This window comes from Lissotriton helveticus, chromosome 7, assembly GCF_964261635.1.
Source record: "Lissotriton helveticus chromosome 7, aLisHel1.1, whole genome shotgun sequence".
Taxonomy (NCBI): domain Eukaryota; kingdom Metazoa; phylum Chordata; class Amphibia; order Caudata; family Salamandridae; genus Lissotriton; species Lissotriton helveticus.
In genome coordinates, this window is record NC_136068.1 from 1,616,810,415 (window position 1) to 1,616,954,593 (window position 144,179).

At 47.4% G+C, this 144,179-nt stretch overlaps 1 protein-coding gene across 1 annotated transcript; it reads left to right on the forward strand.

Moving 5' to 3' along the window:
• Positions 1–2,988: 2,988 nt before the first annotated feature.
• Positions 2,989–100,391, forward strand: LOC144767575 (paired box protein Pax-6-like). The gene is made up of 7 exons (XM_078650993.1): positions 2,989–3,132; positions 77,134–77,292; positions 81,403–81,485; positions 82,003–82,150; positions 84,234–84,331; positions 95,429–95,576; positions 99,516–100,391. Exons 1-7 carry the CDS (start codon positions 3,018–3,020, stop codon positions 99,599–99,601), a joined length of 837 nt encoding a protein of 278 aa, XP_078507119.1. The 5' UTR covers positions 2,989–3,017; the 3' UTR covers positions 99,602–100,391.
• The last annotated feature ends 43,788 nt before the right edge of the window (positions 100,392–144,179 follow it).

Genomic DNA, 144,179 nt, shown 5'->3' on the forward strand with positions numbered 1-144,179 from the left:
GAGCCAATGTGGCATGTGTATGAATGTCTTCTGACTCCTATCTATGTATTGGAGCCAATGTGGCATGTGTATGCATGTCTTCTGACTCCTATCTATGTATTGGAGCCAATGTGGCATGTGTATGCATGTCTTCTGACTCCTATCTATGTATTGGAGCCAATGCGGCATGTGTATGCATGTCTTCTGAATCCTATCGGTAGGTCCCGGTTAGTACATCCTACTTTAAAGACTGGAGCTTTCTTTTACAATATGTGAATATTTTTCGTTCCCAGGTTCCCAAACATAGTTTCACGGTATCTTTCCCGCGGAAGGAAGAGTTGCACCAGCGCTGTGTGAGGGAGTGTTTATGTGTCTGAATTTGTTTACGTGTTCCAACCAGCCCTCTCCACCACATGAAATACTGGCACACAGAGAGAGAGCCCTAAGGCCCAACCAGCAAGTTATGGGAGCTTCTTCAGGAGGTCCAGGGCAGACAGGGGTTACTGAGCTCAGCTTGTGACATTCCAAGCCTTTTACTACTGGTGTGCTGGAGCTTTAACCTACTGTTGAGCTCCAAACTGAGCATCCGGTCCACTCCTTTAGTACTTGGACCTCGGGGTAGCGACGTCTAGCCGTTCACCACTTACTGAGCAAGATGGCGTGGGGTTAGAGACCCAGCACTCAATGGAACACCCAATATCATTCAATAAATCAATGCCCAGCCTGTGCTTTTACTTTTATCTTAAAAAGTACCTCTGACATACAACACAATACAGTACATAATAACCACCAGAGGGCATTTCAATTGGTGCACCGCTGCAGATGGGTTGCGTCCTAGCACAGTCCATCGAGCGGGGATGACGTTGACTTCGCCCTGGCCATGTCAACGCTACTGTGGTCCACATCGAGTGTGAGTGCGCATGCCTGGTCAGGTGAGTGTCAGCAGCACCAGCACCTGTTATGGAGAGACCGTGTATGTCTTCAGGTGCCAGCAGGAAGGGAGGGTGGGGCGGAGGTAGGAATCTCCTGTCAGTGGAAAGTCAGAACTAGGGCACCACAGAAGGAGAGGCTGCCCTACTTTGCTAAATGTAAACTTGTGGGTATAGCCCTTCTGATGGAGTAGGAAAGGGCACCTGAATTTCCCTGTCCTTATAAGGACCCCCTTTCTCTTTCCCTCACACCCTCCACATCCTCCCCACGTAGTGTCTGTTCCACTACAAAGGACTTTAGACATGCCCTGGAGGAGCCTTGCATTTCTACCTGGGGCTCTATCCAAACTCCATCTTAAGTAGTACTTTGGTTCAGGAACTCAAAATGGATTCATGCTTAGGAACAGCCACTGGTAACAGAAACGCTCCACACACAACGTCTGTTATCAGTGTTTTTATAGCGCGCTAATTACCCATGAGGGTGTCCAGGTACTGTTCTGTAGCAGGTGTGGTAGGCCCGCCTTCTATACACAGAGGTTACACGTACACATGCAGCATTCATGTCTCCCATGCATGGTACAAAGGACCCATTTGCAGGGGTCTGGCAGACCAAATTAAAAGTGTAGACGAGGCCATCAGGCGACTCGCCCTGGCATGTGGTGGGTACAAAGGCCTGTCCTGCCAGTAGGAACTGTTGTGGCCACCTCTGTCAACCCTCAGGAGCCGGCGAGCGGACGGTAGCCATGCATAGTTTAAAAAGAATCCCCATGGTGCGCCACTCCACACAACACAGCCCTGTTCTGGGTACCTCTCTGTTTTACAGGACACCCTCGGTGCATGATTGTGGTGCGTGCTGAGGTGAAAAAACATACAAAGCCGACAGAACCTGCCATGGGAACTAGAGGCACTGAGGCAGGCGTGCATACTCCCCCGAGCCATGCAGGGGACCATATTCCACCCCACCGTGTGTCCCGTCTAAGCACAGGCATATACATGGAGAAAACGACAGTGCTACTCATCATGACCCCCTGTCATCTACTGTACTGATTCAGAGAAATCTGGTGCAACCGGTATGTGCACTATAATCCCATTATGCTACTTTTTAGAAAGGGAGAATTTAGGACCAAAACAGGCTTGCTTCCCAGGCACGCTAGCGTCAGTGCTGCAATACATGGTCTGCCCCCTTGGGCTGTTATCAGAGGCTGGGGTGCCCTGGCAAATCTTCCTGACTGTGTCCCAGAGCTGACAGCCAGACACACGCAGCAGCATGTGCAGAAGGCATGCTGGAACCTTTTTCATCTCTGAGCACCCAGACTTAGAATAAACTGATTAACCACTGAGCTAGTTTTTATACATTACAAATCTGTGACCTACAAGCTAAACCATATACACTACAGCACGTGCATTCGTCCTCTAATCTATTATGTAATGTAAGCACTTGGCTAGAGATTACACACAGATTTCTCCAGTCAGCACATCAACCACCTGAACTATCACCCCAGTACTATACTCTGAGACCTAAAGGATGGACAAAGATCTTCACAGGTGGTACTTTAAGCCACTAAGCTATCTTACAGATCATACCGTTTATGAATAATTAAGTAAACCAGGCCAGCTTTACCTTTTTCCTTCTTGTCATTTTCTCAATGGCAATATTACAAGTTATAATATATAGTCAGTCCGGAAAATAGAAAAACATTAACCCCATGAACACACAGACTGGGATTTAATATGCAAGGATGATACCTACCTAACACTTTTATCCCTGGCACAGATACAATTTCTATTTCTGGCAAGTTGCTGTGCTATCTTCATTCTTCTTCTGCGCCTCTGCTTGCTGTCTGTTTTAGCGCCGGGAGACCCTTTCGGGTAGCTGCGCGCTCTACAAGTTTCCTTTATTAATAATAATAATAATAATAATAATAATAATCATAATAATAATAATAATAATAATAATAATAATAATAATAATGGTTCAGTTCTGTCCTTCCCTTTCTAGCCTCTTTGTGATGCCTGCCTCTGACCTCCATTCTTTTTCTCTTCTTCAAGCCTGCGGTTGCACTTACGCCTCGGTACCCCAACTCTCCATGAGTGCTGTGGTTCCGTTCCATGGGGGTTGATGGAAACCAACCAACGGTGAAGATGCTGAACATACAGAATGCTCTGTGGGGTGGCAGACAGGGTTGGTACCAGGACAACCTCCTGCCAGCCCATGGGAATCCAGGTACGTGGCTCATTTGGGCCAGGGAAGAGCTTGGGTGGAGATACTTTATGAAATGAATTAATTGCACGATGAAGAGTGATTATTTAAATGTTCTTCACTGACACCTTGTCTGAGATGCTAATGTCCTCTCTCATTATAATAAAGTATATGTTATATAAAACATTGCAGCGGATTTGTTATATTCAACAGATGATCATAATGCAAACTAATAGTATTCAATTTAACAACTTTAGAAGGATGTAATGCTGAGTTGTCTGCTTGAATTTGAAATTTTGACCTGCAGATTGCACACCAGTATGAGCAGAGAACACTTACTTTGCACTTCACTGAGCTACCGTACCAGCTCTGACCTACTTTATATCCTGTTAGCCGTCTCACTGATTGTGAACTAAGATAGAGCAACCACAGATAACCCTTCAGTTCAAGCACTGAGAATAGAAGTAGACACAACATGTGTGGGTGCGCTCTATCCCTAAAATCTTATACCTCGAATATCACCTCAATAGTACACTCACATGTGGGTGGATTGAGATAGTGTTAAAATAGCATGTCCCAAGATAAGGTACAAATCAGCATATCAAAAATATAGTCAATTAAGAAAAGACTGACTCAATAAGTGAGTTCTAGGGCTGGATTAGAAACATTATAAAGGCTTATTATAAACATTCAAGGGATACAATACAAGATAATTAAAAGTGGAAGCTGCTGGGTTACATAGAAATCATTTGTCATAAAGGCCATCATTACAGAAAGGAGAAAATATATTAAACACATTTGAAGTTCCAAATGTGCATCAAAATCGTTGAGAACTTGGACAGCATTCCTAGTAGCATAAGAAAGTCATCTGGCACCCCCCCAAATTTGAGAGTTTATATAGGAAATTTCCCCCGAGACAAGGATAGAAGGTGCAGATTCATCACGGTGTGAGCAAAATAAATATATTTTCAACATATCAGAAGCAAGACTTTTGAATTCTCATACAGGTTTACCACTTAAGTACTAGCCCACTACATAAATATTGATTCAGCCTCCTCTGATCTAATTTCATCTGTAGATGTCAGAACAAACGAGTTAAATAAACAACAGTGAACTATTGCGAATGAATGCAATACCACATGCAGGCAGAAGAACCTCGAAGAAATGTTTCATGATTTGTAAAAACAGGGGACTTTTCTAAGTCTGACATCATATTATTAACAGTCTCGAAGTCCCAATCATCAGAAAAGGTACGAGATGAAACAGTCATTCAAGGAAATCTTGAACTGGTGTGGAATCTTCAACAGCTCCGCTGGGCCAAAAATGTCAGTTCTGTCCCAAGCTATACCACCAGGTATAGGAACAGCTGTGATGTTCACTGATGACAAGTTTCTTAGTTCATGATGAGATGATTTGTATGGCTTGAGGAGTAAGTTGGTGTTCTTACTTGCTGTGTCCTTTTTGACATATCTTCCATTTATCAGCATTTCCAAAGTTATTACCAGAGTCAACCAAAGAAGAAGAAAAAACACACCCAACACAATCCAAAGTTAAATCAATGGTGAAACCAGATACGTCTTTTCCAGGTGATGAAAAAGATCTGTTGCTTGTTCTTTGAAAGTTCTTCTTACTGACGCCATTTCAGGTTCGCTGGGATCCTCGGAAAACGTATCAAAGTAATTGAAATAGCCAGAGGCAGTTCTGTCAATTGTTGGGATTGCATCAGGATTCGTTGTAATCGCTGGAACCACTTGATCACTTGTTACATTTGTGTATTCAGATGATACTTCGTTGTAGACAGGTGTTTCTTGACGAACTGTTATTTGGGTTTCAAGAGGAACAAGTTCCATAGTTTTGTTGCTTAGTCCTTTTTTTCGCACTGCAGATTCTTCAAAGGGATGAGTCTCTCAGATTGACCTCTTGGATAGTAGCTACATTGAGTAGCTACACTGAGTCCAATTGGCCTACTGCTTATGATCGGCCACATGATGTGGTTTGACCAGGTCGATGGACACAAACCTGTTCTCCTTCTTACCAGCAAGGGGCGGCAGTAATACTGTTCTTGATCCGTGGATTGCTAGGACAGGTACTGGTTGTCTGTAAGAAGGCCCAAATTCCTTCTTGTCCGCGATCTTTTCTCTGACTAGATCTCCAAGCTTAGGAATCCAGACAGGCCTTGCTGGGACGCTCGGTTTTTCTTCAGTGGTGGTTGGTTTTAGGAACATCTTACTTTGTTTAGTTCTTATTTCATTTAAGTCCTTAAATGACTTGGAACTCCCTTCCGACCCACCTCCGCCTGACCCAAGACCACCTGGCCTTCAGGAAGCAGCTCAAGACCTGGCTGTTCGAGCAGTAGCGGACCCCCCCCCCAGCGCCTTGAGACCCCCCGGGTGAGTAGTGCGCTATACAAATGATTTGATTGATTGATTGATTGATTGAGTCCTGTAAAACAGCCAAACGGTCTTTGATATCAAAGGGATTTTGGTCTACCACTGAAGTCTCACAATCGAGGTCCGATACTAACATTCTGATCCCAAAAAGGACTTCATATGGAGTGATACCCCTTAGAGAACTTCTTGGCAGATTGTTAAGACTAAGTTGGACACTTAGCCTAATACCCTAGCTGTTATAGATTGCTTTATGTCCCGTTTTTTCTCTCCACTACCACATTTCCCTCAAGATGGAATGGACTAGAGTACCACAATGCAACACCCAATTAGGCCATGGCCTCCTTGTAAGCTCGAGAGCTAAACGCAGGACCCTGGTCAGAATGTAGCGTACCGCCTGCGTATGTGCCGATAAAGACTCGCAAATCTTTTATAACAGTTCGAGCGTCAGCCGAGCGCTGAGGCCACATCCAAATGAAGCTTGAGCACGAATCCACTGCGACCATGATATATTCATAGTTACCATTCCTCTGTAAGGGACCGCAGTGATCTGGGTAAACGCAAGCTAATGGTTTAACTGAAATTAACTGGGGTGTCTACGCAGGACGTTTCACAGTAGAGACTTTCATCTTTTGGCATATTTCACATTCCAAAACATAGTTTCTGGTTTGTTTCCTCATGCGCGGGCACCAGTATCTCTGTTTTAATAATGATACTGTGGCGGAAACACCTGCATGTGCAGCTAAGATTAGTCCTAATCTATGTTCCATGTTTGGAATTACCCTATCCCCCACTCCAGGGATTCGAGCAAACGGAACATTATTCATATCAGTTATGTACGAGTATTTGAGTGGAAACCCTTTCGGTAATGTTTTACCACTGTCTTTGCATGAAGTATTGACAGCTAGCATTATTTTGCTGTCTATTTTTGTTTTTGAACGAGTGATTGCTGGTACGGAAGCCGTTTGCACAGCTGCCTTCGCGGCTTCATCAGCCAATGAATTCCCTTCAACGTGAACTCCATCACATTGATGAGTCAGCGTATGTATCACATGAGTGTTTTGTAGTCCTTGTCGTAACTGAACTACTTGTTCCTAAAGTATTTTATGCTTGATTGTGCCACCTTTTGCATCTTTGTAACCGTTCTGAATCCAGTTTTGCAAGTATTCATTGTAAGATTGAATACAATAATACGAATCGCACACTATAAGTGTGGGGAATTCGCGATCTGTATTTTCAAGTGCCATCTTCATTGCTAGTAGTTCAGCTCGCTGAGCTGTACAATATCCTAAGGATTGAGTTTTAGTGACCACAGGTCGGATTTTTCCATTGCGCCAGCGACCTTCAACGATCGCACATGCCGCACTATAGGCTTGTTTACCCCCTCGTAGCGGGTTGAGCTGATCCGTCAGTATAACTTATACATTCATACTGCTCTAGAGGCAGAATTTCAGTTGGCAGAGGACATTCTTGTTCGTATTGTAAAAATGCTTGTGTCTTCAAATATGGGTCAAAAACACATTCAGCGTCTGTTGCAGAAAGAGAATTAACCCATTGTATCCATCCCGAATGTAAAGCTTTTGGATTTGGAATGCTTGCTTCTGTCACTGCCTCTAAGGCAGGTACAGGAGTTATGACCATAATGCGTTTCCCCTGTGCGAGGGCTCTCTCTTTTACTACTGCAGTTTGAACAGCTGTCAAAAAAATTTCTGTTGAAGTGAATTTCATTTCTGCTTGTGCGTACAAGTGTGATTTGTAAGCTATTGGTACTTTTTCACCTTCATCAAAAGTTAAGTACGTGAATCCGCATTGTCCTGGAATGATTCGGATCACTAAGTTGCGTACGTTTATGCGTGTTTGCAAGTTTTTAGTTGCTAACATGTCTGTTTGCAGTGAATGCAAAATTTCTGTGTGTTTTTGTGTCCAATTTACTGTTTTGAAATCAGGTTTGATTATTTCATAGAGAGGTTTAACCCTTTCTGCGTAATTTAGAATGTATGATCTTCCAAAATTTAGGAAACCTAGAATCAACTACGTTTTTCAGCGTTTTTGGAGGTTGGAGCAGCGTACATTTCTCTAGAAAGTTTGCTGCCAGGCTTTTGCCTTCAATTGAAAGTTCATATCCTAGAAAGTGGACGTTTAAATGGGCAATTCTAGATTTTAATTGAATTTGTACCCTTCAGAGGCGAATCCAAGTATAATTGTATTTACCCTGTTCAACTGCCTACTATCCAAGTCATTGTCTGTTAGATAGATGTCATCGACATATGACAATGCTTAGTCATCATAAGTTTGTAGTACCTTTGTTAGACTTGCTGAGAATAACCCAGGACTATTCTTGAATCTCTGTGGGAGAAGACAGAAGTGATGATGTGTCCCCATAATTCAGAAAGCGGTCAAATACCTACTTTGTGGTGCGATGTTTTGACAGAAGAAACCGTTAGAAATATCTAATGTGGTTTTATATTTTTTACGCACCATGTTATTCATTAATGTTGCACTATATGCATTTTGTACGGCAAAAGTTTTGCAATAAGAGTTTATATGTCTGTAGTCCAAAACTAGACGATATGTATTGTCTGGTTTGGAGACAGGAAACAAAGGATTGTTCATGGACGAGGTACCTGTTTCAATCACCTCCTGGTATTCAAGTTGATCTAATATCTCCCTGAGTTTAGCTTCTTGCTTAACTGGGGTACTGCCTTTGTGCAGTTGGTTGATTTTTTAGTTGGATTTTATGGTGAGGCAAGTCCTCATGCCATCCTACATGATTATTATCTAATGCAGGAGCCTGGGCTACTGCCTATTTCCTGGCATAGGTATGTTTTAAATGAATTGGAATATGATTGGAGAAGGCTGGCATAATGATTTCTTCGCCATGTGGGCCCTCCCTGACAAATTCTGGTGGCCAGTCTTGTTCAGCTAGAAGAATGTCATAGCCCTTAGAAAGTCGCTCCCAAAAGAGTGCTCTCACTTTCCTTGGTATGCCTCCCTCCATCCGGAGTGTTACTTCATATAACTTATGTGGAGAACTAACCCTGGTATCTGCAGTTTCAATTTGAATGAACTCATTCAAGTCCAATGTCTCCAGATGATTCTTCAAGTTCTTGCGAGCTATGGTGACTTCTGCTGCGCTGTCCAATATTGTCTGAGCCCATTCCCCGTTCTTGAGTTGTGTCCTCAAGATCCTCGGCATGTCTGATTTTTAGACCTGCTACCCTCTTTTTTTTTTTTTTTTTTTTTTTTTTTTGAAAACCTTTATTGTACAAAGAAAGCTCACAAATACGGGCCTACAACCCACGAGGGCTGGCCACCACATGGTAGATAACGTAATAAATGAAAAACAAATTTTCAACAGGATATATCACCAGGAGCACAGGAGAAACAATAAGAGCATCGAGCAATCAGCAAGAACAGGACAATAAAAGGTTAATTTTCTAATGCGGGGTGGGAAAACAGAAGAGTCATGGGCCGTGCAAAAAACAACCAGGGAGGGGCCGCGGCAAGCCGCCATCTTACGATCACAGAATGACAAAAGAGGCCATACCAACATAGCTATCAAAGAGTATAAACGTAATCGGAATATAAAGAAACGACAATGGCATCAATCAAACCGCACCTACCCGTCGCCGCCCCCACCCAAATTGAGGAGACATGATCAAAAAGGCCCACATAATAAAAGACAATACGATACGCATCCCAACAAAATAAAAGGACCTCCATAAAGGAGGAAAAAGGGGAGAGGGAAAAAGGGGGAACGAAAGAAGGGACTCCCACCAAACCACGCACCCCCAGGAGTGAAAGCAGGATAATAGAGTCCGGCAAGCGACATAGCAAAAATCGATACCAAATTACCCAGCGAGCTACAATCAGATACACACCGGAATAAGAAAGACACAGAAACTCCCCAGGGGGATACAGGAGGAGACGGAGTCCCGGAAAAAGTGAACACACAAGAGCCATAGAACAGAAAAAGAGGAAATAAGGGAGGAAAAAGACCCCCCAATACGGACAGACCCCCACCAACCCACCCCTAAAGCCCACCCTGCACCCCTGCAGAAGGCTACGGCCTACCCCCCCGCAGCGTGCCTGTCGCCCTAATTAGAACCCGAAATATAGCAGAGCAAAGTTAAGTCGGAAACAAAGACAAAAATGGGAAGGGAAGAGAAGGAAACGAGGGATGGGAAACACACACAGACATACACGAGGGAGGGCCGGGAGACAGGAGTAAACGCACCCAGCCACCCGCCTGAGTCGAGGAGGCGAGTCCCCGGGAAGCCAAAGAACATCGGGTTAAAGTCTAGGGGCACCAGTCAATCACACAGAACCATACCGGGACAGGTTGACCATCCAAACCAGTGCAAGACCACCGCACACAGATGCCAATATACATCAGCCCTGTCCTTGTTTGTCCAAAGTGGAAACTGTCCGATCCAGCGAGGACCAGGTTACGAAGAACAGGAGATAGACAGCAGGAAGAACCAACGGCAGTCCGGAAAAGGCACGTAAAGTGGAACACGGACGATCCAGGAAAGTAACGAAGTGTAGCAAACGATGCAGGCACAAGTCCAAGGATATGTCCAGAAGAACCGACCCATCTGGGCCAGCACAGGAGACATCGCCGGGCAGCAGCGACCGAAAGGAAGCGGGAGATTCATGAAGGCCAGGCCAAGTAAAATCCAGCTCCCGGGCCCGGGAAAAAGAAGGTAGAGCAGGAGGAGGAGGCGCCATCAAGTTCCGTACAGCAGCAGACGCGGTCGGAGCCGGGGCCAATTCCGCCAGGATAATTCCAGCCGCACCCCGCGGCGGCACAAGGACATCCGGCCTTGGGGGCCCAGGAGGCCCGCCGCGAGGAACCATCTCCGAAGCTAGGATAGGCGCGGTCACACAGCGCCGCCAGGAGAGCAGGGTGTCCAGTAACTCCTTAAGTGTAGGAAAACATTCACAGTATCCGGTACCCGGGCCACGCGGCGGGCCCCCAGCGCTCGCCCAGGCCCGATCAAGACCCCCGGGGTCGGTCGCCATTTTGAGAGTCCGACAAGGCAGCGCGGCTGTAAATCTCCGCCGGGGCGGCAGTAAGGCAAACAAAGTCCCGCTGACCGGCAGCAGAGCACCCCGGGCAGGAAGGGGGGCCACCAGAAGAAAGGGATTCGCCGGCCACCCAACGCCGCCGGTCCCGCTCTCCGAGTCCGGGCGGCAAAATCAAAATGGCCGGACCGGAGAACAAAGGGAGAGCAAGCCGGACACACGAGGAGCTCCGACCACGGAATGCAGCGCCTCCACCATAGGCCTCCTCCCCACAGGAATCGGCCAGGAAGGACCTCCGGCCCACACGAACAACGGCCCTCCGACCACCTCCTCCACGCCCCGGAGGGCAGATCCGCAGACTCCGTCTGGCCCGGGAGCCGGCAAGAAGATCCAGGCCAGTCCGCCTCCGATACCCCAACACAATCGGGGGCACTGCACCGGATCCACAGCAGCCAGGATAACCGGAACAAGAGGTAAGTGCCTGCAAGGCGTCGTAGCACCACCACTCAGCAAACGGGGCTATCCGGGGCAGGATTACAGCAGGATAAATGTGAAAACCCAGGCGGGCGAACGGAGCCGAGCTAAAGCGCGGCCATCTCGGTCGCGAGCTACCCTCTTTTTGATAAATTGAGGTTTCTTGCTTTTTTGAACGTGTTGATCGTCTTTGGACTTCACGCGTTCTTCCTTCTGTTCTGACCGTCCTCTTCTTTCGGATTTCTGTGACGAAGTCTGAAAGGTACAACAGGAACGTGTATCAGTATCTTGATATCTTTCAGGTTTTCTCAAATGATCCATATTCCTGAGGTTATACCTCCTTTCAGAGGGCTCCTTTTGAGGAGACCTACCTTTGGATTGAGCACGCTTCTCCTTAGAAGTTTGCTTAGTGTTTTCCCACATCTTTTCAGAAGGAGTAGGAGTGTTTTTAGTAAAGACCTTTTCAGGACTTTCAGAAAGTTTGGGTATAAGTGTGTAATTCTACTAAACTTTGTATATTATTAAGTAATTGTTTATCCAACATTGATTCAATGTCTGGGTCAGGTCTGTAGACGGCTAACGCTAGCCATGTTGCTCCTGGTCTACCTAGTGGACCGAGCTTGGTGATCTGATTTATATGTTTTAGGGCGCCTTTAAACCAGAGCTCATGCTCTTGGTAAGTTAGTGGAATTTCAATATCCTCGAAAGGAATATACTCATCCGGTGGTTCTTACTCTTTGTAGAAGTGAAACATGTGTTACTGGATTTGCTTCAGGGAAGACTATCCATGAATAGAATACCTCTGTCTGGTGATATTCATGTGCCTCTATCACAAAAACTACCCTACCACCTCTTGATGTGAGGCCATTTTTTATAAGTTTTATAGTGATGGCTTTCCTTAAACTCATAGGAATGCATATAACATCCTCGTCAGTTTCGTTAAAACCTGTTGTGTTAAAAGCTGCTGGATCAGCCGCAGCTCCACCCTTCTCGGTGTTATTGCCGTTATTCGACCTTGTTTAATGAAAATTGCAGAGCAAGTTTCAAGGAAACAAAGATAAGTTGCACAATATTTTGGAACACTGTATCCTTCAACGTTGAACAAACCAAAAAGCTAATACATAGAATTTTCCGTCCAACTCAGTTATGGCGGATATTATCCTTTTACCCAATCCAGAAGTCTATTAGAGTATTTACGGAAAAAAGGGTCTCTGAGAAAAGCACCAAACGTTGGGCGCCATGTAGTGGGCACCAAACATTGGGCGCAATGTAGTGTAGTTCCTATATTCCCAATAGGCTCTGTGCATTGGAATATTATATCCTATAGATATGACTTAGGACTTGGGTCAGTAGGTCTCTATCGAATATACTAAACTTAATTGTGAGTGCCAGCTAGCTCAGAGGTCACTAGAAACTTTCTCGAATACACAAGAAGGGATTAGTTTCTGACAACCACATAAACATGACAACTTTGTTTTCCTATGACTGGAAAATATCTTCGTCGTGGAAACAATAGATAAGTATTTCACTCAGACGATCGTGCATGCTTTGTTTCTACAGAGTTGCAGAGAAATAGTGAGACAGGCGTTTTCAATAAAAGGTTTATTGAACAGTCTTCTTTCTCATGCAAGAGAGGTGAACTGCTACAATTGTTAGACAGAATGCAAAGTATAATGCGTACAGCGAGAATAGTATTATAAAATAATACTGTAATAGCATTGTATGGTTTCTAAGCCATATAAAAATACATACATAAATAACACAGACTAAAATACTCAACTGGTGCTTCTAAAATACGCCTACCCCAATGTATCTAATATAGGTCTAGTACGAAAGAAGAAGTAAGTCTTGTTTAGCATAAGTTTGAGTTCTGCCAAGAATTGCCAAAGGTTCTCTAGGTTCTAATCAGCTCCATACCTTAGAATGAAGGAGGTCTGGTATCTCTGTCTCGGGACTCGATTTCCCAACACCCCGCAAGGGAAGTCAGAAACACTGGAGCTCTCGACAGAGGAGGGTAGCTTCCTGATCAGTGTGTCAGCTTGGAGAGTCGGCTTCCTTCGGCACTTGCTGTAGCGAGCTGCGTCGGGCAAATAGGTCGTCGAACTGCACTGAACCACCGCACTTTGCTATAGCAAGTGAAGGTATATTTATAACTTGAAGGTGTTTAGGAATGCCATGTTTGACTTAAAGTCGGGCATATGAACGTCATGAATGAACATAACAATAACTATTTAGAAAGAGGGTCCCAGGGGAAATAATTTAACGACCAAGCACAGACACGTCCCCCAAAGAAAGACAATCTGAACAGCAAAAAGTATCTGTGGGTCTAAACAAGGTGGTCCATGACACAGTGTCTGTGGTGTAACTCTATTCCAAATTATATTATACAGTATGTCAAAACTTCCATAAATTCAGTAGGATACTCCCATGTTCTGAAAAAGTACCCATCAGTTAATGTCCGATACCGCCCTTGTCATCATCTGGGACTCCTCACACCAAGGAAAGTATTCTTGCAGCCACTTATGATGTCACAAAGTGGGTGCCCCCGTGTGTGGATTATTTTCAGGATGGGGACCATGGACTGATAACTGCAAAGCAGTGCGTGAAAGATATATGTGAGTGAAAATAATAGTGTGTAACTAGGTGCAAATACTAAAATTGGAGAACGGGAGGGAAAATTATTTATTAGATACCTCACGTGTTTCCAAATACTTAAAACCAGTGCGGAAATATTGGTAGGTTTAACATATAGCTACCACATACATAAGGCCAACATGTTTCTGCAGTAAATGGACCCTTAATGGTGTCCGCTGCTTTCTTCAGGACCATATCTCGCTACTGCTTTAAAACAATTCAATAATAAATGTATTTTTTTCTTTACGTGTTCACAATTGTCACCTGGACGTTCTTGAACAGTATTGATCCTCCTAGACATTGACTTGTAGGTAGGAGGAGATTGCTACGCCTCACCTGGCTGCGGCTCAGGTAAGTAAAGCACCACTCTATCCGTCAGTACTCGCAGCATCCCTCTGTGCCGACTCGGGGAATGAATGAACCCCTAGGGATTAGTCGTTCATTGTAAAGTAACCGAGTTCTTGGAGAAATCAATATTCAAGCAAGGGGAAGTCCCTAATGGCTTAAGCTGGTTTTCCAGGAAATCATTGTGACGTTTGGTGAACAGATGGAAGTAGTCATGCCTGTATTTGGGTAGCATGAGCTATGCCTAAATAAGGGCTTGATTTCTATGCCTATATAAGGGCAACACGAATTGTACCTATATAAGGGCATAAATCGGGAAAATTCATTTGGAATCTAAAACGTCATACAACACGTTAATGACAGTCCTCCTCACATCTGTGCTGCTACCAGGCAAAGACAAACACCATATGTTATCTAGTCATTTAAGACACTTTGACAGCATTACAGTGTCATGTGTGTGCCCCTGAAAGTTCAATCTCAGCAAGCTGGATAAGTAAACCAAATGTTACAGCTGGTGGAGGGCAAGCACTTTTTTTGTGAAAGCACACAACTACTGCCCTATTAAAACATGTACTCCTGCCTCCCAACATGTGGGCGGAGCCAAAGCCCCTCTCTGGTGGTACTCACATAATTGTTTGGCGACAGCTGCGCTGTCAAGCCCGATTCAATGCACGAGACGAGTACAAGAGTGACGAATGTTGTGAGCCATCCGGCCACTACCATAATATGTTTCACAGTACACCATCGGGCCAGGCTCGGTCCTGAGGGCATAAATAAAGGTGAAGCTACCGCTCGTGGTTCACTGCACATATCCAGCATACTGTGTGAAATGTCACATCATTTGCTGTGGTGGTGCTAGGCCTCGTTGACACGCACACACCCTAGCGGACCCCCGCCACAACGGGGAACATTAAGACTACACGAAGAAGAAAGATCTCAAAGATCAGGACAGGATGACGCTAATGTCTCTTCCATAGCTTGGCTCTCTTAAGTCTCTGAGAGGCAACGTCATTTGTACCCTCAAAATTTCAGTACGGAGAGACTCTAACAGAGCGACGGCAGAACCACTCAGCAAGTAGAAAACAGGTGAGCTGTCTGCACAGGGAGGGAGCAGAGACCATCCCCATTTCCAGTCTGCTGGTTCCAGTGCTTCAAATAATCATGAGCCAGAGCCAGGTCAGTTACACACACTTTCACGCATACGCCCTGTATTACTAGCCCTGGCCTGTCTGCCATCAGGAGACACCTAGAAATGCCATCACCAGTCAAATGTGCGGTCACAATAATTCTAAAAATACAATAATTAACATATGAGCATATCTAAAGCCTGAATAATCATGTGTTCCCTATGAGCATCGAAACAGAGGGACTGTGATGAGCTGACCCTGACATCCCTTGGTCTGTGGTCTTACCAGACCTGAGATTTACCCATCCCTGATATGAGCCAAAATAGTAATATTGTAAGCAAATACCTAAAAAATAAAGAAGAAATAGAAAACATACAGCTGCATAGACATGGCGACTGCAACGCATGCAATGCATACACTAGGGGGCGTATTTACAAGGCCCTTGCGCCACTTTTACGTCATTTTTAACACGGGAAAAGTGACGCAAAAGTGGCACAAGGGGCTTGTAAATCAATGTGCTTCCTAGCAGTCTTTTCGCAGGAATTATGATTCTTATTTCCGTCAAGAAAGCCTAAGAAAGGTACAGTGGGCGTGGAGTTTCCGCAATCCGAGGACTAATTAAGCCCACAGGGATGATATAACAAAGAAAACAAGCATTGGCAAAATCAAAGACCAGGATTATATGTGCTAACGAAGGCAAACACAGTCATGAAGAAATGCTGATGCATGCATTGCATGCAGAAATGCTTTTTACATGTGTGATAGCCAGACCTATTGGCTTTGCAAATGCCGGGAAAACAGAGTAACAAAAGCGCTCTTTCTGTATGGACATACTTTTCATATGTAAAACAGTCTGTCATAAATAACAAAGTTAGCACTTCCCAGAGGGTGGGTCAGTGGACTGATGCATCAAACAGGGAAAAGCATAGGGTGGGGGGCAGAGAAATACTCTTATGAGTGAAAACATTGCCCTGTCTATATATTTGAAAAAATTGGTAACGATAACTCTCCAGATAGCTGTACTATTAAGTTAGACGTAAAAAGGATAAATAATATAAAAATGCACTGGCCATGTACAGTATTGGCCTTCCAACCATAGCACTCAATTGTACTTCTTTTTTAAGTGGATGTGCACATGTGATCCGGATTATGCCCAGGTCTGTGACTGGGGGTGAGTGCCTGAAAGTTTCTGCGCTCTGTCCATCATCTCCTTGTGTATGATCAGGAATATTTTGTCACTCACACTGTAAGAGAGCCAATGGCTGAAGTTGGCTGATCCTTTTTCTCATTCTATATCCTGTGGTGGGCTAAAGCAAAATATGAATGACAGTTCAAATGTGCTTTGCCTTGTTCGCCCTAAATTGGTAGGTTATGCCCAGACGTGGGTCCCTTGCTCAGTTTGCCCCTGGATTCAAGCTAGCTTGGCTGATGATGGCTGTTACCCAGAAACCGGTCGCAGGATGCTTGTTTCTGGTTCAGGGAAGACCTGGCTTGGCAGCTTGGGCTTGACTGTTACCATGAGGCACAGGGTCAAGACTGATTTGCATATAGCTTGGTCTGAACTGGGGTGGTGGAATGAGCTAAAGAATGATGATGGATTCAACCCAGATCTGTGACTGGGGGTGAGTGGCTGAAAAGTTTCAGCGCTCCGTCCATCATCTCCTTGTGTATGATCAGGAATATTTTGTCACTCTCACTGTAAGAGAGCCAATGGCTGAAGTTGGCTGATCCTTTTTAGGTCTCGCCTGTCGATGCGCATGCGCATCGAGCTTGCGAGACTATTGGGGCTTAAACAGTCTTTAACCAACTTGCAAGGAATCGTGGCGATTCCTTGCAGTGCCCGTGAAATTGAAGCTTAATGCGCATGCACTTAAAAGCGCGTGCACATGCCCCCAGCCGCCTGCCTGCCCCTGCTGCTTTCACACCCTCTCGCCGTCTGTTCCCCCTGCTGCGTCATCAAAGGCTTTCACGGCGGCCGGCCATGCTTTCAGTTTCACTGCCGGCCGGCCGTGTAAAGTGCACTTCAAAGGCCGCTCTCCCTGCTCCGTCCCCTGTAAGTGCTCTTGTTTTACTCGTTTACTTGTTTTTCGAACATTTCTCCCACCCGTCTTCCTTCTCTGTAATCCATCCCGCCCCCTCCAGCTACACGTTCTTTGTTTCCCAGCCTCTTGTTTAACTTATCCCATCCCCTTACTGTTTCTTCTACCCTGTCCCTGTTTTTCCTGCCACCTCCTATACGTGCCCCATCCCCCTTCCCCACTACAGAGCGCCCAAAGCAAAGAACCATTTGCCACCCCCTCCCTGCTGCTGCTCTTCCCAGCGTGTGCACTACACCCCCTTCTCCCAACGCTCTCAGCTCCTTGGCGCAGGTCACGGCTGAGCACACAAGCAACAGACCCTCTGTATTGTCCGTTTGATGCTGGCCTCTGGCTTTCCGTCTCACTTGTTATGTTTCATTGCCTGCTTACTCCTGTTTATTTAATCTTTTAAACTATCTACACTTCTAAACTCCTGCTACATTAACGTTTTAAATTACAAATTAAAGCGTGCGCTCTGCCTCAGGCATCTGAGCCGTCCCTACGCTCCCCACCCACCCCCATCCTTCACACCCCCTGCTTCACAGCCATCTGTTCCTCTCTCCCCGCACACAGCCTCTCCGACTTCCCCTCTCTGCTGCCAGCCTTAGGGCCACCTCTGGGTTCCCATCCTCGGCTCTGCTGGCATCTCGTCTCCTCTCGCTCCCACCGCTCCTTTCCCCCACTCCTTGTTACTTCTGAATTCCCCGATATTACTGCAGCATAAAGGAGGTGTCTGTCACACACAACCATGAAGGGGCTCACTCATTTTTCACTTGTTTAACTTATCCCATCCCCTTACTGTTTCTTCTACCCTGTCCCTGTTTTTCCTGCCACCTCCTATACGTGCCCCATCCCCCTTCCCCACTACAGAGCGCCCAAAGCAAAGAACCATTTGCCACCCCCTCCCTGCTGCTGCTCTTCCCAGCGCGTGCACTACACCCCCTTCTCCCAACGCTCTCAGCTCCTTGGCGCAGGTCACGGCTGAGCACACAAGCAACAGACCCTCTGTATTGTCCGTTTGATGCTGGCCTCTGGCTTTCCGTCTCACTTGTTATGTTTCATTGCCTGCTTACTCCTGTTTATTTAATCTTTTAAACTATCTACACTTCTAAACTCCTGCTACATTAACGTTTTAAATTACAAATTAAAGCGTGCGCTCTGCCTCAGGCATCTGAGCTGTCCCTACGCTCCCCACCCACCCCCATCCTTCACACCCCCTGCTTCACAGCCATCTGTTCCTCTCTCCCCGCACACAGCCTCTCCGACTTCCCCTCTCTGCTGCCAGCCTTAGGGCCGCCTCTGGGTTCCCATCCTCGGCTCTGCTGGCATCTCGTCTCCTCTCGCTCCCACCGCTCCTTTCCCCCACTCCTTGTTACTTCTGAATTCCCCGATATTACTGCAGCATAAAGGAGGTGTCTGTCACACACAACCATGAAGGGGCTCACTCATTTTTCACTTGTTTAACTTATCCCATCCCCTTACTGTTTCTTCTACCCTGTCCCTGTTTTTCCTGCCACCTCCTATACGTGCCCCATCCCCCTTCCCCACTACAGAGCGCCCAAAGCAAAGAACCATTTGCCACCCCCCTCCCTGCTGCTGCTCTTCCCAGCGCGTGCACTACACCCCCTTCTCCCAACGCTCTCAGCTCCTTGGCGCAGGTCACGGCTGAGCACACAAGCAACAGACCCTCTGTATTGTCCGTTTGATGCTGGCCTCTGGCTTTCCGTCTCACTTGTTATGTTTCATTGCCTGCTTACTCCTGTTTATTTAATCTTTTAAACTATCTACACTTCTAAACTCCTGCTACATTAACGTTTTAAATTACAAATTAAAGCGTGCACTCTGCCTCAGGCATCTGAGCCGTCCCTACGCTCCCCACCCACCCCCATCCTTCACACCCCCTGCTTCACAGCCATCTGTTCCTCTCTCCCCGCACACAGCCTCTCCGACTTCCCCTCTCTGCTGCCAGCCTTAGGGCCGCCTCTGGGTTCCCATCCTCGGCTCTGCTGGCATCTCGTCTCCTCTCGCTCCCACCGCTCCTTTCCCCCACTCCTTGTTACTTCTGAATTCCCCGATATTACTGCAGCATAAAGGAGGTGTCTGTCACACACAACCATGAAGGGGCTCACTCATTTTTCACTTGTTTAACTTATCCCATCCCCTTACTGTTTCTTCTACCCTGTCCCTGTTTTTCCTGCCACCTCCTATACGTGCCCCATCCCCCTTCCCCACTACAGAGCGCCCAAAGCAAAGAACCATTTGCCACCCCCCTCCCTGCTGCTACTCTTCCCAGCGCGTGCACTACACCCCCTTCTCCCAACGCTCTCAGCTCCTTGGCGCAGGTCACGGCTGAGCACACAAGCAACAGACCCTCTGTATTGTCCGTTTGATGCTGGCCTCTGGCTTTCCGTCTCACTTGTTATGTTTCATTGCCTGCTTACTCCTGTTTATTTAATCTTTTAAACTATCTACACTTCTAAACTCCTGCTACATTAACGTTTTAAATTACAAATTAAAGCTTCCCCGTGCGTTTTAACCTCTATAGAATCAGAAAGATTTGCCTGCCTGTTTCTTTTATGTTTTCACCTACCTCTCCGTTTATTAAATATCCTCCTTCCCCACATGGTTTCGCAGGTTTGCTGTTAATATAGTTTTACATCATAAATATTTGCTTTCCCGTCCTGGTTCATTTGTGTCCTCCGGCATAAAACCTTTGTCTGCATGTTACTCTTTAATTTCCACTGCAGCCAGGTAATTTCTCATGTTTCCTGTTGATTTAAACTTTTACATTATAAACATTGTATTTCCGGTTACATGTCCTCCTCCTCACAATACCAAAGCAGTGCCTGCATCTTTTCTTAACTTTGAAGCCTTTGCTGCATCTTTTGTTATTGTTTTTACTACTCTCTGGGCTCTTCAACCACCAATCTGCGCCTCTTCTGTTTATCACGTCATTTGTGCCCTACATATTCATTAAAGATGGACATACCTGCTATGTCGTACGCCCGTTTACTCCTAAACATAACACATTATAAATCACAGCCCTTGCCGCCCGCTTTCCACTCCATCCATCCATCCCCCCACTCCATCATCCCCCCCACTCCATCCATCCATCCCCCCACTCCATCCATCCCCCCACTCCATCCATCCATCCATCCCACTCCATCCATCCATCCATCCATCCATCCCACTCCATCCATCCATCCATCCCACTCCATCCCACTCCATCCATCCATCCATCCATCCATCCCACTCCATCCATCAATCCCCCACTCCATCCATCCCCCACTCCATCCATACATCCCCCCACTCCATCCATCCATCCATTCCCCACTCCATCCATCCATCCATCCCACTTCATCCATCCATCCATCCCACTCCATCCATCCATCCATCCCACTCCATCCATCCATCCATCCCACTCCATCCATCCATCCCCCACTCCATCCATCCATCCCCCACTCCATCCATCCATCCATCCATCATTCCATCCATCCCCCACTCCATCCATCCATCCCCCCACTCCATCCATCCATCCCACTCCATCCATCCATCCCACTCCATCCCCCCACTCCATCCATCCATCCCCCACTCCATCCATCCATCCCCCCACGCAACACCATTCACACACGCAACACCACTCACACACGCAACGCCACTCACACACGCAACGCCACTCACACACGCAACGCCACTCACACACGCAACGCCACTCACACACGCAACGCATCCACGCAACCCCACTCATCCACGCAACCCCACTCATCCACGCAACCCCACTCATCCACGCAACGCCACTCATCCACGCAACGCCACTCATCCACGCAACGCCACTCATCCACGCAACGCCACTCATCCACGCAACGCCACTCATCCATTTGCAAAACGAAAAAGGTCAAACTCTTCTATTGCGAGACCTATTGCATTTTCAATGCTTGTTCTCATTCTATATCCTGTGGTGGGCTAAAGCAAAATATGAATGACAGTTCAAATGGGCACTTGGTGAAGGTCCAAAGTCCCTCTATGTGTGTATTTTTTAATTTATTAATTATTTTTATCACACAAAGCTGATAATATCACGGAAGTTGTCTCTAGGCCAGAGCTAAAAAATCCTCTCTGTTAATCATTGGATATCAAAGGGAAAGCTATGTCCTACTTCTTCTACAACTTAGCTATTTTAGTTTGCAAGGAACCATTCATTAATATAGATATTTTGGTAAGTAGAAATAATGCACATTTAAACAACATTGACTTTGATGTTTATATTGTTGACGTTTGTGCTCTAGTCAATTTGTATGTTAGAATTATGTCTGGGGGACCAAGAAAGGTATCACATCATTTTCGGAAATGAATAATTCTTGCCTAACGATAGATCTGGCAGACAGGCCCATATTCTAAATAAATATTTAGGTCATAATTTTCCAAACAGAAAAAATAGTCTTAAAGGGAATTGCCCATTTCTGTATGTTTGAGTAGGGTACAGGCTTGTGCCCCACTTTGTTGAACTGTGGAGAATTCCTCTCCCATACCTTTCAAAAGTAAAGATTGGACCTCTGTCCGGCCGGACATGTCACAACCAATATAGAAACGATTGTGGCTATATTTATTGAATTGAATTTTTTCTCTTGTAAGGGACCACTGTTGTTTGAAAAAGTATTGTGGAATTTGTGTAATCCAAAAGCTTGCCACTGGTTGCTTTTCTTGCCAATCTCATTTGCTTCCATCCTTTCCAATGATTTTCCATTCTCTTCTTGTGTTTGTCTCTCTCCTGCAGCACAGTTTCTTTACCATCCTTTTGATTGGATGACTTGCATCCTTCTACTGCTCCACTCCAGGACACTTCTTTTTTTCTTTTGATTTCAGCAGTGTTATTTTGTTCTCTCTTCCAAGTAGAGCTTTCCCTTCACACAGGGCTGGTTTTATCACTGGTGGCGCCCAACGCGACAATCTTTGTTGGCGCCCCCCAGCGACCTCTTTCTCCATAGATTCCCTCACTGCCACTCTCCAACAGTTCCCCTCATTCCTTAAACGCTTCCCTCTCACCTTTCTTTAATTTGTTTTAAAGTGCTACGTATACCATTGTAGGGTGTCAGAGCACACACACATTATAAAAAGACAATGAATCATACACGTGTAAAACAGTCTATAGGAAATGGTACAGACGACACTGAGTACTACAAGTTGTAGGAGTCGCATGTCATCCATACTGGTAGGAAGAATATTTAAAGAATGCGTGGCCTGGAGTAGCATAAACTTGGGATTTTAAACTTAACACAGTGGTTGGGGTTGGCTTTAGTAATAAGAATATATTTCTACCCAAACAAATCCTTGTTAGCAACATTAGGATAATTAAAGACATGGGGAAAAACACAATGTTCTAACCTATACCTTGCAGTTTGCATGCAGCTCTTTGATGACAATTTATAGCTCGCTGTATTATTTTAGGATTGTAACTTGTGTACCACAAGTAACAAAAGGATCTCTGTCACAAAAGCAGTAACCCACTGAGCATCTACATAAAATACAAGTCAGTGATCTGCATGGTACACACACTTTGCAGCAGGCACATTAACCCTCTGCACTACTTTATTATGAGAAAAAACTGCCACTAAACAAAACTTTGATCACCCTCCAGTACATGGGTACTCACAAACTTTCTCTCAGGGGCCAAATTTCCAGTGTCGTTTGTGTCCGAGGGCCACACCGGTGGGGGCGGGGTCAGTGGAGGAGGGGGCGGGGCTAGAGCAACAAAAACAAAACTGTGACCATGAGGTTGAACACAGGTCCCTGCAGCGGACGCCTTCGTCCACTGAGCTACCAGACCCGGCTTATATATATATCTCTCTGCCTCCCTCCCTCCATCATTCTATCTCCCTCTTTCCCTCCCTGCCTCCCTCTGTCTCACTCACTCTGACTGTCTCACTCCCTCTCCCTCTCTCCTTCCCTCTCCTTCCCTCTCCTTCCCTCTCCCTCCCTCTCCTTCCTTCTCCCTCCCTCTCCTTCCTTCTCCCTCCCTCTCCTTCCCTCTCCTTTCCTCTCCTTCCCTCCCTCACCCTCACTCTCCTTCCCTCACCCCCCTTCCCCCTCTTCCCCCTCTCCCTCCCTCACTCCCTCCCTCACTCCCCTTCCCTCCCTCCCTCACTCCCTCCCTCACTCCCCTACCCTCACTCTCCTTCCCTCACCCCCCTTCCCCCTCTCCCTCCCTCACTCCCCTTCCCTCACTCCCTCCCTCACTCCCCTTCCCTCACTCCCTCCCTCCCTCCCTCACTCCCCTACCCTCACTCCCCTTCCCTCACTCCCCTTCCCTCACTCCCTCACTCCTCTTCCCTCACTCCCCTTCCCTCACTCCCTCCCCTTTCCTCACTCCCCTTCCCTCACTCCCTCCCTCCCGTCACGCCCTTCCCTTCCCTCACTCCCCTTCCCTCACTCCCTTCCCTCTCTCCCTCACTCCCCTTCCCTCACTCCCCTCCTCACTCCCCTTCCCTCACTCCCTCCCTCACTCCCCTCCCTCCCCTTCCTCACTCCCCTCCCTCACTCCCCTCCCTCACTCCCCTTCCCTCACTCCCTTCCCTCACTCTCTCCCTCCCTCCCCTCCCCTTCCCTCTCTCCCTCCCTCACTCCCTCCCTCACTCCCCTTCTCTCCCTCCCTCCCTCCCTCACTCCCTCCCTTTCCCTCACTCCCTTCCCTCACTCCCCTTCCCTCACTCACTCCCTCCCTCCCCTTTCCTCACTCCCCTTTCCTCACTCCCCTTCCCTCACTCCCTCCCTCACTCCATTCCCCTCACTCCATTCCCCTCACTCCCTTCCCCCACTCCCTCCCTCACTCCCCTTCCCTCACTCTCTTCCCTCACTCCCCCTTCGCCTCACTCCCTTCCCCCACTCCCTCACTCCCTCCCTCAATCCCCTTCCCTCACTTCCCTTCCCTCACTCCCCTCCCTCACTCCGTCTCCCTCCCTCCGTCTCCCTCCCTCTGTCTCCCTCCCTCTGTCGCCCTCCTCCCTCTGTCTGTCCCTTTCTCTGTCTCCATGTCTCGTCTCCCTTTCCCTCCCTCTCCCTCTGTCCCTCTACCTTCGTCTGTCTTCTCATCCTGCTTGTGTGTCACCGGGCTGAGACAGCTTCCCCAGCGTGCACAGACACACAGCCCCACCCGAGCACCTCACAGGTCTTTAAAAAGACCATTTGCATATGAATGGGGCTTTGTTCACCTTTTAGCGCCCCTGCATCCCCACACAGGCCTCCTGGAATGAATCGCCCGGCACCAGAGAGCATCAGAGTCTCTCAGAGTGTCTCTGCAACCGGCAGTGTTTGCAGACACTCTTTGAATTCTTTTTTTTTAAACACGGGTACGATGTCTCATGGTCCACGGGCCGCCACGGAAGGCTTGCCGGGCCGCTGCCAGCCCACGGGCCGTACTATGAGTACCCGTGCTCCAGTAGGTATATTAATCACCAGAGTTATCTTGACATTGGTATTATTGCCTGAAAATTGCTGGACACACAAAGACCACTTAAACTCATAAGATATGTCAGAACATATAACCCCCCCACCCCAAGCCAGGCGCCTGTGCAGCGGCAAGGGTCACACCGCTCTAAAGCCGACCCTGCCTTCACACCTGCACTCTTCCATGCTCTCTCTATTTCTCCCCTCCAATGCTCACCAGTCTATTGTTTCCCCTGCTGCTCCTGGCCCAGTCTGCTTTTTTTCTTCAATTTTAACAAACCTACTGCACCACCCAGCTCCCCTATTGCTTATTATCTCCCCTGAGTCACATTCTTTTTTTTCCTTCTCTTTTGGATGCCACAGTAACTCCAACTCATTGCTATGCTGACCCTTTTTAGGGCTCGGCCTACGTCACCACTTCTTCAGAAGTGGGGCGGAGCTCCGAGCCGTATTGTTAGGGGGCTCAGAATAGTGAAGTAAAAATTCCTCACTGCGCGAGAATTTTTCGTGGTGTTGTGTGCCATCTGCATGGCAATTGGTCCTCTCACTGCTGTGTTTTTGTAAGGCTTCACGCAATAGGCCCTAGGAATTTTTCTCTCTCCACTTCCTGCATATTCCGTGCTAACACGCGCATGAGAATGCCATAAATTCCCAATTACCAGATGTCAGGGTCCGTTCGCACATTCACGACTCTGTAGTTTTCTTGAGCTGTGTGTGCGCGCATGCTGTCTCCCCGTCCAGGAGAATGCCATAAATTCTCAATTACCAGCTGTCAGAGGTGCCGGTAATTGAAGGCAGATGCTTATAGCGTGTTCACTGCTGTGCTTTTATTTTTCTTCAGCTCTGTGTGCGCGCATGGTGGCTCCCAAGTTTTCATTCAGATTCACCGATTTCCACATCCTGATGGCATTTTTGTTTTGCTTTTTAAGAAGAATTCACCTAAACATTTGCCTTTCTAGAACTATGTTGGGGAATGTTCCAATGTTTTCTTTAGCTTTATTTCGAGCCCCGCGATACAATGGCCTGTTCAGTGAAGGCCAGTTTCTTTCTATTGAAACGGAATTACGCAGATTATCTTGAACTTCGTATAGACATGCTTTAACAAAATACAACAAGACTTGAGCATAAAAAGAATGCGAAGTGATTTGACCAAACATGCAGTATTACATGATGTATGTATACTGCGCTTCTGTCAGTAGTGTTGCTCCATTTCACAGTATGCAAACTTGTTTGTTTTGGCGCAGACCGAAGTATCCATACACGGACGTGTGTGGTTGCAGTGTGGCCGATAAAGAAATAATTTGGTATGAAGGAGGAAGTTATTTGGGGTTGTTTTTATCGTTCACAGTGATACTCTGCTTAGGTGTGAAAATGTCGGGAATAGTGTGAGGAAAATAGTGCATTCATGCTTACTTTCTTTTAGAGTAGTGTAGAGTGCTGTGTGCTGTAGAGTGCTGTGTGCTGTAGAGTGCTGTGTGCTGTAGAGTGCTGTGTGCTGTACAGTGCTGTGTGCTGTAGAGTGCTGTGTGCTGTAGAGTGCAGTGTCCTGTAGAGTGCTGTGTGCTGTAGAGTGCTGTGTGCTGAGAAGTGCTGTGTGCTGAGAAGTGCTGTGTACTGAGAAGTGCTGTAGAGTGCTGTGTGCTGTAGAGTGCTGTGTGCTGTTAATTGCAGAGTTCTGTGTGCAGTTGAGTGCAGAGTGCTGTGTGCTGTAGAGTGCTGTGTGCTGTAGAGTGCTGTGTGCTGTAGAGTGCTGTGTCCTGAGAAGTGCTGTGTGCTGTAGAGTGCTGTGTGCTGAGAAGTGCTGTGTGCTGAGAAGTGCTGTGTACTGAGAAGTGCTGTAGAGTGCTGTGTGCTATAGAGTGCTGTGTGCTGTAGAGTGCAGAGTGCTGTGTGCTGTTGATTCCAGAGTGCTGTGTGCAGTTGAGTGCAGAGTGTGGTGTGCTGTTGATTCCAGAGTGCTGTGTGCAGTTGAGTGTAGAGTGCTGGGTGCTGTAGAGTGCTGAAGAGTGCTGTGTGCTGAAGAGTGCTGTGTGCTGTAGAGTGCTGTGTGCTGTAGAGTGCTGTGTGTAGATAAGTACCAACAGTCAAAATGAGAGTGAATGCAGAGTGAGAGTAGATGCAGAGTGAGAGTGAGTGTATAGTGAGAGTAAGTGTAGAGTGAGAGTAAGTGAAGTTTGAGACTGAGTGCAGAGTGAGAGTGAGTGCAGAGTGTGAGTTAGTGCAGAATGACAGAAGTGAGTGCAGAATAAGTGCAAAGGTAAAGTAGAACGACTGCAAAATGAGAGTAAGTGAGTACAGAGTGTGAGTTAGTGCAGAGTGCATGCAGAATGAGTGCAGAGTGACAGTGAGTGAGTGCCGAGTGTGATTTACTGCAGAGCGCATGCACAACGAGTGCAGAGTGGCAGTGAGTGCAGAGTGCTGAGTGCAGAGTGAGTGCACAGTGAGTGCAGTGGCTAAGTGAATGCAGTTGCAGAGTGAGTGCAGGGTGAGTGCAGGTGCACAGTAAGTGAGTGCAAAGTGAGAGCAGATGCAGAGTGCAGAAAGAGTGAGTGCAGAAAGAGTGAGTACAGAATGAGTGCAGAGTGGCAGTGAGTGCAGAGTGCTGAGTGCAGAGTGAGTGCACAGTGAGTGCAGGGGCAAAGTGAATGCAGTTGCAGAGTGAGTGCAGGGTGAGTGCAGGTGCACAGTGAGTGAGTGCAAAGTGAGAGCAGGTGCAGAGTGCAGAGAAAATGAGTGCAGAAAGAGTGAGTGCAGAGTGAGTGCAAGTGCAGAATGACTGCAGAGTGGGTGTGACTGCATAGTGACTGCAGTGAGTGTGACTGCATAGTGACTGCAGAGTGAGTGTGATTGGAGAGTGAGTGTAGAGTGATTGCAGGTGCAAAGTGAGTGCAGAGTGAGATCAGGTACGGAGTGAGTGCAGAGTGAGTGCGAGTGCAGAATGACTGCAGAGTAAGTGTGACTCCAGAGTTACTGCAGCGTGAGTGTCACTGCAGAGTGACTGCCAAGTGACTGCAGAGTGAGTGTGACTGCAGAGTAACAGTGACTGCAGAGTGACAGTGACTGCAGCTGTGAGTGTGCAAGGTAAACAGTGTGTGAGTATGCAGGGTGAACAGTGTGTAAGTGTGCAGGGTGCAAAGTGTGTGAGTGTCCAGGATGAACAGTGTGTGACTATGCGAATGAACAGTGTGGATGTGCAGAGTGAGCAGTGTATGTGTGTAGGGACACTGTCTGAGTGTGCGGGAGACAAACACTAAAACTAAGGACCACACACCACATACACATATACCACACACACATACCACACCCACACACACTAAACACACACCAGCCTCTCACCAGCACACACTCATCACTACACACAAAAAACACACAAAACAACACACCTCCAGCCGTCAGTGCATACTTTCACCAGGCACAAATACCAACAGCCATCAATGTACGCTTTCACCAAACACAAACACGACAATGCATCAGTGCCGCAAATCCACCACACACACAACACACAATGTCAGTACATGCTTTCACCAAACACACACACACACCAGCAGCTGTCACTGCACACTTTCATCAGTCACACACACCACCAAAGTTCACTCTTTCAGTAAGCACACTCATCAACAGCTGTCAGTGCACTCTTTTACAAAGCACACGCATTACCATCCATCTCTGTACGCTTCACAGCCACACAAGCACACACACCACCAGCCATCACTGCACAGTTCCTACAGGCACACACATCCACCACCTATCAATGCACCTATCAATTGTTAATGCATCCACCATAAAATATTGTAGCAATCGCTCTATGCTACACTTTACCTTTTCAAGATAATGCGTTAAAGCACAGCACGCCACCATTGCTAATATTCAAATGCAAAACACATTTTTCCAACACACACCACATGCTCACACTCCAAGACACATGCCTAAAATACATTGCCATTTACAAGGCCATTTTCTCTAACTCAAAAAAACCCGAGACCTATTGCATTTCTAATGCTTGTTTTTAAATGCACTTTCATGCACTTTTTATGTTGTTTTAATAGACTGCTCCAAGATGGGCGCCTGCCATCAAGAAACGATAAATCCAAAAATAAAAAAATGGCTGCAGCATCAAGAGGCATGTGTACTAATACATATGCATGAATGCTCAATCAAACTGGGGCCGCAGAGCGTCATTACATTATCATCCACTCATATTTTTAAACAATACCTTGAGTTTACCTCTAGGTATTTTTAGCTTTTCTCTGGATCCGCCATTATCTAGTGTCTTTTATAAAGAACACCCTCGTACTGAGGTTGAGTCTGCCCTGGTAGTATCATCTTACTAGGCGAGGCAGTCAATTATGAAGCATGCCACAAAATGTGGGTGAGGCTTCCTCAGTCAGTATACCTGATGCACATATCTCTCGTTTAAGATTGGTTTAACTCCCATTTGGGGTATAACATTGATCACCATTGCATTTTGTGTGCTTACTTGATATATCAGCGATGCAGAGGGAAAGGGTACCAAGGGGTGATGTATGGGAAGCTTTGGTACTGATTGCTAGTGAGTGATGCCCTGCCCTGCCACGATTGCTAAATTAGCCCCCGCCACCATCGCGTCAGGACTCACTCCCCTGTTCAATGTCATGCTGGACACGGGGGAATTTCCCCGGCGCTGGAAACAAGCCTCTATCTTGCCTCTTCTAAAAAAAAAAACAACCTAGACGTAACCGACTTGAACAACTTTCGTCCCATCGCAAGACTACCCCTCCCAGCTAAAATCATGGAAGGCATACTAAACAAACAGCTTAGCACCTTCCTGGGTTCGGGAGAGATTCTGGACTCTTCTCAACAAGGTTTCAGGGCGGGACATAGTACAGAATCGGCGTTGATTAAATCAGCTGAAGACATTCGAAGGGTGCTGGATGCGGGGGGCAGAGCCGCCCTGATCCTGCTGGACTTATCAGCGGCCTTCGATACGGTCCACCATAAATTATTGGTGGACCGATTGATGGCCTGCGGGATTCAGGGAAAGGCTCTCAACATCTTGAAAGTCTTCCTACCTGGCAGGACTCAGTCGGTGGCCCTGGGGGACTTCGAATCTGAGCCATTTGTGCTTCCCTGCGGAGTCCCACAGGGTTCATCCCTGAGTCCGACTCTTTTTAATGTCTATCTCTCCACCCTGGCGCCAGTGATTAGATCCTTCGGATTTAATCTTACGTCTTACGCCGACGACACGCAGATTGTTGTGTCGCTGTGTCCGGGAGAATTGGACAACACAGCAGATCGGTTCAGATGTTGCATGCGGGAGGTGAGCAATTGGATGGCAGGAAATTGCCTTAAGCTCAATTCTGCAAAAACAGAAGTGCTGCTGTTCGGGTCAAGAGACAACTTCTGGTCCCCTCGTTGGTGGCCAGAGGAAATGGGGTCGCCCCCCTCTCCGGTGGCAAAGGTAAAAAATCTGGGTGTTTTGATGGACGACTCTCTGGCCTTCAGGCCACAAATCAATGCTGTGTCCTCGGCTACCCACTACGTAATTAAAACCATCCCGAAAGTCCTGCCATTTCTGCCTTCGGAACACAAGAAGACAGTAGTAACCGGTCTGGTAATGTCCCGGCTGGATTACTGTAACGCTCTGCTACTGAACGCCCAGCAGGGACTTTTAGACAAACTGCAAATCCTGCAGAATGCAGCTGCACATCTAATTACGGGCACTCCCAAGTTTGCCTCAGTGTCTCAGGACCTTGTAAAGCTGCACTGGCTCCCAGTTCACAAAAGAATTGTGTTTAAGTCACTCTGCGTGATCTTCAAGGCGCTGCATGGCCTGGGCCCCCAATGCATGACCCCTCTCTTCCAGTGGTACAAGCCATTGCGAGTTCTAAGATCAGCCGAGCAGGGGCGGGCTGTAGTCCCCAGAGTAAGGAAAGTCTGCTGGGGAGGCAGAAGTCTCTCCCTGGGTGCCGCCAAGGAATGGAATGCGCTACCTCTAAGCCTCAGACAGATCCCCAACTTGCTCAATTTTAGGAGGGCCCTTAAAACTTGGCTTTTCACACACTAACTCCCTTGTCGTGCCCTCTAGCAATCAGTCAGCGCCAGGACACCTTCGGGTAACAGCGCGCTTTAAAAATGCCAAAAATAAATAAATAAATAAATAAGTATGGGTCCGGGTTCCTTGGGTGGGATATATCAATGATACACAGGTGCAGTATGGTTGTGGGTCCTCGTGGGAGATATATTAGTAATGCACAAGTATAGGAAATGAGAGGCTCCCACAGGGTGATGTCTGTCTTGCACAAGTACTGTATGGCTAAGTGTCCTAGGGGGTGATACATCAGCGAGGCACAGGTAGCGTACGGATGAAGATCTAAGGTTCTGATTAAGTCAGTGTGCGCACAGAGTGCACGATTGAGGGTCTCCAGGAGTAATACATCAGGGATGCACAGATCAAGGAAGTGTGACGTTCACTGAGGGGGAAAATCCACATTGCAAAGGCACTATATAGTTGGGGAGTTCAAACCTTGGTATATCAGTGATGTATAAATATTGTATGAATGTGAGTCACTGAGGTTGAAATATATCAGTGATGCACAGGTACTGTATGACCGGGAATTCCGCCGGGTGATGTATCAGTGAAGTACAGTCCATCCAAGGGATGATATACCAATGATGCACCAGTTCTGTACATTTCAGGGTCGATGGACTTTTATCAGTGATGTAGAGCTACTGTGTGGGTGGAGGACCCAGAGAGTGATATATCAGTGATGCACAGGTACAGGGTCTGTGTGTCGCTATGTGGGTGGGTATGCTTGTGATGCACAGAAACTGTACAATTGAGGGTCTTGGGTGAGCTACACCGTAGTGCACACATACTGTACGGTTGAGGTTCCTGGCCATCCTATATCCGTGGTGCACAGGTACTGTACAGTTGAGGGTTCCTGAACATGCTGATTCACTGGTGCACAGGTACTGCACTGTTGAAGGTTCCTGGATGTGCTTTATCCCTGGTGCACAGATACTGCACGATTGAGGTTCCTTGACGTGCTATATCCCTGGTGCACAGGTGTTTTACGGTTGACGGTTCCTGAACATGCTATATCAGTGGTGCACAGGTACTGCACAATTGAGGGTTCTTGGATGTGCTTTATCAGTAATGCACAGGTACTGCATGGTTGAGGGTTCCTGGACTAGCTACATCAGTGGTGCACTGGTACTGTAAAGTTGAGGGTTCATGGACTAGCTATATCCCTGGTGCACAGCCACTGCATGGCTGCATGCAGTATAGGTAAGTCACCCATACAGCAGGCCTTACAGCCTTAAGGCAGGGTGCACTATAATAAGTGTGGACATATTTGCATGAGCAGATATGCCTCCGTGCTGGTCAGTTCAATTACTGCCAGTACAAGTGACCAGGGAAGCCATTTTAAATGCATGTGCTGGACACTGGGCAAAAACGTGTTCCCAAGCTACATGATGGATTCACTATCAAACATCTTGTATTAATGAACTCAGACGGATTCCAGTGATGGATTTATTAATACATGCAACCAGAGGGTACCATTAAAGTGCCCTATGAAAACCTACTAACTACTAGTGTGTTGACTGACTGGTGCTGACCAGCCTGCCACCACAGACACATTTCTGACCCCCAGGCGAGAGAGTGGGTCAGGAACAAAGCCTGTCACGCAGAGGGAGTTTACACCCTCTCCCACAGGATGACCTATGAATTAGCATTCCAAGGCAGGTAGCTTCAAAGAGCCCACCGCCTTTGGTATGCAAATCTGACTTCCCTTAAAGGTGAGGTGATGCCAGGCGCCCAGGCCTGGGTCCATTTGGTGCCTAGCAGGAAACTTAGTAGTCAGAGAGGCGTGTTCACTCTCAGGCTAGTTCCGCCCCAAAGGTGGGCTAACCTGATGTGGGCATGGAAATTCAAGGTCTGCCATCTTTGTGATGGCAGAATTAGGAACTCTGGGACGGGGTTATGCCCATTTCCCACAGGAAGTGGTCATATAGGGGGCATAGTAACCCCAGAGTTAAGTAGCCCATAGGCTACTACCATACACTCGCCTAATACCCCTAAATCTAGTATTTAGGGGAGCCCCTGGCACCAGGAAATCAAATCCTGCTGACCTTAAAGAAGCAGACGGACACTGAAGAGTCGTAAAAGCAATAACAGAAGACCAGCAACTGACTTGGCGCCAACCATGCTGGTCTGCCTGCTGTCCTTGACAAATGCACCAAATATGGCTCATCCTGCAGCTGCCTGTGCCTACAAAAGCCTAGGAGGACTGCCAGCCTTCACTCAAGACCCATGAACTCCCGTGGAGTAGCGAAGCTGCTCCCCTGCATCCTGCAGGCACCTCAGAAGACCTACGAGGATTCTGGAATGACAAAACCAGACACCGGAAAGCACTACTGCACCTGTGCCTTCTAGCCCGAGTTGAAGTGGCACAATGGTGCCAGGGTGGTCTTCAAATCCTCCAGATCTGAAGCCCACCTAGGGTTTGCCAACTGTGGACTTCTTGACGCCCCCAGCAGCCACTTTGTGGAAGCCCCCTCTACCGTGAGCATCTCCGGCGACTAAAACCCAACGCCTCAGGACACCTCTGCACCCTGTCGCCCGACCCGAGGAGAAGAGGGCAAATGGCGTCCCCATGTCCCTGAGCATTGTAAGACCTGAACCCCTTTGTTGGTTCAGCCGGACTAGTCCCAAAGTCCCAGCTTGCAGCCTGTTTTTGACCAGGCCGATCCCCATTGACTTCAACGGACACCCAACACTGTCTTGCACTTCTGTACCCAGCCGCACAGCTGTGCCCGAGGTGACCTGTTTGTGCTGCCTTGGACGCTACCCCATACTCACCTAAAGTCAGAAGATTGGTCCTGTAAGTCACTGTAAAGTACCTGTATGCAGTATATGCCTTTCCTCTGTAGGATAACATTACCGCTACAGAAATTGCACTGTGTTGACTTTATAAAAGTGTAAATATTTCTAACTTTAAATGTACTTATCTGATTGTGATGATCTTGGTGCCTACATTTAAATACAGGGCACGGAATTCATTCTGTTGTTTTTTGTAATACAAAAAAAGAGGACTAAGGCGCGGGGAGACAAATTGTCTCTCCAAAATATGGCAGAAAAGGATACACTGTCATTCAGTGAAAACCACATTCAAAATTTGATTGACTCTTCTCCGTTTGCATCAGTTACACTTAGTACTACTGCTAAACAGCAGAATGAATCTGACAAATTAATTAGGCTACAGAAGAAACACGTTAGAACTGAGCTACACGGCCATTTCCTCTTGAAACACCTCAAGGGAGGTACGATCCCCTGGGGTCTTCAGGTGAAAAATGTCCCTGTAATCTGTATTGAAGACACAGAATACAAAAAAGGTTTTAGTTTTATTAACACCAAATGCAGTCGTGACCTTATGGTCCATACAATCGAAACCGCAGAGAGACTGTGTCGTAAAGAAGAAGAAGAAATAAAGGAGCTGATACAAGCAATAAAAAATAGTCAGGTTGTTACTGACGCCAGGGCACTTCTAGAGAAAATAGAAAAAGAGATACGAGTCTTTAAAGACAATACAATTAATGACAAAAATGGGAAATATGATAGGGACATAAAGGCATTTAAGATCGAACAGGTGTACGCCTTTCTTAAAGAAGATTATTACACTCAGCCAGATACGTGTAGGGCATTATCCAACTATCAAGGCCGCTCAAGAAACAGGTTCACTACTTTTTCAGAAACATCGTCATCTGATTCATCTGGATCAGAGAATAGGAACAATCAAAAGAAGCAGGTGTCTTTTTTAGAACAGGGACAACAACCAAAGGCCCGATACAAAATACCATGGGAAATGAGGATGAGGAACCGCTTTTACAAATCTTAGGCGGACCTAGTACTGTGGTCAACCTATCATCAAAGGTACTATCTGTTGATGAGCAAGCTGTATTGAACTTGGGACACTAAGCTTAAATTGGAAGCTATAGAATTCTGCCGGAAGGTGAGGTTGAAGGCTTTTTTTTGCTAACAAACCAGCAATTATGAATACTGATGAGACAGGTCTTAGAAGTAAATCTAAATTTGTTCCGAGCCAAAATATTCCCAAAGAAATATATGCTTTTGAACAAGTATTGTTGTCAGCGATTAACAAACTCGAGAAAAGTAAGAGTTATGTCCAACAAAATATTGGCCAAAAACAACGAGCAGCAATAAATACCCTGAGAGAGGACTCATCTATAGTTATTAAACAAGCCGACAAAGGCGGGGCGGTAGTAATCTGGCCCCGTGACATGTATCTAGCTGAAGGAGCTAAACAAGTGAAAAATGAAACCTGGTATCGTCAACTACCAGAGGATCCTGTTAAACAAATTCAAGGAAAAATTGCAGAAATGTTACAACTAGGCAGAGATGGAGGATTCCTTAGTGAAAAAGAATTTGATTATCTTTTTAAAAAATTCCCCAGGACCCCGGTTCTTTATCTTCTGCCCAAGATTCACAAGAATCTAAGTGAACCGCCAGGACGCCCAATAGTTTCGGGTTGTGATTCTTGCCTCGAGCCTATCTCGAAATATGTTGATTTCTTTTTAAAGCCTTTCCTTAATGAAGTTAAATCTTATTTAAGAGATACAACAGATTTTTTGCTGAAGGCAGAGGGAACTCAGTTCGACCCTCAGTCACAGATAATGGTCACTATGGATGTGACATCCCTCTATACGCAGACCCAGCAGGAGGAGGCGTTGGAGGGGATGGAGTTATACCTAGACAAAAGAGAGAGGCCACACAGAGGGCCAACTTTATTCATCCTAAATTTGGCTGAGATTGCATTGAAAAAGAATTATTTTTCTTTTAATGGTGATTTCTTTATGCAAGTGAAGGGGACTGCCATGGGGTGTCCTTATGCCCCAGAGATGGCAGTCCTCTTCATGGCATAGTATGAAGACAAATTTGTGGAGACTAATAATCCAAATAAAAATCACATCTCCCAGTGGTATCCCTATATAGTTGACATCTGGCTCCTGTGGCAGGGGAGACAGGTTGATATATTGGCTTTCGACGAATGGCTTAACGCTAGACATGGGGATATAACATTTTCCATCGAATACAGTAATACCAGAATGACATTTTTGGACGTGGAACTTACATGCGCCCAAGGGCAATTAAAAACATCCCTATATAAAAAAGCCACCGACAAAAATACCATCTTGCACCATAGAAGCACCCACCCAAGGAATTTAAAAGCGAATCTTCCCTATGGGCAGCTCCTTCGTATAAGAAGGAATTGTTCAGATTTGAGCGATTATGAAGAACATGCCCATAATTTTTGTAATGAAATGAAACAGAGAGGGTACCCCAAAAAGCTTCTGAAACATTATTTTAAAAGTGCGCGTTTTACACCTCGTGAATGCCTCCTTCAAGTCAAAAAGAAACCAGAACAAGAGAGATTGGTGTGCGTAACGACCTATGGTCCTGACACACATAAAATGAGGCAGGCCATTCTCAAAAATTGCCATCTCTTGGAGAATTTAGAATGCCCCTTTCCACGACCTATCTTTGCCTATAAAAAGAACCAGAGTATAGGACAACAGATCATCAGGGCGGACGTTGCATTACCAAAAAGGAAAAGTGATCTATTATCACAATGGAATTTGAAACCAATTGAGGGCCACCACAAATGTGGGAATTGTGTGGCCTGCTCCAGTACCATCGAAGGGAAGGAGTTTTGCCATTTGGGCATTAAATGGAAACATCTTGAATTTTCAAACTGCAAGACTAAAAATGTAGTCTATGTGATTTTGTGCCCCTGTAGGATGATATATATTGGCAAGACAAGCCAACAAGTCAACTTTGCGAATTAGTCAACATAGATCACGTATTAAAAACAAAGTGATGACAGCACCAATGGCTTAGAATTACGTGTCAAAAGGACATGGCGAGAAGGACCTTAAATGGTCCATTTTGGTCACAATGAACCAAATAAACCGTTCCTCTGATGTAAATAGAGTACTATTACAGAAAGAGGCATATCTAATTCTGCAATTTAACAACACACAGACAGGGCTCAATAGCCTGTCTGAGATAGCAAGAGTATAGAACACGAATAGATGTCAGACAAGGCTTCCTGGTCGTGAAGTTCATAATGCGCACACCGCTGCTGAGGCAGTACATTTTACGCGCTTTGGGACCCATTCGGGTCACCTGCCTTGAAAGATAACCACTAAACGTTATGTTCCCTTAAAAAATGTTCTGTTCTCTCACGAAGTGTCTTGGCTGCTAGTACACCTTTAAAAGAAATACCTGGTGCCAAATAATCACTCTCTCCCCCCACTCCATAGAAAAATTTCTCAATCACATCAAAACTACGTGTCCCAGGATGCCTTACCATGTCTCTAGGTAAACTGGGTTTTGGTAAAAGTACTGCATCATTCATTTTTTTCTCCGAGTAAAATATTATTTCAACATGAAATTTCACAATATATAATGACGCTCACAAGGTCGACTGCATTCATGAAAGCGACCCTTCAAACACACACGATTTGAGTTGTTGTGTTGTTGCGCCACAAGCTTGTTTATAAGCCGGAGACTACATGTCCTACAATTCCTTCGTGGGGTAATTGAAAATAAATTAAGCAAAGAGCGACCGGCCGCCATCTTGACTTGATCGGGATCCAGGCTGGAGCGGCATTCGAGTAAAGGGTACTTGTTTGTGCTAGAATTTGGATGTTAGCTGCGGTTGTATTGTAGCGAGGAGTATGAGAAAGATTCCCTAAAACAATTGTTGTCGCTTTAATAGGGTCCCTTTTTTGATCTCGAACCACACAAAGTTACAAGAATGGGCAAAACGACACAGGTATGCCTTTTGATGTTTACATAAGTAGCTGAGTATAAGTACTACTCGCGTTTGTATAGAGAAGCTACAAATGTTTCCCTGGTTTTTCTTTGAAACAGTTTTGCAATGCAGAACACAGGGAGAGTTACATAGTTGAGAAGTACAAATGAAAATAACTCACATTTGTTACAAGCATTGAAACAAAGGTATGTCACAAACCTGGTCCCCCTTTTTTTTCCAGTTTATTTTTTAAAGTTTTTTCGAATAAGTCGACTCCATGACTTTCAAATAACTAATATCAGTCATTTTCCCTGATAGATTGGTGTGTGAAATAGAAACGGGAGAGTTTGGGCATTATCTGAAAAGCACATTCACATATATGGTCCAAACCCATGAATTACCGTTTTTTTTAGTTTTTTTTAAAACTTTTATTGAAAGTTAAATATAACAACAACAATCAAGGCATTAGATACAGTACAGGCGATCATGTGTCCACATAGAGCGTTACTTCAAATATTCAGGAAAAATCATACATTTATAATCCGTCGGGGGGGGCAGTGGGGAAACAGTGCAGCACTCATAGTATTTATTAAACAGTACATGGAACGTCATTTAGGGGGATAAGGGAACATCAGGTAATAAGTCTTGCGGGGGAGTACAGATATTCCCACGATAGGCATTCCACTGAGACCAGATTCTGTTCCATTTCCTAGGTCTACCCCTAGCCAGATACACCGTTTTCTCCCTAAACATGCACCAATCCATGCCCTCCTTCCACGCCAAGACCGTGGGTGACCTCTGGGAACCCCACAACTGTGCGATGTCTCTCTTAGCTATCATGTTACCAAGGGTCGCCCAACGGATCTGAGCAGCAGTGTAATCATTAGGCTCCCACACGTTTAACAGACAGCACCTAGCCTCGGGCAACAACGACACTCCGGTAACTCTTCCCATCACCGCATGCACTCGGGCCCAAAACCCCGCCACCGCCGAACACTCCCACAGAATGTGAAGAAAGGTTCCAGGCATGCCGCAACCACGTTTACACAGCCCATCCAGAGAATAGCCCATTTGCACCAGATTCGGACCAGTAACATATATACGGTGAAGGATCTTAAGTTGGACAAAGCGAAGACGGGCAGGAATGGCAACCTCCGTGGGCGAAGACAACGCGGATTGCCAGTCCTCGTCATCTAATTCCAACCCATCCTCAGTCCATACCGCTCTGAGACGCACAAGTAGATCAGTCCGATAATTGATCAATTTTTTATAAATCAACAAAATCGTGCTGTCAGGGACATAACCGTCCAATGTACGGTCCTCGAGAGGAGAGGACTCAGGGACGTCAGTGCCGACAGCGAAAACCGACAGCAAGGCATGGCACACCTGCACGTATCGAAAAACTCCCTTTCTCCGAGCTCATATTCCATCCTCAGCGCCTCAAAGGTTTTAACATTACCCTTAGTCTAGAGGTCGCCCACTCTACTGATACCAATCATGTCCCATTTATCAAAACCTTGCGTTCTCCATAAGCAACCCAATCTTTCAGAGGCATACAACGGAGCCGCACGAGTCAATTTATCACCCCATCCCAAGGCCGCATTTGCATCTCGCCAAACTCGCACAGCAATCTTAGTGGGCCCAGTCAACGTCCTGCAAATCCCTTTGGAATAAAGCGCCCTACTGTAATTCCCGCCCGGTAAAAGGTATTTATCCATCTCAAAAGCCGGTGAAGGACCCGGTGCGTAGGCTGCATGGTTAATCGCACTCAATTGGGAGGCCCAATAGTAACGCTTGATGTCTGGGAAAGCGATGCCCCCATCGTACCAAGGGAGCGTAAGTTTGGGGAGAGCAATACGCGCGGTCCGTCCCAAAACAAAAGACGCTGTAGGCTCTCCACCTCACGAAAAAACCCGGAGGGAATAGGGTCAAAGGAGTTTTGGAGTGCGTACAAAAATCTCGGCAGCGACATCATCTTAAAAAGAGCAGCACGCCCGAGCGGCGACATCGAGTTTCAGTCACTGGAGCGGGGTAAGCAGGTTGCGCTCGTAGCGAACCACAGGGTCCAGGGAGATATAAATCCCCAAATGCTTGAACCCTGACTCGGTGACTTGGATCGGGAATCTGCGAGGCAGCGTGGGAAGCCCTCCTGCTAACACATGGACACAGGATTTCGTCCAATTAATAACTAGACCTGAGTTCTTCCCAAATGAAGTTAAAACGTCAAAAAGCACATTCAGGGATTTCTGGGGGGATGTGAGGTACAAAAGGATATCATCCGCATAAAGCGAAATACGATCCTCGAAGTCAGGAGTCCACCTAATGCCCTTTATTGAGGGTTCCCAACGGAGCCATGCGGCCAGCGGTTCAAGCGCAAGGGCAAAAAGCAAGGGAGACAACGGGCAGCCCTGCCGAGTGCCTCGTCCAAGGGTAAAAGTGCCCGATACCTTCCCATTAACCACAACCTGCGCCAAAGGCTTCTCATAAAGAAGTTTCACCCATGCAATAAATATAGGGCCAAAACCAAATTTGGCGAGAGCCGCCCAGAGATAAGGCCATTCGATAGTATCAAAGGCCATAGTGGCATCCAAGGAAGCCAAAATGGCCGGCTCAGAGACGGTCTCGGCTCTCGCGAGAACTCCATGAAGCCGCCGAAGATTAAGGGCAGTATTGCGATGCGGGATAAAACCGGATTGATCGGATGGATCAAATCACAGATCACCTTAACCAAACGGTTAGCCAACAATTTGGCCAAAATTTTGGGTTCGGCATTTAAAAGGGAGATGGGCCTATAAGAGGCACAACGGTCTCGCGGCTTACCCTCCTTGTGTATTACCACGATAGAGGCCAGCCGTTGATCTGCGGGGAGGGAACCAGAGTCCAGCGCCTCAAGGAACATTCCCCTCAGATAGGGCGCCATTTTGTCAGGCCGCAGTTTGTACAATTCAATAGGCAAGCCATTGGGGCCCATAGCCTTACCAGGACGAAGGGAGCGGATGGCAATTGCTATTTCATCCGTCGTAAGTGGTGCGTCCATGAAATCTCCATCAGCATCAGAGAGACAGGGCAATGCAATGTCCCGCAGTAACAACTGAGAATCCTCCTCGTCCCTAGCACAAACTGAAGAATACACGGTACGGAAATGATTCACAAAACAGTCAATGATCCCAGCCGGGTCAGTCACACACACTCCATCCGACCTTTCAATCACAGGAACTACACGATTCGCTCTTTCCTTCTTATCAAGCCACGCAAGCAATTTACCAGCCTTGTCACCCACATCATACAGCCTACCCTGTTGCTCTCTGTTCATTACCTTAGCAGCGTCGGTCACCAGGGCTTTATAATCAGATTTTTTTAAGCTGAGGGAGTGGAGTTTAGCACGGGTGACACCCGCCTCGAGGTCACTCTCAATCACAGTTATTTCAGCTTCAATGCGGACCAGTTCCTCACATTTGGCCTTCTTGGCACCAGTAATTAACGACAAAGAATGCCCACGTATAACAGTTTTGAAAGCCTCCCACAATGACACAGACGAAGAAACAGATCCCACATTATCGAGGAAGTAATGATCAATGGATTTTATCAGCTCCGAGCGGATCTTAGGATTCCGGAGATACCAGGGGTTGATGGGAGCAACCCTGCCCCCGCTGCACACCCCAGCTTCCACACAGAGCCACAAGGGGGAATGATCCGAAATGACCCTGGGAAGGTGTCGGATTTCCCTGATGGAAGAGGATTGAGCCGCTGGCATTAGGAGATAATCAAGCCTGGAGAGGCTCCCGTGGGCACCTGAATGGAAGGTATATTGTAACTGCAAAGGATGAATCAACCTCCAACTATCCACCAGCCCGAAAGTTTCCAAAAACCCACTCATCCACAACTGAGATTCAGTCAAATCCCTGGGAGGGTAGCAATCCGAGGTGCCAGAGACAACAGAGTTAAAGTCCCCACCCAGGATTAAAAGACCTTCAGGAAGCCCTAGAACAACCCGTCCAATATCAGCAAAGGTGGGAGTTTGCAGGCCAGGGGGGGACATAGATCGTGAGTATGGAGAGCGTCTTCCCCTCCCATCTACCAGTGAGCGCGGCATAGCGCCCCCTATCATCAAGTATTACATCATCAATCTCAAAGGGGAGGGAAGACCGGACCATAATACCCACCCCCCTAGAGCCAGAAGTAAATCCGGAATGAGCAACCCAGCGATAGCCTCGTCTATTCATGGCTCGACAAGCGTTACCAATTAAGTGTGTCTCTTGCAGGAGGACAAAATCAGGAGAATGACGTCTCAAAAACTGCAGCACAACCCCTTGTTTTATCCTGTCCCCCAACCCGTTGACATTCCAAGATAGCAGTCACAACTCACTACCCCCCATTCCCGAAGAAACTGCAGAGCACATTCCACAAAGAACACATCAATCGAAGCAATAAAGAATACAATGCGATGCCTTGCCAAAAAGAACAAACAAACAAACACCCCTCCACCACCCCCCAACTTGAACCCGTTACAACTCCCCCCACCCTGCACCCCTGTGTGAGACTCAGTAGCCACCCCAACTTGCAGTGTGCCTGTCGCCCAGTCATTAAACTAATCTAAACAAAGAAACCCAGGAGGAGGAAAGAGTCCCGAGTTATCCCCCCGCCACCCCGGGCCAATATAGAACAGGACATAAGAGGACCAAAATATTAGACTCAGCTGAAATACGAATCGAAAGTTCAGACATCGGGAACCACAGTGTCACTCTTGCTCCGGCAAACCACCCTCGGCACCACCAGGGTATTCGGATCGATCATCCCTTTTAGGCAAAGAGTCAAGCCAGTCACTGACACTCTCCGGGCGATCGAAGAAAAATGTCCGATCCTCATATTCGATCCCAAGTCTAGTTGGGAACAGCATGGCGTACTTAAGGCCCAAGTCACGTAGCCTCCGTTTCACACCCTGAAAACCCATTCTCTGCCTTTGAACCAACTGAGTAAAGTCCGGGTAGAAGTTAACGGACGTGTTCTCGAACTTGACCGGGCCGCCCACCCGAGAGGCCTGCAGGATAGTGTCTCTATCACGAAAGTGAAAATGTTTTGCAATGATAGGTCTCGGGGGGCACCCAGTTTTGGTTTTCCACCCGGAACTCGATGGGCTCGCTCAACGGCGAAGAATTTGCTGAGCCCGGAGGGGGCAAGTTGATTTAAAACAAGATCTTCCAACAGGAGATCGATCGAAGAATGTTCATTGTTCTCAGGGACTCCAATAATGCGTACATTATTACGCCGTGCCCTATTTTCAAAATCCTCAAGCCGGTGTGCCATCAAGTGTTCGAGGAACGCAGGTTGCCGACTTCAGTCTGTATGTCGGAGACGTCGGTAGTCAGGCTGGAGGTCTTCAAATCTAAGGACTTGACCCTCTCATTAGTTTTCGCCAGGTCCGCTCTAATCAAAGTGACGTCAACGGCCACCGTATCGATCTTCGAGGCAAGGGCCTCGTATTGCTGACCCATCGAAGCCTGCATGCCGGCGATGGCCCTCATGACATCCTGTAGGGAAAGTTCAGGAGAAGCGGCAGATTCAGCGCTCGGATCTTCAGGAGTACGGCCGGTACCACCGGGGGACCCCTTCGGATGGGTGTAACGAACATTAACATTTGTTTGAATCTGTCCCCCTCGAAGAGGCGTCTTAGTCTTGCGCTTCTCAGGGTCGGGTCTGGTGGCCATATTGAAAAGGGTGCCCCGAAAGGGGCCCGCGAGACCTGGTGAAAATGGCCGTGTATGGCGAGGCCAAAAGTCAGCAAAAGGGAGCCACAGTGGGATAAGTGCAGGAAAAGTTGAAGGTAAAATGCTCACAGATGAAACATGTCGCGAAGGAGCGAAGCCAAGCCGAATCAAGGGTAGATCTGAGCCGTCCTCCAATCGAACGAGGCCCGGAGTAGGAAAGCGAAACCGAAAGTTGAGATGAGGCCGTTTGGGGGAGAAACCCCTTCGGCCGATGTTATTCAACTACTCCACGGCTTGCTGGCTGAGAGAGCCCCCGGCCACGCCCTGGGGCAGGCCGCAAAAGTTGAAGTCGATGTAGCAGTGGCTCCCGACGTCCAAATGAAATTCTCAAAAAAGTATTGAGATCAGCCAAAGTGCGTCTTCAAAAGCCCATCTTCGAAATCAGGATATATTTCAGGATAATTGCGAAGGGCGGCGAGGGTCCCGGGAGCTCTGTGCTCACGCGACCATCTTGGATGCTCGCGAAGCTCCTCCTCGAATTACAGCTTTTTGAAATAAAGGAATGATTTCCTACAGCCCCTCATTTCTCGCAAAAACCTGGTAGGTTGATTTGTACAGAATCAAATAGATTTTAACGGAAATTAGTGTAACTAAAATGGAGAAGAGTCCGTAATGTTGTAAATAAAACTTCATTGTTTTCTTTGCATCTCATGTAGATAAATGACAAAGCCCTGATGAGATTCCAGGAACTGGTTTCCTAGTATTGAAACGCGTCTGCAAATTCACAGGAGTAAATATGGTCATCTATAGTATAAACTAGCAACAGCTGGTTTAAAGACTGTTTCATTTATTGACTGGACTCCTTGTTCTTTGACTTTGTCCTTTATTTTTTGGAATCAAGTATACATGAATACATAATGTTTTGTTTTGTCTAAAGGTTTCTTTTTGGGATGTATGATGTCAAAATTCATTTTGATTTAGTGTCTATATGTACCGTTCTACTTGTTTGCAAATTACATTGTATAGTAGTGTAAATATATAAATGTACAGTTGTCTCATTTTTTGCATTAAAGAGCTTATAAAAAGTCTTTAAAAAGAAAATATAAACGGATGGTATAAATAAAAATACCTGGTCAAACTAAAGAAGCTGTTTTTTGACCGTTATAAGCAAGATTGTGTATAAATAAGGGTGGTGTAGGCATTTTGTGTGTTTCTTACATTTATATAAAGACACGTATGATTTTTATAAATTGGCGTGGATCTCCTTATTGAGTCATGTGTATCATTTACTGACTGTGTGTATTCAGCAGATGTCTAACACTCCTCTCTGATAAGCCTAAGGCTGCTCGGCCACACTACCCCCGAAGAGAGCACCTTGGGATTGCTAGAGCAAGCCGCTGTCTACTTATAAGAGATCCGTGACACTTTGCACAGTATACCTCTTTTTGGTATACGATATAAAGAGCCAGCTTCCTACACAAGGCACGGTCTGTAGCCTCTCCCGGAGCAACATCACAAATGTTCTTTCTGTGACAGTGTGATAGGCTGCTGGGACTTTGCCAACAAACCTTGCTATAGCCCTGGGGTACGCATTCTGCACAATTGAGGTTCCTGGACATGCTATATTACTAGTGCCCATGTGCTGCATGGCAGAGGATGCCTGGACGTTCTGTATCACTGGTGCCCACGTGATGCATGGCTGAGGATCCCTGGACGTGCTATATTACCGGTGCCCACGTGCTGCATGGCTGAGGGTTCCTGGATGTGCTATATTACCGGTGCCCATGTGCTGCATGGCTGAGGATCCCTGGACGTGCTGTACCAGTGGTGCACAGGTACTGCACGGCTGAGGGTTTATGGACGTCTATATCAGTGGTGCACAGGTGCTGCACGGCTGAGGGTTCCTGGACGTCTATATCAGTGGTGCACAGGTACTGCACGGCTGAGGGTTCCAGGACGTCTATATCAGTGGTGCACAGGTACTGCAGGGCTGAGGGTTCCTGCACGTCTATATCAGTGGTGCATACGTACAGCATGGCTAGGGCTCCTGGACGTCTATATCAGTGGTGCACAGGTACTGCACGGCTGAGGGTTCCAGGACGTCTATATCAGTGGTGCACAGGTACTGCAGGGCTGAGGGTTCCTGCACGTCTATATCAGTGGTGCATACGTACAGCATGGCTAGGGCTCCTGGACGTCTATATCAGTGGGGCATAGGTACAGCACGGCTGAGGGTTCCTGGATTTCTATATCAGTGGTGCACATGTACTGAATTGTTGAGGGTTCCTAGGCGTCCTGTATCACTGGTGCATAAGTACTGCAAGGCTGAGGGTTCCTGGATGTGCTATATCAGTGTGCATGACTGTGGGTTCCTGGAGGTCAATATCAGTGGTGCATAGGTACAGCACGGCTGAGGGTTCCTAGACATGCTTTATCAGTGGTGCTTAAGTACTGCAAGGCTGAGGGTTCCTGGACATGCAATTTCAGTGATGCAAAGGCACTGTACGGTTGAGGGTGCCGGGGGGTGATATAAATATCTTTAATCCACAGGTGCAAAGTGTGTGTGTGTGTCACTAGGTGGACGCAGTTGTTTGTGCTGCAGAGCTCCTGCCCTCTTAAGGGTACGATATGGGGGTTCTCTCGGAGCAACATCGCCAATGTTCTCCCTCCTACAGTGTGAGAGGCCGCTGTGAGTATGCTGAGTAAACGTGCGAGTCGTTGTAGGTGTGAGTGTGTTTGTGAGTTCACATGTCTCGGTTTCACCAGGGCGGCGGCGCCAGGCCCGCGGGTCCTGCCCTCCCCGGGCCCTCCACCCTGACTCTCCACCCGGCCTCGAGCTCGCGCTCGCGGTCGCGCTGTGGTTAGGGCAGGAAGCCCTCGCGCGGCCGCGCCAGGCATGCTTCTGCTGCACGCGCTCGCCTTTTCAAGAGATTTTTTAGCTGTGTTTTTTGCTATTGCTGTTCACCACACGCCCGCTTCAGCTATCAAGCCTGGACCACAAGAACCACCGCCACAAGTGTTTTTCAGTCAAACACTAGAAAAAATAAAAATCTTCCGTTTCTATTTTTTTTCTGTTCAAAGGTCTTTAGACATTTGCAAAACAGATTCTCATTTTGGACCACGAACATATAAATATTACTGATCCCATCATGTCCATAAACAAGAATTGATATGAACCTCGTATCTCTCGTTTATCCTCTCAGCAGCAGCTGACTGCTGGCACACTCCATCTGGTTCACTGCCTCAGTGGGACTAGTGCATCCACAGCAGGGCTCTGTGGGTGACCCCCATCGTCACAGGGTCAGACATCTGAGGGGCACTTTAGCTTGCCATCCTTATGATGTCGATAAAATGAGCACACTTTTTTTAGGTTATAATATATCCATCAGTTATCAGCCAATAAAATAAGCTTTCCCACTACATCATCCTAGAATGTATCCCTGAAAAAGCACTTATTAAGACGGTGTAGAAATTGGTTATGCAGTTCAGCAGACTGAAGCCCATACATGAAATATTAAAGAGGGCATCCGGTGAACGACGTCACAATAGGTCTCACAACTCAAGTATGCGTCATCAACCTAAGGAAGGTTCTGGCAGACCCATGGCTGGTGATTGTTAGAGAGCTGGGCTTGGTACAGAGAACTGTGTTTTTTTCCCTACACTGGATGGCCCCTTTAACTGCGAGGAACCTAGCAATCTAATGTAAGTAAAACAGATCTGGTCTGCATCAAGAATCACTTTTTTTCAGATGGCGCTGTACCACCCATATCTACGTGAAGATTCAGGGCCTCATTCACGAGGAGCTTGCACCGTTGCTGCTTCACTTTTTGATGTAACAGCAGTTTAATCAGTGCACCACACTGCTCCATATCTACAAACTGAAGCATTGGGCCAAATGCATCAGCTTGTAGAGGCCTGTGCCGCGTTATACCTGCAGCAGCTATAATGTATGCAGGGTAGGAATTCGCACGCAAAAAAGCAACGTAAAAGTGGCGCAGTGAAATTTATAACATTTTACTGCGTCACTCTACGACTTGACTGCGGCAAAATCATTATGCCTGCTCAGCCCTGGCGTAAGGATTGACACTGGGCTTTTACAATGGTACTCGCCTATGTGTTCTGACGCATTGCTGGAGTTGCGTCAGATTTACGACAATCTCCTGCAATGTTTCAGTGCCAAGAGATGTGTCAGAATTTCTTATGCATCTGTAAATCCCTGCGCCATGGAGCCCTGTATTTTAAATACAGCGCATCCATGGTATCGCAAGGACATTTGGCGCAGGCTCAAGGAACCTGACTCATTGATGCCAATGCGTTCGTTTCTTGGAAATGAAGCCCTCAAGGTTGAGAGGCATGATTTTGTCAGGCTTTCCAAGAGAGTTTCCAGTCTCTAGGAAGAAATCCCTATATGGATTTCATGTTCTCTGGAAAAATACTGTGCAGCATCGCTAGAAAAATACTGTGAGATAGAAACCTTACAGGTCCAGAGTAGAGCTCTATGATCAGTGGCGGCTGCCACATACAAAAGGTATTGGGGCAGAAGCTGCGCTGAGGAGAGTAGCACGGGGGAGCGGGTGGGGGTATAATTGAAAAAAATCTTACCTTAAGTTGCCAGCCGCATCCACGTCGCGCCGGTGTTTCCTTTTCCATGTCCCAGCAGGCACTGGGGCTGCATCAGACTCCCTGTCCAATGCCTGAGCGAGCTGAAAAGACGCTCAGGTCAGGGAGTCTGTGGGGTTTCTACAGTCCGGCTGCTCATTGCAGCCAGGCTGGAGAAACCTAAGTGCGCATGTGTGTTTTAGTCGGCTTAAGACTGCCGCCCAAACACATATGCAGACTTAGAGAGTGCACATAGCACTCCTCCTACCCCCTCCCATGCCCTGGCCCCATCCCTCCCTGCACACTATCGCTGAGCCAGTTGCTTAAAAAGAAAACAATATTCAAATATTGTTTTATTTTTTAGCTGCTGGCTCTGCCAGTGGGGCGACGCTCCTCCACCATTGCAGGGGAGCTGGCCCTGTCTATGATCTCTCCTACATTCAGGTACCGTCACTACTTGACTTCCTCCATGTACTGCAGATATTATCTGCATCTAGAAAGAGTATTGCTCTCCTTTTGGCCAAGTTTTTAAATTCACTGCATTCTGCCCTTTGAGTTGTTGTAGGGCCCACCTTTGGGTGACTCATATGTATTAAAAAGGAAGATTTAGGCCTGGGAAAAGGTTTATTTTGCCAGGTCGAAATGGCAGTTTAAAAATGCACACAGGGGCGTGGCTTCGGCGGCGATGCGGTGAGACGTGCTTCCTACGAGCTCCGGTGCCCTGCCGCCTACATTAGCTTTATTTAGCGGAGTTGGGGTGCTGTGCTGTGACCCCAGAGAACGGTGGGGGTTGCCTGAGAGCGGGGACACCTGCGGAGAGAGGAGAACCGCCAGGGAAACTACACTGCAGGCTGGCGGTGACTGCCAGTGCCCCCGAGGACAGACGCGCCCTCCATTTTGTGGCGCCTGCCAGGGAAGCTGACTCGCGCCCTGGTCCCGCCTGTGAGCTGCCTACGGGCTGTGGACTGGGTTTGGGCCGGTGGCGGAGAGCTCCGGCGCGGGAACATCGCTGCTGGAGGCGGTGGCAGGATCCGGTGAGGCCGAGCGACTGTGCATCATGGGTGCGACGTGGCCTAGCGGGGCCGCTGTGGTGAGGAGCCGGTGTGTGGGCAGGCCTTGCATCGCGGCCGCTCGGGACAGCGGGGAGTCTTGGGAGAGCAGCGGTGCCCGGTCATACTGAACGCGGCCAGCCTGGGAGCCAGGGCACCCACGGAAGAAGGTGAGCTGCTGAACTGGCATACTGCGCGCTGGCTGCGTGTGGTACTGGGAGCAGCCGCGCCCGCCATCTTGTGTCCCCGGCAGCGACGCAGACTCGCGCCATCGGGGCTGTCTGGAGTCCCGCCTGGATTCCCCTGTGTGCCTGAGGAGCCACCCTGGTGCAAAGCGCGCGCCTGGCTCCGAAGGAGTGATGGACCCACGGAGAACAGAGGTCCTTTTTTTTTTTTTTTTGTGTTCCAAGACCTTTATTGTTAGTATGCACACAAGTTACACAGCTTAGCGCCTACAACCTTACAAGAAAAGGCCGGCGGCGTGTTGTCGAGGTAAATAAACATGAGCAAGTGGCATGCACAATATACGTTAAAGTACACAGCAAGCCGCCTACAACCGCTTTGGGCCGGCCGCGTTTACAAAATCAGATGGTCTCAGGTTTGTTATTTTTTTTGTTCCCTAATCATATTTAAATAACTTATATCTTAACATAACTTGAACAGTCCACAACCGCATTCCAACTTCAGCTCCACATTTCGATAACTCGATAAATGGGAAACCGCTATCCAGTAGGTCACAGTCTAGCTATCCGCTAATACCAATAGTGTTGTGTGTCCCTCAGTCTTCTGTTTGCGCGTTTAAGTATGCTGTGAAATATGACCAGTAGTCTCTAGGTCTAGATCTCAGCGGGAGGGACTCCTCGTATGTCCTGAGAGTATCTTGGCAATACGCCATGTCTTGTAACCAATGTTTAATTTGGGGTGTATGTGAGCTGTCCCAGCACATTGAGAGTCTGCGTTTTGCTAATAATAATGCTATGACGCAGAATTTACGTCGCGCCGCCTTTACGTTATGTAGCAGGCCCAGTAAACAGCATGTAACTGTGCAGGTAATCGGCACTCCCACCATTTCTGCCAGTTTTTCCGTCACTTCTACCCAGTAAGCCTGTATCTCCGCACAGTTCCAAGCCAGGTGTATGAAGTCTGCATGGTCATGACCACATCTTTTACAACGTGCGTCTTCGCGTAGTCCGTATCTATGTAATTGGGCAGGAGTGTAATAGACCTGGTGAAGGTATTTGAAATGGATTATACGTAAGTTGCCATTAGGCGTTAGCATTTTCGTGAGTGTGCATGAGTCCTCCCATTCTTTGTCTGTAAGAGGTGTATCCAAGAGCATGTTCCATTTTCCCAGAGCCCTGGTAGCCCTACGGTCTAGTTCCGTCTGCGCCTGATTATACAGTCGTGAGACCATGTGTGAAGCGTTCTTAGAGGTGACCAAGAGTTGCAGGGTGTCCATTGTTTGGGGTTCGTTCGGGAATGTCGGAAAGTGTTGTTGCATTGCCCTTTTAAGTCTGTAGAATGTAAAGCGAAAGAGTGTTGTCTGGTTATGAATAAAGGCTAGGTCCTGTTCTGTAAGAAAGACCCCGTCTTTGTAGACGTCTCCCATTGTACAGAAACCCACCTGTTTTAATAGGCGCATGCCCACTTCTTCACTTGTGACGGAGAGGTGCGGGTGATGATGTAGCGGCAGTGCCGGGGCGTAGAGTGGGAGTTTATGCATCATGTGGCCCAGAGTTCTCCAGGCAGCGTTAGTGGTGTCTATTGTATTAATATCTTTATTATGGAGCGGTGGTCTGATATGCGTTATGATAGCGTCCAATGGGATAGGGGCTGCATCGCCTTCTTCCACTGCCAGATGAGTCAGATATGGTGTCGTGTGGAACCAATGTGTGGCAAATTGGGCCTGTGCGCACAGGTAGTATAACCAAAAATCTGGTACACCCCAGCCTCCTTTATGTATCGGTAGCGTTAATGTGTCTAGCTTTATGCGTGCCTGTTTACCTGCCCATATTAGCTTCAAGATCATGGACGTGATGCGTTTAAACACCTCTTTTGGCGGTTGTATCGGGATGTTGTTGAAAAGGTAAAGTAATTTAGGGAGTACTACCATTTTCACAATTGCCAATCTATCGGCCAGTGACAATGGGAGTTGGATCCATCTTGTGATTTTATCTTCAAGTGTGTTAATTGCCCTACCATAGTTAGTTCTAATGACCACTTCCGGATCTCGATGGAACCAAATGCCTAAATATCGAATGGGGTCTGTCTGCCACTCCAATGGGTATTCCGTTGTGTGTTGTTGAGTGGTGTCAGTCAATGGAAATATGGAGGATTTATCCCAGTTGATTTGCAACCCTGAGTACCCACCGAATCGGATGTATACTCTTAGGAGTGGATCCAGGTTGACAGCTGGATCTCTGACATATAATAACATGTCGTCTGCGTACAGTGATATATGCAGAGGCCTGTTCGGGAATTGAAGTGCCAGATGGTGATGTTTCTGTCGTACTATGCAGGCAAGGGGTTCCAGTGCTAGTGCAAATAGGAGAGGGGACAGGGGGCAGCCCTGTCTCGTCCCTCTCTCTATAGCAATTGGCTCAGAAATATAACCATTTATTTTAATTCTAGCCACTGGTTTGGTGTAAAGTAGCTGTACCCATTGAATGAAGACCCAAGGAAATCCCATTCTGTGTAATATTGTTAGGAGATACGACCATTCAATAGAATCAAATGCTTTAGCAGCGTCCAGCATGATCGCTGCTGCTTTGGTGGATGGTGTGAGATAATGGGCGGTGGCAAATAAAGTTCTAGTGTTATGTGTGGTGTTTCTAGAGGGGATGAATCCCGATTGGTCTGGGAGAACAAGTGTGGCCATAAGTGGTTGCAGTCGGGTTGCAAGAACTTTCGCTAGTATTTTAGAATCGACATTTAAGAGCGATAGCGGGCGATAGGAATTGCAGGCCTCGGGGTCTTTACCTGGTTTTAATAACGCTATAATTACAGCCTCCCGTAGGGTGGCCGGAAGAATCTGAGCTTCCAGCGCCTCACCGAACATATCTACTAGGTATGGAGAGAGTAAGTCGCTGAATGTCTTATAGAATTCACAAGTGAATCCATCTGGTCCGGGAGCTTTCCCGTTTGGTAAAGATGCTATGACTTCAGCAATTTCTTCCTTTGTCAGTGGCTGGGCCAGATATTGCCGTTGGTTATCAGACAGCCAGCATATAGCAATATCCTCGAGGTATTGTAGTGTTTCGCGTTGTGTGGCAATGTGCTGTGAGGTATATAGGTCTTGGTAAGTGCATACAAAGCTCTGAAGTATGCCCGTCTGGGCGGTGTGAATATGACCATCCTCTCCAACAGTCTTTGTAATGATGTATTGTTTGCGTCCAGTGCATATTTTAGAAGCCAGGGCCCTTCCTGGCCTGCCGCCTTCCCCGTATGCTCTAGCTACATGACGTTTGTTTAAGTATTTAATTTCGTCAGTGGTGAATTGTTGGTACTCAGTAAGTGTATTTCTAATGTTGCTTGATATGTCGTGCGTCGGGGTTATTTCGTATTGTCGTTCTAGAGCACGGAGTGTAGATTCACATCGGGCAATCTGAGTCCTGATGTCTTTTAGTATACCAGCAGTTGTACCTATACAGACCCCCCGTATTGTTGCCTTAAATGCTTCCCACAGAAGTCCCGCGTCCTCTGTGGTTTCTGCATTAAGATTGAAGTATTCTTTAATAGCCTTATCGATGGTATCGACGTAGAGTGGGTCTGTAAGTGCGTTGGAATTGAAACGCCAACTGTATGGTGGCGGTATGTAATTCGGGATGGTTAGTGACAGTTTGACAGGGTTGTGGTCAGACAGTGTCTTGGGCATATGCGTGACTTCGTGTGTCCATAGCAAAATGTCAGCTGTCCCCAACCAATAATCTATCCTCGACCAACTAGCGTGGGGCACCGAGATGTGTGTCGCTTCAGTAACCTCAGGGTTCCGTACCCTCCAGACATCTCGTAAGGATAGATCTCGCATAATGTCTAGCAGTGCAGTTCTAGCATGTGTGTGATGTTCTATTGTACCGTTTGATCTGTCGAGGGCATCGTTTAGAGCAATATTGAAGTCTCCCCCCCATAGTAGTGTTTGATCGGTATCAGTGCTTAAGTGTTGCCAAATTTCCCGGAAGAATTCCGGTGCATCTATGTTTGGACCGTATGTGTTTACTAGAGTCATGTGCCTGCCGCGTAAGACACCCTTCACTATGACATATCTCCCACCGTCATCTAGTTTTGTTGAGCTCACTTTAAAGTTCGTGCCTTTTTTCACCAAGATAGAAACACCCCTAGCATAGGACGAGTATTTCGAACAGTGCATCGATTCGGCCCATCTGCGCCCCACTTGGGTGTGTGAGTGTGGAGATTCATGCGTTTCCTGAAACATAACAATGTCTATGTTCCATCTGTCTAGACATGCGAATAAACGACGAATTTTCTTGGGGTTGGTGTACCCTCTAATATTCCAAGAAAGGGCGTTTAATACTCTAGAACGCTGTACAGGATTAGCCATTTTTGAGGTAGTGTATAAATGTATATATCTCCCTTTTCACGGCTAAAAGGAACCTCAGTAATTCGTAAGTGTAGTGCAATCGGTTTCCATGGTTGTAGCGATGTGAGTGGTGTAACTTAGTATTGGCAATGCATCTCAAGTGGTCTGATCTATATATAACAAGAACATTCCCCCCACCCTCCCACCTCCCCACAACAGCAGCCCAAACCTGCTGAGGCCATACCCTTATTGAACATCCCATTAATATTCAAACTTTAGTGGGGGTCACCCATGTGGGGGCCCGCCTGGACTGCACGACACCGTCCGCGGTAACGGACGTGGACGGTTGCGTAAACTTTTAAGGTCACAAGATACCTGCTATGAATGCTGCAACATTGCATATGTCTACCCATTTTCACTTAGTTAACACAAGTGCATCAACATTCACATATAGTCCTTTTGAAAAGTGAGTCGGTGTATAGACAGAATTAAAACATAACATGCATGCACCATCGCGTATATCAAGCGTATCTATGTGTAGTATGCGGCAGATGTTGTGCCACATCATGTTTATGCTATGGAAGTCATTAAGCCTGTAAAGTGATATTGTCAGAAGGAGCGCCTCTATGCGAACCCCTGACATAGTAATGTTTGTCTCAGTTGAACCTTGGTCCTGTGATCAAGGGCCGGTGCATAATAGTTTTGTGAGTTATCACACTGCTGCAAAGGTCAGAGCTCGCGGCATTTAGCACAGTTGCATAGTATCAGTGGTCGGTAACTGGTACATCGACAGTGTCTCTAAAAGATAAGTTTATAGGTCCAGCTTCAGCCTCGTAGTGTAGATGAGTGGCATTGGGACAGTTAACGTACGTTTGCAACAAAGGACAGATAAATCTTAAATGTTGTATGTGGCTAACATATCTCAGTGACTGGTGAAGAGTTGTTGATAAGATCGTGTCTGACCCGGTGTATCGACCCGACCTAGACTTATATACCCATTAGTTCACATATTACAACATACCTGGTGATGGGCGTGTACCACAAAGTAATAGACAGGGATGTGGTGCAGATGAATTTTACACATTGACGTCAAGTGTGGTTCAGTCTTTGGGCACTAGTTAGGAGCTATCATCATCACCAATATATGATTTCGCCCTGTCCCGTAGATTGGTTGTTTAGCGCAACATATCCACTCTCCGTTATCAGTCTTCATCCTGTTCTTGCTGGTGACGCTGATCTTTTTTCCGATGGCTGGTGATTTTCTTTATGAAATCATTTGCTGCTTTGGGTGTGGTAAGCAGTGTGAATTTACCGTCCCAGTTGACTTTTAGCCTCGCCGGGTAGAGCATGGCGTATTCCACCTGAAGTTCTCGCAGTTTTGCTTTTGCTCCATTGAATTCCCTTCTGGCCTGTTGGACTGCTTGCGTGTAGTCGGGGTAGAATGCAAGTTTATTGGATTGGTACTGCAGATCTTGGTGCTCACGTGCCATGCATAGAATTGTATCTCTATCACGATAGTTTAGAATGCGGGCCACTATTGGTCTTGGTGTTGCACCTGGAGGTGGGCGTGGTGCCAGAGTTCTGTGCGCTCTTTCCACTATGAAAATTTGGGATAGCTTGTCTTTGCCGAACAGAGAGAGGAACATTTCTTCCACATACGTTTCCATATTGCCAATGTTTGTTGATTCTGGTACGCCCGCCACGCGTATGTTATTTCGGCGTGATCTAGCTTCCAAATCCTCGGACTTAGATTTAATGACGTCTAGAATCTTCTCAAATCCTGTACATTTAGAGGTGCTTGCACGTGATTCATCTTCCACAGCGGATATTCTCGTTTCTGCTTCATCCAGCCGTTCTTCATGCCGGTCTACTTTGGCTGCCATGTTGTCCAATCGTGTCGTCAGATGGTCCATTTTCCCATGCATATCTTGCAGGCTGTCTTGTATTGCTTTCAACATCATTTCCATGTTTGTAGGTGGTGTGCGCTCTGTTTCAGTCTCCGTATCTGAGTGGGGATGGGTCCCTCTCGCAGTTCGACGTTGTTCAAAGTTGAGCTTTGGTTGTTGTTTATCTGGTTTACCCATTGTGCAGGGCTTACACTTATTATAACGCTGTGACTACGGCCCCTCGCGGCGGGATGCCTGGCTTTCACCTTGTAGACACCCTGCCGGGGTTTCTCACAGGGGAATACCAGGACGGGTTCCCTAAGCAAGCGCCAGGATGCCCTTTGGGTGACAGGTTTGCGCTATATAAGTACACCTACATTTACATTTACATTTACATGTACTCTGCCACCGCAGGTCTGCAGGGCCGGCGTGTCTGGCTTTGGCTACGCGTTGGCGTGTAGAGCTACGATCTGTATTGCCGATTCAGTGTCAATCGCAGTGTCAGTGGTTATGGTTGGCCAGATCAGTACAGCTTTAAAGGGTGTGTAGGGTATGCGTCCAGTAGTTAGCATCACGTGAAGTTAGCATGCACGATCATGACAGTTCGATATCAGATACAGTCTTTTGCTGTGGCGTATATCATGTTAAAGACCATTCGTGGTGACACAGCTTGTGGCAACTGATGTAATAGCACTGACCTATACTTTGCCCCTCGTTCGCGCTCTACCGATACTGCAGCGATCGTCTTCTCCCAACAGTCGTGGAATGACCGATGCAGCGCAGCGCTACACGGCACTTCAGTTATCTCCGGTAGTGTTTAGTGAAATTCTTTTGTCACCACGCAGTGACATATTAGGCACAGTATTTGTCTTGCACGTGGTTAAATGTGACATTTGTGGGCGGAATGTAATCCACGGGTTCATCTGCCCCCGGTACATACATATCTGGCGTACAATTTAGAAAGGTACTGTTGATGTACAGTGAGGAAAGCTGTGGGGTCAACGCTGATCACAATCCTGCCGCTGGGAATAGTATTGTGCGTCATGAAAGGCTGGATGTTTATCTGAGCTGCAGCTGTCATGTGCGTACGTTTAGGGAGGTCGTTATGTCGAGCTGTGCACAAAACACTTATTTTTAGACATATGTTGGGCAGAAGGGGTGCCGTATTGTTCCTTGTGTGTACGTTTGTTGCACCTACAATCCGATGCTGTAGTGCGCCACAGAGCGCCAGTATTTCATCACCCCAAAGCGGGCGCCGCCATTTTGGTTGCTATTTTCGCGCTTTACATTAAATGCACAAATGTTGCCCTGATATGTATTTAATCTGTTGTATTACAGACTCGCTGAGCAGCGGCATCTATGCCAGTGTCCACCCTTTCAGCCGTATATCCTACGGAGCCCAGTAACATTGCGGACATCCCAACACGGTGCATTTACATGCAAGGCGGTTGAGGTCTATTGGCGGGCTCTCGTTATTGTAACCAGCAGTTGTCGAGGTGTTTCTACCACAGCCGCCTACAGTGCATCGTTCCGCTGCGGCTACTTACAGGTCCGTGACCAGGTTGCCGCACAGCTCCGTGGTGGGTGTTCCATGCGACTCCGGCTTCTATTGCTCCGGTCATTGACAGGCCGTCGCCATCTTGCACGTTCGATTCGCGGACCTCAGCAAATCTCGCCAGACAGATTTCTTCTCCCCAGCAGTTCGTAGAGCAATAAGACGTATATCAGTGTGCGCCGATCATCCTCCGCTGCCCGATTTTACCAGTTTGCAGCGGGATCCGTGACCTTATTCACGTTATTTTTGCAGTTGATCGGAACCGTCCGGCGGAGCTGTCTAGCTAGCCAGCCATTCCGCAGTGCGCCCTCTAGCGCCCCCGAGAACAGCGGTCCTTGGCACCGAAGGACTGGAAGACTGCGCTTGGTAGCTGCCCTGGGGGCCGGAGCTGCAGTGGCCAGAGAGGTGAGGTGGGCGGTCGGGGCTCCCCTAGGTGAGCGGCAGGAGGTGGAGTGCGGGCCCGGACTTGTAGTGCCAGAGGTGGGACATTGCACCGGCTGAGGACACGGTGTAGTCCAAGGACGGGCACATTACTTTGACCAGCGCTAGGGGACCCTGGACTTTGCGTGTTGCTGTCCTCAGAAGCCCTGCCTCCTGGTCCCCCTGCGCGGCAGCTGGGGCGTCCATTGCGCCTCCCATGTTGTGCTGAGCGGCGGACTGCCCCCCGGGGAGTGGAGCGGTTGGCAACTGGCCGGGGGAACCCTGCTGTGAGCGCTGCAGAGAGCCGGGATCTCTCCTGGATGGGGTTGCTAGAGGCTTCTGTAGGTTGAGCGTGGCTGGTCGGGTTGCTGGCCTGCAGCACGTGGTGGACACCAGAGAGACCTGCGGGTGCGCACCGTCACTCTAGAGGTCGGATCCCCCACTGAGTGACTCCTGCGTGCTGTCCGCGCTGACTTAAGGAGGGTTCGGGGATCACAGTTTCTGCTGTTGGGGTTGGCAGCGCTTGGCGGGCCCTGCAGGGTCCAGGGGACTGGGAGACCTGACCGTCGCCATTGACCGCCGCAGTGGGACTCAGGCCTGAGGACATTGCCGTGGAGGAGTGGGCCCCGGTGGTCACTGTTTGAGCTGTGGGAAGTGGCTGTTGAGTGAGTGCCTCTGGGGGGTCGGAGACACTTGGGCCGCCAATTCGGGGCGCCAGTGTCGCCATTTTGTGACTGTAACTTGCCATTGGGAGTATAGCACAGCGGAGAGGGGGGGACACCGTCTTGAGTGGTGTGACCGTCCTGGGGTTGGGCCTGGTGAACTGGAGTGGAGAGGCTGTGGCCTGGATTGAGCTGCAGGTGCAGATACAGACTGGTGTATCCCTCCCTTTCTTCCCCCTCCCCTTTTCTTCTCTCCCTACCTCTCTCAGGGGTACGCTCAGATCGATCGGCGCAGGGTACGCTGATTGAACACAGCCGCAGACCTGGCAATGACGCGGTCTAAGGGGGGTAGGCCTGACTCGGCGACAACATCCAGAGATAACTCGGTTGTGGCCATGTGGGGCAAGACTGGTGCGACGGCGCATACTGAGGGGTCTTCACAGGCTACTGAGGACTCGCCGCCGGTGACCCAGGCCTTCATGGCCTCCTTCATGTCTGAACTCAAGAGGGAGATCGGCTCCCTATGCTCCGAGGTACACTCTTGCGTCAAGGAACTGCGGAAGGAGGTCACTGATCTGGGAGACCGGGTAGACGGGCTTGAGAAAATTGTGGATGCACGCACGGCAGACCAGGAGCAACTGTGGCAACGCCCGGTGGCGCTGGAGGAACAAAACATAGAGCTCCAAGTCAAGCAGGAGGACCTTGAAAACAGAAGCCGCCGGAATAACCTCTGCATTCGGGGAGTTCCTCTCGAAGTGGAGGGGAAGGACATTATTACCTCAGTGGCACAACTCCTCCACGAGGCCTGGGGAGACAAATACGCCTCTCCGCTGGCTTTGGTCCGAGCCCATCGGGTGTCCAGGCCCGCGGGGAGGCTGTGCCTCCTCCCGGACATTCTGACACAAGTGCACTTCTTTAACGAGAAGGAGGCTATCCTGAAGGCGGCAAGAGACAAACCAGATCTTAGTTATGATGGCCACAAAATCCAAATCTTTCAAGACTTGGCGCCCAACACCCTGTGCAGAAGGAGGGCTTTCAGGCCGGTGACGGAGAAGCTGCGGGCCCTCAACATCTCTTACCAATGGGGCCATCCATTCACCCTCATCTTCCACTGGGAGGATAAACGCAGAGTAGTAAGGTCCTTTCGGGAAGCGGCACAACTGCTTAAGTTACCGGAGTCGCCGGCACATAGCCCTACTCGTCCACAGCGGCAGTAGAGAGTCCCAGCCCGACTGGCTTGGACTACAGTACAACACTGCAGCCGTTCCCCCCGTGGATGAGAGGTCCGCCTCACAGGCCAAACAAGACATCATAGCACACATCAGATCCCTTGAAGGGGAGCGTGAGAGATCACCGCCGCATCCGTCCACCCCGTGACTTGGTGCTTAATGATGAAATACGCCTCAATGACTGCGCCACTGCGAACGATGCCCCTGGTCCCCTGGGTCTGTCGGAAATGACCGGCTGCCTACCTGAACTCGGGGTTCTTAGCTCCTGTGATTCCTGTAGGTACCCCCCAAACTGTTCCCTAGGGAGTGACATCTCTGAGTGCATCTGAACCCTTGGGGAGAGGATGCCCTGTGACTGGGACAGTATGCTGTGGCCCTGTTGGCCTATGTTGACCTCTTTTGACCTCTTTTGTTGAAAGGCCTGCTTGGCCGCCTATGGAACTTCTATTCCCTTCCTCCCTCTCTATCTCCTTTCTGGCTCTCTTTCTTCTCTCTCTTCTTCTTCTCGTGTGCGACTGGGGGGGGGGCGAGCGGCTGCAATCTCCTGGGCAGGTGGGGTGGGGGGATGCCGCCCCTATATCCTTTCCCTCACAATGGTGGGAGTGGGAAGTGTGGGTGAACCCTGATTGCTGCGCGCTATGGCTGTGAACATTACCAGACCTTTAAAAGTCCTAACACTTAACGTTAAGGGCTTAAACGCCCCCAATAAGCGTAGGCAGGTATGGTGCTACATTCTCCAGCAACACCCTGATATCATATTACTTCAGGAAACCCACTTGCTGCAGGCAGACACAAAGCGCATGGCACATCCTAAGTACCCTCTTCAGTTTTGGTCTGCTGCTGACACTAAAACAGCGGGGGTGGCCATATTGTGCAGGGCTGGCTTCAGGCGGGGGGACACAAAGCCCTTCCGGGGTGGAGATGGGCGTTTTCTTAAAAGTCAAGGTGCACATGGGGAGGCGCCAATTTACCTTATGTAACATATACGCGCCCAACCAGATGCAGGACAGGTACCTCCAGACGCTTCTGCGGGAGCAGATTCCATGTGGTGACCTGTCCTTGATACTGGGAGGGGACTTTAATCTAGTCTGGGATCCGGACATGGACCGCAGCGATGCTTCATTCAGCGGCGCCGGAGCTATGTCTTCTGCGCTACGCACGCAGATTGAGGAGCTAGGGTTAATTGATGCGTGGCGCTACCACTGCCCGGGGCTGAGGGACTATTCCTTTAACTCACATGCCCACCGGTCATACTCCCGCATAGACTTCTTGTTTACGTCACTCGATCTGGTACGGGATACACTGGGGGCCTCCATATCAGATGTATCGCTGTCCGATCACGCTCATGTCGAGCTGCTCTTACAGGACCCGACCGCATGCCCCACCCGAGAGACACGTTGGTATATGTCACCGAGCATCCTTCGAGACGTCGCGGATGTTGAAAAGCATTCGGGAGGCTATAGATTCTTACTTTCTTTGCAATGACATCCCGGAGACGCCCTTCCCTGTGATATGGGATGCCTTCAAGGCCACGATCCGGGGCCACATCACCTCCCTAACTATAGCGCGGAGGCGCAGAGGCGCGAAGCCTGCAAGCTGGAGGTTGACCTGACGAAGGACATTAACAGTGCTGAGATACGGGACCGGGAACGTCGGACACTAGAGTCCAGAAGGCGGCTGGCTAACCTCAGGGGACAGCTTAGGCTTCTACGCACCAACAAGGCTGAACACTCTCTGCTGGCACTGAAGCAGAGATATTTTGAGGGAGGAGACAAGGTGGGGCGCCTGCTGGCGGGGAGGTTGAGAGCACGTGCGGCTAAGGCCCACATAGCAAATGTCCCGCTTCCGAACGGGTCCAGGGCTGTCTCGGAGAGGGGTAAACAAGAAGCCTTCATGGGCTACTACACCGCCCTGTACCGGAAGGAGACCATCCCGGCAGATGCAATCGCGGCTGTCCTTGACAACTGCGAAGGGACACCGCTGCCTCCGGTGTGTGCGGTGGACTCTATAACCGAAGAGGAAGTCACGGCGGCAATTAGAGACCTCCCCTTGGGAAAAACGCCGGGACCAGACGGCCTACCCTTGTCTTTCTATCGTACATTCCAGTGCCAGCTTAGGCCTTACCTTCTGAGACTGTTCAACTCTTTTACAGACAATGAGGGACCGTCCCCCGACATGGGTATGGCGGAGATTGCATTGATACCGAAACCTGGGAAGGACCCCGCAATGTGAGCATCTTATCGCCCTATAGCTCTATTGAATTCTGACCTTAAAATATATACCAAACTCCTCGCCAAACGCCTAGACCCTTATGTGCCAGGGCTTGTGGACCCTGACCAGGCCGGGTTCATCCGTGACCGACAAGGAGCGGATAACGTGTGCAAGCTTGCTCATCTCGTGGGGAAGGTGCATCACTGGAAAATCCCAGCCTGCCTCTTATCGTTGGATGCGGAGAAGGCATTTGACCGGGTGGACTGGACCTTCCTCAGGGCGGTACTTCACAAATTCAGTCTGGGCCCGAAGATGATTACAAGGATCATGGCCCCGTATGTAGGGCCACAGGCCAGGATCCGGGTCAATGGACACCTAACACCATCGCTGTCTATCCACAGGGGCACAAGACAGGGGTGTCCCCTCTCACCCCTGCTGTTTGCTCTCGCAGTAGAGCCCCTTGCGGAGATGATACGCCGGGAGCCGGACATCCATGGAGTCGTACATTGCGGGCGGGTCAATAAGGTGGCATTGTTTGTGGACGACCTGATGCTTACTCTTACCCGTCCGCAGGAGTCTCTTCCGGCCCTGCATAGGGTGCTCTGTCTTTATGAGAGGGCCTCTGGCCTCAAGATCAATCATGATAAGTCTTGGGCCCTTAATCTTACTATACTGAAAGAGGAGATACCCTCTTTGAAAGATGCGGCGCCCTACCAGTGGGCCGAACACCATATCCGATATTTGGGCCTTCTCCTGACCCACTCTTTGGACGCATGGTCGTCGGTGAATTGGCGGGAATGCCGAAAGGCGGTCCTAGAGGACCTGCGAAGGTGGAAGCCCCTGATGTTGTCATGGTTGGGTAGACTTAACACTGTTAAGATGTCGATCCTTCCCAAAATCCTGTACGTGTTTCAATGCCTTCCCACCCCGATCCCGCTTTACTGTATATGGAGTTTATAGCGCAAACTCACGTCCTTCATATGGGGCAGCAAACGGTCCCGCTTCTCGCAGAAGATCCTCATGGCACCATGGGATAGGGGGGGTCTAGCCTGCCCCGACCTAGTGCACTATTAATGCGCCTCTCACCTCCGCTTTGTGGTGAAGTGGGCAGCGCGAGAGAGCGAGAAAGGGTGGTTACATATGGACCGAGCAGTAACGGGGTGCACTATCTGGGACCTAGCGTGGTTACACCGGACGGCCCGCTCCAAAAGCACCTATATAGCAGTGCCTACGAGGACGGTCCTAGACATTTGGGACGGCGTAGCCGTGTCCAAGGGACTCACCACGTTTCCATCTCCGCATACCCCCATAGTGGAGAACCCGCACTTTCCACCGGCCCATCAATCTCGAGCATTTGATAAATGGACGCAAGGAGACTGCAGGGTGATCTGCGATCTCTACGACGGGAGCATACTCAAAACCTTTGACCACTGTCGGGAAGAGTTCCGCGTACCGCCAGAGGCAAGACTGCAATATGTGCAGCTGCGACATTGGGTCTCTGAAGGGGCAATGTGCCAGGCAGCCACACGAGATTTCACCCCTTTCGAAAAGTTGGCGCGCTCCCTTGGGAGATTAAAGGGGCTAATCTCTCAGATCTACCACATCCTGCAACACCCGCTGACTGTGCCCTTCCACCCATACCAGCGCCAGTGGCAGCAGGCGGTGGACGTGGACATTGCACCTTCACAGTGGGACAGGCTCTGGAGAGATATCCCCAAGGTATACCGGAGCATCCCACAAAGGGAAAATGCCTACAAACTCCTGACCCAATGGTACTACACGCCCCTACAGCTCCATAAGATGTTCCCCACGGTTTCCCCTATGTGCTGGGGGTGTCAGTCTGCATCCGGGGATTTCATCCATATATGGTGGGCGTGCCCGGTCCTGACCGTCTTTTGGAAGGAGGTTCTCAGCCACATTAGGAGGGTGCTGGGGTTTCCCCTACCTGAAGCCGTGAGTACAATTCTACTTGGTATTAGTCCTGCCACCCTTAAGGCGTTTACCCGCAGCGATTGGATTCTGACGCTCCAAATGCTGGGGGCGGCCAAGCAACTTGTAGCCCTGTACTGGAAAAGGCCCGAAGCTCCACCCATAGCAGCCTGGTTTGTACAGCTTTGGCACGTCCTAGCGATGGAACATATCACAGCGCGACTGCATGCGCGCGACACACGTTTTAGGGCAGTCTGGCGGTCCCTAGTGCGCTACCTCTGCTCAATTGAACACGCGCGCCACATGCCTACTAAGCTCAGAACCCTGCGCCTCTTTGACGACGCTGTTGCCCCTTCAGATCCCAAGAGGCTACTCCCCTAGGCATCTTAAACGATGCTGGAGCTACATGGGACCTCCCCTCACTGCTGGCCCCCCTCCATGACGCATCCACGCCCTGTCCTCACTGTCCTTTCTCTATCTCTCATCTCTCCTATTTCTCTTTCACTTTCCTCTCTCCTCCTCTCTGTCTTCGAACTCTCTGCATGATCACTGAGCCCCGTTGGGCCGCCCTTAAGTGTTGGGCTAGTTGCCCGTTAGTCCATTCCCAATGGCTCTGTGATTTGGGTTACTTATATGCCACATTGATACCACAGCTTATGTCATGCCACGTGGCCGGCCCCGCGGGGGTTGTAGGCAAGGCGCTGTGTAAATCTGTTTCTATGCGCAAAACCTAGGACCTGAATGTCGTTTTCTTTCACGGCCGGCCCTGATATGGGGTTGTAGGCTTAACGCTGTGTTTATATGGCCCTGCTATGGGTGTTAACTTTCAAAATAAAACGGACTTGAAACACATAAAAATGCACACACAGGCTACAATCGCAGGCCTGAGACATGTTTGAAGGCAATGCTTAATTTGTAGTAAAATAAGTGCCAGAGCTTAAAATGTTTCTCAGGAAGCAACTGCAGCTCACCCCACTCACTTGTGCAGCCCAATAGCAGTATCGCTGCTACCTATGCACCATCACATTCCTCCAAATGCGACACAATAGACTATTGCTGGCATTACTATTTTTTATGTATATTACAATTGTAAATCGTCTGCTGATTTTTCAAAATAGACCAACAGCGCTACTATGTGCTGCACTGTCATAACTGCGCCAAGAAATATGTGCCCTGCCGAGCACCAGCAAACACCAGCGTATACTAAGCACCGTTTTAAGGGCTACGTAAGCGGGTGGCACAATGAGTGCTTCAGGCCCACGGGGGCGTGGCTGAGCACGCAATGACGGCAGACGTGCCTTGGTAGAGCTCCTGGCGAAGCTCCCCTACCACAGGCCATTTATCCACTTCCAGCGTCTGAAAACCTGCTGGAAATATCAGCGAGTACGCCGGAAGCTTTTTTCCCCGTGCTGGTGCTGGTGAAGCTTGGAGTCGGCAGCTTGCTCCCAGCCGCTCCGCCGGATAAGACGACTGAACGCCCCGTCGGCGGACTCCTCCGGCCGGCACCTGTGGCCAATTGAGGCCGGGGATGTGTGGGGCCCACTAGGCCCCGGGGCGGTGGACGGCGGCGCACAACATCTGGTGCCCCGGCGCTGTTGCCGATCCCCCCCTAGCTGCCACTGCGACACCATAGAGGCGGTGATTGGACCCCTGGATGCCAAACAGAAGCGAGGTGGCTGGCGAGCTGGGCGATGAGGGATAGCGCCGAACGCTGATGGAGACCGTCTCCCCCGTCTAGCCACGGTCAGGAGCACTGGATTTGGGTTGGAGCGGGTGGACCCGACGGCGGGCTGCCCCCGACGCAGAGATTGGAGCCCTCTGGTGGCTAGCCCAGATCCTTACTGACCACCGAGGCAGACCCTCCCTGGTGCGGCCTGCTGCGCCCCGGCCCCCCTCCCTGAGCTACGGCGCAACCGTCGGCGACACCCTAGGCTGGAGTTGACGGGGCCTGTCGCTGACGCACTCTACCTGGGATCACCCGATCCAGGGGCTTCGGAGGGGACCCCCATTTCCGGATACTTAGGGAGCTACAGACTGCCTCCTGTGACCACTTTGCGGTGGCTCCGGCGACGATTGCTGTTGGGAACTGCACGTGGACTGTGTGCCTCGGGACTCGTGTGCGACCATTGCCCAACCTCGACACTAACACAGCGAGAGGGGGACACACCTGCAACTATTTGCCACACTAGACCGCGGAGTGCGGATGCCTAGGGCAAGGAGGGACCCATAACCTTCCGCCTGACATCTATCCTAACTTGCAGTTTGAGGAGAGGGGTCGCGCTTACGAGTGCCCCAGCAGTAGAGAGTCCCTGCTGCTGAGATCAACTTTGGCGCTCGATTCGTTAAGCTGGAAGCCCGCCTAGATCCACTGACAATCATTAGGGGAGGCTGGAGAAGACATAGGCTACGCAGCTTTGACTCCCCCCCTCTGCGGAGCCACTCTTCCTGCTGGGAGACTCTTGCGAGACCCCGAGAGGTGGATAAACTGCGTTCCCCCAAGTTTGCCTTGTGTCGCCCCGGAGATACGCAGTCTTTGCCTACCACTGTGAAGTATATCTCCCCACCACGCTGTAATTGGGACTCTAGTGCGATTCTCATGTCTGGAGGGCCCAAAACGAGAGCTGGTGCAAGCGGCACACTGGGGAAAGGGAAAATGGCGAAACAGACTGAACCGGACCAGACTGCCTCCAAACTAGACACAATGTTAGCAGCGATGGGGAGACTAGAGGAGTCAATGCAGCAGACCCGCACATCACTAGAGACTAAAATCAATAAAGTGGCGATTGATCTGACACACCTTCGCGCTGACCACAAAAAGCTATCGGATCGGACGGCGGCCCTTGAACATACCATGGCGGATCTGACACCTAAGGTTACGTAGATGGACAAACATGTCCAAGACCTCCTTAACAGAGTGGAATTCCTGGAGGACCGGGCGGAGGACGCGGAAGGGCGGGCACCGAGAAACAACGTCCGCATAGTGGGTCGGCCGGAACGATGGGAGGGGAGAGAGCCGGCGGAACACATGGAACATTGGCTCAAGAACCTACAATTTGTGGTGGAGCGAGCCCACCGTGTACCAACACGTCCTCCCCCTACAGGCTCCAATCCGAGGCCTATGCTCATTCGCGTCTTGAACTACAGGGACCGCGATGCCATACTGCGCGTGTCTCGGAAACTATCTGACATCAGAGTTGAAAACACCAAAATCATGTTCTTTCCTGATTACACTGTGCAGGTACAGCGCCAGCGCCACTCTTTTTTAGCGGTAAAACAGCGACTTCGACGCCTGGCTCTGAAGTATTCCCTACTCTTCGCAGCCCGCCTGCGAGTGGTGGCGCAAGAGAAGATGCACTTTTTCAATTCTCCAGAAGCAGTTGAGGCTTGGCTTGACTCCGGTGTCGACACGGAACCCAGAGAGATGCCGCCGAAGTTACGACGCGATCGTGGATCCCGGAGACAACGCCGTATAAGACCCTCACCAGCACATTCGACACACACGGAACCTGAGGTGGGCCCCACGCCTGAGCGCATGCAGAGCGAACAACAGGAGGCCCTCCGCATGGCAGCGGAGATCAGCGGTTCACAGACAGCGGACCCCGCTTTGGAGGCCAGCCCTGAGGCCCTTGTGAGCGACGATGAATACATTTACGGCATACCAGACTCCCAAGTATCGCTGGACCTTCCAGATGTCACACCACAAACTGCAGATATGGTCCACTGACTATGCCCTGAGACAATTGTTCCACCGCTCAGTCGCTGAGGGAGCCGCAGCGGGAATGCTTCCAAGGTGGCCGGACACAGAGCTGGATCTAACTAACTGGTCCTGATACGCTAAGGGTGCCCACCCTTGCTTGCCTTGGACACGTGCACTGAACTCTGCACTCCTACAACGCCATGGGGGTGATAACTGTTGGTGAGTCGTAGAACTATGCCAAAGGGGTGGACGACTCCCCCAGAGGTGAGTGCCTTGCTGCGATCTGAGCTATGTTGCCATCGAGCAACGGGTCCCTGGACATGCTGGAACACCTTCAATTGACTTTGAGAACCCTTGCCGGAACTGAACTAGGTATCAATACCTGCCTGTGGTGGGAGGCAGCGCTTTTGTCTTCCTTGCATGTATCCTCTGTAAAGTAAAGAATCACAACTCAGTGACCCCCCTTGAACTTACGGACTTTTAATGCTCATTAGAGCGTTTGGACGACAACATGTTCTGCTGTCGACCTTATGGTATTATGTTGATGTTTTCCTTGTTTGCAAGACTGGTGGTTTTTTTCCCCTATTCCCCAAATGTATGTTCGTGGGACATTAGCCACAGGCAAATGATCTGTAATGACTGTTGTGCATATCTGAGCTATTATGTATCTAAACTGTGTGCTGGGGGGAGGGGATATAGTGAAACGGACACACGATGACTACCGTTAAATTCTGTACTTGGATCGTGCGTGGTATGCATACACCTTCATGCCGTTACTAAGTTTATTCATATCTTAAGCGACACCAAATACACATAGCATTGTTGCATGAGACCCATTTGACAGACCTAGAGGTGGGCACATTGCGCCGCAGGTGGAGGGGACAACTTTATGCCACGGGATTCTCGGCATTTGCGTGAGGAGCTTTAATCTGGATTCACCCTGGGGTCCCCTTTGCACTCACTCACAGCACAATAGATATTGAGGGCAGATATGCGCTTTTACAAGGCAGGTTAGATGGACAGCAGGTGACTATGGCTTCCATTTATGCACCTAACACGGAGCAAGGACGATTTTTTTCACGACTGTCGTCGGTGATGGCGCCATGGCCGGGTGTTCCGCTTATAATCTGAGGCAATTTTAACTGTGTGCTAGATGTTGCGCTGGATCGCTTGTTTCCCCCCTTAGCCAATGCACCGGCGAGTGGAGCACAGAAGGCACTTGCAGACTGGGCAACACAATGGGACCTGCATGATGTTTGGCGTACCCGGAACCCTAATGCGAGAATTTATTCGTACTACTCGGGCGCCCATGCCCTGCACGTCAGGCTGGACAGGTTTATGCTCACGAGCGACTTACTCCCCCATGTTACTAACACCGAATATTTGGGGCGCACTCACTCTGACCACAACCCACACACCCTAGACTTTGCCTGGGAGCGACCCCATCCGCCGATGCCTACGTGGCGACTCCAACCAGATGTTTTATTAGATGCCACATATAGGGAGGCGCACTCACATTGCATTCTGCAATATTTTGAGGAAAATACTGGCACTGCAACTACCCCGCAAGTGGAGTGGGATGCATTTAAGGTAGTCACGAGGGGCGACTGTTTGGGCATGCAGGCGAGCATGCGACGCCAGGCGGAAAGAGACTTTACGAGTGTAGAATCTGCCCTACTAGATGGCGAACGAGAGGCAGCTGAGGGTGACGACACGAGATTAATGGCGGCCTGAGAGCAGCACGCTCGCCTCTTGGACAGACTAAAAAACCTGAACTATGCTGCCCACTCGGCGCGCACGCATCATGCTGGGGACAAACCGGGCAAACTATTATCTTGGTTAATATGACGGGACACTCAAACTGCGCCGGTTCAAGCAATAAGTACCACTCAAGACTCCACAGTCTATACACAGAGAGCTATACACGAGGCCTTCACGAACCATTACGAGGGCCTTTACCGCTCCCGGTTGCAGGTCACTGAGGATGAAATCTCAGAATACCTGTCAACACTTCCCCTACCAATGGCCACTGATACGCAACGGGAGGAATTGGGCGCACCACTTGCGACAGAAGAGCTTAGGGCGGTCATTTTTTCCCTCTCCAATGGCAAGACCCCAGGGCCAGACGGGTTCCCTGCGGAGTTCTATAAGGCCTAGTCTGCTATCCTCATACCCGAAATATTACGGATATATAAGGCAGCGATAGAGGACTCTGCTCTCCCCCCAACACTAAACGAGGCAAACGTAATATCTCTCTTGAAGCCAGGCAGAGAAGGACTCAATCTGGGGTCCTACAGGCCACTTGCACTCCTTAACACGGATTACAAGATTCTGGCGTCTAGCCTAGCTCAGAGATTGGCTCCCTTGGTGCCTAGCCTGGTACATCCTGACCAAAACGGTTTCGTACCAACCCGGAGTACGTCTTACAACATCAGACGCCTCTTTAGAGTACAAAGCCTAGCCACATCCAAGTGGCCTCGCTCGGGGTGTTTGGTTCTCGATTTGGAGAAAGCATTCGACTCTGTGGAATGGCCGTACCTGATGCAAGTGCTAAAGAAATTTGACTTGGGTGATGCCTATCTACAGATGGTGAAACTCCTCTACCAAGGCTTTTTGGTACGGGTGCGCACAGGCAAGCTCCTATCAGACTTGGTCCGAGTCCGCAGAGGCACTAGGCAAGGGTGCCCTCTCTCCCTCTTAATCTTTGCTCTTATGAAGGAGCCCTTGGCAACACTACTCTGCGCCTCTGGTGCAGACTGGGGCATCCCTTTGGCTGATGGGATACACTCGTTGTCGCTATATGCGGATGATCTACTGATCTATGTCAGAGATTTGACTTGCTTTCTGCGTGCGCTTACCTCCATATTCCGCGACTTTGGAGATATGTTGGGTCTTCGGGTTAATTGGGCAAAATATGGAGTGTATTCTTTTGCCGCAGACACGCCAGAAAATGATATTGTAGTGATGGGTGAGAAACTCGTCTGGTATCTGACCGTTTTTCGTTATCTGGGGATCCGTATTTATCGTGACCCCGCTGACCTACTAGAGGGTAACCTCACGAGAGCCATTTCGTCACTTACGGCGCAGGTGGCCTTTTGGAACACCCTTCCGCTAAATGTCCCAGGTCGGATCACCCTTACCAAGATGATTATGCTGTCGAAACTCTTGTACTTTTATGCAAACCTGCCAGTGTATATCCCGACCAGAACTTTCCGGGACCTGGAAACACTGACCAGGCGACTGATCTGGAAGACGCTATATGCAGCAACGGTGACCTGGGGGGTTACCGGTCCCGAACCAGGAGCTCTACTATCTGGCAGCGCAGCTGCAGTGGGTTGCCTACTGGCTGAGCTTCCAAGGTGGCCGGACATAGAGCTGGATCTAACTAACTGGTCCTGATACGCTAAGGGTGCCCACCCTTGCTTGCCTTGGACACGTGCACTGAACTCTGCACTCCTACAACGCCATGGGGGTGATAACTGTTGGTGAGTCGTAGAACTATGCCAAAGGGGTGGGCGACTCCCCGAGAGGTGAGTGCCTTGCTGCGATCTGAGCTATGTTGCCATCGAGCAACGGGTCCCTGGACATGCTGGAACACCTTCAATTGACTTTGAGAACCCTTGCCGGAACTGAACTAGGTATCAATACCTGCCTGTGGTGGGAGGCAGCGCTTTTGTCTTCCTTGCATGTATCCTCTGTAAAGTAAAGAATCACAACTCAGTGACCCCCCTTGAACTTACGGACTTTTAATGCTCATTAGAGCGTTTGGACGACAACATGTTCTGCTGTCGACCTTATGGTATTATGTTGATGTTTTCCTTGTTTGCAAGACTGGTGTTTTTTTTCCCCTATTTCCCAAATGTGTGTTCGTGGGACATTAGCCACGGGCAAATGATCTGTAATGACTGTTGTGCATATCTGAGCTATTATGAATCTAAACTGTGTGCTGCGGGGTGGCCGAGGGGGGCTATAGTGAAACGGACACACGATGACTACGGTTAAATTCTGTACTTGGAACGTGCGTGGTATGCATACACCTTCACGCCGTTACTAAGTTTATTCATATGTTTGGCGACACCAAATACACATAGCATTGTTGCAGGAGACCCATTTGACAGACCTAGAGGTGTGCACATTGTGCCGCAGGTGGAGGGGACAACTTTATGCCACGGGATTCTCGGCATTTGCGCGAGGAGCTTTAATCTGGATTCGCCCTGGGGTCCCCTTTGCACTCACTCAGAGCGCAATAGATATTGAGGGCAGATATGTGCTTTTACAAGGCAGGTTAGATGGACAGCAGGTGACTATGGCTTCCATTTATGCACCTAACACGGAGCAAGGACGATTTTTTTCACGACTGTCGTCGGTGATGGCGCCATGGCCGGGTGTTCCGCTTTTAATCGGAGGCGATTTTAACTGTGTGCTAGATGTTGCGCTGGATCGCTCGTTCCCCCCTTAGCCAATGCACCGGCGAGTGGAGCACAGAAGGCACTTGCAGACTGGGCAACACAATGGGACCTGCATGATGTTTGGCGTACCCGGAACCCTAATGCGAGAATTTATTCGTACTACTCGGGTGCCCATGCCCTGCACGTCAGGCTGGACAGGTTTATGCTCACGAGCTACTTACTCCCCCATGTTACTGACACCAAATATTTGGGGCGCACTCACTCTGACCACAACCCACACACCCTAGACTTTGCCTGGGAGCGCCCCCACCCGCCGACGCCTACGTGGCGACTCCAACCAGATGTTTTATTAGATGCCACATATAGGGAGGCGCTCTCACATTGCATTCTGCAATATTTTGAGGAAAATACTGGCACTGCAACTACCCCGCAAGTGGAGTGGGATGCATTTAAGGTAGTCACGAGGGGCGACTTTTTGGGCATGCAGGCGGGCATGCGACGCCAGGTGGAAAGAGACTTGACGAGTGTAGAATCTGCCCTACTAGATGGCGAACGAGAGGCAGCTGAGGGTGACGACACGAGATTAATGGCGGCCTGAGAGCAGCACGCTCGCCTCTTGGACAGACTAAAAATCCTGAACTATGCTTCCCACTCGGCGCGCACGCATCATGCTGGGGACAAACCGGGCAAACTATTATCTTGGTTAATATGACGGGACACTCAAACTGCGCCGGTTCTAACAATAAGTACCACTCAAGACTCCACAGTCTATACACAGAGAGCTATACATGAGGCCTTCACGAACCATTACGAGGGCCTTTACCGCTCCCGGTTGCAGGTCACTGAGGATGAAATCTCAGAATACCTCTCAACACTTCCCCTACCAATGGCCACTGACACGCAACGGGAGGAATTGGGCGCACCACTTGAGACAGAAGAGCTTAGGGCGGTCATTTTTTCCCTCTCCAATGGCAAGACCCCAGGGCCAGACGGGTTGCCTGCGGAGTTCTATAAGGCCTACTCTGCTATCCTCATACCCGAACTATTACGGATATATAAGGCAGCGATAGAGGACTCTGCTCTCCCCCAACACTAAACGAGGCAAACGTAATATCTCTCTTGAAGCCAGGCAGAGAAGTACTCAATCTGGGGTCCTACAGGCCACTTGCACTCCTTAACATGGATTACAAGATTCTGGCGTCTACCCTAGCTCGGAGATTGGTTCCCTTGGTGCCTAGCCTGGTACATCCTGACCAAAACGGTTTCATACCAACCCGGAGCACGTCTTACAACATCAGACGCCTCTTTAGAGTACAAAGCCTAGCCACATCCAAGTGGCCTCGCTCGGGGTGTTTGGTTCTCGATTTGGAGAAAGCATTTGAGTCTGTGGAATGGCCGTACCTGATGCAAGTGCTAAAGAAATTTGACTTGGGTGATGCCTATCTACAGATGGTGAAACTCCTCTACCAAGGCCCTGTGGTACGGGTGCGCACAGGCAAGCTCCTATCAGACTTGGTCCGAGTCGGCAGAGGCACTAGGCAAGGGTTCCCTCTCTCCCCCTTAATCTTTGCTCTTATGATGGAGCCCTCGGCGACACTACTCCGCGCCTCTGGTGCAGACTGGGGCATCCCTTTGGCTGATGGGATACACTCGTTGTCGCTATATGCGGATGATCTACTGATCTATGTCAGAGATTTGACTTGCTTTCCGCGTGCGCTTACCTCCATATTCCGCGACTTTGGAGATATGTTGGGTCTTCAGGTTAATTGGGCAAAATCGGGAGTGTATTCTTTTGCCGCAGACACGCCAGAAAATGATATTGTAGTGATGGGTGAGAAACTCGTCTGGTATCCGACCGTTTTTCGTTATCTGGGGATCCGTATTTATCGTGACCCCGCTGACCTACTAGAGGGTAACCTCACGAGAGCCATTTCGTCACTTACGTCGCAGGTGGCCTTTTGGAACACCCTTCCGCTAAATGTCCCAGGTCGGATCACCCGTACCAAGATGATTATGCTGCCGAAACTCTTGTACTTTGATGCTAACCTGCCAGTGTATATCCCGACCAGAACTTTCCGGGACCTGGAAACACTGACCAGGCGACTGATCTGGAAGACGCTATATGCAGCAATGGTATATCTGGCAGCGCAGCTGCAGTGGGTTTCCTACTGGCTGAGTGGTAAGAACCTCTGTGACACGACTTCGGAAGACACTGTCATGACGGTGACTCAGATACATGCGTTGTTTCACCCCCTAGCTAGGAAACGCTGCCCAGACCAGTTGCACCTTGCGGTGGCGAGGAGGTGTTATATGAGAAGCCTAAAACTTATGAGTTCTGTCACACCATATGCCCCTAATCTACCGTTGCTGGGAACGCCTTGGGAGGGAGGCATGCTCACGGAGGCAGCGATAGGCAGTTGTACAAATGCTGACTTGGAAACATTAGGTGACCTCTTTACAGACGGCACTTTACTTCCGTTTGAGTCCCTGGCAGCTACCACGGGACTATCACCTGGACAATTTCTGACACACGCGTCACTGCTTCGTCTACTGACACAGGCTTGGGGCGACCTAACAGTGGAACTGCCTCCCCACTTACTGATTCAATACTTGCATGTGATGGGAAATGGTTCTCACATAATACATTGGCTTGCCCAAGCACTACACACGCACACACAATTTGTGTCACAATGCCTACGAGACAAATGGACTACAGACAGAGGTCGCGCCTGGACCGATAAAGAATGGGCAGTGGTGCTAGCCGGGGCGAATAATATTCCGCGCAACTCACGATTCAAGATCATACAGTATTACATAGTGCATCGCGCGTACTTGTCCCCGGACAAAGTCAACCGATACTTTGGCCTAGACTCATCAGCATGCCCCAGATGCGGACTTGTGGACGCGCAACTACTACACATGCTCTGGCAGTGCCCTCTCCTGAGCAATTACTGGACACTGATTTCGACCTCTTTGGCAGCGGCGACTGGGGGTAGTTTGCTCCACACCTGGGAAGCTTGCTTGCTGGGTCTGTTCAAGAGAACAAAGCAGACTAAAGTACAGGCTAGATTCTGGGACCTGGGGCTGATAACTGCGAAGCGCCTCATCACCAAGCGCTGGAAAAATAGTGCACCCCCACAAGCCACACATTGGCGTACTTCATTTGACAACTGGGCGAGGGCGGAGAGTGTAGCACTACACAGGGAGGAGACGGCGGGGCTGCGCAAATTCCCCATAGCGTAAGACTGGGACAACACTTTGGCCGCTTATCACCAAGTGTGCCAGCAGAAAGGCATCATCTAGACCTGGGTGTGCTGCAGACAGCTGACCCAGACACCCCCGCCTTTCCCCCTCTCCTTTCCCCCCCCTCGCCACCCTCCTCCCTCCCCCCCATCCAACGGCCCCCTCCACAGCCACGATACCACACACGCCCGTTCCTGACTGTCCTGATTGAACCACACATTCCTAGATTTACCTTCACCGAGTCTTTAATCCCCACAATCCCAGGTTGTTGTTCATAGTTTTTAGTTTTGAGCAAAAGATTTGAATATATGGCACAACTACTTTCACACAGTACCACAGAAATAACATAGCTGATACCCCTACCTACCCATTCCTCTGGCGTAGGGTTGGGAGCCGTTTGGTATTTTCAGCGAACTGCTGTTGTTGATTTGTGATTGATCATTTGTTCAGTACGCAATAAGAGCTAATGGCCTAGTCATGATGTGTACATTGCTTTGCTTTTATTCTTGTATCTTTTACTTGTAACCATCAATGTGCCTATGCGATTGGTAAGATATGTAATGATGATACTGTGCCAAGATTATGGAACTATTTCACGTCTGTGTACGAATTAAAAGTAACACGAAAAAAACTAATAAAAGATATTCAAACAAAAAATGAGTGCTTCAGGCCCACTAGTAGCATTTAATTCACAGGCTCTGGGTACATGCATTACCACTTTACTAGCGACTTAAAAAAAGTGTGTCAATTAGGTGTATGCCAATTTCACCATGTTTAAAGATGAGAGCACCACACTTAAGCATTGGTTAGAAGTGGTAAAGTGCACAGAGTCCTAAGGCCAACCAGAGCGAGAGCAGCAAAAAACATGGAGGAGAAAGTCAAAAAGGTTGGTGGATGACCACCCCAAGACTCACTAGTCATTCCAAACATTGAGTTGGGTAAGGATAAACATCTGTTGTTTCAGTGCCTATATACTCCTCAGTCGTCACATGTGCTTGACAAATCCACATTATTTGTTATACTTAAAGCTGATATTTGAGTGATAAATCATGCAGCATTGGGGACTTATTACATCGGCACAGGGGCATTAAGCTATGGCTGTTATGTATTAGTTCCTTCCAGCACATAAACAAACCTTCAATGCCATTTTGTAACTTACATGTGTGCTGCTTTATGCAGCACACATGTAAGTTACAAATTGGCGTTTTTTAAAAAGAGGTTTGTTTATGTACAGGAAGGGACACCTTCCTGTACATAAAGAAAACCTTGGCGTTTTGCTTTTTCCATGTGTGCTGCACAAGGCAACACACATGAAAAAAGCAAAAACGAGGAGAAATGAAACATTTCTCCTCGTTTCGCCACCTTAACACCAGGATTTTTCAGGTGTTAAATTTGGCGCAGCCACCTATTATCGCCAAGCTTGATAATAGGTGGCAGCGTCAAAGTGAATGGGTGTTGCGGTGGAACGCCCACCGCAACACCCACTGCACGCCCCCTTTCACGATGAGTTTATCGTGAAAGGGGCCCTATTACCAAGGCAGCGTTAAGTCAATTAGCGTGGCTTTAAGCCACGTTAATTGACTTAACGCTGCCTTGATAATAGGGCGATGCAAATATCGCCGCATTATCGGCAGAAAAGTGCCGATAACGCGGCGATAAGGGGCTTGAAAATATGCCCCTGAGTAATTTGCTTTTATATGAGACCTTGAATGAGATACTCATTCAAAGATAATATGTAAGTAAGACAATTGAGCTAAACTCACTAGTTCCTTATTTGAACAAATAGTGTTATCATAGACAAATCCTTTTACTTCACAGTGCCTTATCGTGACGTTAGCTATTCAAAAAATGTCCTTCGTGTTGGCTTGAATAAGGAATAATGTTGCTTCATATATAACTGTAAATATCAAAGGTGGGAGGAAGAAGCACAGGTTTTTGACCCCCACTCTGCTTCTGAAATGTGTGTACCAAATATATCATAGGAGAGTGAGATTGTATGATCTGGGCGGTTTCCTGAAGACAAATCTGTGGGACCCTCAACAACTACTTTTGGTTAGCGGCATGTCTTCGCTGATGGCGTACTGGTAGTTGATAGCATCATCATTGGTTCTTTTCCTCCACCAGGAGGTAATCTCACAGACCGAAGAGATTATGTGGCTTTCTCTATAACAACATCATAACCTACATGATAAACGGATAACTTTCATGGCTGCCTCGTGTTAGCCTTGTCAGGGCATTGGAGCATCCTTGAAATTATCAAAGGTCATGCTTAGAGCTTACTATTATCAATATAAGATCGCTGAATGCACACACAGAATCTAATGTATTAGATTAAAAGCAATTATTTTTAATTGTAATGAGTATTATATTTTTACATGACTCTGTTGTGTGATTAACTTGCTAAATATTGTGTTGGCTCTGCTTACAGCTTGACTCTTTGGGCCATGCCAGGTCCCAGGGTGGTTCACCTCTACCCAGCAATTTCTAATAATCCAACCTTGTAGTTCACGCCTACAGTAGAGGTTTCCTCAGGTTTCTTGTGTTTTCTTCTTTTCTGCCACAGACAGCTGTCAGCAGCTGGAGAGTGGCCTGGGCCTAGAACCCCACCCTGCAGCCGGCCCAGAGGACTTGGACGACTCTCAGATTCGCTTGCAGCTCAAGCGGAAGCTTCAGCGGAACCGGACATCCTTCAGCCAGGAGCAGATCGAGGCGCTGGAGAAAGGTGACTTCGGGTCTTCACCCTTCATATCCTCTGTCAAATGACCGCACATTGGTCTGTGATGCTTGTCTTGGCCTCTGCTTCTGACCTCCCAGGTCTTTCATTTCATTAACATCCCTTGGTAGAAGGTTATGGTCACATCATGTTGGTTTTCCCTTTTCAGGTCGTTTCTCCATTTCTCATGCAGGGATCCCTCTCACTTCTTGATTTCAAAGTATGTATGTTCTCCTTCCAGACTATCATAGTCATGCCCTGTCGTCCTGTTATGTGATCAGGGAAGTTTTCCTAGCTGGGGGTGAGGTCTCAAGCTACAGGGGGTTGGTTCATCCAAGAAACTCCTTATCACAGTCAGGCTAGAGGATTAGGGGAACATGCCCACAATTGTGAGTACCTACCACACCAGGAGCAGGAGTATATCTATTGGTGGTGCAGCAGGCTCAGTAGCACAGGAGCCCAGAGGACTGAAGGCCTATTGAATGCTGATTAATGGTAGGTTTTACTAGTCAATCAAATGCCACAGGGGAATTTTCCTTGCTTGCACTCCGGCCCATGGCTTCCTTGCTATGCCACTGGCAGGGAGAAAGCTTCACACCCCTCAGTCAAAGCCAAGCACAGCAGCACTTTAAGGAGGATGGGTCCTGCCAGATCCCTGATCTGTTTGTAATTAAAAAACAAATTTGAAAAGTATGCCTATTGGGCTCAATATTCATGTCCTTAACTGTACTGACAAAAATGCTGATCTATTTTCCAACAATGGCCATATAATCCTTACAGTATTTCATGTCAGCAATGCTATCCCTGTTTACATTTCACATGGCTTACTGCACCTTGCATTCCCTAAGTGCATTTACTTTTTCTAGATGTTCTGTATCCGTAGTGCTTTTTACATGTAACATATGACTCTTGCACAACGCCTTCTTTGAACTGAGTCAGCTCCAGGTGTCTGAGTGAGTTCAGGCTTTGGATTTTTAGGAAAGCCCATGATTAACAGCTCAGAAGCTAAGGCAGAGGCAGTGTGAGCTTGGTGCTCGGGTCGACATGTTTCAGCCTGGAAGAGCCCTTGCAGGTCTATGGCCTTCGTCAGTACCAGAAGTGTGGAGGGCTTACACTTTAGGGCTTCCGGGGTTGTGTAGATGGGTGGACTCACTCACCCGTCTTTGTCAGAGAGCATGCTTTGCTCCAGATGGAACGTGGTTATAGGCACCGTCTTTGGCCTATATAACTCAAGCAGACTTTTAAATTACATCAAGGTATGGACATGAGGTTTAAGCCTTTGGCTCAAAATTGTCCTTCGCAGAACGGCTGCATGTCTCACTCCATCCGAATGCTCCCTACGTCGTGCCTGTTGTGTGCGAAGGAAGCTTGCACAGCTGCTGCTGTCCATACGGTACCTGTTCCGTGTATATAACTGAAGCTTGAGAAAGATTTTCACTCTATAAAAGCTCAACCTCCATGTATATGAGTGAAGTTTACAAATGATTTTCACTCTACAAAAACCAAACCTGTTGGCTTTGTTTACACTCTTTCTAACCTGAAGGCCATTACTAAGAGAAAAGCGCGTTGGGGCTTTGAACCATGAAAAGCTGTTTGTGAAAGAGGAAGCGCGACTTGGGCAAGGCTCACAGACAGGTCTGGGCCTGGCAGGAAGTTTGGGACATGTTTAATGCACCTGCTTAGCAGGATATATAGAGAAACGTTTCTCAGAGAGGTGTGGTTGTGGTTATCGCACCTCCATGCATCGAGGAATACAAAACCGGGTCCCTCCCCAAAGACGGCAAGCTGCGGATGACCCACAGAGCAAGAACCAAGACTGAACCATACCTCAAGGAAGGGAAATCTGTAGAAAAGATAAAGGAAACAGTTCTACAGGGAATGGACGACTCAGGCAGAGGCTGGCTGAAGAAGAGTCCCATAGGTAGATGTTCACTGAAAGGGGCAAGAATCATCTCTACTACAAAAACACAATATGTGATCACACATGTGCTGGTAAGGGATATGTGAGAAAAGCACTCGAGTAGCAGCACAGTAGTATTCAAGTACCGTTACTTGGAAATTGTTCACAAATGGCCTGCATTACTTTAAGATTAGGCCCCAAAGAAATTGAAACCAATTGAAGGTAAGCCAATGCCGAAGATTGAAGATGTGGCCTCCTTTCTTGGAAGTCAAAGTCTATGAGTTATTTAGCGCGTATAAGCTTCAGGGATGGTAGAAGCGACGGTGAAGTCATTATTGCCTGCTTTGCAGAGGCCCTGATCATGGCGGCGCCATAGGCCTCTTTTAAACAGGACATCACGTGAGCTGGGCAGGCAGCAGTATAGGAAAATGTAATTTGTAGCAATTGATTAGTGTCTCATTTGTACGACCACAATATATTAAGATGGGGATAGTAAAGAAAGATAGAGCTAAAAAACGAGAAAAGACTAAGAAGAGAAGAAAGACTCAATCAGAAAAAACACAGGCATCATCAACACTTGAATATGTTGTCTAAGGATCATACTAGTTTATCATATTGATTTGTATTAAGGATATAGAGCAAATAATGCAAACCAACCATCCGACCATCATGAAACAATTTGAAAAAGAATGAAAACTCTGAGGAGGACATGGGCATGTGCTTTAGATCAAAACAGTTAAATAGCGGAAATCCAGCATTTGCACCCGGTTACCCACAACTGGAAATGTTCAATTCCTCCATATTACAGTTCCTCACATATCACAGTTTCAAGGTACAATTTGACTCTAACCTTAAATCTGAGTTCTCTTGTCACACTGAAACACAGAAATTATGGGTAAAATGTTTCTAAAAGTTTCAGCCACTGGCAATTGCTCAGTGTGCATTGCAGCTTTTCACTTTTAGCTCACTGCATCCTTCCTGACAGGGACCAGCCATATGCAAATCAGACTTGCTCCTGCCCCAATAGCAACAGTACAACCCAAACTGCCCGGGCATGTTCCCTCTAAACAGGAATAGAGGCAACCCCACTGAAACTGCACTTCACTGATGAGGACCAAAGAGGCCGAAACCCACTCTGAAGCTGCTTATGGAACAACATCACTTTCCCAGAGTCTATCAAGTTATAAAAATGAGAAGCAGAGAAAGCATGTCTTTTGATTAGCTCCCAGTGCTCTCACTGTCCCTCTCGGGGCAATAACTAGTTGTATGTTGAAATATAGAGGAAAGAAATATCATCATACAACAAAATTGTGACTTACATATTGGGAGCCAAAATATGGTGAAGGTAAATAATAATAGGTGAATATAGATATACTATTGTTAACTCCACATCCACATAACTTGAGATTTTGTATAATTAACTTATACTTACCTATATATATTTATCTTCACAATATTTTATAATTCAAATTTTGGCCACAATATTTTTACATGTCGCTATTGTGTGCATGATCTTGTAGCAGTATAACCAGTATCCGTACAGATTAACAAGACAGAGAGAATGAGTCAAAGATGCTCTTACACTCAGGATGGCTCTGTGGTCCTTAGGTCATTCTGACTCTGTTTGGGAAAATAAACGAGTCAATTAAGAGCCAATAGTTAATTAAAAAAAAGTTTACTATTGAGTCTACTTAAAATTGTTCGCCCATTGCAGAAGAAACGCGCTGGTCAGATAGACAGACACCTTGATTACTGTCTGCGCATGTTCTGATTGGAGAAAGGGAAATTAGATAACCCCCTCCCCCTTTTCCCTTAATTCCTTTGTTTGGGGATGAAAGACTACTTTTTGGGAGTGTTTTGGATTGTGGAGTGGGGGAGTACATCTCTTGAAGGGTTCTACACCCAGCTATTCACTCCATTGCAGCTTTAATTTTGTAAGTCCTTTCAGTGGAGTATTGTGGCTATTTGGAGGGTGCTTAAACTAACTTTGTACTTGTATGAAACTGGTATTGTGGCTTGAAGTGAATGTCCCAGCCCAGATAAAGATGTTTCTACGTGCTGGTGTCCATTTTTAGATACACTTGATCACAGGGTTTTCTCAATACACCGGTGGGTCCTCATAGTGGTGAGCTCCATCTCAGTGTGCTAATAGGACACTCAGTATTTGATTGCTGCTCAGTGTTCTTATGTAAGGTCATTTTTGTTTCTACTTCTTGCAGAATTTGAAAGGACTCATTATCCAGATGTATTTGCCAGAGAAAGATTAGCTGTGAAGATTGATCTTCCTGAAGCCCGAATACAGGTAACATGATTTGATTTAAATCTTGTAAAGCGCGACATCTGCCCGTAGGCGTCTTGGCGCTGCAGACTATTTCAGGTGGGAGAACTGCCCAAACGTCTACCTAAAGTCTCCCTAAAGTCTAACTTCCAGGGGAAAAGTCAAATCATTGTCTGCTTTGCACACCCTCATCTTTCCTCTTCCCACAGTGATAGACAGGGATATGATTCATCCTGGGTAGGTGTCAATCACGTGTGGTGTCAGGGGTTTGAATGAGTGCAGTCCGAAGTCTCACCATTCCACTGAAGACAGAATACAATGGACATGGAAATGTCACCTGCCACCAATTACAGGCAGAGAAGACAGGTTACCCCCGAAGACTTCCCATTTCTGTCCACCTCTGAATGACCCTTACTGTCTTCTCTTTCCACTTTTTCTAGTTATAATGCCAGTGGTGGCAGCAGAAGAGCTTGGACCTTCACCTGCTCCCCACCCCAAGCCCTGTTGTGGTTGCTTACTAGCACAGTCTTTATATTTACAGGTTTGGTTTTCTAACCGGAGGGCAAAATGGCGTCGAGAAGAGAAGTTGCGAAACCAGCGTCGTCAAGCAAGCAGTGCCCCCAGCCATATGTCCATGAATAATTCTTATAGCAGCAGCGTGTATCAGCCCATCCCGCAAAGCTCCACAGGTAAGACAACAGTATGCTGTGTGAGCACATCCCAAGGAGCACCTCAAGCGAGACAGGAATAGTGCATACTCGCTCATCCTATAGAGCACATCAAGTGAGGTAGAAATGTTGCACACCAGGAACCAGCAAGCCTCACAGGTCCAGTATCATAGAGCACCTCAGCCGCCAAGATGAAGTAGTGTGTACGAGTCCATCCCACAGATACACCAGTACTGTGTATAAACATATCCCACATAGCACATCAGGTCAGACAACAGTATTGGATACTAGTCCATCCCAGAGAGCACCTGGTCCTCAGGTGCAACAGTAATGATTCATAGTTGGCCACCCAACAGTAGGGTGTACCCGCATCTTGGATGAGACAATAGAAGGGCGAACCCATTGTGTCAACACATTGCATTGATTCATGATTCATCAAGTGGCTGATCGTTGTTGTAGAGTTTGATTTTTTTCAGGGTATTTGTTTTATTGAAGAGTGATATTTGTTTCCACTGCATTCTATACCTACCCTTGTAACTGCCATTTATTAATAACGGTAAACTGAACGTGAACCAGTCACATAGCTACAGTCCTTAGTAACCCGCCTCATATGTCGCTGCTAGGGGAGGGTGGAAGCAGGGTTCAATTCTGCCAACCGCCCACCAAAAGAAATGCAGCCCGTCCTAGTGAACCAGAGTGCCCCTACCTCAAATACCGAAAGATGAGTATGTGACCAACAGAGTCCTGGGGAGGGAGTGCACTTGATTGAGCAGCAAGTGAGGAGTGTTAACCTACATACCCTAATGAGAGTGTGATTGCTGGTGCACTTAGGTAGGAGTCTAAATGATGGCTCCCACGGTTGTTCTTTGGTTGGCTACCTAGAATGGGGGATTGTGTGTGGTTGACAGTGCTTAAGGTAAGAAGTTGATTGAGGATACCCGGTTTGGAAATGTGATGGATGAAGTCCCAGAGTGAAAGAGTATTAGAGATTATTGAGGGTAGTAGTGTGTTTGAGGGTATTAGAGATTATTGAGGGTAGTAGTGTGTTTGAGAGTGGCCAAAAGTGCAGTTGTGATCAATGATCTCACAGACTGGGAGTATTATCATGGGTTCTCAGGGGTGGGGATGTGGTTGTCAGTGACAAAAGTTGGGAGTGTGCCTTGAGTCCCAAGGTTGAGTGTGTAGTCAAGGACACCCCTGTGCAATAGTGTCACTTAAGGAACCAAGGGTGATGCAGTGACCAATGGACTGCAGGGTTGCCAGGGTGAACATTAGTCTACCAGTGTGTGTGTGTGATTGACAGTGTCCAAGTGTGGCAGTTTGAGGGTGCCCATGGGTGGACTTTTGATTGGTGGTACTTGGGTTGAAAATATAATGGAGGAAGCCCCAATGTGACAATTTATTTTAGGGTGCCACAAGGCTTGAGTGTCATCGAGTGTTGAAGGATGTTCTTCTGAATAAGGGTGTACGGGGAAGGGAGTCTGATTAATGACGCCTATTCAAGGGAGTTTGACTGTCAGTGCCCACAGATGGGTGCTGTTGTTTGAGTTTGAAATGTGACTGACGGATCTCCAGGATGAGAGCGCTTTCTATGGTGCCACAGGGATTGAATGTTTTTGAGGGTACCCTACGATGAGTTTGTAATACAGGCTGGACTGTAGAATAAGTGTGGTCATTGGTGGCCCAGGGCAGGGCTGTGATCAGATTTGATCGAGGGCAGGAATATGAGATAGGGCGTGCAACGGTGGAAGTATCCTGATGGTGTGTCTCAGGTACAGAATGTGCTGATGGGTGTCCAAGGGAAAAATTGTGAATGTAGGAGCCTGACATGAGAGTGCAGCTGAGGGTGCCCCGGGGTGGGTACTGTGAGTGGGTGTGTGAGTGCTCATGGAGGGATCTTTATTGAGAGTGCCCTGAAGGGTCATGGTGTGATTGATGGAGCAGAAAGGTGGCACAGTGACTAAGGGTACATCCAAGTAGACGCATGACTGAGTGTGCCACCTTCCTAAAATGGCCAGCTTTAGGCATGTGTAGCGTAAACACTTTACACATATTGTATAAATACCACGCATTCTCAAATATATTATACGCCTGTCTCTGTCAGGTGGAATGCTGGGACGCAACGAGCCAAACCTGTCCAACAGCTACGGATCAGGCCACCAGCTGCCAAGCTTCTCCATGGCTAACAGCCTACCACTGCAGGTGAGTACTGATGATTACCTGTATCTACAAGTTAGTACTCCAAACGTTTTACCTCTACAGTTTACTACTGCAAGTAAATCCAGCTGCCTGTACCTACTGGTGATGACTGCCAGCAGCCTGCCTATACAAGTGCCTCCTGGTGCTACAAGTGGGTACTGCCCACTTTGTAGTTGTTGCATTTTCTACTGCTAGTGAACCTGGCTGAGATAGATAACACCCTGTGATTGTTTTAGGTCTTGTTCCTACTGCCACAATGAATCTTTCTCTGATGAATCCCCACCTCTCTCTAAAGACTCCCTATGTCATGAGTCCCATGCCAATGAGCCACTCTCTGGCCAGTCTCTCTCCGAATAATCATTCTCTGATCAGTTTATCTCTAATGACTCCTTCTCCGATGAGCCCCACTTTGAAAAGTGCATTTTGATGAGTCCCTCTTTAGTGAACCTATCTCTGCGGAAGCCAGCCGCTCTATTCTACCTTTAGTGAGTCTTTGTATAATGAGTCCTACTTTGGTGGATCTATCTCTGAAGGTTCCAGCTCTGCTGATTCTACCCCTGACAATTGACTCCCTCTTTGGTGATTTCATCTCTGAGGAGTGGCTTTTAGATCATTCCTTCACTGTAAGTCCTTCCTTCCCTTACCAGTTCCTATTGGCTGTGCTCCTCTCTGAGACCTCGATGTAATGTCCGCAGCGGTCTAGTCGCTGCACGCACACACGCATCCCCACATCCGCAGGCCAGGCGTGGCCTGCGGGGTTGAATAAAAGGATGACGTCCGCTCGTGGATGTCACTTCCGACTAGCACACTGTGTCGGTGTGGTTTGCTGGCTGGCGCGCAACCTGCCCCCGTGCTGCGCCACAGGCCAGAACAAGGCCCGAGTCACTTTACCAGCGCGGGGCACAACATTGGCGACGAGCGGAGGGGGCCCAACCCTCGCCCGTGCACCGGTGGCCGAGGCGGAGCAACCTGCTCCCTCACGCGGCGCCCACCGTGTGTCTGTCTGCCGCTGCAGCAGCCTGGCCTGCCCACCCACCTGACCACCCCTACCCCTCCACACCCGGCCACTGGAGGCTCCTGTGGCTGCCCGAGAGACGCGTCGCAGCGGAGAGCGACACCGGACCGGAGACGCGACGTGCTGCCATATCTCACGCATCTCGCGTGAGCCGCGGATCCGCGCAACACCCTGCTAATGCTCACGCATTGCGCGTGAGACGTGGGAAATGCTCGTGGGTGTGTCCTACTGCGCCCAGGAGGGAGTGTAAGCAGCAATTCGGGGTGGGAAGGACCCCAACCAAGACCTTAACTCTCCCCACGCCACCAGACGCCTACAGCACACTTGACGGAGCCGAGGTAGGACGCCAGCCACCACGTGGCGCCGTGGAACCGGCGCAAGAGGGGAAACGATCAGCAAGGGCTCGCATTGGCCTGGCAGAGTTATGGGAACAGGAGAAGAAAAGGGAGGTCATCCTGACGAGCTGCCACCATGGCAGACGAAGAAGCGCCAGCAGCTACCATCAACATCCCGTTTCAACACGACGCATCTGGGGTGTTGCCACCATTCAGTGAAATGGAGGACCCGTCCACAGCTTCGCCAAGGTGGAAGATATGGCTCGAGAGACTGGAAAATTACTTTGTAGTCACAAGAGAGACAGACAAAGCAGTGAAGAGGTCGCTGTTATTCCACTATGCAGGAGATGAGATATTCAGGCTTTTCAAACACCTGCCCAATACGGGGGCGGCGGATAACTATGACGCTGCAGTGGCGGCCCTCAATGGTCATTTTGACCCACAACTAAATTTGGACTTTGATGTTTTCTAATTGGGACAGGCACGCCAGAGGGAAGGCGAGACCATGGACCACGTAAGGGAGCTAGCTAGCTCCTGTACCGATGAGGATCAACCGAAAGCCATAAGGAGACAGATCATTCAAGGGTGTCGAGACAAGGCGCTGAGAGGATCGATACTACGCAAACCAGGGATTTCACTGGAAGACATTCTAATCTTGTCCAGGTCTCATGACCTCTCGAATGTCTGGGCCACCGCTATGGAACAAGCACTACACAGACCCCAAATTAAAGCAGAAACCGTCAAGACTGAGTGGGCAGATGCGGTAAGGACCCAGCAACGTGAACCACCCCAGAAGGGATATCGGAGAGACCCGCCCCGGACGCGGTGTGGATATTGCGGACATGAGCCCCACGCGGCCAAAGACTGCCCAGCCCAGGGCAAGACCTGCTCGAACTGCAGAATTCCAAACCATTTCGCGACAGTATGCCGAAGGAACAATACGTCAAAGAACTTCAAGAAATCACGACCGCCTACCAAAGCCATTCGGCAGCTGTCGTTAGCTGAACCGTCGTCATCGAGGACAGAGAGACACCTACCCACGGTGGATGACGACTCGGAGTCCGAGGATGAAGAGGCCTACATTGTCTCGTTTGCGCGAGCACTCTAACATCGGCGGTGGTGGCCGCAGCCGACGTGTATTGTACAAATGGCGGGAAATGAAGTCAAGGCAATAATCGACACTGGAGCCACGGTGAATGTAATGGGTCTGCAACAGTTCAGAAAGTTACGCCTGCGCCCCCAGGTACTGCCGTCCAAGACGAGGATATTCGCATATGGAGCGGACACACCACTACCACTCAAAGGAAAAATCACAATTCCCATCCAGGCCGACGAGTCGGAGGTGATGGCGACAATCCACATAATCAACCGAGAGGCTGACACTTTGCTAAGTAGTTAAACAAATGGTCTCTGTTTCCAGATACCTAAGAGCCTTGCTAGTTTTTCAGATAACAACCAACACACACTGGGGTCGATTGTGAAAATATGGTATTGTGTACAAAAAAGGGGAGAAATGCTCCTCTTTTAGGTGTCCCCTCACTCACCAGGGTTGCCCCACGGTGACATGCTTCATCATTGGGGCCATCCCAGTCCTCTACGGGCTGGGGCGTGCTGCGACTTGCGAAAGTTACGTAGGAGCACTTTATTAGACTATGTGTGGTGCATGTGTATTTGAGGAGTGGACTATGTGATGTGTGTTAAAAATACCTCCCCAGTAGGTTTACAATAAACTTTATTCTTGCCTCTAGGTGGTAATATTAAAATTGATTAACGACTGGCTATCCAAAAAGGAAGCAGACTTTCTGGACAATAAACACCCAAGGACTCCGTATTTTTATACGATTCCAAAGATCCATAAAAGACTAGTAAAACCACCCGGGAGACCTATCGTCTCTGGGATTGGATCGATTCTAGAGCCGCTGTCTAAGTTTGCAGATGCATTCTTAAGACCGCTGGTACAAAAAACAGAGACATACTTACAAGACACCAAATCAGTTTTGTGCCTCATAAAAGACCTCACCTTTGATCCCTCCACACAGATATTGATTGGACTCGACGTGGAGAGCCTTTATACGAGCTTGCCCCACAGGGAAACACTACAAATTCTGGAGGATATCCTATTTGAGAACGAGTGGGAATACAAAACACCAAGACATGTGGTGTTAGAATGCTGCCGCCTCGCATTGACCGAAAACTTCTTCCTCTTCCAACAAACAATGTATAGACAGACCCATGGAACTAGCATGGGAAGCACATTCGCGCCGAGCGTGGCGGGACTGTATGTCCACTGGCTAGAGAAGAACAGAATCCTGAGCACAGACAACCCCTTCTCCACAAAGATCCAGATGTGGAGACGTTATATTGACGATGTCATCCTCATCTGGAATGGCAGTGAGCAGGATGCAAACTCCTTCCTGGACTGGTTGAACTTACAAGACCCCTTTCTAAAATTCACCTCTACAATGAGTAGAGAACAATTAGTCTTTCTTGACTTAAATATCAAAGCTGAAAGAGGGATACTGACAACCACAACACATTTCAAACCGACGTCGAGGAATTGCTTATTAAGCTTTGAAAGCTTTCACCCGCGACCACTCCGGGAAAATCTGCCCTTTGGACAGTTTCTACGATTAAGGAGAAATTGTTCTGAGAAATGTGATTACGAGGTGCAAGCCAAAGAATTGTGTGCAAAACTATACCAAAGACAATATCCACAAAAGATTGTCTCAAAAGCCAAGAAAAGAGCATCGAATAATAATAGAGATGCACTGCTAGAGTCAAAACCTAGAGAACCACCTACAGATACCTCTGAAAGAAGACCTATCTGCATCACTACCTATACTGTAGCCTCACAGCAAGTAACAAAAATTGTAAAAAAACCTTGGAAAACGTTGAACAGTGGAGGTCTGAACATCACCCAACCAATGTTCAGTCACCGGAAAGGAAAAAACCTGAAAGATTTAGTGGTACATACACGTCCAAGGAATGTGGAAGGTCCGATTCGACGCTTACGTCCGTTGCCATTGGGTCACCACCCGTGTTCCAATTGCAGCGTGTGCCACCTAACCGATACTACCAAACAGGTGACATGTAACACGGGCCTGGTCTGGAATCTGAAATCCTTTTCCAATTGCAATACGTCAGGGGTCGTGTACATGATCACATGTGTGTGCAATCTACACTATATAGGGATGACAACAAGGAAGGTGAACACGAGGATGGTGGAACACCGCAGTAACTTTAGGTGCAAACACTCAAATACGAAAATGACTACACACTTTCTAGAAAAGGGACATACGCCTAATGACATGCGGTGGGTGGTTTTGGAAATCCAACAACCCCATGCTGATATGGAAAAAAAATTACTTGAGAAAGAACAACGTTGGGTGTTCAGACTCCGCTCTCACATAGTGGGACTAAATGATGATATCCCTTGGGGGCAGTTCACCTAAACTTGAAAAACGTTTTCTGAAAAATCAAAACTATACCTGTAACGAAGTAGACCTAACTTAACTAAAAATAGTGTGGTTATAGGCTAATGATGTTTGAAAATTTCATTGAATGAATATACCATCACCAACCCAGTAGTACCTAGAAGTACTGAGGGTGCCTTTTGGCTTTGAGAGACAGGTTAAAGGCTTGTTTAAAAAAACCTGTTGCTCAGGACCTGAGAGTGTACCATCACCTACCCAACAGTACCTATGAGCACAGATGGTCTATTCTGCCTTTTGAGAGTCACTAATACTGGAGCCTCGAGAATTGATTTAAGATACTGTCAATAATCAAAAGGGCAGGAACAATCCATTTACTGATCGTCCAATTACCTTTTTTAAGAAACTTTTGTCAAAAATTATTTTGTAAAAGAAAGGTTTGATAATGTAGTATATACTATCCTGAACACCTAAAATTAAGTCTGGGGCGGAAATATTGCCGTTTAATCCTATTTAAGAGCACTTGTATATACGAGTACGGAAGCGTTACACTAAAGATGGCCGCCACTCGCGAGCCGGGATACAGAACTATACGCTCTAGTTTCCCTATGAGCATAGTCACGGAAGCGTAAGCAAACCATGATCGGGAACTTCCTTTAAAACAGACCTAAAACCCTCGGTCCGATAACATCCGGACCGGAGGGACACAAGTAGGTGCCTAAAAGTAGGAGGTATCCGGTGCACAAGTAAGTTAAATCGGGGAAACGATGGCCATCCACGGGTCAGTTTACTATCGCTAATCGGCCCGGGGCTCTGCTATTTACAAAATCCGTTTTTCTCTCACCAGAGCTGCTAGGATACCGAACCCCTCCGAATCCATGGGGCCCAGTTAGGTCTCAGGAAATGTATGTATGAGTGTGTATGACAGATGAATGTTTGGGTGTGTCACAAAGAGAGGTGTTTTTATCACGTTACGATGCACGAAATGAAACACGTTTTTGTGCATGGATATAACCACGGTCAAATGTCCGTTTATAAACCACAGGAAATCATCACATTTTCTTCGTGTAAACTATGTGTGATTAGATTTGGGGTAATTCACCCCGTGACTTTTCAAGTTGTCTTTTATTTTTCAGGAGCCACGTGTTTTTGGAACAAATACGTAGGTATCATTGCATGCACTTAATATAGTTTGCTGCAGTCTAATTTTAACTTTAAAATTCAAAACTTATTCATCAATATCTCATTGAAGAGTTAAGGAGTGGCGAACACAGGGCTGGTCCCTGTGTAGTCCCGAAGAAGTGCTTGGGGTATGCACGAAACATGTCGACGATAGGAGTTGATAGGTACATCTGGACACATTACGTTTAGGGCAGCCTATCTTTCCACCCCGTTTTTAATATTACCACCTAGAGGCAAGAATAAAGTTTATTGTAAACCTACTGGGGAGGTATTTTTAACACACATCACATAGTCCACTCCTCAAATACACATGCACCACACATAGTCTAATAAAGTGCTCCTACGTAACTTTCGCAAGTCGCAGCACGCCCCAGCCCGTAGAGGACTGGGATGGCCCCAATGATGAAGCATGTCACCGTGGGGCAACCCTGGTGAGTGAGGGACACCTAAAAGAGGAGCATTTCTCCCCTTTTTTGTACACAATACCATATTTTCACAATCGACCCCAGTGTGTGTTGGTTGTTATCTGAATAAACTAGCAAGGCTCTTAGGTATCTGGAAACAGAGACCATTTGTTTAACTTAGTATTTGGAGGGCGAGCCTAGCTACAATTCCTCTAACTCCCTTCCTTTTTTGTTGACTTTGCTAAGTAGTCACACAGCTGAAGACCTGAAACTAATAGCGTTTGCTAATCGCATCAGAGCGCACCAGATAGATGAGCTACTCGGACGATTCCCGAACTGTTCTGAGGCTTGGGCTGCATAAAATGTGAACCAATCAAATTACACATCGATAGGTCTGTCACTCCCACCGCCCTGCGACACCGTCGGATACCTTTTCACCTACGTTCGCTGGTGGAGAAAGCACTTGAAAAGCTGGAAAGTTTGGGCGTCATAGAAAAGGTCACGGGACCCACCCCGTGGGTATCACCGATGGTTATTGTGGAAAAGCCTAAGCAACCGGGTGAAATCCGCCTGTGTATCGACATGCGGTTACCAAATGCTGCGATCCGGAGGGAGAGACACCTGACCCCCACTATGGACGATATCATTGCTGATGTGAATGGGTCAAAGTGGTTTTCGAAAATTGATTTAAATGCCGGATACCATCAACTACCATTAGCAGAGGAGAGCCGCTTCATCACCACTTTTAGCACTCATCTTGGCCTATGACGGTACAAGCGTCTGAACTTCGGCATCTCCTCGGTGGCGGAGGTGTTCCAAAACACCATTCGAGAACTCCTGTCTGGGCTGCCTGGGGTAATAAATGTCAGTGATGACATCCTGATACATTCCGCCACCGCATCGGAACATCACAAACATCTCCGGGATGTCTTGAAGAGACTGAGTGCCTATGGAGCAACACTTCACAAGGAAAAGTGTCAATTTTTCCAGCCCTCCATTGAATTCTTCGGAAACATTTTCAATCAGGAGGGTATCCAGGTAGACCCAAGAAAGTCCAAGGCCATCAAAGACGCCCTAGCGCCAAAATCTCCGACGGAGATAAGAAGTTTTCTCGGGATGGCCACTTACTGTGGCCGATTTATACCGGGCCTAGCCACTAGGAGTGAACCCCTACGAGAGCTGACCAAGGCAGATGCTATCTGGCAGTGGGGTCCAAAGGAAGACGAAGCATTCCAGGGAATCAAGGATGCTCTCCTGGAGAAAGCCACCCTTTCATACTTTGATCCCACAAAACGTACGGAGGTGATAGTGGACGCCAGCCCGGTGGGCCTTGGTGCGGTGTTGACCCAAGAACATGAACCCGGCCAGTGGACAGCGCTAGCATTCGCCAGTAAAGCCCTCACCCCAACCGAAACCAGGTATGCCCAGATCGAGAGGGAGGCCCTAGCCATCAAGTGGGCCTGTGGCCACTTCCACCTATACTTGCGAGGACATTCCTTTGTCATGGTCACTGACCACCAACCGCTGGTACCCCTCTTCAAGGGGACGGCGCCACACCTGCCACCTCGCATAGAACGATGGGTGATCCAACTCCAACCATATGAGATGGAAGTGGTATATCGGCCGGGGGCCAAAAACCCTGCAGACTTCTTATCGCGACATCCGTCCCTACCAGAACCAGAGTCAGTGGACGGCGATTGTGAGGAATACGCCCAATGAGTGGCACTCACGTCCTGCCCCCAAAGCATGACAATAGAGGAAGTGAAAGAAGCAGCCGCCACCGACAACATCTATCTGAGATCGCTGCAGGCGGTTCAAGAAGGTTCGTGGGCTGACTACCTCCGCCCCCCCAACTCCTGGTCAGCGGTAGATAAAGAGTCTCTCACGAAGATGTGGCAGATCCGGAATGAATTAAGCGCTACCGAAGAAGGGGTGTTGTTGAGAGGATCACGCCTGGTCATTCCCCAGAGCCTGAGACACAGAGCAGTGCAACTTGCCCATGGAGGCCACCAGGGCACGACGAAGATGAAGACACGCATGAGGGAAAAGGTATGGTTCCCGGAGCTGGAGAGCATGGTGGAGGAATATGTGAGGAAATGCATGGCCTGTCAGCTGACCAGTGGCCCTGAAAGACCATTGCCTGTGATCACTGAAGAAGCATGCACTTCTCCCTGGACCAAGGTTAGCATAGACTTTGGGAGTTTTCCAGGGGAGGGACACACCCTAGTGGCCATCGACTCCTACTCAAAATATCCACTAGTGGAGAAGGTGGTTTCAACCGCATTTACACACGTGGGGCCAGCACTAGAAAAGATTTTCTCCATGTTCGGGTATCCATCAGAGATACGGAGTGACAATGGACCACCCTTCCAAGGGGCTGAGTTTGCTACGTTCCTTCGACAAAGGGGAATCCAGCACCGCCGCATCACGCCTCAGTGGCCCCAGGCAAATGGTGACGTTGAAAGATTCATGCGGACCCTGAATAAAGTATTCCGGATAGCAGTGGTAGAATAGGCTGACCCAGAGCAGAGGCTACACGAATTCCTACGGGAGTACAGGAGCACTCCCCACTGCACCACCCAACGCAGCCCATGGACCCTCATGTTTCAAGGACCACGAAGAGACCTTCTTCCCAGTGCCCCGGGGTGGACACCGCCCCCAGTCGCCACTGGTGAAGCTCAGGAACGAAGGCGCCAAGGGAACCAACGAGCTAGCCGTCGCAGAAAAGCCACCCCCAGAAGAGTAAGCCCGGGGACCCGGGTAATCATTCGGAACAGACGTCCAGGGGAAAAATTTCAAACTCGATATGAGCCGGGCACCTGGACGATTACATCTACAAGGGGCACCATGGTCACAGCACAGAAAGGAGAGGAGGAAGTGTCAAGGAATGCCTCCTGGTTCAAGGCCATTCCGCCAAGGGACAGACAAAACTCAGAAGAAGATGAAGGGGTAACCGACTCAAACGTGATGACAACTCCCGAGGAAGAAGATAACACACTGATGAGGAGCCAAGCAGAAGGACGCGATTTGGCGTTGGTGCCTCCGACACCGCCTTTCACGACCAGGAATGTTTGCCAAGGTGCCGAAGGTGGTAGGGCTAACTCCCAGCGTTACAGCTTACGACCCAACCCACCACCAAGTCAGAGACTAAGAGACTATGCCTGTCTGCTGAGACCCTGAAGCTGTTACCAAGGGACATGCAAGTACCTGGGCATTTTGTTTTCAAATGTTTGCATTACGAGACTGTCGTGTTCATTTAAAATATATAGTTGGATAGGGATGTAATGTCCGCAGCGGTCTAGTCTCTGCACGCACACACGCATCCCCACATCCGCAGGCCAGGCGTGGCCTGCGGGGTTGAATAAAAGGATGACGTCCGCTCGTGGACGTCACTTCCGACTAGCACACTGTGTCGGTGTGGTTTGCTGGCTGGCGCGCAACCTGCCCCCGCGCTGCGCCACAGGCCAGAACAAGGCCCGAGTCACCTTACCAGCGCGGGGCACAACACTCACCAGATGCTGAATCTCTGGGTCCCTTTTCTATGACACATCATCATTATGAGGAGGGACGCCTTCCAGAACCCCAGTCCAAATCCGGCACGAACCGCGTATTAAGCGCACCCGCTGAGAACAACTTATTTATTTATTCCATCTAAGTTAAGAGCTGGCTCCATCTAGCGCTACAACAAGGAGGGACGACTTTGAGATCCCCGATCGAACTCTGACATATGTTACTAACTAAGCGCAACAGCCGACCATCACTTATCGTCTTAGCTGACCTCACACGTAGGACCTAATTACTGTATACTATGCAGTTCTATAAACAAGGGGACAACTGTTAGTTTCGTGTGGCGCCCTCCTGTTGTTCCCCCAATTGGATATAAACATCGATGCCATCACATCAGGTTGTACAAACATCTTACTGAGGTGGTTGAAGACCTATATGATTTTATTAATATCGCGGACCCAACGAGAATAAAAAATATTCATTATATGCTAAGCGTTCCCCATCGCACTTACTGGACTCGATTCGTCTACTTCTTGCTTATGAAGCGCAGACATAAGAGATAACATTACCTCTATAAGGGTATTCTTCATAACCCTAGAGGGCACTGAAAACAATTACCTATTAGTTGCATTACCTAACCAGAATATCCACCATAGAAGAGAGTTGCGCCCACCTTCTTTTTGTTATGTACATGTCTTATTGCAAATGACGGACTCCTGAAGAAGGCAAATGCCGAAACGCGCGTAGAGACTCCACCCACCGCTTTGCTTACTCCAATAGCCCTGTGTACCATCACTGTCATTTGAATATTTGGTTTCTTTTGCTGTTTTTTATTAGTTTTTTATTAATTTTTTCATTCATGTGTCTTTATTGATTAGCTGTTTTTTTGCACAACTGTTATATTCACATATGTCTGTCAGTTTATATCAATATGAATAGAGAAATATGAAATATGTATCAAATCACAAGAAATTGATCAAAATAAAACAAAAATATATTTTTACATAATTATTATAGTTATCACCTTTTTGTATGCATGATTGGATCTAGTCACTTGTCATAGTAGTTTCCTAGTTTGGTTTTGGCTCATTTAATCAGCTCACTATTAGGTACGTTACCAATATAATCCCTTTTCTATGTCCCCTGTGTTTAGGTCTCTGGATGGCGCCATGTTGGCCTGACTCATTGCGCATGTATCTTGCTGACACTCTTTTCTCTCTCCGCAGCCCGTGTGCAGCCAGGCCTCGTCCTACTCCTGCATGGTTCCCTCCAGCCCCTCCGTGAGTGTGCGGAGCTACGAAGCATACACCCCTCCCCAGCTGCAGCCGCACCTGGGCCCCCCTGGCCTCAGTGTCAGTGCAGCTGTGTCCACAGGTGAGCCTCTTCCGTTCTAGCACATTTCTGCTGTAACACACTCAGGGCTCACAAGCCCGGTGTCTGTGTGAAGGAATTACAAGTCAGTTTACTGTCCGCAGGGCCATCCCAATTTACAGATACGTCTCTTCAGACATAATGGGCCCTATTCTATTCACAAAGGTAAACTTACACTTTAACGTAAGTTTACTACTTTTCGTTATTCACAAAGGTAAACTTAGAACAAAAGTCTAACTTTACTACTTTTCGGTATTCGCAAAGGCAAGTTACTACTACTAAAGTTAGACTTTTGGTCATAGTTTACCTTTGTGAATACCAAAAAGTAGTAAAGTTAGACTTTTGGTCTAAGTTTACCTTTGTGAATACCGAAAAGGAGTAAAGTTAGACTTTTGTTCTAAGTTTACCTTAGTGAATACCAAGAAGTAGTAAACTTACACAAAAGTGTAAATTTACCTTTGTTAATCGGGCACAGTATGCGCAAAAAACAACCTTAAATATCTAAACATCTTTCTTCACGATACACACAAATAAACAGACCAGAAAGGTAAATCATTAATTCAGTTGGAATTTACAAGGTTTCCTGGTGAAGGGAGGGATCAGGCGCTGTCCCTCTCTGGGCCTATGTATGTCCGGCTGTGGAGCACTTGGGCACTAAGATTTCGCCAAGGTAGAGGTGTGCTGCGCATATTCAGCCAGAAGAGAGAAATCAAGCTCCCTGGAGACAGCAGCCTGGGGGACAGATGGATCTTGAAGGAGGGACTGTGTGCTCCAACAGCACTAAAAAGTATGGAAGAATTGTTTGGAGGCACTTGTTTCAATTTCTGATTGACTGAGATGTGCCTGCTGATTGGACAAATGTTGTTGGGTGGTATCATATATGTTTGCATTCTGTTATCTTGAAACTGTAGGAGAAGCAGGGAGTCCCCCTTTTTGTGCTGTGGTCGGATGAGGTTGACAGGGCCGTAAGGCTTTCGTGAAGTACATCTATCTGGATGTTCATAAAGGGCGGACTCGTCTTTGCTGGCTTTGGTTGATCACGATGAGTCATGTTAACGGCAATAATGCTGTAGTAAGTTCAGTCATCATACTGTGGTGCTTGGTGGTGAGAGTAGTCACGGAAGTGCGGATAGGTTCCTAGGTGTTCCCTTCGATTTGAGCTGCCAGCATGATGACCCGGGCAATATTGGCAGTGGTAAGCAGTTTTCATGGTCTTGGTTGATAAATCACATCGGAGGTTGCAGTTGCATTGGAAGATTTTATTCAAGTAACTAGTTGTGGATGTCATGATGAGAGGTGGGTAAGTTTGAGTGATGTTTCAGCATCAAGTCCATGTTGTTTGATGGGTGACTGCAGTCAATGCGCAGAATGTTGTAGTCTTGCTGAACCAGTACGTCGAGGGTATGGAAGGCTGTCGGTGATCAATAAAGGTGGCTTCCAGATTATTAGAGCTGACAATGTTGACTGCATTATTAAATATTATGTGAAGTGTGATCTGGGTGTGAGTGGTGATCAGTGAGATGTTGTGGTTGCTTTGGTTGTAGGCACATGGGTGTCAAGCAGGGTTATTTTGTATGTGGTAGATGCTGGAGATATAGTGGGTGTGGTAGAGAGGGTGCACCTGGTGAGGTATCTTGCTAAGCTGTACAGGGTGTGTGACGCAGGTGTTCGAGTCCATAGGGCCTTACCAGGCTGTAACACACCTAATGGTCTTTTGCTTCAAACACTCCTGCAAGCAATCGTAGCTCACATGACTCGCGGGTAGGGGGGGGAGGGGCGGGTGTCATGTTTTCACGCGGGGGCGGGGGGGGAACCGAATTTAAAAATAAAACAATAAAACTTACCTTACTGGGTCACACGCCGCCTCCGCTCCTGGCCGGGTACGGCAGCACTGCTGGAACAGGAACAATCTAAGGCAGCCTCCCTCCTCCCCTAAGCTAATCACAACGCTGCAATGGCAGCGTTGTGATTGGTGCGGACAGCACCCAGCCGGGCACCTGTAGGGAGGCCATTTTCTCTATGTAGGCTGCATGCAGCCTACATAAAGAAAATGTAGAGTGCAAATGACTGGTTTGGTCGGCCCCAGAGGGCCGACCAAACATTCAAGGCCGACAACAGTGGGCAAGCCACTCCTCCCCGACCCGCCCGCCCCCAACTAGGCATACCGTTCTGCTATCTTGCAGAGCGAGAAGCAGAAACATAAAATGGTATTTAAAATACCATATTATGTTTCTGCTTCTCCCTCTGTGAGAAAGCAGTGGTCCGACGCTCCTTCGCCCTAATGGAGGAGCTGCCCCTGCCGGCAAGTATGCCAGGTTGGACTAGTTTGATAATAGGTCACATGGCCCTAGTTGTAATGACGGTGTCTGGGGTGCTCACAGGCCTTGCACCTGAAGAAGGCCTTGTGGCAGATCAGGTTCCTACTCAGGTTGGCTGGCTGGACTCCAGACCGACTAGGTCACGTGCCCGTGGCTGCAGTCATGGCGTCTGTGTCGCGGACCGGAGCAGCAGAGTAGTTTCTGGCCCGAGAGAGAACCTGCGCCTGCACCTGCCTGCCACCTCCGGGGCTGGACGCTGGTTGGACGGGTGCTCTTATCTGTGCTTGGGCTGAGATCCGGATGGACTCGGTCCACTTCAAGGGCTGCTGTGATAGTAATTGCTGTTCATACACACCCCTGCCACGCACAGCCTCATGCTGCTGTATCAGAGGTCTAAAGGACAGCACTGTGTTGTGTAAGTTAGGCACATTTGATCATTTGAATGAAATGCCTTGGAGGAAAAACTGTGCGTTGGGCAGACACCGAGATACCTTTGTTTAAATAATAATAATCCTTCTCATTATATTCTATTTTGTTATTATTATTTAAATAAGATATCTCTATGTCTGCTTCTGCTAAATAATAACATGAAAATAATTAGTAATAGTACATTATTCTGTTATTCTAATAATAATTATTATTATTATTATTTAAACAATAAGGTATCTCGGTGCCTGCACAACTCTTTAAACTTCCCTTCCGATTTTCCCTCAAGGCACTTCATTCTAATAATAATGATATTAATCTTCATCATCCTATTAATATTAATAGCTATTAATATGCGGGTGATGATTATTATTTTTATCATCCTGATCGTTCCAGATGAACCTACAAGGTGTAAAACGGTCTCTTTCATCTAAAAGGACTCTTTTTACCAATGCACGTGGTATAAAAGAGTAACAGGCAGTGGCGGCTCCTCCGCTATGGCGGAGGAACGTCGGCCCCGCGCCAGCGGCAGCTTCAAAACTTGGAAAAGAAAACCATAATAAACTATGTTTATTATTGTTTTATTTTGATCCTACAGTGCAGTCTTGGGGGCGGGTCCAGGGGATAACTGGCATTGAGGAGGAGTGGTGGGCACTGTTATGAGTGTGCATGGCCTCTTGGCCGGCCATCTCGGGTCGGCCAAACCTGTATGCGCACTGTAGGTATCTCCAAACCAGCTGCGTTGCCGGGTTGGAGACAGCAGGCACAGGCTCTCAGTCTCCCTGGGAGCACAAATCAAGAGCAGTCAGGCCAATCCTGACGCTGCTCTCATGCTGTGAAAGCAGCATCAGGATTGGCCGCAGGGCAGTCTGGGAGCCTGTGCCTGCAGTGGAGCCAGAAGATCGGCGATGCAGCGGGATTTAAGTATGGTTTTTTTAAACATTGTTTTTGTTTTATCCCCCCCTCCACGCCACTTTGCCCCGCCACCAGCCGCAACTGCTAACAGGGGTTTTCACACCTCTAAAGAGTGCTCTGTAGCAGAGCCACTTCCAGAACTGACTCTGCCCGAGCCCAACCTACCTTAAGGATTGATTCTGATGTTGACCGGTCTGCGCTGCTTTGCTTTCTCCACTCCAGGCATGCTAAACACCCTCTCCTTATTCACGACTTCTCCCTCTCTCTTCTCCCTTTCCTACAGGTCTCATTTCCCCCGGAGTCTCTGTTCCTGTCCAGGTCCCTGGAGCTGAACCCGACCTGACCCAGTACTGGTCCAGGCTGCAGTAACTGCAAGGAGCATCCGAGGAGCAAGGGCTGGTGGGACTAAGGCACAGCATCCACTGAAAACCTACAGAAGATCCGAGCATCAGAGAGGGTCTCTGGCAGTATGTCTCAATAGCTTTCCTAAGAAGGAGGCCCCTGAACAGTAAAGGAAAGACAAAAGAGTGAACCGGAACCCATAAAAAACACAGACGACCTCCTGTTAGCAGCCACAGTCTGCCTGTGTCCTACCTCCAGTCGGAGCATCTACCCAAGCCCCGCCTTTCGCCCTTGGACCTACTTATGCTCTGCCTACTGCCCTAGTATCTGCCCAAGCCCAATGCACATCAATGGTGCCATCCAAGTCTAGCCTGAAGCTTTAGTATCTACTCATGCCCAGCCTGTGCCAGTCGTACCATACATCTTTCAGTCTGAAGCCGTGGCACTTGCTCATGCCCAGGCTCCATCAGTTGTACCTCACCACTTGCTGTCTGTAGTCCTGGGACCTGCTCATGTCTTGAGGACACCAGTCATACTATCCCAGTTTCACACTCCACCAGGTTCTGCCACCCTCCCTTACCACTAGAACCTCCTCCATTACCACTAGAACCTCCTCCCTTACCACTAGAACCTCCTCCCTTACCACTAGAGCCTGCTCATGTCCAATCGGCAGTCACGGTAACTGCTTGAGCCCAGTGTAAAGTCACAGAACCCAACAGTTCCCTGTCCAAAGCCGTGGTACCATCCCCTCTCTAATGTACCAAGGTATCTGCTTCATTGCAGTCCACAGCCATGATAACTGATAACACCTGTTCCAGCATGCATCTGTGCTTTACCTACCCAGAGAGCAGCATCATGCTAAGACCTCCCGTATCCACTGTACCTGCGGATCCTGCCTGCTGCCGCAGTACCTGCCCATGGCCAGTCTGCAGCCATGGCTCCTGCCAGGGGTCAGTCGGCATGTCCAGTCTTATCCGCTCAAGGCCTGTCTGCAGCAAGGGTACCTGGCAGCGGTCAGTGGGTATGTCCGGTTTCCAAACATCTTATCCTCTTGAGACCTGTTTGCAGCCATGGACATGTCAGTGCCTGGTCGACTGTGTGGTACTTGCCAGGGCCCAAAATACACCTGTGGCTCCTTGTAGTGCGATGTCTGCAGCTGCGGAACTGACCAGGTTCTGTTTGTATGTGGCCGTGCTCACTTGGCAGTTTTGGTATGTGGATATGACCAGCCTGTGGTCATACTACATGCTCGTGGTCACTCTGTGGTCCTGGTTGAGCACGGTCTCCGGGCGTGGTTGCTGCTCATGTTCAGCCTACAACTGTGGTACCTTGTGTCTGAAACTTTGATTCTATTCCCATCCCTGCCGCATGGACTGCCTGGAGCTGCTGTGTCTGCTTGCATCCAGTATGCAACCATGTTACATTGGGCTCAGTTTAGTTCACAGTCAGCACTTGTGTTAGGCCTGAAGCTATGGTACCAGTTCATCCCCAGTCAGCCGTGGCAACAACCCATGAATCTACAGACATGCACCATTTCAGATCCAGCTTGCAGTTAAGAGATCAGCCCATATCTTGTCCACTCTGCAGGCATTTAAATCCATGTGTCTATCTTCAGCTCTAACTGCCTTCTGTGTCTAGTCTTCAGCAGTGGCGACTACATGTGTGCAGTGCACAACCATGTAATGTAATGTATGTGTCTTGTAAAGCGCACTGCTGCCCTGAGGCGTCGTGGCGCTGTAGACCGCTAAGGGGAAACGTCCTGGCTATCCCAGTGAGATGGTCCCTACTGGGTATCTCCAAGGTGAAACCAGGCATCCCCGGCGAATGTGGGGGGCCATTGTAGAGATGAGGCAAGCTAATGCCCAGAGTTGCCGAGTGTGATCCCTGGTTAGAGTAGGCACCGAGGCGAGAATTATCGAGTCCGCTGACCCTGGTCCACGGCCCTGCCGCGTCGGGAATTGAACCCTGGTCCCGGGCCATTCTCTGCTTCCGGGTCTGCCGCCTCTAACCAGTGAGCCACACCACTCCACTAGTTTGATACTACTGCACTTATTATGTCCAATCTTCAGCCATGACACTGGCTGGTGTCCTGGTCAAAGCCATGGCATGTGCTTGTGACCAGTCTCTACCCATGTTACTTGTTTCTGTCTACTCTGAAGCCATGATACCTAGCTGTGTCGAGTCTGAAGCAATGGTTCCTGCGCCTATCTAGACTGTAGCTGTGGTACTTGCTAGTGTCCAGACTGAAGCCATGACATATTTCTGTCCAGCCCGAAGGCGTGATACCACTTTTTGCCTAGTGTAGCCAGCAGCCAAGCTTTAGGATGATGTCTTGCCTTCAGCAATAGTATCTGTTTCGGGAAACATCACTTACAACGAAGTTGATACAACGCATGCCATTACAACGCAATGCTTACAATCACCGCTTTGTTACATCACATACCATTACAACGCAAGTCGGTACAACAACTTGCTTTAGGGGGCAGAAGGTGTTGGATTTAAAATCCAACACCTTCCCTACTGTTGCACAGACTGGAGTTGGAATCGTAAATTATACTATTCCAAACTCCAGCCCCCCCCCCGTACAGCAAGTCTTTGTAATGACTTGGTTGTAATGGTATACGTCATAAAAACACGGTCGTTGTAATGACATGTATTGTAATCGCGTGTGTTGTGATCGTGTCCTATTCATCTGTCTGTCCAACGGACAGCTGTGATCCCTGCTTCTCTCCAGCCTTCAGCTCTAGTACCTGCTTTTTTCCATGCTCTAGCTGTGGTCCGTGCCTCACTCCCGTCTTCAGCCGTGGTTCCTGCTTGGGTACAGTCTGAAGCCCTGCTAACTACTAGTGCCCAGCCTGAAGTAGAGGTACCAGTTCATGTGTAGTCTGCAGCTGTGATACCAATTTGAGTTGAATCTAAACCATGGAACCTTCTTATGTCCAGTCTGCAGTATTAGTAATTGTTCAAGTCCCGCGTGCATCCTTGGTATAAGACCATGTTCAATCTGTATCTATGGTATCAGACCATGCCCAAACGTCATCCTTGGTATCAGACCATGTCCAATCTGCATCCTTGGTATCAGACCATGCTCAAACTCCATCCTTGGTATCAGACCATGCCCAAACTCCATCCTTGGTATCAGACCATGCCCAAACTTCATCCTTGGTATCAGACCATGCCCAAACTTCATCCTTGGTATCAGACCATGCCCAAACTGCACCTTTGTTAAAAGACCATCAAATCTGCAGCCTCCGTATATGCTCATGTCCAATCTGCATCATTGGCATCAGACCATGTCCAATCTGCATCTTTGTTATCAGACCATGCCCAATCTGCAGCCTCAGTATTTGTTCATCTCCACCTGCATCCTTGGTATCAGACCATGCCCAAACTTCATCCTTGGTATCAGACCATGCCCAAACTGCATCTTTGTTAAAAGACCATATAATCTGCAGCCTCCGTATATGCTCATGTCCAATCTGCATCATGGGCATCAGTCCATGTCCATTCTGCATCTTTGTTATCAGACCATGCCCAATCTGCAGCCTCAGTATTTGTTCATCTCCACCTGCATCCTTGGTATCAGACCATGTTCAATCTGTATCTATGGCATCAGACCATGCTCAAACGTCATCCTTGGTATCAGACCCTGTCCAATCTGCATCATTGGCATCAGACCATGCCCAATCTGCAGCCTCCGTATATGCTCATGTCCAATCTGCATCTTTGTTATCAGACCATGCCCAATCTGCAGCCTCAGCATTTGTTCATGTCCCACCTGCATCCTTGGTATCAGACCATGCCCAAACTCCATCCTTGGTATCAGACCATGCCCAAACTCCATCCTTGGTGTCAGACCATGCCCAAACTGCATCCTTGGTATGAGACCATGCCCAAACTGCATCTTTGTTAAACGACCATCTAATCTGCAGCCTCAGTATATACTCATGTCCAATCTGCATCATGGGCATCAGACCATGCCCAATCTGCAGCCTCAGTATTTGTTCATGTCCCACCTGCATCCTTGGTATCAGACCATGTTCAATCTGTATCTATGGTATCAGACCATGCCCAAACTGCATCCTTGGTATCAGACCCTGCCCAAACTGCATCCTTGGTATCAGGCCATGTCCAATCTGCATCCTTGGTATCAGACCCTGTCCAAACTGCATCCTTGGTATCAGGCCATGTCCAATCTGCATCCTTGGTATCAGACCATGCCCAAACTGCATCCTTGGTATCAGACCCTGCCCAAACTGCATCCTTGGTATCAGGCCATGTCCAATCTGCATCCTTGGTATCAGACCATGCCCAAACTGCATCCTTGGTATCAGACCATGCCCAAACTGCATCCTTGGTATCAGACCCTGCCCAAACTGCATCCTTGGTATCAGGCCATGCCCAATCTGCAGCCTCCGTATATGCTCATGTCCAATCTGCATCATGGGCATCAGACCATGTCCAATCTGCATCTTTGTTATCAGACCATGCCCAATCTGCAGCCTCAGTATTTGTTCATCTCCACCTGCATCCTTGGTATCAGACCATGCCCAAACGTCATCCTTGGTATCAGACCCTGTCCAATCTGCATCCTTGGTATCAGACCATGCCCAAACTTCATCCTTGGTATCAGACCATGCCCAAACGTCATCCTTGGTATCAGACCCTGTCCAATCTGCATCCTTGGTATCAGACCATGCCCAAACTGCATCCTTGGTATCAGACCCTGTCCAATCTGCATCCTTGGTATCAGACCATGCCCAAACTGCATCCTTGGTATCAGACCATGCCCAAACTGCATCCTTGGTATCAGACACCGAATCCAATCAGGTGTATAGAGGTACAGCCTGGTCCTGTCAGGAGTGCTGGGCTAGACTCTGGTCATGTTAAGTTTACATTCATCTGGGCATGCCAGGTGTGCATGTCCACAGCCCGAATCTTTCCAGTGCTGTGGTAAAACCCTGGCATCCTCAGGGCCTTCTCCATACAACCTGGTCTTGATGGGCATGAAGTGGGACAGCATTGTCTTGATGGGCATGAAGTGGGACAGCATTGTCTTGATGGGCATGAAGTGGTATCAACCTGTTTTGATGGCAGTGCAGTGGTGCAGTTCTGATTGTTTCAGGTGTCCTCTGGTATCACCCTGGTCTTATCTGGTATACAGTCATACAGTTCTGGTTCATAGCACTTTGCAGAGCATAGGCCTGGTCCAGTCAACTCGGCAGCGGTGTGCCCCATGTCACTTCCCGTTTGCAGTAGGTGTGTATTAGAACCCTGGTCCTTTCCGTACAGGTCTAGCGGCAGGCTTGGTCTATCGGGTGTGTAGTCGTCCCTGAGGATTAAAGGCGTGCAGTAGTAACACCCTGGTCCTTTCAGCTGTATCTTGGCACAGTCCTGGCCCTGTAAAGTACCCGGTGGACTAGCCTTTGCCATGTGAGGTATGCGGTGATACAGACCCAGTAATTTCTAGTGTGCGGTGATGCTGCCTTTGCCCTGCATGGAAACATGCAGTTTAACCGGACTCTGTTCATTGGCACAGGCCTGGCCATTTCCAGATTGAAGTGTTGCATTCCTGACCCCTGTAAGTTATGCAGTGGTACAACCCTGGTCCTCCCCAGAGTGCGGTGGGCCCCTCCGTGTATATTGGTACATCCCTGGCCTGGTTCAGCCTATGGCATAGCCCGAAAATGTCGACACCCCCGGTTATACCGAAATTCTTGCTCTGGTGCTGTCCAGCCGAAAGAGCTGTTTAAGCAGCATTAAAATGGAAGGACCACAGACAGAGTCATGCGGAAACTAAAGCATTGGTGAGACCCAGTCGAGCCAGTAGACCCCCCCTGAGCCCCCTCCTGCAGCCTCTGGCGCGAGATCTCGTTTCCCTTTAACTCTCCTTCTGTAGGGTGATCACAATTAACCTGCACCTGTTTCTAATTACGGTATTGATTTGTGTACCTCTTACCTTTGTGTAAATAGACTTTTGTGTACTTGTAAATAAACACCCAGTTTTATCGTTCAAACAGACTCTGTCTGCCTGTGTATGTTTAAGCGGTTTTCATAACTGTTTCATCCTTTATTTCTGCAGCCATGCACCTTTATTCCAAACAAAGTGAACAACAACGGTCCTTGACAAGAAAAAAATAACCATTAGAACCATTAAATAAGCATATAATGATTATTCAGTATTTGCTATACCAGATGTAACACTAAGGCAATGGACTCTAAACCAATTACATTTAAACATTTTTTAAAGGGGTATGCATGTGCGAATATATAGTGCTGGAATAAAGGTGCATATTATTACCAAGAGACAAGGGAACCCACTAGGTAAGCAAGGACCTGGGGTATCAATCAAAGTGAACAACAACGGTCCATGACAAGAAAAAAATAACCATTAGAATAATTATAGGCTACAGTCTGCGCTATAATGAACATGAAGTCCAGCCGGACTTCGCAATTTATTTGATAATGAAATAAGTCAAACTTAAACAAACCAACAGTTAAGAAGTGGGACACAGTCCTGTATCCACAAGGCTAGACAAACAATACACAGTACAGATAACTAGAAATAATCAGGCATTTGGAAAATGGAGGAGCAAAAAGGAAACATGTCAATCTGTTTGCTTCACATATGTAGAAAAAACATGACTTTGGCACAATGTTGTGAACTGGTGTTTAGACTACATAAATAGTCGACGGCGTTTCGATCCAGTTATGATTATGGATCATCATCAGGACATTCATTGCTTGCCTGAATTTAAAAGCCTCTGGGGTGGTAAGGGCGGGAACAGGGTCGTGTGGGGAACCAGGGATAGTAGGGCTGCCAGATACTGAAGCCTCTGGGTGAGTGGTGGAATCCCCGGATGGGTGAAGGGTAGTAGGGGAAGTAAAAACCAGGGGCAATAGCTCACGGTGAATTATGAGTTCCCGAACTTCGCCAAGGGCTGTTGAATTAAGGCGCAGCTCCGCAATGGGCTGTGGAGTTAGGGTGCAGCTTGGCAGGGACCCGTATTAATTAGCAGTTCAACGGTCTAAAAGAGGGGCCGAGGCACCATTTAGGTTGCCGACTTCGGAAACCAGCTGCACGCGGTGGAGACCTGTAATAAGGCTCCTTCAGTTCACGATGGAACTTCCGACAACATCTACGGGGCACGATCGCACCGTGCGATCGTGCCCCGTAGATGTTGTCGGAAGTTCCATCGTGAACTGAAGGAGCCTTATTACAGGTCTCCACCGCGTGCAGCTGGTTTCCGAAGTCGGCAACCTAAATGGTGCCTCGGCCCCTCTTTTAGACCGTTGAACTGCTAATTAATACGGGTCCCTGCCAAGCTGCACCTTAATTCCACAGCCCATTGCGGAGCTGCGCCTTAATTCAACAGCCCTCGGCGAAGTTCGGGAACTCATAATTCACCGTGAGGTATTGCCCCTGGTGTTTACGTCCCCTACTACCCTTCACCCATCCGGGGATTCCACCACTCACACAGAGGCTTCAATATCTGGCAGCCCTACTATCCCTGGTTCCCCACACGACCCTGTTCCCGCCCTTACCACCCCAGAGGCTTTTAAATTCAGGCAAGCATTGAATGTCCTGATGATGATCCATAATCATAACTGGATCGAAACGCCGTCGACTATTTATGTAGTCTAAACACCAGTTCACAACCTTGTGCTAAAGTCATGTTTTTTCTACATATGTGAAGCAAACAGATTGACATGTTTCCTTTTTGCTCCTCCATTTTCCAAATGCCTGAATATTTCTAGTTATCTGTACTGTGTATTGTTTGTCTAGCCTTGTGGATACAAGACTGTGTCCCACTGCTTAACTGTTGGTTTGTTTAATTTTGACTTATTTCATTATCAAATAAATTGCGAAGTCCGGCTGGACTTCATGTTCATTATAGCGCAGACTGTAGCCTATAATTATTCTAATGGTTATTTTTTCCTTTTCAAGGACCGTTGTTGTTCACTTTGATTGATACCCCAGGTCCTTGCTTACCTAGTGGGTTCCCTTGTCTCTTGGTAATAATATGCACCTTTATTCCAGCACTATATATTCGCACATGCATACCCCTTAAAAAATGTTTAAATGTAATTGGTTTAGAGTCCATTGCCTTAGTGTTAAATCTGGTATAGCAATACTGAATAATCATTATATGCTTATTTATTATTTTTTATTTTTTTTAAATATTTTTATTTGTTTTATGTTTTATGACAACAAAATAGTAAACATACATTATCATGACAGCAACAAGCACCAGTTCTACAATGGTAAAGACATGTCCCGCTGGATCACTGTCTGCTACGGAGTGGTTATTCAGTTCACAAATGTCCATCAACATTTTTCGCATTTTCTTCCTTGCAGGCAGGGTAACTTGAGCTGCCCGTCCCTGTTTGCGATCATTCCCACTGCGTTCATCCCTCGTTCCCCTCCTACTCTCCTCATATTTTCTCAAATTTTGTCAGGCACCCACATGCTTTATAAATGCCCTTTTCCATCACTGTACAAAATTCCATTCCGGTTTCCCAGTTACTGTGCATCGGGTGAGCCCCTGTACCCCACTTCGCCAGGATACCCTTTGGGTGACAGTGTTGCGCTATAGAAGTATGCAATACATACATACATACTTCTGCACAATATCCCTTTTCGCGACCAGACATCCCATATTTATCAGTTGCTTTTGATATCTGGAGTGGTCAGTTGGGTCTCACACTCCCCAGGACTGCCTTCTTTGGCGTTAGTTCCAATGTGACCCCGTTGATACCTCCAGTGATGTCCTTATCACCTCTCAGTATGTTTGAATACGGGGGCAGCTCCAGAATGTGTGTATGAAAGTGCCCTCCAAACCACAACCCTGAAGGCAGTCCGCGGTATCCACTCTGCCTATCTTATGCATCAGGGTGCGCGTGTAGCACACCCTGTGTAGAATCTTTATATTAATCTGCCTAAAACTGGCCTTTATTGCCACCTGTGCAGGGAATTCCAATGCCTCCCGGCAGACATCTTCCTCTAATGTCCCCAGGTCCTGTTCCCACTTACCTTGCAGAGTTAATAAGGTGAGTTGGGTGTTTCCCATTAGTATTCTTTTCTTAAATGAGAGAAGGGGAGCCATCCGTTGTCAACGCAGACATCCATCAAATTAGATAAACCAAATGCATCACAACCCTGAAACCCCTGCAGTACCGACACCAGCCAAAGCCTGATGCGCTCCCATAGTGGTGTTTTGGGAGTCAGTTAGTGCTGCCAGCCCATTTCCTTGGTTAAGGTTTTCCATAAGTGCATTGCTGTCTGCAGGGAAACAGCGTTTACAGCGCTCCCATTACATTGCGTTCCTGTTGGAAAGTGGGTTATTGGTAGGGGCAAATGTAGGTCTGCCACTGGCAATAAGGCCACTAACACACGATAGGACTCAGCATAGGTCTTAGAAAATTATCCCTTTGCTCAACCCTTGGTAAAGTGGCTGCGAGCAGACAGGCTTAACTTCACAGACAGGTATGTAAAGCTTTCAAAAACACCATTTCAGTAAATAATTAAGACATAACACAAAATAAAAATCCAACACCAATTTATAAAACTAGGTAATATATTTATCTTTTAAATGACACCAAAACGAAAATAATCCACTGTAGGGAACCAGAGATATGAATTTTTAAAGATTAGTCACTTTCTAGTGCTTAGAAACCAACAGTGCCCCTTAAGTCATTTCGTTTTCTCTGTCAGGGACACACCTTTATAAATTGTTCTGAAGAATTCTCCCTACTGTAGTGGGCCGCCTTCTTCAGCAAGCGGGGTCCAGTTAGAACACCTTCCTGGTGTTCTGTTTGCGGGTCACAAAGTATCCAACACACAATCCAAGGTTCTGGAATCTCCAAGAGGGTCCTTGAAAGTGTGAAACTTCAATTCCGTAATCCACTTGAACAAAACCCTTACAAATCCACTGGTACTCCAGGCTTTGAATTCTTTGTGGGGCTGTCCAGGTGAGCTCTGTTAACCTGTAGCTTGCAGGGAGTTTCCACTCTTGAGTCTTTTGGCAGCAAGGTAATCCACAGGGCTGTAGTTTCAGACGGTGCAGTCTTCATAGGTCAGGCCTTAGAGTTCCTTGCACCCAGCAAAATCTTCAGCAGGGCACTTCTTGCTTCATTCAGTTTCAAGAAGCAGATCTGGAGGGCTCTGCCCCTCTCAGATACTTATTCAAAATTCTCTGGGTCAAGCACCAGGTCACGGCTGACCAATGAGAGCAGGGCAACTCCTCATAGTTATGACCACATCCTGTGGAGTGTGGCATTAGTTTGTCCCAGAGTGCTTCATTCTTCTAAATCCATAATGACTGATTTTCCAGCAAGGAGGTAAGAGCTGGCTAAACACACCCCTACCATTTGCACATACCTTTCTTAAGCCTAGCCCTGACTCTGGGCCACGACTGTCATAGTGGACTGAAACCCAGCCTCCCCTCTTGCCTTTGAAGAGCGTAGTTTACGACGCCACCTCCTGGCCTGGCATTCCGATAGAACAGCACACTGCCCTCCCAGCAACCTGGCTAATCCACTTAACTCTGACCAATGAGGGCAGACCACTGAAAGGCTGAATTTGGACTTACAAACAAGAACGTCTCATAACTTATTGTATGTACACTTTAGGAGAAATTTAACAATATAATATTGTTGGATTTACTACTACCATTTTGGGAAGTCTTTGAATGGTCCTGCTAGTCCTCTCCTATCAATATTTATTAATAAATCACTTCCTACCATGTTAACCTATGGACCATGGGGTTTGCAATAGGGAAAATGACCTGGGCCACTTTTCAAGAACCAGGGCTTATAAAACCATATTTAATAAGTATTTCCCTAAATTCTACAGGACCCCCACCCCCTGTGCAACTAGGGTAGACTTCAGGGGTTCTGAATCTGCAGAAATATTGCAGATCATCCGTACCCAATCCTTCTAGCATCAAAGTCTGATTTGAGCAGCTCTTTAATACAATGTGGGCAGTGAAATGTAAAATTTCACTTTACCCAGGCATATAAAAACTCATTTTTATAAGGACACTCCTTATAGATAACTGACCCTCCTTCAAGATAACTGACCCCCCACCCCTGGGATACCTTGGGGTGACCCTGGGGGTCCCTAATATGCAAAAACATGGTAGGTTTTTCATTTTTAAGGGCCCCTACCCCCAAAGTCGAGTTTGGGCACAATTTAAGGTTTTAAACTGACCTCAGGCTTCAGCATTGCACACATACTAGTGCAGAAAATCTGCTGGCCTCTAAACTGCCATGCACCAGGATACTGGAGACTTCTAGGTAGTTTCAATCCCCTGCCCCATTACATACTAGGGGCTTATGGGGTAGGTCATGTTAATTACAGGGGTACCCCACCATACCATAGTGTACCCTAGTGTATGTTGGGTGTCTTAACTGTATTCTAATGTGTTCCTTTTAGCTTGGCACTGGCCCTGGGCCTGGTTAAACAGAGCCCAGGGTCAGTCAGAGTCAGTTACCACCAGTTCCAGTCAGCAAAAAGTTGGGGGGTGCCCAGGGCGCAGGATGACTTTGCAACATAGGCCCCCCTCCCAAACGAAAGGTGATGGGTTACTAACCTACACCCTGGTAGTCCTCATCGGCTAAGTGGAAAAACCTGGAAAGTCCATCTGCATTGGCATGGGCAACCCCAGTTCTGTGTTCCACTGTAAAGTCCATTCCCTGCAGGGAAATGGACCACCTTAACAGCTTGGGATTCTCCCCTCTCATCTGCATGAGACACCTGAGAGGCCTGTGGTCAGTTTGAACACAAAAGTGAGTCCCAAACAAATATGGTCTCAACTTTTTCAGTGACCACACCACAGCAAAAGCCTCTCTCTCAAGAGCACTCCACCTCTGCTCTCTGGGAAGAAGCCTCCTGCTAATAAAGGCGACTGGCTGGTCAAGGCTCCCTTCATTCAGCTGTGACAAAACTGCACCAATCCCTTGCTCTGAAGCATCAGTCTGAACTACAAATTCTTTTGTGTAGTCAGGGGCCAGTAACACTGGTGCTGAAAACATAGCAGCTTTCAGAGTGTCAAAAGCCTCTGACACTCTGGGGTCCAAATCACCTTTTTGGGCCTCTTTTTAGAAGTCAGTTCTGTTAGGGGCCCCACAATGGTCCCATAATTTTTAACAAACCTTCTATAGTACCCTGTCAGTCCAAGGAATGCCCTGACCTGAGTCTGGGTAACAGGAGCTGTCCAATCCAGAATAGTTTGGATTTTAGCTTGGAGAGGCTGTACATGGCCCCCACCTACCAGGTGGCCCAGGTACACCACAGAACTCTGCCATATTTGGCACTTGCTTGCCTTAATAGTCAGGCCTGCCTACCGCATGGCCGGAAGCACTTCCTTTAGGTGGTTTAAGTGATCCCCCAAGTAGAACTGTATACAGCTATATCAACCAGGTAAGCTGCACTGAACTGTTTCAACCCAGACAAGACCCTGTTTACCAACCTTTGGAAGGTGGCAGGTGCATTCTTTAATCCAAAGGGCATTACCTTGAACGGAAAATGTCCCTCTGGTGTGGAGAATGCTGACCTCTCCTTTGCTCCATCAGTGAGGGCAATCTGCCAGTAACCTGAAGTCAAATCAAAAGTACTCAGGTACTTAGCAGCCCCTAACCTATCAATAAGCTCATCAGCTCTAGGTATAGGGTGAACGTCAGTCTTTGTGACTGCATTCAATCCTCTGTAGTCCACACAGAACCTTAACTCCTTGGGTCCCCCCTGAGGATTAGGTTTAGGTACCAGTACCACTGGACTGGCCCATGGACTCTCAGACGGTTCAATTAACCCCAGCTCCAGCATCTTAGTAACCTCTGCTTTAATGCTGGCTCTGACGCGGTCAGACGACCTGTACAGTTTATTTTTGACAGGTCGGCTGTCACCAGTGTCAATGTGGTGCACACACCACTCAGTGATGCCTGGGGTCAAAGAGAACAGGCCAGAAAACTTCTCCAGCACCTGCTTACAGTCTCTGTGCTGCTGCTCTGTCAATTTGGGAGAGAGCACAACTCCCTCCACTGACCCATCTTGCATATTCGTGGAAAGGAGGTCAGGCACAGGCTCAGTTTCCTCCTCCACACCCTCATCAGTGACCAGTAAGATGGTCATGTCTGCCCTGTCATGGTGGGGTTTCAATCTATTCACATGCTGGACCCTATGAGGGTTCCTGGGGGTGCCAAAGTCAACCAAATAGGTAACCTCACCCTTCTTTTCTAAGATTGGATAGGGCCCACCCCACTTGTTATGGAGAGCCCTGGGAGCCACAGGCTCCAACACCCACACCAACTGTCCTGGAGTATACTCAGGCATAGTAGCCTTTTGATCATACCAGTGCTTCATGAGCTCCTGGCTGGCCTCCATTTTCCTGTTTGCCTTGTACATGTACTCCGCAATTCTAGATCTCAGGCCTAGCACGTAATCAAGCACATTGTCCTTAGCTTCTTTAAGAGGCTTCTCTAAAGACTCTCTTAGCAGGCTCAGTGGCCCCCTCACAGGGTGTCCAAACACCAGCTCAAAAGGACTGAAACCAACCCCTTTCTGTGGCACCTCCCTGTAAGCAAACAGTAAGCATGGGAGGAGAACATCCCATCTTCTAAGTTTCTCTGACAACCCATTTATCATGCCCTTCAGGGTTTTATTGAATCTCTCAACAAGACTATTTCCTTGTGGGTGATAGGGGGTGGTGAACTTGTAGTTGACACCACACTCATCCCACATAGCAGTCAGGTAGCTGGATAGGAAGTTCATGCCCCTATCTGACACCACCTCTTTTGGAAAACCCACTCTGGTGAACACACCAAGCAGTGCTCTAGCCACTGCAGGTGCATCAATGGCTCTAAGAGGTATGGCTTCAGGGTATCTAGTAGCATGGTCAACTACCACTACGATATACCTATTCCCTGTTGCAGTAGCCAGTAGGTGGGTCCAGGGGACCAACAATGTCCATCCCCACCCTTTCAAAAGGAACCCCAACCACTGGCAGTGGTATTAGGGGAGCCTTTGTCTTGCCCCCTGCCTTGCCACTGGCCTGACAGGTGACACAGGAGCTGCAAAACTCCTTTACCTTTTCAGACATGTTGGGCCAGTAGAAATGGTTCACCAACCGGTTCCATGTCTTTGTCCGTCCCAAATGTCCTACCAAGGGGATATCATGACCCAAAGTCAGGATGAACTCTCTGTACTTCTGGGGCACCACCAATCTCCTGGTGGCCCCTCCTTGAGGATTCTGGCCTCAGTATAAAGCAGTCCATCTTCCCAGTAGAGTTTGTGAAACCCACTGTCATCCCCCTCCTCTTGCTTAGAAGCAATCCGCCTCAAGCTCTCAATGGTGGGACAGTCACGCTGTCCCTGACTGAACTCCTCTCTGGAGGGTCCACCTGCTCCTGTCAGTTCTGCCAAATCTGACAGCTCCAGCAGGGATGGAGTCCCTCCCTCAGAGGCCAGATCCTCCCCATCAGGGTTAGATTATTCTTGCACCTCTTGAGTTCACTGGGCTGGCTCACCAGGCCCAGTGCCCTTGTCCTTGGATGCTTGCACATGACAAACTTTCACATTTTGCAACTTTTGTTATTTATTTTGTGGTGCGTGTCCTACCTCTTATTTTGGCTTACCTTCTCGTCTGACTTAGGACACTGCACACCTGTTCAAAAATGAACTACAATAATATCACAAGCTTGACAGATTCGAAAGCTGATACTTTTGCCTTCACCAGTGAGGACGCAACAACAATTTACGGATTGATTAGAGAAGAGACATCTCCTTCATCCAACAAAAAAAGCACAGAGAGTAACATCAGACAGCTTCTGTATTTACTTAAAAAAGAGACCAACCAAAGACTTCATTCAAGTACCCTGGTGCGGTACCATCGTGCCCAACGTATCCCCAGGGGCCTACGAGTCCCACTAAAACCTCTGCTTTGCATAAATAATACCGCTTTGTCGAAAGATGGTACGCGATCTTAAATAAATGGTCGCTCGATCTCATCCTGCTCATAATAGAAGAGTTATCTAAAACTCTTGAAGAACTTGGTTCAGAAATTGAGAATATTAAAACTGAACTCACAAATTCAATGGAGACAACTGATTACTCAAAAATGTTGGAAGATCTTAATAGTCAACTTGACAAATATACCCAGGATATCCAAGAACGTAAGATACGGAAATACAAAAGGGACACGATTGATTACAAGCTCGGAGAGGTATACACTTGGGCAGAAGTGTATGCCCGCCGACGCCAACCGAAAGCATACAATCCGTACTCTGCTACTGAAACCACATCATCCGATAGTGACGTACAAACTCAGAAACAACCTCCTCGAGTCATTTCAGCCACTGAAAAAGCCACCACTGCAGAACCCGCGGTTCCTTTTTTAGAGGAAGGACAAGAAGAGCAGTCAGACCCCGGAGGGGCAAAAACAGCAGAAAAAACAAAAGAATCGGAAAAAAAGGACAAGAGGGGAAGGAAGAAATAATTGGATTGAACAACCTCGTGATTAATATATCATCATATGAACTCACTGAATTGGAAACAAAAACATTACAGAAAGGTCAAACGTACGTTCCCACTACCAACTCCAACACCTTGGAACTAGAAGTTAGCTTTTTCAAGTTGATGAGAAACATTAGATTACGACATTACTTTGAAAATTTGACACCAATCAACATACAACAAGATGAGATCCTCTTAGGTCTGCGTCCACGTAGTACATTTTTGGCTCCTGCAAGTCATAAAATAATAGATACATTCGAGAACTTGGTTAAACAAGACATCACATCCATGCACTTTCAACCAAAACTCAGACATTGTAATATGACCATGAAAGAACGGAGTTTATTAAAGAAACTATCTGAGAATCCCAATAATATTTGCCAAAACGCCGATAAAGGTGGTGCACTTGTTATTATGGACAGTACATTTTACAATCAACAGGTACAACTACACGTGACAGATACTAACACCTATGCCGTACTGGAATACAACCCGACTGAGGAATTTAAGTGCATACTTGAAACTATTCTCCAAAGAGCTTTGAACAATGACATAATCACGGAAAAGACCAAATGATTTTTAATTGAGGAACATCCGAAAAAACCTTCATTGTATATACTCCCCAAGATACATAAGGACCTATATAAACCACCCTTTAGACCCATAGTGTCTACTAGGGGTAGTATACATGAACCAGTGGGTAAACTACTGGACAAACACCTACAATGTCTAGTCATAAAAACTCCAACTCATGTCCGAGATACCACTGATTTTTTGAAGAAATTGGACAACTCACTGATATCAACTCAGGATGACAACTGGTTATGCACCGTTGATGTCAAGGCGTTGTACACGTCCATCCCTCATGACCTCGGCATAGAGGCGATTGAAAATGCTATTTTGAACTCAGACATCAAACCCGAACTACAACCATTTCTCATGGAACTACATGCACCTGGAAAGAGGTGTACTACCTGCAACTCAGCGGCACATCTATGGGCAACTGCTCTGCCCCAGTATATGCCAATCTATTCATGCACCATTTTGAACAGAGCAACATTCTCAACCAACCATTGTGGGTGCAACATGGGAAACTGTTTCTACGCTATATTGACAACATTTTTATATTGTGGTCTGGGCCTGAAGCTGCACTAGTTGCTTTCTTAGAATACATGAATTCAGTCAACGACCGGATTCAATTCACATGGACATACGACAAGAGATCAATCAACTATTTAGATGTTGAAGTAAAACTGATGGATAACAAGTTCCACACCTTCCTCTACCAAAAGGACACTGATCGCAACAGCACCGTTCACTTCTCAAGTTTTCATCGACCCAACTTGAAGAATAACTTACCACTGTCTCAACTGATGAGAGTCAAACGGATCACATCTGACTCTACTGAATGTGTCAAACAAACTGAAATCATGTGCAAAAGATTTCAAGATCGAGGATACCCCCATGACGTTCTGGAGATTGCAAAAATCAAATGTGAAACACTCAAAAGAGAAGATTTGCTCTGCTCCAAGAAAAAAATTGATAATAAACGAATGACTGTGGTGTCTAAATATTCAATACTGAGTAATAAATACCGAAAAATCGTTTTGAAACACTGGCAACTGTTAAGTAGGGAACCTGACTTTATGGGTCTCTTTGAACAACCTCCAATTTTCTCGTACACCAGAGGTCCTAATCTCATAGAATTATTGACACATCCCCGGAGCAATGAACCTGTTAAATACAGAGGCCTTCGACCCTGTTACAATTGTAGTAATTGTAACAATATCATGAAAGGAAACATATTACATCACCCCATGAAGGGTAACAAGATCAAACTTAAAGTCAATGCAACATGTAATACGGCAAATTTGATTTATATGCTGAAGTGTCCCTGTGGACTCTGTTATGTTGGCCACACAGAACGCAAAATAAGGACCAGAATCCTTGAACACAAGAGTAACATTAGGACTGGTAATTTGAAATCCACCGTGGCTACACATTTTGTTGAACAAAGACACAATGTTGCACAGTTACGATTCACTGTGCTGGAAAATGTATTGAACTCAGAGGGCATGAATCCGAAGAACAAATTGCTACAGAGAGAGAATTTTTGGATCAGGTACCTGTGCACGAAGCAACCCACTGGCCTCAACGACAGAATGGAATTTCTGCGTTATTTATGAAATTGATGATTTGTCTTTACTATTTGTCACAGTTTTAGAGTATTATCTCTCTGATCATGTTTTTTTCTCCTGAGCCTTTATTTACCTTCTCTTGGTTTGATTTATCATTTAAATACTGTGATATTACCGTGTTTGGATCATGACTCACATATATCAAGTTTTTGACTCAATATTTGGACATGTTATTTTTTGTAAAGTTTTTACTCAAAACTTAATTCAATCATGTTGAGAACACAGGCGCATTACCCTTAGATATTATCTTCACCACTACAAGATGGCTCCCATTATCATAAACACGATAGTCCTCTTTCCACCTTCATTTAACCTTCAGAGACACTCGCGTACTTTTTTTAACCTCACTCACTGCACTAACTCCCGTACTACTCGACGTAACAACAGCTACGGACTGTATCACTGGCATGCTTCTAGTAAGTACTGACCGTTAAATTGAACCGCTTTCAATAGTGTTACGTTAATTCTTTAATTGAACGCCGCACGGCATGGTGTTTTTATCTGCAGAGAAATGCATGTGAACTCCTTTTTCATTTAACGGCATGACTCTTTGGTGACGGTACATTCTGTTAACCGCACTTTTTATATTCCACTCGAATCAGGCATGAATGCATGGACTTCTTTATCACATTTTCACTCTGAACCATAATGCACAATACACTGCGGTGACAGGTCATAAAACATGTATAGAACGCGCTACAGATTCTCATAGACTCAGACTTAGACTTTTTTGAGTTATCAACACGTGCACCATCGTTAGATTTCTTTTTACCACCTTTGTTTTTACCCGGCACATGTTCTCTATTCAGTTCATTTAACTCTGTTATCCAGGATGTATTGAGATGTCCCCATAATCAACCCACCTTTTTTACCTTGTTTTCAGAGACTTCCCCTGATGAAGGGCCAGCAAGGCCCGAAATGCATAGGGATGTGTGTTGAAGCAGTTTGAATATGTTCATTGAACAACTTTGGAAAATATTTCTTCCTGATACAAGTGATTGAAACTGACTTAATTAAGATGAAAAAATAACCACGCATGAAGTGTAAACTTCAACTAAGAGAATTGGTTGTAGATTAACTTTATTATACCATTGGGTATGTATCACGCGGTGCGCAGGGGGACAACTCCTACTTGGATTTGCAATCATTAATTACAGGGGTATCCCACCATACCATAGTGTACTCTAGTGTATGTTGGGTGTCTTAACTGTATTCTAATGTGGTCCTTTTAGCTTGGCACTGGCCCTGGGCCTGGTTAAACAGAGCCCAGGGTCAGTCAGAGTCAGTTATCACCAGTTCCAGTCAGCAAAAAGTTGGGGGGTGCCCAGGGCACAGGATGACTTTGCAACAGTTCCTTTTACAACGCGGTTGTTACAACGACCGTGTTGTTGTTACGTGATGCCTTTACATCGCAAGTCATTAGATTGACTTGCTGTAGGGGGCGCTCTAACTTAAGGAATAATATAATTTACTATTCCAACACCTTCCCTACTGTTTCGTAGGCTGGAGATGGAATAGTAAATTATACTATTCCTAAGTCCAGTGCGTCTCCTACTGCATCCGTTTTCTGCAGGCTGATGAAGTTGGCATCGGAGCCAAGCTCCATCCACCGCTTCGAGTGGAGTTTCCTGGCTGCCATCCCCTGGCAGACGCCTTTCGCCATGGCGACACGCAAGACCATTCCCCCCTCTTGGGAGTAGCTTCATAGAAAACTGTGCCCTTCCGCTATGAATCACTGTCTCCTTTGGCCTCGATAGGCTCGCCTGCTACTTGCATAGAGGTGTGCAGTTATCGCTTGACTGAATTGCTCCTCCCACAGCCACGCCTTTCACCACTTTAACCCCACAGAAATTATTTATACTGAAAAACTTAACATTGTTTGTTTAGGTGTGCCGTTTTTTCTAATCGTCCTGTGGGTCATACTTCTATCTTGCATCCTCGCATCTTTCTTGAATCAATAGGTTTTGAGTACTTACAAGCCTCCAACAGTCAGTCAGCATGCAAATACCTTGGAAGAGATGGATGGAGGAGTCCCAAATGATCTTTAGTGTCAACTAATGCCTACAAAATTACTTTTTGAGTGGAAAAAAGGGATTTTATTATTTTGCCTGGGATCCGAAGCTCAGGATATTTTGCACACATTACCAAAATCTGAGGCTCCTAACGAAGAGTAGGAGTATGATGATGTTGAGGCAGCATTATTGAGGCTGGAAAGAAGGTTCAAGGCCACCGTAGGTATTACTCTAGAACATTATCATTTCTATACCAGAAAGCAAAAAGATGAGGAGTCTTTTGATGACTTCCTCACAGCGCTGAGAGGGTTATCTTTGACATTTGACTTTTGGGAGTCAACTGATTAAATAATTGTTGATCAATTAAATGGTTAACACTAAGTAAATTAATTCAGGAGAAATTGTGGGTCATTAACAATCCAACACTGGAGGACATGGTCAAATCAGCCAAGGCCTTTGAACAGTCTATTTCATGAGTGCGAGAAGTCAATAATGAAAAATCTTTGAAAAAGAACAGTGAAGTATGTGGCATGATCAGCAAACCTGGAAAACAGAGGCAAGTAAACCTAGGAGAAGTGAAGGGAAGCTAATTTGTTTCAGATGTGGTAGCCCCACACATCTGGCTTCCTTCAGTAAATGTCCTGCTCAGGGCAAGGAGTGCAATGTTTGTGGGTGCATATGATATTTTGGCAATGTCTGCAATGGAACCAAACATTTGCCAAGACAGAGATTGGCTTAAATTTCCAGTGAACCACACATATAGCGAACTGGAACAGAATGTGAAGTGAAATCTAATCAAGAAATAATTCTAATGGTCAGAGATGTTAAATTGTTCTATGGGGAAGCAAAGACAAACCCCAATATGTACCTCAATAGTCTTGAATAATGAACTAGAAGTTATGGTTGATCCGGGATTGCCTGATACCATAAATACAGAACATATATATTCCAGGAGGTTCACACCATTGGTTAGCTTGCTGGTGGTAAACCCTGTTGTTGAATGTAGCCTTTGATGGAAGATTAATTAACTGTATTTGCTATTTTTGTACCAATGCTGAGTTCAAAGTAAGAATTGCGTACATCAAAATGTATGTGACCACAAGTGTGAGTTCTAGGGTGGAAAGACCAAAGACTTTTACAAATTGTGCTGAATCCTTATGCTGCAGATCCAGTTTTAGTAATACAAGAAGATGAATTGAGTAACAAGTTGATACATTAATTTTCCAAGACCTTCAAGGAAGGCTTAGGGAAACTATTGTATCCGTACATCATATCAGATTAAAAGATGGATATGTCCCAGGCAAGCTGAAGATAAGGTGTGTACCCTTAAGTGTAAGAAAAAAGTGACAGAAACTATTACTGGAGCTCCTTTCAGAGACATCATTGAAGAAGCCGAATCATCAGATTGGGTGTCTCCCACTGTTTTGACAAAGAAAAGCAAAGGTGACCTTTGCTTGTGTGTCAACATCAGAGTTCCAATGTGAGCATTATTACTGATGGACATCCACTACCAAAAGTTAATTAATTCATATCTATTCTCAATTGAGCTGCACTTTTTTCAACATTGGATTTATGACAGGCATACCACTAGGTTGAATTGACTGCAGATTCGATCCCATTAGCCGCTTTCATTGCTCAATTTGTTTTTTTTTTCAAAATGTAAATGCCATTTGGATTGGCATCTGCCCCATCCTTCGTTCCAGAGAGCCATGTATCACATTTTTAATACATGGAGGAACATTTAAAATGTTTCCAGGACGACATACTTGTCTTTTGCAAAGATGCTCACCAATTTTATGAGGTATTGTTCAAAGTATGCTCCAGGTTGGAAGCCAAGGGTTTAACTCTTTCTCCACAGCGCCAGGGGCTTTGCTGGGGCAGCTGTGCGCGGTACAAATAAAAATAACATAACATAACATAAGAAAAAACTATTCCAGGATCAAGTTGTGTATCTTGGTCACAAGTTAACAGCATGTGTTGTGATTCCCAAAGAGTCTCTTATCAATGCAATTAACACAGCTCCACAACCTGGCAGCAAGAATCATTTACTGATGTTTTGTGGCCGGTGCAAGTATATTTCACAGTTATTCAATAACTTTACCACTGTCATGGAACCCCTTAGACTTCTTCTATGCAAAGACTAGAAATACAAACGAGGAGTTCAACAGGAAGAGGTAGTTAAGTTGATAAAGAAGAGCATAACTAATGTTCCCACATTGAGGCCATTCACGATTGGCAAGAAGTGCACCATCACAGTTGATGCAAGTGCATATACAGTTTAGGAGCTGTGCTGTCACAACAACATGGTCATGAGAGGTGGCTAGTAGGTTATACCTCCAGAACTCTTAATCCTACTAAAATATGTATGCTGTAATTGAAAAGGAACTGTTAGCCTGTGTCTGCGTGGTGAACCACTTCCATCATTTTGTAGGGGGTACCAAATTCAATTTGCACACTGACCATAAACCTCTGGTACATATTTTGTCACCTGGGAGTGTGTTAAATTCTACAGTTCACATAGACAGGTTGTGCTCAAAATTACGGAATGTTGCTTCGATGTTTTGCATATTTCCGGGAAAAGCAAGAAATGTGCAGATTTTCTGTTCAGGTCTCCTTATTCAGATTAGATTGAGGATAAAGAAGATGAGGGTGATCTGGATGTAGTAGGAAATATGTGTGAGATATGTGTATTGCAAAATGTGCCTTTGACAGAAGAAGCGTGGTTCAGGAAGGATGCTGGTGATGAGATATTGTGTAAAGTGAAAGAATATACACAGGTAGATTGGCCACCAATCAGACAGTGACATGGTGAGGTGCACTCTTTTGCTCAAGTGGCAGATGAATTGATTGTATCTAATAGTAATATATTCAGGAATGACAAATGTGTACCACACGAAGCAGTCAGGGGTCACTTTGAAAGCTTTTCACCAAGGGCACATGGGCATGTCAGTTTTGAAGAATTCTTTAAGGTCACAATTTTGGTGGCCAGGTATGGATCATGAGACAGATCAAGTGTGAGAAACTGTGAAGAGTGTGTGGAGCGTGATAAGACCCTTTAATGTATTACACCACCTATGCATCGGGTCGAATGGTCCCATGCTCCATGGCAGAAGCTAGCTTTTGATGTTTTGGGCCCGTTTAAATGTTTACCTGCCCTTATGCAATATGCTATTGGATTCCCGATTGTTTCTCTAAATGGCCTGAAGTAACATTATTTGAAGAAGTGTCCACTGAGGGTTTTTGAATTTCATGAGAGAGATTTTTAGCAGAGATGGGTCCCCTAAAAGGGATGTATGACATCACAACGCATGCTTTCACAACGCATGCCTTTACAACGTGGTTTTCACAACGCATACCATTACAACGCATAGCGCTTTGGGGTGCTGGATAGTGAATAGTTTAATTTACTATTCCAACTCCAGTCCCCGTGGATAGTAGGGAAGGTGTTGGATAGTAAATTAAACCTATTCCCTATCCTAGAGCGCCCCCCAGCGCAACGCGTTGTAATGGTTTGCGTTGTAAAAGTTGCGTCGTAATGGCACTGCGTAGTAAAAGTTGCGTTGTAAAGGTTGTCTCCCCCTAAAAGTATTGTCATGGACAATAGTATTCAATGTACATCCAACCACATGATAACATTTCTGAACTCACATAATATAAAACATATCTTAACAGCAGCGTACGACCCACAAACCATTGGTCTTGTGAACGGTTTAATCGTTACGTCAAGACATCATCCAGATGGCCTTGCAGAATGGAATGTTTGCTTCAAATCTGATCAAAGAAAGGGTGTGGGCATACCGTATAAGTCCTCATTCCACCAGGGGGGGTCTTTCCTTTCAAGTTGTTATGGGGAAGAACTCCTTCCTCCGATGTGTGTCTATGGTGGGCACTCAAGAGATACCCACAAGGCAAATGTAACGGTGAACTTCAGATGTGGAGGGTGGGGAGAAAGCAATGCATAGCCAAACAGAGGTACGATTTATAAAAGAAGGTCAAATGTCATGAACGTGGTGTAGGATACAGTACGCATTAGCTTACACGTGAGAGTGGAAAAAAGCATGCTTCAGTTATCCAAACCATTGAAAATTGTAAAAAATAATAAAGGAGTGTCATCACACAGGATGACAGATGCTGGAGTATAAAGATGGTTGCTAAGTGTCCTAAAGGGCTAATGTATTCTGGTATGGGTGGGGAGGTGGGCAATGTTGCTGTTAGATATGGATACCATGATCCTGAGGTGGTCTCGAATTCCAGCAAGGACAATGTATCTGATGTTGACGACAACCTAAGTACTCAAGCTCAACCAAGTTGTGAAGGTATGAGTGAACTAGAAACCGGTCCCAGGATGCTTATTTCCAGTCGAGGAAAGACTTGGCTTGGCAGTTCGGACTGTACTGTTCCCCTGAGTACCAGGGTCAAGACTGATTTGCATATAGCTGGGTCTGAACTGGGGTGGCAGAGTGAGCAAAAGAATGATGATGGATTCAACCCAGATCTGTGACTGGGGGTCAGTGTCCGAAAAGTTTCATCACTCCGTCCATCATCTCCTTGTGTGCGCTTTGGCCTAGAGTTTGGCCATGCAAGAATTCTCCATAGAAGGCAGAGTTACAACGTCTACAAGGTCAAGAAACCCATCGTGGAAAGTTCTCCAAAGATAATTCTTCTGTAAGGGGAAGGATGTGTTACATATAGTACAGTAAATGCAGAATAATCATTGTATGCTTATTCATTATCGTTATGTATGTTTTATCTATAGAACGTTGAGATGGGGAGTTATATGACGGTTGGTACCCCCACCATTTTATTAGTTTGGATGTGTCCTCACACAAATTTTCGAATAAATCGGTTCATGTTCTAACTTTGCCTCATGTTGTAACACTTACTTCAAGTGCATTAACATTCTTTCATATTAAAAAGAAATCCCTCTAAAACAAAATACAACCAGGTGGCCCTTGCTAAAGAGAATTATGGCATGAAACCAGCACAATATCAAGGCCCGGATATTTTGGAGGCCGCACATGTGTCTGCAGTAGTTCTAATGCCTGTGGGTAGATGTTTTTGAAGATAAGGGTCCAGGACTCAGGCCATCGAAAAGGGGTGTGACTAACTGACCATGAGCCATAACAGCCGAAACGCTGTCTGGGCTGGCCGGGCGCTGGCGCGCTCCGTGGCCTGAACACCGAACACAGTGTGGTCCGGTCCTCTGACAGATGAGAGGTCCGTGGACTGACCCTGCGCGAGGAGTTCATGAACGTTATAATGCAACAGGCCCATGTTCTTTCCGAGCATGCGCAGACCAGGTAATCGCAGCGGTGACACTGCATTAGACATGGTTCACTGCATTGTGGGTTCAAGAGTGTTAACAGTTTGCTTTTAGTGGGTTCGGCACTATTGGTTGGTTCAAGAGTGGTGACTACTTTAGTTGTGGGTTCGAGATTGATGGCTCTGCTTTAGTGGTTGGTTCTGAAGTGGTGGTCCTGTGTTAATGGTCAGGTCAGGTGTGGGGACACTGCTTTAGTGTTGGCTCAGGCCTTGTTGAGGAGACACTTTTATCAGGGCTGGGTTCTGAAGGGTTTCAGAGCTTTAGTGGTTGGTTCTGAAGTGGTGATCCTGTTTTGCTGGTCAGGTGTGGGGACACTGCTTTAGTGTTGGCTCAGGCCTTGTTGAGGAGACACTTTTATCAGGGCTGGGTTCTGAAGGGGTTTCAGAGCTTTAGTGGTAGGTTCTGAAGTGGTGATCCTGTTTTGCAGGTCAGGTCAGGTGTGGGGACACTGCTCTAGTGCTGGCTCTTGTCTTGTTTAGGTGGCACGTCTTCAAGTATGGGTTCAGAAGGGGCGACAGCGCCTCGGTGCTGGCTTCAGGGAGAAGCCCTGGGCCCAGAGACGCACAGCTGCATGGCTCCACTGAGGCTGACAGGGCTGCAGGCCTGGGCTTCGTGCCAAAATGACTACACTTCCTCTGTGCTTCCTACCCAAGGGAGGAGGACCGCCTAGGCTGGATGTGGGTTTTTAGCAGATCAGGAGCACACACCCAAAGTCCTTCTACAGTGAGCAGGTGCATGCCTGGGTGGAGCTGCAATATTTCTGCAAGACAACTATATATGTTGAAGTGTAAACAGTGGTGTCTGCAGTGAAGGTCGGGGTGCCTCAGGTAACCAGGCATCTGTGGCAGAGTCCTGTCTGTACCAGGGGGTTAACAGGGCCAGACTGGACATTTGGGTGTCGGTTGCAAATAACGAGGCTGCTTTTAGAGCAGGATGAGCTGCCATGATGCAGCCCTGAAAGCATTAAGCCAATATTTTTTATAAATTCTGTTAGCATGTGCACCATTTGGTTCTGTATTTTCCTAAAATTTGTTTTGGAAAACTGCCCCTTGTTTGTGATGCTCGTTCACGTATGCAATGTGGCCACCGGGCTGCTATCAATATTTTTGGCTGTTCCGGTTTTTATTCCCAATCCACACCAGATCACAAGGATCCTTCAAGATCCCACATCTCTCAGATTTAGGACAAGTTCTTCTTTTCTAGGACACTACAGTCATGGTGCAAAGTTGTGTCTATTAAGAGGCCCAGCGGGAGAGTCCGGTACACCCCATAACTTCAGGGTCATGTACTTTTGGATTCAAAGGCATCATGTACCCCCCTAGTATTGGTACCTCCTGCAAGAGAGCGGAGTTACTGAATGGGATACCATACCTCTCATAATGAGTGCCATTGTTTTGTCACCAGAACAAAGTGTTCTGTGTTTAATGTCGTTCAGTTCTCTTTCACGTAAATTATTTGTAAAGAGGCGCTGGAGTCGGTGACTTATGCAAAAATTGGTTTATTTAACAAACCAGTAAAAGACCCACTGGTGCATAGCAGTAAGACATCCAGTAACCACCAACTCCAACCGCTTCTGCCTTCTCTTCCAAACATGACCTAAAAGCATTCTAAAAATGACCTAATTCAGTCTACATTACACAGTGAGGGGACACTATGGTAACAGAACATGAGAAAGAAAGTTTATTGGAACATGAAGGTAAGAACACACCACATGTTTGGGAGAGGCCCCTTCCCCCAAACAGGTGGTGAAAAATCTGGGGGTCCGTCTGGACCATGACCTCAATCTTGTACATCATGCCAACACCACGGTGGGGTCTTGTTTCTATATCATCAGCCTCCTCCGGAAAGTGTTCCCCCTTCTCCCTGACAGCACAAGGAAGACCTTGGTCCAGGCCCTCGTATTGAGTCGCCTCGACTATTGCAATGGTCTACTTTTAGCGGCCAATGAAGGAGTGCTCAACAAACTTCAAGTGGTGCAGAACACCGCGGCACGCCTGGTGACAAATGCCCCCCCCAGAACACCATCTCTGCCCCTTCTTAAACTGCTCCACTGGCTTCCTATCCGGAGACGAGTGGAATTTAAGACCTGCTGTGTGGTGCACAAGAGTCTCCATAACCTAGGGCCGCCCTATCTGGCCGAAAAATTTGTCCATCATCACCCCCCCCGTAATCTACGGTCCAGTAACCAGCTGTTACTACAGATTCCCCGACATAACAAGACCAGACAGGGAGGACGTGCTCTTTCTGTTATGGGTCCGCGTCTGTGGAACAACCTCCCCCTTTCCCTTAGACAGTGCTCTAGCCATCCAGCCTTCAGGAAAAGTCTTAAGACAACCTTATTTCAGTATTAGCGCCTGCTAAGACCTGTTTCCTCCTACAGCACTGCGCGGAGATACACCTTCGGGTGTGATTCCGGCGCGTTACAAACCCACAAATAAATAAATAAAAATGTCCCTTTTTTACACAAAAAAAAACAAAAAAAAACGATTCCATGAGATACTCTTCAAATTTCTTAGGTACTTTTAACAATTCTTTTTTGTAGAGACAATTCCTTCTCAAGACGGTTACTCTGTTTGTCACACCCAATCAGATGATCTCCCATTTGCTCATCAGACTCAGAATTCATAATCGTACCAGCAGAACACTCAGGTTTCAATCTCCTGGAAGAAGTGACATCACATTTATCACCACTCTCACAAAACAAAGTACCATGACTCTCCAATTCCTCCTTTTTAAAGTAATCCTCCTGCCCAGGTTTAAGTACAGCAATGGCAGTTTTATTCCACCATCCTTTGTTTCTCAATAAAACAGCAGAATCACTAACCCTTTCCACCAAATAAGGTAAGGGAAATTTTGAAGTTAAGAACACACCACATTATTTGAGTATAAGACGGAGGCAGTGTGCAAATTAGTGTTCAATTATTTTAGAACCTTTACAAAACAGTATTAGAACATGTGTGGCATGTTCAGGGGCGGTCACTTACGTTCGGTGGCAGACTTGACAGGGGATCGGGATATAACCATGCTAGACTGTTTTCTTGTGCACAGAACCCGAATTTCACTGATCACTGCGCTACGCCCTGAGACAGAGGAGCCTGCTGAGCTCCCCCACTCACAACAATAATTACTGCGCCTGATGGCGCACATTTAGTTTCCAGAATATATAGACAGGCACAAGCACTCCAACCAATGATGAGTGGTGGTGCAAGCGCGGCCTTGGATAGAGACATAGCACAGCCCATGACTGACAAGATGTGGGCCTGCTGTTATGAGCAGACACGCCTAGTGTCAAATAATTATATACACAAACTTCTGTACTTTAAATATATCCACAGAATCCATTTTACCCCTGTGTTGCTCGCAAAGATGGATTGTGCAAAGCTGGATTGCTGTCAGAGATGTGCGTTGGCGCATGCTGATTTCATTCACTTGGCATGGAACTGCCCAGCGGTGCTGGCTTATTAGGAGGCGGTGTTTGGGCATCTTGAACAAATGGTTGAGGTTGAGCTCATGTATACACCCTTGCTGGCCCAGCTGGGGTATGTACTCCCTTTGAGTCCGGGTATAAGGCGTTTTGCCGCAATTGCGCTAGTGTTGGCTAAAATACAGGTCTCCCTGAACTGGGGTGGAATGGTGCCGCCTCTAGTGGGAGCCTGTCTCAGGGATATGATTTATTGCCACATTACTAGCGATGTATATACATCTTTGTTGCCGCTTGCCTCCCGCCCTAAAAACATTTGCCAACCGCTCCGTTCTGACTTGTTATTACACCCAGAGGGGAAACGGTCTTTACAACGAAGCCGTTTCCACGAAATCTTTAACCACGCATGCAGTACAATGCATGCGTGGTTACCACTAAAGCCTTTACCACGCATACCTTTACTACGAGGTTTGTAGTAAAGGCATATGTGGTAAAGGTAAAAAGTAAAAAAAGGAGGGCTTGGGGGGGTCTCCCCCCAAAATAAAAAAAACTCACCAGAAGTCACGTCGGGATCTGCAAATAATCAGCGTCGTTTAAGAGAAATCGGAAAAAAAACTTCAGTTTCCTCTTAACGACGTATGACGTCACCACGCAAGTAGTCAAGGAAAAGGTTATGCGTGGAAAACGAATTCCGTTGTAACGCATGCGTGGTAAAGGCATGCGTTGCAACGGAATTCGTTGTAACGTCATACATTCCACCCAGAGCTCACTGACTGAACTGTATCAAATGATGATGTGAATGTTGGATTAGTCGACTGGTCCTGTGGATCGGAATTGCCAAAATATTTCTGTTACATGAGCCTGTATTATTGTTTCATAGTTAATGATTACGGAATTATTGCTGTAGGCGTGGCTGATTTTTGTCTTTATCCGTCAATGATTGATTCATGTAATCTACATTGCGTGTACAGTGCAATTTTTGTATGACTCTGAAAAAATTCAATAAAAACAAGTTTTAAACAAAACAGTATTAGAAACATGAGGAACTGAGTACCTGATGATGTGTTCTTTAGGGCATTGTTCCCTGCAGGAAGCAAATGTAATATTTGCTGTTTCTTGGTTAGCGGCATCTACCCCGCCTCCTCTCATATCTCTCTCTCTCACTCTGTCGCTCTCTCTCTTTTGAGAGAAAGAGAGATGAGCATTTTAATGAACTAGAAGACAAGGCAGTTTACACAGAACCTAAGCCATGCACACACAGGGTCTTGATAAGATCTTAAGGTTGTTATACAAAGATCTGTTCAGGAAAACCTTCCTTACACGTTGGCATTGCTCAGCTGATTATGAGCCCAAAGTTTCTGCCTTCTAATCGGAAATACAAGCACACATCTGACAGCTGGCACAAAGGTGTGCCAGTTATACAGCTAGTGTGACTCCCTGGCATGGAACTGAAGGAGCCTGGTTCCACACTATAGATCTACTCTGGAACCTCAGGCTGATGTCTCTTTTTAGCAGCATGAAACGATGGAGGGGAGGAAAATCGTTAGCCAATCAATCACCACCATTCCAATGAACTATGACTCCGAAGACTTACAGACTCCCACTTGAGTTTAGTTAGTTTATTACAAAGCCAAGAACAGTTGGATATACAAACACCCCAGAATGATGGTGTGGAAATACATTGGAACTAATACAAAGCTGAACCTATGGGTAAAATTAAGGCGGTGCAACATGAACAGAATAATCAGCTCCAGAATCAGCATACAGAAGATTATGGCACCAACATCGAGACTCCCCTTCATTGGAGGTTCACAGGTATAAAGCATTAATCTGTCCCTACTCTACCACTAACGTGACATCCCTACCTAGCATTCCCCAAGGCAAGATCCACAAAGGTGTCAGCACGTGAAGTCTTCCTAAGAAGTCTCTTCACGTTGGACGGGTCACGTAGCATAAAGCTACAGAGATCCTTCTACAATGCTCTCTCTCTAGGCAAAAGCAGAAGTCACCGAACACTGTCCCTAGCTTAGATACTTTTCTTTGCAAAATGCATCCCAAGACACATTTCAACATCACACCATCTAAGCAAGCCTCCTCCTCGTAGGTAACTTTCCACATGGCAGCGATACTCCCAGGCCTTGGCATGATGATCTTGAATCCCAGGCTTACTCCGATGAGAAAACACAACAGTCCTTTATTATCAGTAAGTCTCCCTAAGCCTAATTCCTAAAACAAAGACATTATTTTAGCTAACAAGGATGACTTTTTCCACCTGCCACAGAAACGTGAGAAAGAACAAATCCAACATGCACATGACTTTCACTAGTAAATCTAATACGAGAGCCTCCAGGGGAAAAATACAATTCAGGTCTACAGAAATCGGTCAACATAAGAAATGGCACAAGGTCTCATGAAATTACACATATGAAATAAACATTATTACTGAACACATCTAAGTTAAGATGTTACATAAGCACATTCATTGTGTGAATACTTGTTAGCAACATGTACAAATTCTGCACGTTAATGTTTTCGTCTAACCACATGTTGCAAGTTAATTTCTTTCATGCGTACATTTGAAAATATCCCTAACACTTCACATTTCACGTTATTACGGTGTACGTTCTACTGGCCTAAGTTAATGAAATAGGATTATATGTAGGTGCAAACTATCCATGATTATAATGCACCTCTACAAATGAAAGAGCAAAAATAGCGCAATAACAGAGCCAAATTCTTGGCAGTGACTATAAGAATTGAGGCAAAAAATTCAGCTCAAAAGGTAAATTTTAAAGATACATGTGAAGAGATGAGTCAGGGGTCTTCACACGTAGTTTTACTAATAGAATTTTGTAGTACAAGAGTTGCAGTACTACTTATGTATCACAAAATGCAATGTGTGGATATGCCCCAACATGAGGGACGGAAGGAGGACAAGATGAATTATGGAGGAAGGTTATGGGTTGGTATGGTAGGGGAGAAGCATGCTCCTATGTCTGGATCTGTACTTACTCAGAGGGAATCACGTGCTTCTGGAAGAAACCAGTTTACTCCGACTCTCTTCTCCGCAGCGTGCTCTGTGTTATGCAGCTAGATCAAAAGGGGATGGTGAGAAACTGAGGTAGATACTTCCTTACATACATTGGAAGTATTTGTGTAGTAGTTTTCCGAGCTTAAAAAGGTGCACTGCTGGTGGGACCTGTGGAGGTCAGGCAGGGTCAGGCCGAGTGCGTCACGCTTCACTTATCTGTTTTTGGAGCCTGGGGCCAGTGATCATCACCTTGTCGGGCCATTACCAAAAAAACAGAGATAGACCAAAGCGAGGCTCGCACGCCTTAAAGTTACCCAAGAGTGCAACCAATGAGTGCAGAGCAAGCGTGTGGAGACTGGTAGGATTGTCGGGCGATTATAAACAAATCCTATGTCAACTCTAACATTGTAGGATGTGTACAGCCACACCATTGGGTGTCAAAAAGCTGCTTTGAAATTACAAACTAACGCTATCTGCAATACAATACAAAATTTTCTAGCTATCGCGACAAGAATTTTAGATTCTATTAAGGACACGGAGGCGAGGATTATGCTTTCTCATTTCTTTACTGCACAAACAGCAGCCAATGAAAGTAAAACTACAATGGTAAAAAACAACATTTCCCATGAGGCTTTGAACCATGCCTCCAATACTACAACCAATCACAGTAGTAACAAGCATATAAAGTATAGAGACACTAATCTGGCCTCCTCTTTATTTCGCGAACAGTCTCGTCAAAATAAACCAAGTTTTGAACTCTCAACGGAGAGAAAAAACAGTTCCTGTAGGAATTCTCAACGGAGAACAATTCATAATCACGAAGGAATCATCTTCTGCCTGGAAGGTACAGTAGCGAAATCCCAAGAAGGCATTCAACTCTTGCTGGAATCATTTCCTGAAACAGAAAAAGAAGTTTGAGAAAAGGAGCCCACCACTACATTTCTCACTGGGTGGGTACAAAAGTTGTTAAACAACATAATTTCAAACAACTCTACAGTTGCATAACTGTCCCAACGGGTGGGATAATCCTCGCTTCCGTGTCCTTAATAGAATCTAAAATTCTTGTTGCGATAGCTAGAAAATTTTGTATTCTGTGGCAGGACCGGAGGCTACTGATTATGCTGGTTCAATGCTCATCAATCACAGCATCAGAAACATGAGGAATAGGTTTATAATAAAAAACTTTAAACATCGAATCAGAAGACCAATCAGCCGCTTTGAGGATGTCCTCTAAGCGGGAACCTAACAAATAGGCCTTAGAAGTCATCGCATCTCTAGCTGAATGAGCACCATAGACAGAGATATCGATGCCACCCTCTGACATAGCCCACCGAACCCATCTGGCTAAAGTAGCCGCAGCGACTGGTTTGAAGGGCTTCTGAACAGAAATTAGCAACTGGCCTAAAGGGTCAGTCCTGTGTGCAATAGTACGCTCTTCATAGAATTTTAGACACTGCAACACACATAACCTGCTATTATGTGGAAAAGCGGGATACTCCACTGAGCGTGACATGGTCTTAGTTCGTCATGTAATAACAAAGGAGACACCCTGCGGAGAAAACATCCTACCAGCCAGATCTAAAGCTCTAACATCTGAAACTCTGCGACATGAAATGAGACACAGTAACATAGTAAGCTTGGCAGAAAGCTGTTTTAAGGACAAATCACCATTATCGGGCCAGGTTTCCAAAAGAGTAAGAACTTTTGTAACATCCCAAAGCGTGGAATACCTGGGCCGGGGAGGGTTGGCAACACAAACTCCTTTAAGTAACTTACAAACCAAGGGGTGCATCCCCACAGGCTTACCATCGATGTGATTGTGACCAGTAGAAATAGCAGACCTGAAATTATTAACCGACCTGTAAGCCAGGCCCGAAGCTGCACATTCAGACAAAAAATTCAGAACATCAGTTACATTTGATCCCACGGGATCCACCTGTTTTGGAAGGCACCAACCCACCCACTTCTTCCAAGATGCAGAGTATCGTTTCCAGGTGGAAGGAGCCCACGCCTGCTGCATAAAGCTGGAAGCCTCCTGTGAAAGGCCTGCAAGGCACTCATGTCTCCGGAGAGCGTCCACACCATCAAAGTCAACTGATTCTGCAGGATTAAGGGATGGCAAGACCCAACTGGATCCTGCAGAAGCATCGGGAACACAGGGAGCCGGAAGGGAAGGTCCACAGATAACTCCAACAGTGTGGTAAACCACGACTGAGTCGACCAGAACAGAGTCACCAACACTATTGTCGCCCTCTGCCTGCGCACAAAGGCCGCCACTCTCGGGATCAGAGCAAACGGAGGAAAGGCATAATTTCTCTGTTGCCCCCAATGGTGTAGAAACGCATCTGTTCCCATCGCCATCGGATCCGGTCTCCAACTGTAAAACAGGGGAAGATGGGCATTGAGGCGAGAGGCAAACAGATCTATCTGACAAGGGCCTCGCATAGTCATGATCTGAGCAAACAGCGATGGATGAAGCCTCCAATCGCTGAAGTCTTGAAGAAACCAGGAATTCCAATCCGCCACCTGATTGAATTTCCCCGGAAGGTATTCTGCCACCACAGAGATCTTGCGATCCAGGCAAAAGTGCCAAAATTCCTTCGCAATGTGTACCAGCATGCGAGACTTCATCCCCCCTAACCGATTGATGTATCTCACCGCTGAGACATTGTCCATTCGAAGAAGTATACAACAATTGTTCTTCAGCGGTGAGACAGACCAGATGGCAAAGGACCCTGCCAACAACTCTAGACAGTTTATGTGTAGAGTGAGTTCGTCTGCTGACCATCGTCCTCCTGTGGTAAAGTCTCCACAGCGAGCGCCCCAACCCCACTGACTGGCGTCTGACTCGACTATCACATCTGGGGCTGCGCCGAAGATGGCTCGGCCATTCCAGGATGACATGTGCTCCAGCCACCACTGAAGTTCCTCTCGGGCCTCGGGGGAAAGAGGAATGAGATGGTCGTAAGGAAATTTCCTCTGTAAATAAAAGATTTTCAGTCTCTGTAGGGCCCTGTAATGTAAGGGGCCCTGGAAAATGGCCTGAATTGACGAAGCCAGGAGGCCCATAATCCTCGCAAGAACACGCAAGGAAATCATTTCCTTGGTCAAGGTGGACTTTATTTCCCTCTTGATGGACCTGATCTTGTGAAGAGGAAGGAGGAGTTGCGCAGATACTGAGTCTATCAGAAAACCCAGGAATTCCATCTGTTGGTTCGGAATCATCACCGACTTTTTGGCATTGATAACGAACCCCAGATTCTGCAGCAGGGACGTTGTCCACTCTAAGTGTGTGAGAAGAAGAGTCCGATCTTGGGCTAGAATAAGCATGTCGTCTAGGTAAACAATGAGACGCACTCCCATCTCTCGGAGGCGAGAGATCACAGGTTTGAGAAACTTGGTGAATACCCAAGGGGCTGAGGACAGACCAAAGGACAGCACCCTGTATCAGTACCACTGCCCTTTCCAAGGGAACTGTAAGTACTTTTGATGTGAGGGGCAAATGGGGACAGTCAGATAGGCGTCCTTTAAATCTAAACGGACCATCCAATCGTTCTCCAACAGAAGATCTCGTAAAAGATGGATACCCTCCATCTTGAAGTGGTGATAAGTGACATAGGGATTGAAGTCTCTTAAATTTAACACTAGGCGCTGACCGCCTCCTTTCTTCTGTACTAGGAAGACGTTGCTGCAGAAGCCTCCTGGAATGAAGGGTCCTACAGCAATAGCCTTTTGGCTAACAATTCTTCCAGCTCTGAGTCGATAAAACTCTGTTCTAGATGGGAAAAAAGGAGAGGCCGAGGGGGAAAGGCCTGAAGGGGACACTCTAACATCTCTATCTGGGAGCCCTGTACGGTCTGGAGGACCCAAACATCTGAAGTGAGATTCGTCCAATTCAGCACAAAGTGACGCAACCTGCCCCCCAAAGGAGCCAAGGGGCACACGGGACTTACCAGAGGATTGATTGTCGAAATTCTTGTAACCTCTGTTGACACCTCAATTAAAGCGGCCTCTGAAGCCGCGTAATCGTGACGGGTAGAAACTGGCCTGGTCCGGCTCTTGCGTGTAGCCTCTGCCACGTATGGGTGCGTATCCCCTTTGAGGACTGGTATTAGAATAGCGGCCGGTCGAGCGTCCTCTGCCACGTCCGGCCCTATTAGAGACCTGGTGCAACACTCGTTTCAAGGAGGCTTGAGACTTATCAAGGGACGCAAAGGTATTAACAAATTTCGCAATATCTTTCACAAAATTGTCTCCAAACAATTGCCCTTCCGCCAGAGGACCCGGTTCAGAAGAAGCCAGCTCCACTAACTGAGGGTCAATCCGGAGCAAGACTGACTTCCATCTTTCAGAAGCTAAGGCGCAGTTAGCGTTCCCTAGCATGCAGATGGCACGTTGCGCCCAGCCCGCTAGGACCTCAGGATGAATGGCGTCCCCAGTCTCTTGAGCTTGGAGGGCCAGTTCCAGGATCTTGGCCAACGGGCCTGAAAGGTCCAGGACCTTATCTTGGCACGCTCTGAGCGCGCGATCAATCCCTTTCTTGGGGTCTTCTTTATATTTTTTGAGGAAAGTAGTCATGGAAGTGTCAATGTCGGGAGTGACGGCCACCTTGTGGGCCAAATCGGGACGGGGGCATTCGGATTTCAGGCGTGCTCTCACCTCCTTGTCAAAACCTTTGCGGAGGTGCGTTTCCAGATATTCCGCCACAACAGGGGGGGGGGGGGCCCAATCTGAAGACCTAGGGTGTACAATGTCCGATGGGTCAAAAGAGAAGGGCGAAGGGGTGACAGGAGGAGAAGCATGCTTACGTTTCTTAGTGCGCTTACGAGGAGCAGGATGCAAGGAATCCGTATTAGTATCAGTGTTAGTAGTGGTATCATCCGGGGAGGGGGAGGGGGGGGGACGGGCTGGTAAGGTCTTGTCACCAGCAGAGGACTCTTTGGTTTTATATAGCTTATCATAAGACAGAGCGTCGGGCCAGGCCGGGTCAGTAGCCACCTTCTTAGGGGGGGGGAGGGCGTGAGTGGTCCTGGCCAGGAAGAGGGAGAGGCTTACCAGGGACTAATAGCTCCAGTTTCTTGGCTAAGGGAAGCAGGGCCGAGGTAAGGGCTTTATCAAGTTTAGCGTCTAGCTTTTTGTCAATAAGATCCTCCATGGACTCTTCGTCGTAATATTCATCATTGCCCTGGTCACCACACGCAGCACCCTCCTCATCGCAGTATTCCATATCTGCCATACTCACAGAGAATTGTCAAATTCCTCTCTAAGTCCCCAGAGGGAAGCACAATTGCCAGCCCAGGAGAGGGCGTCGATCAGGGGAAGTGCCAGGCACAGGAGCCGGAAATACCAAGAAAGAGGGTCACAATCAGGCGTATAAAGTCCAATTCTAGGACTAATGGAGGGAAGTAACCCTTATCTGGTTCAGAAAAAGGGTTTCCAAAAATTCACTGGGAAGCAAGGGGTTAATGCTCAAGACCTCCGATGCAAATCGGGAGAGACAACGCTGCTTTTCAGTGTCAAAAACGGCCCCTCGGCTCATGGCCAAACTGCGTGATTCCCCATTTGAGCCGGGGGCAGAGCGTCTTACTGGCACTGATGGAGGGCTGCGCGCGCACACTGATGCGCGCGAGTCCCTGGAGACGCACGTAGGACTTCCGACGGGCTCCGACATGCGCGTCCTTCCCCGAGGGGGGGGGCCAAGTCCCTCCTCATCGCGGACCGCGATTAAAGCAGCCGTAGCCGCAAGCAGCAACCTGGGGCACAACGGGGACCTACGGGCGCAACACGCGCTCCAAGAAAAAACTAAAGGGGACACGGAGCGGGCCAGAGAAGCCCCGCTCCGAAGTCGGGAGGGGAAAGAACGCCGCCAACGGCGCAATAACCATTACAATCGCAACAGCGCAATAAGCAGCAAAAACACGGTAAAACAGTGCAATTATACACAATATGAGCATATATAATAAAACAAACACGCCAGGGGCGATATCTGTAATATGAGGCCTGTAATGAAGCAGTACAAGCATATAAAGTAAAGAGCACTTATCTGGGCTGAGGAGCAGCAAAGAAAGAGGAGGCCAGATTAGTGTCTCTATACTTTATATGCTTGTTACTACTGTGATTAGTTGTAGTATTGGAGGCGTGGTTCAAAGCCTCATGGGAAATGTTGTTTTTTACCATTGTAGTTTTACTTTCATTGGCTGTTGTTTGTGCAGTAAAGAAATGAGAAAGCATAATCAGAAGCCTCCGGTCCTGCCATAGAATCTGCTGCGAACAATGAACATTCACCTGAAATAACTGATGTTCAGGGTATATAATGGACAAGTAATCACTATAACAGTATGAATGGGAGAGAAATGGATGGAGAACCCCTGGCAGGACAGGTGGGGATGGCCTCAGTTGAAAAGGGGGCAGTCATTTGAGCAGGCCGCAACCTTAAGTGACAGGTTCACCAAAGAAGGAGGAGGAGGAGATCCTAATATGTGGTAATGGGAGGAGAGGAACAGCTTGGACTGGGGAAAGGTGACACAGGGGCCACAGCTTGGCGCTGCCATAGCTGTGTGTTCAGTAAAGACAAGAGGCTACAGTCTGGATGAAGACGAGGAGGTGAGTTAGAAATGAGTGCAGGTGGAGGCTGCCTCGGTTTACTTAGCAGAGGGGAAAAGGTAGGTTCAAAGACAGGTACCGGGCAGGTCCAAGCCCTAAGCAGCAGAAAAGATACACACAGAGAATCAGGGGTAAAGTGGCGCCGGTGATTGAAGGAAGGAGCAAGGGTTGGATGAGGAAGAACTGTTTCTCCTACAGTAGCAGCCTTGTATTCTAGAATAGCGGCTGTGATTTTTGTATTAACCCACCCCTTTTGCTCCTAAGTGCCATCACCATCAGGGGGGCAGAGTAAAAAATTCTCAACTGATTGGATGATGGTGTAAGATTTTGTGGTTGACAATCAAATGTACAAGGGGCCTTGAAGGTTCTCTCCCGGGATTTTAGTTGGAACATTTTAGCATTTTAGAGCACAATGAGCCAGAACTATTGACTAAAACTTTACATGGTTTAGAGTTTGGACTCCTTGCCCTAAGCACACTTTTAAGAGAGTGGCAGATGGGACATTGTAATGTACCTTGGATCAGCAATCTGATTAAAAACTGTGACGAAAGGTGCATAGTAGAGCACACTGCACCAGAAACACTGATCCAACAGGGTCTCCCGGTCTCTCCGCAAGAATCATTAAGCAAAATGACGCATTTTAAAGCATATAGGGCAGGTAATTGTGTAAAAAGTAAAGGTAATGTTTCCGCAGGGGTTTAGGAATCTCTCTCAGGAAAATTCAAGAAAAGGTACGCACAATGTTGCATTGTAAAGTCAAGCTGCCAGATTCATATTTTCCCTAGCTCGCCGGTATCACAAATGCCCAATTATGTGCACAAGTCCATGATTCTGTCACGATCGCCTGGTTGAGTACACATCCCCCCGCCTGGGTTACAATAAACCAGCTGAGAACACAGTGTTATGCCAATGTCCTGTGCCAATTAGGCACATATTTTAATGTAAGCTTTACAACTGCCACATGCAGGTTTACATTGCCATGCCTATTTCATATTTTCCACAGTTACATTCAAATTTACATGCCAGTCTCGGTTACGTACACATTTACATGCCAGTATTATCTGTGAACTGAGACAAACACATTGGTGCAGCAGGCTGTTGAGCCCTTATTGTATACCTACCAACGTGCCACTACTTAGATGGTGTCACCTGCCTTTTTCAGATGCCATAGATTGAACCTATGCTGGGCTCATACGGTCTCTTTGTATTTGAGAAGTAAGTAGTTGAGGTGCCACCATCAGCCATATAAGCTGCCCTGTAGCAGCTTCTATCAGAGAGTTTAATATCATATCCTTGGAGCAGTCTAAAAAGACTATTGTGCAATACAAATCCGGATCGCCTTTAGACCCCTCTCCGCAGGTGCTAAAGATTGAGATTATCAATCCGATTTTGAATGCCTTACTTAATCAATCACTCCTCTTAACTTGTGTGCCAGGTCATTGGAAGTTCTCCTTGGTTGAGCCTTTGCTTAAAAACCCAATGCTGATGCAAAGGTCCTTTCTAACTATTGACCCATTTCCTTCCTTCTGGCACCGGTAAAAATATTAGAAAAACTGGTTAATGCCCAACTGGTCAATTTCTTAGAATCCCATAGCCTTCTTTGTTGTTTTCAAGCCGGTTTCAGATCTAGGCACTCCACTGAGTCTGCACTCCTTGAAGAAATGACATCCCTTAAGCTGAGGTTAGAAAGTGGAAATAATGCTGTGCTGATTCTTTTAGATATGTTGGTGGCCTTCGACATGATTTGTCATGATATTCTCCATCAACGTCTGGTAGAGACAGAGATTTGTGGTGTGCTTTGGCCTGTCTTCCATCTTTTTTAGAAAACCAAAAGCAAACTATCATGTTGGGGCCTTTTAGATCAAAGAAGAAATTGCTTAAATATGGTGCAACTGATTGCTGGACCCTACGCTGCTGCCCAAAATGCCAACTGTCCAAAACATTGCAGCAGGAGGTGCTCCCCTCCAACCGCCTTAACAATTGCACAGTCATGTCTACATTTACATATTGCTCTGGTGCAGATGGTCTTATTAATGGCACTGCTTGCACCGATTCCCACGTAAGTTTCTTCTTCTCCTCCTCATTACCCGATGACACCTATCATTTTCCCATAAAAGGTCTTATATGTTCTGTCCTTCCCCTGAAATCTTCAGTATTCCGCGCTAGCAGCATGCTTGCTTTTTCTCCCTCGTATGTCCTCACCATAGTTACCTGCATATCTACTCATCCTGATTTTTGTACCCATTTGTTTGTATCCACAATCCCACCCTCCTGCAGGCCAATCTAACTTAAGTGGCGGGTGGATACCCCCGCTTACCTCAATTGCCAGAATCGTAGAAGTTATGATTGCTTGTCTGTAAGGCTTGAAAGACTTGGTCACTCACTTGCTAGACCCCTGATGACCACACCCACATGTCCCTTGGGCCAATCATCGATCCCCTGGTTTAAGTGGATTCCACACCCACCCCAAACACCGGTGATAGACCTCGATCTCAGCTCTCCCCGGGTTCCCTCTCTGAATGTGAGGTGTGTCCCTCCATCTGAGAGCTCCTAGGGAACATCTAAAGAACAATGCACTACCATTTAGCCATCTGCCTCCAGGCAGAGGGAGGCATGAACACTGAGACAGGGTGAAATAACACAGGTACAGGTGGCATGGACACTGAGACAGAGAAGTGCTAAACTGGAAATGGAGAAACATGGACAACATGAAAGTGAAATACAGATGCATGATATCAGGATACATGATACAGACCTCGGCAGCCAGACACATCCTCAGTCTCCCACAAAGAGCTCACATCGAGCGACACCTTAGGGAGCTCCACTGCCTCCCAATAAACAAAGTTGCTGATTTCAAACTCCTCACACACACATCCAAGGCACTGCACAACTTCGGCCCCTCCTACTTGAACTATCTCATCTCATTCCACCACCCACCCTTGGCTCTCCAGAACTCATACATATACCACACATACATGGAACTAGATAAGGAGGACAAGCATTCTCTTACATCTCTCTTTAAGCGTGGAACAACCTCCCACTCCACATCAGAGCATCCCCCCTCTCTACTTGAATTCCGCAAGAAGCTGAAGAGCTGGCTTTTCATTCAAACAATCCAGGGGTTAATTTGCAAACAAATAAGTGCTGGGGGTCTCGTCAGGAGGGAGCTTGCCCTAGCCCATTTTTCTTGTTAGCGCCTCGTAAAAGGGAACCAACTGCTAACCATGATAGTGGGGGGATGTGGCATAATCACCAGAGCTGCAGACTTCGGAGCTGAGGAACGATGGGGTATATTATCAAGGACCGGTATTAAAATTATCGCTGTTTTATCGGCAGGAAACTGACGATAAAACGGCGATAATGGGCTTGATAATACGCCCTTGTTAATTCCCATAGAAGCCCATGTTCTGATGTTAACATGGGCTTCTATGGGAATTAACAAGGGCATATTATCAAGCCCATTATCGCCGTTTTATCAGCAGTTTCCTGCCCATAAAACGGCGATAATTTTAACACCGGTCCTTGATAATATGCCCCCAGGTTCGAGTCTCGGCATCGGCTCAACATCCTGTGATTCTTGGCAGATCATGTAATCTCCCTGTAAATACAGTTGTCTTTAATAAGTGCTCATGAAAAGCGCCGGTGTTAATGATGAGCAACCTACCATAGGCAGAGCTAGGAACACACTCCTGGTCAGTGCCAAGATACCCTCACAGGTGGTAAAGTGCTTTAGGAAAATACACATAAAACATGACACATGATATCAAGATACAGACACAGGTAGAAGGAAACATCAATGGGGCACAGAGCCATACACAGCAAGACAGGAAGACAGAGAAAGGTACAGAGAGACGTGGACACTTAGAAAAAAATGAACACAGAGTCTAGGAGTGACTGACACAATCAATTGTATAGAGAGACAGGGACAAGGACACACTAAGGCACACATTGGAAAATGGAGACACTCATGCATGCACAGACAGTAAAACAATTGCATGCACCCCGGGACAAGGAAACACACACAGACACTGGGAAAGAAACTGGGACAGGAGAACAAGGGTGTGTACAATGTGACACAGACAATGGGACGGGGAGACAAACACAGGCAATGATTTGAGGACATTCTGTCATTACTAATAAAAATTATAACATCTGCCACCCCTCACAAGACAACTACATTCCTAACACAGCCACATTAGTGCTATGGAACCCTTGCAAATCCACGACTGTGTATGTATGTATTTGGTATTTATACAGCGTGGACCAAGCTTAAAGGCAGGGAGTGTAGTACAAGGTTCAAAGCAAATGGTGCAGTCAATGTGTGATTGGAGGAGTAGCTGGTTTCGAAGGTGTAAAAGAGGCACTGTTAACGCATCATGATGTTGTGCTCTTTAAAGAGATGTGTATTCAGCTCGTTCCTAGATTAATTACAGCGCTACCAGGCAGTGCACTATACAAAAACAGAGTAACATAACTTAAGAGTGTTATACATTCTCATCAGGTGTTTGGATGCTTAAGCTATCCCATCTAGATACCCACCTGCCACTCAGAAATTCCTATTTACCTAATGGATCCCTCCAGTTTAGTGGGACTACAAAAATGAAAACAAATTAGAGAGGTTGTTAACTTGTTATCTGAAAGTGGCTGGAGAATATGCCTCCTTTTTAAGTCGAAGCCTACCAGACAACCCAGCTGTCTGATTTGCTAATGACATCTTGGGGACATTCAAGAAAGCTTATCTGGGAATGCATTCCACCCATTGCTGACCAGTGGCTTTGTGGTTTGTAACTCACATTTGCTTGCTCTCTGTTTGCTGGCTTTGCTTGTTTTAGGCTGTCCAACTTGACGTATTTACTGTATCCTTCCGAGAGTTCGTTTTCCCGCAAACAGGCCTTTAAATCTTGTTCTTATCTTGTCTCATTTGCTGTGCATTCAAAGACAGAATGTCAGGCTCAGTCTTCCAAGGGAGCTTGGTGTTTACTTTTTTTTCTCTGACTTCAAAGTGAGAGGATTTATGTGACAATCATGCTGGCTATTAGGGGTGTGCTGGAGGAAGACTGTATGATGTTTTTTTCTATCAGACAACAAATTGTAAATGAACTGTGCAGATATTTCAGAACATATCAGAATTATGAAAGCACAAATCGAGCACATTTTTGGGCAATGAAACAAACCAATACACTAGGTGATGCAATTTCCACACATCGATTGTGCACTGTATACTTTTATCAGTAAAACTGTATGTCTGTGCAAATGTATTGCCCGTTTCAATTAAAGATGTGTTATCTGTAATGGCAATGAGCTACCACACCATGCATAATCCACTTCCCCCACTACACTCTACCCTGCACCACTCCATGCCACTGCCTTCTACTCTGCACTACTCCACACTACACCACGCTACCTTCAACTGATGTCATTTTAAGAAAAAGAGATGAATAACTATTTACTGAAAGAAGAAGCTATCCTGATATTTGTTCATTGAGTCTAAATGATGATATTGCTTGAAAATAGTAATTGTGTACAATAGATCCAAGATGTACTAAGTACATTTAACTAATTTTGAAATTGAGTGCTGAACCACTATTGTGTATGACCACTGTACTTTACTCTGCACCAGTCTACTCTATGCCACTGCTCTCTATGCCACTCTTATATAAACCACTGCATTCTAAGCCAAAGCATTTTACACCACTTTACTCAAAACCAATGCACTGTGCCACTTTACTCTACTCTGCAAACCTCTACTCTATGCCACTGCACTTTAAGTCACTGCACACTACGCCACTCTACACGATTGCGTTCTGCATCACGCCACTCTATGCCACTATATTCTACTCTGCACTACTGTGTTCTATGCCACTTCTCTCTACATTGCTCTACTCTGTACCACTCTACGCCAATGCACTCCACGCCAATGCATGCCACGCCACTGCACTCAACGTTAAGCCACTCTTCTGCACTCTATGCAAATTCACTCTATGCCACTCTAATCTATTCTGCACCACTTTATTCCATGCCACTGCACTCTGCAACCAGCACTGGTGGCACCCTGTGCGACAGTTTGTTGGCACCCCCACAGACTCTCTCACTACCACCCTTTCACAGTCCCCCCTCAAGTCTCCATAACAACTCTCTCTCTCAGATGTATTTAATTAGTTTTATAGCGCCTCCTAGAGGAGCATTTTACATCAGATACACGCTACACAGAGACAATCAATCATAGGTGTGTAAATCAGTGAATAGAAAATGTTACCTAAGCCAGAAGACTACAAGGTGTAGGAGTCATATGTCATCTATACTGGTAGGCATTTTAGTTTAAGAGTGCTTGGTCTGGAGAAGCACAGACTCAGAATTTAAAACATAACCCCATGGTTTGTGGTTACATTTAATAATAAGGATTTTTTTTTTACCAAAATGAATCCTTTTTGAAACATTGGAATAATGAAAGACAGAGGAAAAAATTATAATGCTCTAATCTATATCTTGCAATTTGCATGCAGCTC

Bases quoted from the DNA above. Each gene is read 5' to 3' on its own strand.
- LOC144767575 (XM_078650993.1), top strand. From the start codon at position 3,018: ATGGGGGTTGATGGAAACCAACCAACGGTGAAGATGCTGAACATACAG. The intron at 3,133-77,133 runs GTACGTGGCTCA...TTTCTGCCACAG, and splicing joins GCCAGCCCATGGGAATCCAG to ACAGCTGTCAGCAGCTGGAG. The intron at 82,151-84,233 runs GTAAGACAACAG...TGTCTCTGTCAG, and splicing joins CATCCCGCAAAGCTCCACAG to GTGGAATGCTGGGACGCAAC.